At 42.6% G+C, this 110,381-nt stretch overlaps 1 protein-coding gene across 1 annotated transcript; it reads left to right on the top strand.

Moving 5' to 3' along the window:
• Nucleotides 1-37,490: 37,490 nt before the first annotated feature.
• Nucleotides 37,491-90,256, top strand: LOC135200750 (platelet-activating factor acetylhydrolase-like). Its single transcript, XM_064229354.1, has 8 exons — nucleotides 37,491-37,616; nucleotides 47,863-47,980; nucleotides 48,248-48,407; nucleotides 58,611-58,722; nucleotides 62,755-62,957; nucleotides 67,246-67,419; nucleotides 68,056-68,204; nucleotides 89,692-90,256. Exons 1-8 carry the CDS (start codon nucleotides 37,548-37,550, stop codon nucleotides 89,817-89,819), a joined length of 1,113 nt encoding a protein of 370 aa, XP_064085424.1. The 5' UTR covers nucleotides 37,491-37,547; the 3' UTR covers nucleotides 89,820-90,256.
• Nucleotides 90,257-110,381: the final 20,125 nt, after the last annotated feature.

Below are 110,381 nucleotides of genomic sequence, written 5' to 3'. Positions count from 1 at the left end.
CCATTTCTCTCTTTTAAATACTGTAAGGACAACTCAAAAACTCTCTCTCTCTCTCTCTCTCTCTCTCTCTCTCTCTCTCTCTCTCTCTCCCTCTCTCTCTCTCTCTCTCTCTCACAAGATACTTGTCATACATTTGGTGTTCTATTTCTTCCTTTTATCTCTCTCGCTCTCAGCAAAAGAATTGATAGACAGACAAACATAATTGCACAGTCCTCTCGTTCTCTCTTCTCTGGAGAAATATATGTATTTATGGGAGGGGGAAAAGTTGCCTACAGACATTCATTTCAATCTATTGAAACCGTAAGGAGTTATTTCTCTCTCTCTCTCTCTCTCTCTCTCTCTCTCTCTCTCTCTCTTTCTCTGTATTTTAATGAAAATATACAGTAATTTGTGAAAACACAGTGTTGCCACATGAAAGAAGTAAATTTAGTGATAATTTTTAGAGATACGGCCCTAAGAAAAATTGCAAAATTAGTAGTGAAATTTTCCTGTGGGACATGTTTTCAAGAACGTCGTTCCGGCTTACGACGATTCGGGTTACGCGCGTCTTAAGAACGGAACCCCCGTCGTAACCCGGGGACTGCCTATATTTATTTTACTTCTTAGCCCTCATGGTATGGTCAATATGGTCTAGTCACGTCGTGGTCTCGCCCCTGTTGACAGATCTGGAGTGCACCATCTATATAGGTCTCTACCTCGCTGGCAACTCTAGTAGCACAAGACAGACTTACGTGGCAGTAACCACGAAGCCATCTATGCTAACAGGTGGAACCAAGATGTAAATCATTCTGCATGCATTTGTTTCCCAAAATCCTTTCTTATTCTGTCCCTTCCCACCTCCAAAGGTGGGATACTTCAGCTAGTATATATATTCTGACAGGTAAGTTTCATGAACAAAATGATATTGTTATGATACAATAAGTTTGTTCATACTTACCTGGCAGATATATATAATCCAAGTACCCACCCACCTCCCCTCAGGGGACAGTGGAAATAAAAATTATGAATAGAAAAGGAAATGGAATGGTTTCCTGATACCGCCTCCCAGCGGCGGGAATGGGGTGTACTAACCACCTGGCCGACCACTGCGGGGTGCTTGTCGGAAGTTTTTTAAAAATTCTGTCGGACTTCAGAAAATACAGCTATATATATATCTGCCAGGTAAGTATGAACAAACTTTATTGTATCATAACAATATCATATTTTGTGAATATCGTGCTAATAATTTTTTTTTGTGGAGTGCAGCACTGTCAGTGCTCTCCTTTAAAGGAATGAGTGAGGGGAAAGTGGGTTACGTGAGGTCTTATCTAAATGCAAAACCTTGTTTGCTTATTTGGCAAATGAGACATTTTATAGTGAAGGTATAGTGAAGAAAGCTAATATATAGCAACTGTTTGTATGTGTGAAACAAATCTTGAGGAACAGTTTTTATTCTCATATTAAAAGGGTAGTGGAAGGTAACTCTTGATGTTTTTATTTCAGGTTATCTGTATGTGATCATCTGAAATGTAGCTGCAGTGGTGGTGGGTAACATTAGGTATATACTAATCAGCAACATGTTCTCTGGAAAAGAGCTGTTTCTTTGCATTACGGTGCAGTATAGCATGCTGAATTGGTCACTGCTGAGCTTTTAAAACACACATTTCTTATGCTTGGTAAATGGCTTTCAATGTAAGTAGCTGCTGTTAATTTTATAACACTGACAGTAGTTTATTTGTTTAAAGCTTTGGCTTTCATTTATAAGGATTGGGATTGGTGATGGTGATGTTAACTTATTTTGTAGAAATAAAAAACACAGTCATTTATTGCATTTTTACACAAACTATAAACAAATCGTCTCTTTGAATGAACTTTATTTTATAATGTACTTTCCAAATGGATATGTAAGAATCCAAATTTCCTTAACTTGAATTCATACTAGCATACAAACCATAGTTTTATACAGAGTTTGTCTTTACTTCTGATTGCTGTGTATTAAGAAGACAAGGGTAGAAGAACAGCAATTCAAGGCCAGTTAAGTACTTAGACGTCAATATAAATGTCCTGTCAGGTGCTCTATGGTGTGTTATGTATCACTTTTGCATGGTTCCAATTTGTCTTGCCTGCGTATGGCTTTTTTTCAGTAAATAATGATATGTAAAGTCCAGCAAGGATTGGAAAGTAATGTATTGCACTACTGAACTTTGGGATTCACTTGGATAACTAATATCTCACAGTTTAGATGATAGCTACTGTTCAGTAGATTGGCTATGAGATTTTTTGGAGATGGTTGCTGTTGATGTCTGAATGTGAGCAGTATCTTCTGTTTAGATAACTGGCTGAAATCTCATATCAACGATGAGAATAGGTAGAATCAGCATGACAGAGATAAGTTTTCAAATAGCTGCTAGGAGAATCTTCTGTGATTGGTGTTTATGATTATGTCTTAATTAGGTTCTTAATTATTCTTTTATTTGCAGTTTTTTCAGTTTCTTGGGAGAATTTGGTACTTTCTGGTTGCCATTAAATTCTGTCCCAATCCTTCAGGCATAACTTCAACTGTTTGTGAAATAGTCACTTTCTGTTAATTGATAAAAATTTTTGTGAGGTAAAAGATTATCAACCATTGTCTAGGGTATTCAAATGTTATTTTTGCAATACACTCCCTGAATTAGCCCTGGTCACTGACCAGCACTAATTTAGGTGTTCAGGTAAGTATTACAATATTAGTTTTAATATGAAAACTTCATTTTGCTTCAAGAAGAAACATGAGTACAGGCAGTCCCCGGGTACGATGGGGGTTCCGTTCTTGAGGCTCGTCGTAAGCCGAAAATCGTCGATAAGCCGGAACGACACTTGGAAATATGCCTTAAACTAAGAAAAAGTTAGAGAGACCTTACCTGTGTGACATGCAAGTATTGCATGATGTGTAGTGTGATTATTTCAATGCCAAAGGATGGTTCTTGAAGGTATAATTCTTTATTAAACTCTTGTGACACTATAAAGCACAATGTACTACACTTAATCCTTAGGTTAGATTATACACTAAACACTATTATACACTGTACACTAATCCTTTGGTAGATCCTGGAGTACACTAAAATCCCAGTCTGGTAGCTCTGGAAGGTAAAAGTATAACACAATTAGTTACAAAATACTACACAAAGTCCTGAATTGCAATATGTTAAATAGTATATCAAGAGTAAAAGAGTTAATGTATGTTAATTAATTCCTTACTTTTAGTTTATAATTCCTTACTTTGAGTTATATCAAGAGTAAAAAAGTTAATGTATGTGAATTAATTCCTTACTTTTAGTTTAAAGTTGTCATGCTATGTAACCCTGGATGCACAAAGTCTTATGTGGCCCCATAGCCTACATCATTCAGGGGTTCTGGAATGTACAAAAAAATAATTAGTATGTCAGTAAGTACTCTATGCATAGTAAGTTACATACAGTAATATGCACCATACAGTGGTTTTAATATCACATATATAACATGTATAAAACTTAGTTAATGTATGTTAATTAATTCCTTACCTTTAGTTTAAAGTTGTCGTGCTATGTAACCCTGGATGCACAAGTCTTATGTGGCCCCATAGCCTACATCATTCAGGGGGTTCTGGAATGTACAAAAAATAATTTTGTCAGTAAGTACTCTATGCATAGTAAGTTACATACAGTAAATATGCACCATACAGTGGTTTAATATCAACTGGTACGTATGCATGTTGTAAATGATTGGTCTAACACCCCCTGTTCAGCAGGGAGTGTACGTAGTATGTAATTCCATGAGGGACCTTGATCACTTTGGATCCCATGTGAGAGATCTTGGTCCTTTTTATTAGTACGTATAAAACTTACTTAATGTATGTTTACTACTATATGAAATTCCTTACCTTTATGTTATGTAGTAACCCTGGACAAAGTTTTTATGTGCCCCATAGCCCTGCACATGGAGGGGGTCCCTGGTTTTTCTGGAATGTACCAAAAAAGTATCAAAGTTAGAATCATGTATGTATGTTTAGTAAGTTACATACAGTAACCATACGTACAGTGGTTTATAACATGTATGTACATAATCAAACTTGGTTGGAAATTCCTGTAAAAAAAAGTTATGTACGTATGTAATACTACTGTATGTAAAAAACCTACTTAATGTTTCATATTTGTTACACTTATGGTTACATGTTACATTGATACGTATACTTTCCTGAAGGGTTTTTTCCATCCAAAAATGGTGCTTCTACTTGTAGTTATCCCTTGATGACACTTGTAGTAATTTGTTAGTAACAACCTGAGTTGTTGTGAAAAATGTTGGTTCTGGAAGGAAAAAGTAACAACAAAATTAGTGTACAAAATATACACTACAGAAAGTTGTGAATGCAATATGTTAATTACTACTGTAGATATATATCAAGAGTACTAAAAGAGTTAATGTATGTTAATTAATTCCTTACTTTTAGTTTAAAGTTGTCGTTCAATGTAACCCTGGATGGACAAAGTCTTATGTGGCCCCATAGCCTACATCATTCAGGGGACTCTGGAATGTACAAAAAATAATTTTGTCAGTAAGTCCTCTATGCAGAGTAAGTTTACATATAGGTAATATGCACCATACAGTGGTTTAATATCACATATAACATGTAGTATAAAACTTAATTTAGAAGTTCCTTACATAACTTACCAACTTTTAGTGAGTCTCAAAGCTGTTACCTAGGTTGTGGGAGATGGAGGTGGAGGTGTAGAGCATTCATGATAAGGATGCATTCCAAACCTAACTTCAGTGTGCTTTATCACAGATAACAGGCTAGGATGATGGGCAGTCTGGAATGAAGAATTAATATTAAAGGACAGTATGTAACCACTTAGGTGTACAAAATTTATTGTACGTATGCAAACATTAAACACAACTGAGAATTCCTTACTTCAGCAAAATGAAGACTGTAGGCTATGTAGAGGTCTGGTTTATGTAAGTCACAGGTGCATGCCAGTCTGGAATGATAATGTAATACATATGATTATAGTATGTATGTTACATACATAACATGGTTATTACATATGTAATATTAAAACATTAATAAAAAAAAATGTCCTTACCAAATTCTAGTGGTTGGCTTGCTTACTGGGATGGGCATATGGTAGATGAGTGGGTGGCTGGGCTATGGAGTAGGATGGGCAGGTGCTTGGGAGTCTGGAATGATAAAAAATATATAAAATGATAGAGTTACTACTGTAACTACTGCACATGTTATTACTGTTTGACCATATGTAGTGTGTAATACGTATGTACAATATAAAAAAATGAAGAATTTTTTACCTGAAGGATGGGAGAGGTGATACTACTCGTATCACTTGATTTGGGCTCTGGAGAAGGCTGATACTACTCGTTATCAACTGATGAGGGAACATCTAGATCTGGAAAGAATGATAGGGTACATAAATATATAAGGTGGATGTAATTGTAGCATATGTACACTTTTATTAAATTTCTATTAGCAATTTATAAACATTTTATACAAATTTGTTAGGATTCCTTACCTGATGAATAGGGCGAGGCATCAAAACCATGGAAAGGCTCAGGGTCATCTGGGTCGCTGTCACTATCAAAGGGGTCTGAAATGGAAAAAAAAAAAAATAAAAAAAATAATAAGGTTATGCAACATCAAACACATTGTACCACTATGTAGTTAGTGTACGTATGTATGTAGGGTGTAAACAATTTCCAACATGAAAATGAGAAAAATGAAATTGCTTACCTGATTGTACACGTACAGGTGGGCGGGCTGCTACAGAGGGTCCAGGTACAGGGGATCTGGAACTGTCACAGGTAGTACAGGGAGATCTGGAACTGTCACAGGTAGTACAGGGAGATCTGGAACTGTCACAGGTAGTACAGGGGGATCTGGAACTGTCACCATTCTGCAATAAAATTACAAATGATGAAATTAATGAAGTTACAATTTACTCTTACATTTAGTTGTTACATTAAAAAACACATTTTAATATGTACACTATGTAAACACATAAATTAGTAAAAACAGTTCAGAATTCCTTACCAGGACTAGGAGTGGGAGGTGGTGGTACTGGAGACTTGTGAAAGAAAGTGTCAAGCCTGGACTGCACACTTCTCTTCGTCTCTTGCTTCTCCTTCAGGGTCTCCTTGTAGAAAGTTACTAAGTCTAACATTCCACGTTTTATTTTGTCAAACCTAGCAACGTTAGGGTCTTCTGCCTCAAAAGAAGCCAAGGCCCTCTCTCCAGATGAGTAAAACCCTCTGACAAGCCTTTCACAGTTAATGACCTGGGTTTTGGCTCTGGTGCCGCCTCCTCTTCCTCAATCATTTGTTGTTCAAGTTCAAGTAAGTCCTCTGCAGACAATTCCTCTCCATGGGAAGCCAGCAGCTCTGTTACATCATCAGGTTCAAGATCTAGTTTCAGCCTCTTGCTTAGGCCCTACGATCTTCCTCGTCACAGTCTCGACGTCTTCTGCCTGGTCAAAGCCTTCAAAACTGTGCACAAACTGTGGACACAGTTTCTTCCAGGCCCCATTTAAAGTGGTCGTCTTCACCTCGTCCCAAAGCACTTGCAATATTTTTCACTGCATCAGAAATGTTGTAGCCCTTCCAGAATTGCTTCAGTGTCAACTCCTTGTTAGCTTCTATGGCGCCCTCAAAGCCAAAACGTATGGTCCTTCTAAGGTAGTAAGCCTTGAAATTAGCTATTACTCCCTGGTCCATTGGCTGTATCAGCGATGTGGTATTGGGTGGGAGGTACACCACCACATTAGGGTGCATGTCGCTCAAATTTGAAGGGTGACCAGGGGCATTGTCCAGGACTAAGAGGGCCTTAAAAGGCAAGACCCCTTCGAAGTCAAATACCGCTCCACTGCTGGCACGAAATGGTCATTGAACCAATCTTCGAAGACCATCAAGGTAACCCAAGCCTTCTTGTTTGATTTCCAAACATCACAGGGAGTTGACTCTTGAAAATGCCCTTGAATGCCCTGGGATTCTCGGCCAATACACCAGCAAGGGCTTCAGTTTCAAATCGCCACTTGCATTGGACCCAAACAGCAAAGTCAGTCGCTCCTTTCCAGCTTTATGGCCAGGTGCTTTTTTGACTTCTCCTCCTTGGAAAGGTACGTTCGATTTGGCATTCTTTTCCAAAATAATCCAGTCTCATCCACATTAAAGACTTGGTCAGCCGTGTAACCACCATCCTTAATTATCTCAGCCAAACCACCTGGAAAATTTTCCTGCTGCCATTCGCTATCAGCACTAGCAGCTTCACCTTGCAGCTTCACATTATGCAAATTTGCACGAGCCTTTTAAAACGGTTTAAACCAACCTCTACTCGCGGAAAATTCACCACCAGCACTGCCTTCGCCAAACTTTTTCACTACTGCCTCATGCAGCGCTCTAGCCTTCTCCTGGATCATACTTAAGCTCACCGGGAACACGTCGCTGGTTTCTGGTCCTCCAGCCAGATCATGAGCAATTTCTCCATTTCAACAATGCTCTGGCTACGTTGCTTCTCGTTTATCACCGTTGACTTCATCGGTGCAGCATCCTTAACATGCTTCAGAATACGTTCCTTGCCTTCACAATGGTTACCACCGTGGTCCTGCTCAAGCCTAAAGAACGGCCTATTTTCGGTGTTAGTTTCTCCCTTCTCCGAACGCTTTACCACGTCATATTTTGACCTCCATCGTGATGACCTTCCTCTTCTTGGATGAACTATCATCGGAGAAGTACTTTGGCGTTTAGGAGCCATTGTAAATTTGCGAAAATGGCAAGGAATTTCAGCAACGTCTTAGCACAACAACCGACTGAACTTCAGGCAGACACGCGATTGAAGTGGCGTCCTTTCGTATTGTTACGCTTAGCGTCCTCGACCGTCAGAGGTTGTTGTTTTCGGTCAATTTACCATACAGTTTAATAGCGTTAATTAATTTATGGCCCTCCGCTCAAAACTAGTTCTGCATATGAGGTATCGTTAAAAAGCATAACAAAACGTCGTAACCTTGGAATTTGTGTTGTAATCTAACCAGAAACTTAGTTTTTTTTTATTATGTACTGGAAACAAGCAATGATTTTTCATTATTTTGCGCTTTTGGACTGTTTTTAAACTGCGCATCCCAAGCTAGTGTATTCATTCGCCCGCAAACTAGTTCCGCATATGCGGCGTCACTAAAAAAATTCAAAAAATATGAAAAAAAAAAGTGTCAAAAATCATCATAACCTCAAAATTTTTGTTGTAATGTAACCAAAAACATATTTTTATTATATGCTGTGCTAAACTATAAAGGATTTTTATCATAGCATGCGTTTTTTAAAAGCGTCGTTAACTCGGAGCGTCGAAGCGTCAGCGTCGTAAGCTCGGAACAAGCGTCGTAACCCAGGACGGATTTTCCATTGAATATTTAAGAAAAAGCGTCGTAACCTCGGAACGTCGTAAGCCGGAACCGTCGTAACCCGGGGACCGCCTGTATATTCTTGGCAGCCTTTGTGTGGATAGAAGAGTGAGTTGATTTAATGCCAGTTATAGAATGATACTCTGAAGATAAGCAAAAACTGTACCTGGTATGTGCATGAAAAGAAGCATGGTCTAGGGAAGCATAATGTGGGGACAGCCTGATGATTCAAACAGGTTATTTTTAAAACATCTAACTCACCTGGGTAGTTATATATATAGCTTACGTCCCTGACGTCAGCTATATATAATAACTACCAGGTGTGTATGTTCAAAAATTATTTTATTATGAATAACATTTTTTTGGGTGTGACCAAATAGGATTTTCTTTCTTGTGTATAGCTTTTTGGAGACTGAAAGATTGTGGTTATAGGTTTTATTGCCTCTTCATGTTAACTGAGGTGTATCTTAAAGTGTGTAAAATGTGTCAGAAATAAGATGAGAGGTAGTATGTTTAGAATCATTGATATAAAGGGCATAATGAACAAATTAGTATCATAATATCTCATCCTTTTACTGAGCAGGTTCCATTTTGAGTTTCTACACATTTATAGTAATCCCATTTTACCTGTTACTTATGTTAAGGCTTAGAAAGGTGTACCCTTTGGGGCATTGAACTAAGACATAAACTTTTTAGACACTTCACTTTTTCAATTATGTAATGATCTTTTCCATTCTTGCTTTTCTTTTCTAGCTGTGTGGAGCTTGTAAAAATTAATTTGTCATCGATTTTGAAGTTAAAGATGACATTTTTTCTATTTTACTCACTGCAAGTTGGTTATTATTAATGTTCTTGCCAACTTGTTTTTATTTTCTAAAGATTTTGTAGAATTGATAAAAACTTTTAGAGTTTAGTATATTAGTACATGCAGTGTTCCTATTTCACCTTGTTTGTGTTCTAGTATATGTACTGTGTTTGCAGAAAGCTTATCTTAGTAATGGACAATGTAAATATGGTACAAAGTCCTGTTCAAGGGTCAGAGTACATTAGATACCCAGTTTGTGTGAAGAGAGTGTTGTAATCTTTACTTTATCTTGTAGATTAGGCTATGATAACAGCACCTACTTGATGAATCATGGTTCACCATTCATGTTTATTGTGTTTGTCTCAGTGGTGTGTGAAGGTAAGCTGTCAAGAGACCCTGTGTGACTACAATATATTGCATATGAAAACATGTAGCTTTTGAAAACTGTGTAAAGTTTGTGGATTTTGGAGCTTTAATCTGCACATTTTCAGTGAACTATTGTAGTGAAGAAGCTGGTTGCAATTAAAATTTTTTCTGCCATCTGAAATTTGAGTGCCAATATTTCATATCTTTGCTGTGAATTGTATTTTTCATTTTTGTGTTGTGCTGTCAGTTTCATTATGAAACTTTTAGAAAGGACTTTAATTGTATTGTTCATACTTTCATATCGTAAAATACAATGAAAATATTTTAAAATTAACCAGCATATGTGCATATAGTAACTACTTGTCCAGGTCAAATGGAATAAAAAGGTAGATGTGTACCTGCATTCATGACTACTGATCATCCAAATAAGCCAAGGAATTCATAGCTTTTATGAAGCATTTTGTTGCTTGATGTTTCTCACATCAAAATGTTCAGAACATATTTGACAATTTCTTGAGAAAATTGTAAACTTAGATTGAATCCTGAATTTTAATGGTCTCTTTTGATATAGTATTTCATGCTTTCATTGATGTAAGATAACTTGAACTTAATGTATTATTATGGGCATTTTGACTATATACTGTACTAGATGAGGAAATACTTGTATTGCCATAGAATCACAAGGGATTTGATTTATTTGTCAAATTTACTTGCATAAGTGCCTTATGGTCATACGACAATATGTGATAGGACCAACTAAATCAGATATAGAGAGCTCTTAGTACATTTTATATATGTTGTTAAGGAAATGAAAGCAATCAGATAAATTTTACCATTGATAAAATAACCCCATGCTGCTCTTTATGCAAGTGGAGAGTGCAGTGTTATGGCTAGAAATAATTGAAGATAATATGAGAATATTTGTGCCATACTTAAATATCTGTATGTTTCACATGTTTCACAAACAAAGTATGTACTTAGTTGGCCTAATTTTTACCCCATAAAGTCACATATATACAGGAGGTAACTGTTAAAAAGAATGGTTGGCTCTGCACATTTTTTGCTAGGAATATAAAATTCTTAACAGGCAATTGCTTCAGTTCTTGTGTGTTTGGCAAGCCCATAGCAGATTTCCTCAGAGATCCCAGAGGTTACTGTTTGTTTTCATTTTGTTTTTTAGGATCCTTTAAGGGAGGGTTTCCTTGCTGGAGTAGTTTATTAGAGTTTTGTTGATTTTTTTTTAACAATGTGGAGATTTTTCCTTCCAGTGACGGTCTTTGCTTGATATAAAGGATAATATTAACAAGGAAATTGTTGTAAATAATTTCATGATTTCCAAAGAAAAGAGCCACTTTTCTCCAGAGGGTACTAGATTAACCAGTGTTGTCATTTATTTGGTTGTTTTGGTACACAGTTTAATCACCATGGCCAAGTTCTAAATGGTTAATGAGCTGCTGGCAAGATAGTCACTGTCAGTAAAGATCTGTGAAATTTTTAATAAACTTTGTTTTACTTGTTTCAGTTTAATGTTTCAAAGGTCTAAGTATTTTCTTCCTCTTACTCCTGATTCCACTGATTGTTATTTACTTTTTACTTTTTTTAGCATTAGTATTAAGCCAGTACAATTATGTTTATGGAAATTGTGGAGAATCCCTATTAGTTACTCTCTTCAAGCTTCCTAAATATATTGTTCTTCCCTGCATGTATGTAAGCAACTCTGTGGTTTGGGACAACCTAGAAGTAGTATACTCCTTTCTGCCATTTTCATTTATCAGACCAGTGTTGGTCAAGCTGTCAATCGAGTCATTGCTTCACTTGGGCCTTAGTAAGCCTAGTTCCTAGAAATTCTCACTTTTCTGCGAGACCATTCGATGGTACTTTCAGATTGGAGTGAGCTGTTCCACCTGCCTAAACCAGCTCAAGCAGATGGTCTTTTGCCATTTGTTTAGTATGAGTGCTTGCAAGTCTGAAGGTCAGAGGTCATGAAGTCAGGGCTGTGTCCACATCCTTCATCTCTAAAATGGAAAGGCTTACACAGAAATAGACTACAGTATTACCAGTCAGAAGGAGGGGGTTTCTTTTGACTTTTCCTCCTTTTTTATTGTCATAATCACATTATGTCATCCTTCACTACTTGCCTTTATGCTGTGTTGATGGAGTAAATGAAGTACTAACAAGGTACACCGCCAGTCCATTTCATGACCCTTTGTCAGTTTCATAGCTTCTGGATCACCAGAGACTTCACTCCAGAGGTTCATAGAATCCAGAGACTGCATTTTCAAGTGCTCCTGTTATAATATCTACTCAGACTATCATGTGTCGGGTTATAAGATACTATTTTTTCTTGAAAAGTTTAGATAGAACGATTCTCTCTCTCTCTCTCTCTCTCTCTCTCTCTCTCTCTCTCTCTCTCTCTCTCTCTCTCTCTCTCTCTCAAAAATTCAAAATTTGATGTAATTAAAAAGACATGATAAAAATTCTGCTTCTCTGTTAATTACTTTTACTGGTCATTTTTATCAAAACCTATTTCAACAATAGAAAAAAAATAAAGGATCAAATCTGTATGATGTGGATGATCAGTATACTCTTCACAGCTCTGAATAATACATATGGCAATGATCATTCATACACAGTGTGCTATGACATCACAAATGCGTGAGGCAGAGCCTTCAGTCTTAGCTAATGGCTGAGCAGGAAATCTTTCTCTCACATTCCCCCTTGGAGGAATGATAGTTTTTTCTTCCAAGCATTCCCCCACCCCTCTATCAGATACCTGCAACCCCCCCCCCCCCCCAACATCTAAAATACTTAAAAAGGCAATATATTTGATACTTTTTGCTGTGGGGGACTCGCATAATTTTAACGGCTTCGCAGATACGGAAAATCTATTTTTGAGAGCTGCGACCACATAAAAGTGGAATCTCACAATTTGAACACGCACAATTCGGGACCGGACTGTGTATACGCATATATATATATATATATATGTAGGTACATATATATATTTATGTAAAATGTTATTTTTTAGGATGCCTAGCTGTTCTATTTACTATTGCCATCAGGAAGTAGGTTCTACGTACATATTTTATACCCTTTTTTTACTTCCATTGCCCTTTTATAAGTGGTCTATAATATGTATAATATTTGTTTACCTTCTAATCTTGAAATTGTTGGTCAAGTTCAACCCCCTGTACATATATATTAGCTATGGTAACATTGAGGCATTTGAATGCAGAGAAGATGATGCTTGTTAGGTCTCAATTAGATTGCTGGACCATGGTTAACATAATGTGTAACGATTGCAATGTAATGAGGAGAGCAGTGCCTTGATTCTCTAGGGAGAGTGTAACAAGCAATTTATAATCTGAGTACCTTCCAGCCTGCAAGGTAGTAATGAATCTCATATTTAACAATGATTTATATGCTATGAATAAGAACTACGTATGTATTTATGAAAATTTTACATTTTATAAGTCACCATATAAAATTATTGAAATTCTAGGCTATTTCTTTACTGATCCATTTTCTATACAAAATGATTTTTTATGTTTTGTAATTCTGAATTTTCTTTTTTTTTAGTTTAGGCTTGTGCATTTCTGCAAGCTGGTATTGGCAGAAGAAAGCTGAAAGTCTTTGCAAAATATTGCTTCAAAATACAAATCATGTCATCATCTTTCTTTCAAAGATATAAGAGCCACATACCTGTCCCTAAAGGCAAGTGTTTTTTTTTTGATTTTATTGTTTGCATTGTTAATTTTTTTGTGATTTAACTTAAGCTTGACAGAAAAAAAAATAAATTGACATAATTAGACTTAGGTGAAAATATATAAGACCTAGGGATCATGAGAGGATCATTTGTTCTTTACAAATATTTCTTTAAATAAGAAAAGGTAAATTACTAGGTAGAGTTTTATATAACAAGATTTAAAAATAGTAGTACTTTATGGTGTTAGTACTTTTGTAAAGTACATGTACTGTACTAAGGTGTCTTGAGAAAACAAAGCTGGTTTGCTTTTAGGAGGATACAAACCTTTGCCTTCCATATTGATATACCTTTGGTGCATGCAGTTTTGGTTGCTGAAGTTATGAAACAAGTTTTTTATGCATGACACTTACCTGGCAGGTATATATATAGCTTATCCTCTTGTCGCACTGGCAGAATTTCAAAACTCGCGGCAACCGCTAGTACACTGGTAGTTCAGGTGATCGCCACCCCGTTCCCGTGGCGCTGGTGCTCGGAACCATTCCCGTTTTCCTCAGATTTTCTCTGCCAGCCGAACCGGCAACATCGTTGTTGGTTCTCTGATAGAATTTCCTGCCTCGTTGACTGGCGTTTTGGATATTGTATCGTATTCGGAAAGTTAGCTTGGCAATCGCAATTGATCTTGCATTAGTCTGTCTGATTCAGGAGTATGTTTAGAGTTTGTGTGAAAGAAGGGTGTAAAGTGAGACTGCCGAAATCATCGGTGGATCCCCATACTGTATGTAAGAAGTGTCGAGAGTTTGTATGTACGTGGGAGAATAGGTGTAATGAATGTGAGAGTCTAAATGAGAAAGAGTGGAAGACTCTTGTGAAGTATGTTGAAAGACTGGAAAAAGATCGGGTGAGAAGATCAGTGTCTAGTCAAGCGATTAATGGATAAAGTGGAAGTGATTAATGTTGGTGACAGTGTAGTGGAGGGGGCGCCTGATCGTCCCTCTCGTGCTCCTAGACCTAGACCTCTGTCAAGCTCCCAGACCCAAGGGAGAAGGCATGTCGAAAGTCGAAGGGAGGCGAGAGGGGTTTACTCACGATCAGTCGTCCCTTCAGGCAGTCCTGTTGTTACGTCCCAGGCTGCAGCAGTACGCCAGAGAAAAGGCGTGACTGGGAAGTGCGTTTATTCTTCTGATAGTTCGGCTTCAGGAAGGAAGAGACGTTTTTTGGAAGAATCGCGTCCTCTCAAGAGATCGTACATGCCGACCTCGTCCCAGGATGAAAGAGTTTACGAACAGGAGGGTTGGAGTAGCCCTGAGGTCTTTTCGTCGGAAGATGAGGACGCAATCCCTATCAAAAGGAAGAAGATTTTTCGTCCTTTAGACGTGTCTAACCGTGAGATGGGCGGTTTTTCTCCTAATAGAGAATCTGCGCTTCGTAGACGTTCAGGAACGCTCACCTATCCGTAGCAGCCCAGTGCGTCCTCGTTCGCTGCCTCCTCAGGAGTTTTGTCAGGAAGCGGAAACTAAGGAAGTGTTACGAGATATGCAGGAGAAATTGGCAGTCCTTGTTAAATCCTGGGAAAGGCCAGAACAACCTTCGGTTAGACGTAAGGACGCTTCTCTTCCAGTTAAGTCCTCCAAGAGGACGCAAGATAAACCGTTGCCTCCTCTTTCTCAGGCGGCATTATCTCGTAATCCAGGACGCAGTGTGTCCTATATGAGGGACGTTTCTCCTACGCTGCAGGAAGCAGGACGCAAGAGAAAGAATGATGGACGCATGGTGGACGCAGCGGTTGCAGTGGACTAAGGACGCAGGCGGCAGCGCGCTGATCCACCTTATTCCCGACAAGACGCGGAAGTGCTTGATAAGGAGGCAGTTTCGCATTCGCTTTCCAGACAAGGTTTGGAAAAGGAAACCCGATATGGATTGTTTTTCAACATCTGGAATTCCGGATATTTCTTCTCAGGAGGAAGACTTAGTGGATTTTTCGGAGGAGGACAAGAATGTGGAAGCTTCTTCCTCGGATTACAAGAAGCTAACTGAGTGCCTTCTTTCGTTGTTTGAAGGAGATTTTCAACCTTCTGCTCCCTTATCTCTGCTGTCTCAATTCTCCAAGACGAAAGCACCCAAGAAATCTACTTTGTTCCGATACGTAATACAAACCATCGGTCCTTTAACAATAGGAAGTAGCTAGCGGCAGCTGGAACGGTCGTAAGCTTCGAACAAGGGGAGAACGGTAGTTAACTGCTTGTCCGACAGTCGCGCGCCGCGCGACTGGGAGTAAACAAATCACTTTTGCTTTCGGCCGCGGGTGTGAAGGACGTGTTCGTCATCGCTCTCTGCCCCGCTTCATCGTCGTATGCTTTGTTTATATTGTGTTTTCTACTAATGGTTTGTTTGACTTGAAAATGAAACTGTAAGTACACTGTTTCATTTTCATTACTTAATTATGAAACCAACATGGAGTTATCGCCGTAGATGCGGCGATTTCCTCTCTTTTCATGAATTGAACCCTTGAATTATGTCTCGGTGCCGAGGGGCGGGCGCGCTCGCGCCGCCGTCATGTAGTTTTGGCGAAAGTGTGTAATTGAAAAATGTAAGTACTCTTTTCATTATATTTTTGCCCTGTGCGTTCGTTACGAGAGTGTGATTGCGCTCGGCACGAGCCTTTTTAATTTTGTATAATAGAATGCAATGAAAGTGGATTCGCAATTGCAATATTCTTTTCATTTTCATTTATTTATTTACATGAAATTTAATTTGGATTAATTTTCGTTCTTACCCGGGAATTGATCCTTACGATTTTTTTATGTGAAAATGAAATCGCAAGTGCAGTATTCTGTTTCATTTTCATATATATTTTATGATAGCATCATATTATTGGATCAAGTTTCCGTTCTTACTCGGGAATTGATCTTTTTTCCCCCTTTAAGTTCTATGAAGTTTGAATCGCAAGGGCAGTAATTCTGTTTCATTTTCATATTACTTTTCACTGCTGTGCGGGGTAGGGGAAGCGAAGGTCTGCCAGGAAGTCGTCGGAAAGCTCTCCCGCGACTCCCTTGGTATCCGATTCTTCGTCTTCCTTCCTGCCCCCCAGCTCAGCTTCTTCGTTGTATTTTGTATTTGGGTCTTCCTTGCGTTCGGGGTGGGGCATGTCTTCCCCTCCGTGCGTGAGGGAACCCCTCTTACTAATCTATCTATGTTACCGCAGGTGCTACATCCGTGGGAGACGACCTTGGTATAGGTATGGACCACCGCGGAGGCAGGGCGTGCCTAGCATCCACGGGGCTGCTGCAGCGTCTAGCGAGGTCTGGGGCGGTCTCCACTACTACCACGGCCGCTTATGCTGCTCCCCCCCCTCCTGGTCTACACTCCCCATGCTGTGTCGATGACGCCGTCTGCTGCTACTAGGGCCGCAGCCGTACCGAGGTGGGGTTGCCGCCGCCGCCTGTTTTCTTCGTGTTGCCTGCCCCAGACTTCCGCTGTTCCAGCAGCTCGCCCCTGGACCGGCCGCCAGGACCCAGGTTTCCGCTGGCTGCCGATGATTCTACGAGGCGATCGCTGGGCCTGCCGTACCTGCCGCTGATGTGATTCCCGCTGTTGGCTTGGCTGTCCCTTCTGGGTCTACCGCTGCCGCTGTTCCTGCCGCTCCTGAGCTGGTTGCTGTTCCTGTCGCTCCTGGTTCCTGTGCCTGTCCATGCTCGTCCTGCCACGGTGTGTCTTCCCCAGTCCCAGGTCCTTCCGGACAGGTGCAGTCGGGCCGTGTTGCTTCGGCAATAGCCCCGGCTCCGGCCTGGATGGAGGACCTGACGACTGTCCTGCGTGAGCTGACGAGGAAGAGGAGAGAGGAAGCTTGTCATCTTCTTCTTCATCGTCTGCTGCTGCCTCTTCCCCTTCGACTTCTAAGGCCCATAAGCCGAAGAAGAAGAAGGCTGCCTTCCCCCCTAAGAAGTCTCCTTCGGGAACTTCTAAGGGCCCGTCCCACCCCGGTGGGACGGGGGGTCCTTCTGCTGGTCCTCCTGCTCCTTCGGGAGCGGGGCCCGTCTCCCCTTCCATAAGGAAGAGATAGACGGGGACCAGAGGAGTATCGGTTAGCTCTGGTACTTCCTCGCCTGGTGCTAGCGGCGATGCCGCTACGCCAGGTTCCGGCTCGGTCTCTCGTTTCGCGAGAGATCCCGAGTGTACGTTCTCCCTCGGGAGACCGTGCAGCCAAGTTTCGGCGCCAGAGTTCGCTCGGCGCCAAGACGCGGCACGGAGCAGAAGGCTGGTGAGAGACGCTCAGGTGACTCTTGCCAGGCCAGCGGCCGCTCTTGCAGCGACCAGCTGGTAACCCGGGTTTTTCCCCCCTAAGAAGGCTCCTTCGGGACCTTCTAAGGGCCCGTCTCGCTCCGGCGATTCGGGGAGCTCTTCTGCTGGTCCTCCTGCTCCCTCGGGAACAGGGCCCGTCTTTTCTTCTACCAAGGAGAAGAAGACGGGGACCAGAGGAGTACCAGCTTCGGCTGGCACTTCCTCGCCTGGTTCTAGCGGTTCTGCCGCTAAACCAGGATCCGCCTCGGCTTCTCGTTAGCGAGAAGTACCGAGTGGACGGTCTCCGCGGGGGCGGGAGACCGTCCAGCCAAAGTCTTGACACTCGAGCTCGTTCGCCGCCAAGACCGAAGCGCGGAGCAGAAGACATGGCGAGTGTCGTGCAGACGACTCTCGCTAGGCCAGTGGACGCTCTCGCAGCGACCAGCTGGCTGCTCTGGGTTGACGTTGACGGTCGCTGACCAGCCACGGGTTGAGGCGAGGAAGGGGTCCCCGCGGTCGTCGGTACCAGCCACGGCTGGTACCAGCGGCTCGACGCGCTGAGAGGACGCTCGCCGGTCTCACCGCGACAGCGAGCTTAGCAGGTCACCTGACCGCCGCTCCCATCGGGACCGGGCGGAGACGGTAACCAGCAACAGCTCGCCTGACGCTAGAGATCAGCGTCGACGTTCTCAGCCGAGCCTCTCGCCCCAGGCGAGCGGCAAGGCTAGGCCTGCTGCTCGATCGCCACTGCGGTGGACGATCAGCAGCAGCCCTCCAAGCACGCTGGTTCCTGCCAGCGAGCTAGGGGGGAGCGTCAGGTCTGCCTCTCCTGTACCTTCAACCTCCTCGGGCTACACCGGGAGGAGCGAGGTACCTATGAGTGATCGCGAGAGGTGCGCCGCTCGCGATCCCGCTATGACGCCGTATGGACCAGGCACGGTTCTAGGACCGACCAGGACATACGCGCAAGTAGCGGGAGGCGACCGTCAGGGGTCTGCCGCTGTTCCTCCTTCTGAAGGAGGAGTATCTCGGGATCTGTTCTTGTTGGAGGGACTGGACGGTCCTACTCCGCAAGACACGGTTACTCCCGAGATACAGAGGAATTTGCAGAAGTCATTAAGCTGATTCGTCAGCATAATGACCTTGCGGAAGGATTGCCGCTCCCACCAGCAGAGCCCACGTCTCTGCTCGAGTCGTTTTGGGGCCCGAGAGGGAACCCAAACCGACGGTGGGTTTGCCGCGATCGGAGCTTGCCGATTCTGTCTTGAACCAGAGTCTCTCGTCTCCGGACAAGAAGGCTCTCTCAGTTCTGGCCGGTCGATCAAGCTACTTCCACCTCCTCTACTGCGACAGCGGCGTTTCTACGTGTCTTCGGACACCGTATTTAAATACTCCTTCGGTCCTCCTGAGAGGTTTCGACCTCGACGAGGACTGGAATGAGTCGGAGGAACGTATCGGCTCTCTCCTGTCAGGTGTCGATCAGCCCCACCCAGACGACGTCACAGTGGCGGCAGACCCTTACCTACAGTGAGAGTTCGTAACCCTCCTCGGGGAAAACGTTTTCTCCTGACGATACGTTTTCCCAGACTCTGAGAGGCCATCGCCGCAAGGCGATGGCTGCTCCTACTCTTCTCCAACTGCTAGTTCCACTGGGAAGGCGAGCGAGTATCCAATTCCTCCCCCATTCCCTCTCTCCTTACGGCTACGAGGAAAGGGGAGGGATCCTACAGAGATTTCTCTGTAGGATTCCACGTTGGGGACTGCGCTACCGGGGGGACCTTCGGGTCCTACCTGACGTAAGCCCCGGTCGTTGAGGAGGGATCCTGCCCCATTCTCGATTTCTACGGGAATCGAGAGGACCACCAGCCGATATCGTTTGACGAATTCGGTGGGGGTTTCGCAGACTGCTTAGAATTCTACGGAATTTCTAGCGCATTCAGAGTGTTAGAGTTTCTTACGATCTCCAAACACTTAGGCGAGACCACGGTCCAAAGTGAGCGAGACGGGAATCCCCGATATGTTACACGATAATCGGGAACCTCGCCTATGCTCGAATTCCTGGAATTTCTAGCATTAGGAAGAAGACTGCTGCTGAAAGAAGACTATCTCACAGTAGGCGACCAACCTGGAATAGAGAAGAACGGACGGGAATATCCAGTTTGGCTTGAACTCTCGTCTTAGTATTCTGTTCACCATTGAAGCTTTCCTTCGAGGAAGACTTCTTCACTCTCTTTGATAGAGACCGAAGGTGGTCGATCTCCAATCCTTATTTTGTTTTCTTGAAGGAAAGAATTTAGGATGGAGATCGTTGTTCAGAATCCTACAAATATACTACGTATATTAACCTCGCGACATGATTCTGCTAAGCAGTTGAATGGTCCGAGGGGTAGGCGCATATCCTGGTTATTCTACGGATTGCGACTTAGACGAAAAGTATTCTAATTGAACTGCAACTCGGGTTGCCTGCAACCTCCCAGGAGTTTCCAGTTTCAATTTTATATACTTATGGTGTTGTCACAACAACACCATTTAAGCTTTTATATTTACCGAAATTCGTTTCGCATAAATATAATTGCTCGAGCATATCTTTTTATGCTCGGTGGTTCTAGCCGAACGCATTCCTTCGTGGAAAGGATTACTTGGCAACTCAGGATGACGAGTCAGCGACAGCTACTGCGTATTGAATTGCCCGAGGCATTTCAGTACCAGCTGCCGCTTTGAGATGGACGGTTGGTTATGTCTTTCTCACCTGCTTTGATTGAATACCAACCGTATCTCTGCCCAACAATCACGGACTTAAGTCTCTGATTAATGGGGATTCTCGCATACATGAATGACCATCTACTGCTGTGACGCTAGTATTCATCGTCTTCGGTATTGCGAGAATTTTAAACAGATATCTATTCGACTCTCATCTTTCTGTTTACCGCACGGTAACAGAAGTCTGTACAAGTCTCCCGCTGCATCGCACTGCGATAATGCGAATGATTTTGCAGACATCTGAGTTTGTCTTCAAAATATCTCTTATTCGTAGGTGTACAATTGTTCATTGTTCAACCGAATTACGAGATGTGTCAGAAGACATCGCCTACTCTCCGACCTGACAGCTCTACTTCCAAATGTTCAGCCCATGAGAAGCAGTTCTTCAGGCGGCTTTCCCCTGTGTTTTCATTACTGAAGAACGCCCCGCTTTCATTGCAACTACGACTTCTCACCGGACAGCAATGAAATAGCGGTTAGCGTTTTCAGTCATTTGTAAGCACAGGTTATGAATCTTGAGAATCCTTCTCTCGATTCATCTGTGAAGACGTAGGTTGCATTCAATATCTACCTTCGTCTTCAACGGTACATAGTGTTGTTTCTCCTTAGCTGAGATTCAACAACCATGAGATGTTTTACCTTCAGGGACCTCGGTCTCTAGAAGGCAATTGACTTTCGCCTGTTGGGCACATGCCTTAAGAGAATCATCACCTCGCTGTCCGGCATTGGTGACAAACAAATACATTATTTGTTTGGTCTCTCGGCATAACCCTTTAAAGGCGAAGGTCACGTGACTTACTCGGATGCTTTGACAACTTGCCTCCTACCGAACGCAGTCAGTCGGCAGCTGTCAGAGCGTCCGAGTCAGTTACGAACTACGCTGTTGACTTAGTTCGGTTGTTACAGAGCAATCATTACTTCGTTTAATAGCTTGTCACAGTACCCATACCATTGACACCCACCATGGAGTGTCGGTGTCCTATCCACTACCGAGAACTTCGCTGCATGGGGATAGGAGGATGCGAGAGACTTCGTGGCAAACGGACAGACCAGTATGGGTACTGGACATCACCGAAGTAGAGAAGAGGGATAGGTCATGCGACTATTTCCTTCTTTTCCTCTGAGGAACTGCATGACTTCTCCTGCGAAGTCAAGCATCCAGTGGGATGGGGATCCGTGACGCTCGATTTCGTACCGAACTTCGTAGCGAAGACTCAGAACCCTTCGGTCCCTGACGATTGGTTCGAGTCGTTCACAATCCCCTCCCTAATGGACTTCACCGCCTTCGATGCGAAGGAGATGCTGCCTTGTCCGCAAGAACTTCTCCGTGGCGCAGGTACTGAAGGCAGGGGTCTGGTCAACCAGACCACATGCCCTTCCTTCTACCTTCGGGATATTGCCCACAGGTCCTTGGATCTTTTTCCTTGGGACCCGTGGTGGCTGCTCAACACGTTGTGTAGCGAACCCAGACCCTCGCAGGCTGAACAGCATCGAGTCCTGGTGTGACCATAAGAATGGATGAGTGAATGAGAGTGTGACTGGCTCCTCTTCCCATCTTTTTCTTCCCCTCTACCTGTCGTTAGAGGGACACGGTCGTCACCCTGCTGGATAAGGACAGGATGCAGGTGAGCTACTCAACAGAGCCCCATCCTATCCCTTTCACTAGGGATAGGAGCGTATATCCACCACTTCCTCCAACAAGGGGGAGGAAGTGGATGCCAACTTGAGACAACCCATACTTTATGTGCCTCTTGCAAACAGGAACAAGTTCTTGCTTGCTGGTACGAAGAGATACGCTTGCCTCTCTCTTAGTACTCGGCCCAGAGGTTCGACCTATTGATCCTGCGGGGCACACCCCGATCAATCGGACAGAGGCTTGGATCCCTCCCTCGCTCTTACGACCAGGGAGGCATTCCAGGGATGGACGAACACCAGTCTGTTCATCAAAAGACTCAGATTCCTCCCACCAAGAAGTGAGTCTTCCTATTGTTAAAGGACCGATGGTTTGTATTACGTATCGGAACAAATGACAATTTGTCGAAAATTGCATTTTTCCTAACTATACAAACCTGAGGTCCTTTACATATAGTCCCTCCTCATGCCACCCCTCACTCTGCGTATTTTGCATGGGCCAAAAGCAAAAGTTATTTGTTTACCTCCCAGTCGCGCGGCGCGCGACTGTCGGACAAGCAGTTAACTACCGTTCTCCCCTTGTTCGAAGCTTACGACCGTTCCAGCTGCCGCTAGCTACTTCCTATTGTTAAAGGACCTCAGGTTTGTATAGTTAGGAAAAATGCAATTTTTGACAAATTGTCATTTCTTGAAAATGACGCTGTCGATTACAGCTAAGAAAGCCCTTCAACTCATAAATGAATGGTTGAAGGAGAAGAGAGAAGGGGGGAAAACTTCATTCGCATTTTCCACCGGCCAAGTTAGCTACGAAGTCTGGTGTTGGATGCTACGGAAAGTCTTGGCCTAGGAGTTCCTGCCTCCTCCCAGGGGGACTTTTCTAATATCGTGGATATTCCCGTAGTAGCATGCCCTGCACGCAGCCAAGGTATGGTGGACTTCATCAGAGTTCGATCATTTGCTGAAGGGCATTTATCGGACTTTTGAAGTCTTTAATTTCCTCGATTGGTCGTTGGGGGCTTTGGCACGTACTCTAGAGATTGAAAAACCTTCTGATTTGGATTTACCCAGAAGCATTATGTCCTGTATGGACAAAGCCTTGAGGGATGGGGCTAATGAGCTTTCTTCACTCTTTACGGCAGGTGTGCTGAAGAAAAGATCGCTTTTGTGCTCTTTCGCTGCTAAAGGAGTTTCGAATGCGCAAAAGTCGGAGTTGATGTTCTCCCCACTTTCAGGACAGCTTTTCCCACCGGACATCATTAAGGATATCGCGCTTTCCCTTACACAGAAGGCTACACAGGACCTGCTGATGTCTTCAGTAAGGAAGTATTTGCCCTCAAAGGTAGTAAAGAAGACACCGAAGGAAAAAAGGACAGCACAGCAGCCCTTTCGGTGTAGGACTTTTTCCCGACCAGCCTTTAGAGGGAAAAGAGTTCCTGCCAAAAGAGGTTCGAAAACCTCAACCAAACAATGAGTTCGAAGTCTTCCAGACGTGTGTTGGGGCCAGACTTTTAGACTTCTGGGAAGTCTAGCAAGCAGAGGAGCGGATCCTTGGTCTGTAAGTGTAGCGAAGGAAGGCTACAAGATCCCCTTCCTAAAGAAACCACCTCTCGCTACAGCTCCGAGAGCCCTAGGGGCTCATTACATCGATTTAGAGAAGAGAGAGGCTCTTTGGCATCAGGTTGTCAGTATGTTAGAGAAGGGAGCCATAGAACCTGTTCTGGATCACGAATCCCCTGGTTTTTACAACCGTCTTTTTCTGGTACCGAAGTCTTCAGGAGGTTGGAGGCCAGTACTGGACGTAAGTCAGCTAAACTTGTTCGTAGAAAAGACCAAGTTTTACGTTGGAGACGAACGATTCAGTACTGGCAGCGGTACGTCCAGGGGACTGGATGGTGACGCTGGACCTTCAGGATGCGTATTTCCATATTCCGATTCATCCAAGGTCCAGAAAATATTTGAGATTCGTGATCCAGGACAAGATAGTATATCAATTCAGAGCCCTTTGCTTTGGGCTTTGCACTGCCCCTCAAGTCTTTACAAGGATGATGGCGAACGTGGCGAAGTGGCTTCATCTGTTAGGAGTCAGAGTCTCTCTCTACTTGGACGATTGGCTCATAAGAGCACAATCAAAGCAGCAATGTCTGGAGGACACGGACCTCACATTAGAATTAACAAAGCAGCTGGGTCTGATGGTGAACCTGAAAAAGTCACATCTGATCCCCACACAGGAGCTAGTTTATTTGGGGATTCTGATATCCTCAGTGACTTTTCGGGCTTTTCCGTCCCCCGAAAGGCAGACCATGTGCCTTCGGAAAGTGCAAGAATTCCTATCGAAAGACCAATGCTCGGCGAGAGAGTGGATGAGCCTGCTGGGGACACTCTTCGTTAGAGCGGTTCATTTCCCTAGGGAGACTTCACATGAGGCCCTTACAGTTCTTTCTGAACGAAGTCTGGCCAAGAAGATCGCAACCAGATTCCTTCCTGTTTCCAATTCCTTTAAAGATAAAGGAGGAATTAAAGTGGTGGCTAGCCCCGGGAAGGTTAGCAGAGGGTACGTCACTCCAGCAGAGGAACCCAGACCTGATATTGTTTTCCGACGCATCAGACGCAGGCTGGGGAGCGACGCTGGGCCCTCGAGAGGAGTCAGGCCTTTGGAACGAAGAAGAGAAAGCTTGGCACATAAACAGGAAGGAACTGATGGCGATTTTCTTGGCTCTGAAAGCTTTCAGACCGTGGATCAGCGGCAAAGTGGTGCAGATCAATGCGGACAATACCACAGCTCTGGCATACATACGCAAACAAGGAGGGACCCACTCGTTTACTCTTTGCAACTTGGCGAAGGAGATTCTTCTGTGATCAGAGAGAGAGAACGTCACCCTGCTCACCAGGTTCATTCAAGGGGAAAAGAATGTCAGAGCGGACCTGTTGAGCAGGGAGGGACAAGTGCTTTCGACGGAGTGGATCTTGCATCAACAAGTATGCCAGAGGCTGTGGAAGCTTTGGGGCAGCCCAGTGGTGGATCTTTTCGCTACCGCAGCGACGAAGAGGTTACCGAATTACTGTTCTCCAGTCCCGGACCCTCTTGCAGTCGCAGTAGATGCCTTCCTACTAGATTGGACGGGGCTAGACGCGTACGCATTTCCCCCATTCAAGATTTTAGGAAGGGTAATGAAGAAATTCAGAGAAAGTCAAGGAACAAGGCTGACTCTAATAGCTCCATACTGGCCGGCCCAAACGTGGTTCACAGAGGTACTGGAATGGACAGTGGATTCTCCAAGAAGTCTACCCACGAGAGTAGATCTTCTCAAACAACCCCACTTCGACAGGTTCCACAAGAACACCCTCGCTCTGGGTCTGACTGCGTTCAGACTATCGAAAGACTTGTCAGAGCAAGGGGGTTTTCTAGAGAAGCAGCGAAGGCAGTTGCGAGAGCACGAAGAGCTTCGACTATCAAAGTGTACCAGTCGAAGTGGGAGAACTTCCGTAAATGGTGCAAGAATCGGAAGATTTCTTCATCCAGTACCTCTGTGACCCAAATTGCAGATTTCCTTCTGTATCTGAAGAAGGAAGTGGGTTTGGCAAATCAAACCATTAAGGGTTACAAATGTATGTTATCTTCAGTGTTTAGGCACAGAGGATTAGATCTGTCCAATGACGCAGATCTTAGAGATCTTCTCAGATCTTTTAATACGAAGAAGGATCGACATTGCAGAGCTCCTTCTTGGAATCTTGATGTCGTACTCAAATTCTTAGAAACGGATAGGTTTGAACCTATGGACAGTGCTTCTTTACGAGAGCTATCGAAGAAGACTATTTTCTTGGTAGCCTTAGCTACAGCTAAAAGGATTAGTGACAAGAATGAGAATCCTTCACATCCGTGGCCAAGGTCATTTGAGATTTCAGGACTGGCTGATCTAGTAGGTCAAGAACAGGAAAGGGTTCTTTGCCCAGTAAGAGCCTTACGTTACTACGTAGAAAGGACAAAAAGCATTAGAGGGGCCTCAGGTTCTCTCTGGTGTTCTGTGAAAGATCCTACTAGACCCATGTCTAAATATGCTATGGCTTTTTTCGTAAGAGAAGTCATTAAGGAAGCACATTTGCTTTGCCAGGAAGAATGCTTCGGTTTGCTTAAGGTTAAAGCTCACGAAGTGAGAGCGGTAGCTACGTCCTTGGCATTCAGAAAAAATTTAGCCCTCAAGGACATTATAGACTCTACGTTTTGGAGGACAAATTCGGTCTTTGCTTCGCATTACCTCAGAGACATGAAGACAACTTTTGATAATTGTCAAACGTTAGGCCCGTACGTATCCTCAGGTACAGTACTGGGCAAAGGAGTTTCCACCCCATAACCTACTAACATGCTAGTTTAATTAGGTTATAGTGTTTTATGGTTGAGAAGGTTATTGCCTGCTCAGTTTATGGTGTAGTATTTTGTTATAGTGATTGTGTGTGGTTCAGGTGACTAACTTTCCTAGCATGAATGCCCGTGGTAAATGAGGGCTAGGGTTCTCTGTCAGCAAATTGGTCATGTCCAGTTGTCAGACCCTTGTTATTAGCTTTCTCAACAAACAGGTCACATCCTAGTTGAGAGCTACTAAGGTTTAGCAGGCTAAGAGGCAGGACCTACGAAGTCAGCTACCTTAGCAGGTAAGGAACCTAATAGTAATTTTAAAAATTAGCTAATTTTTAAATTATGACGATGTTGCTGTCTATGACCCACCTCCAAATGTGTCAATCAGCTATATATATACCTGCCAGGTAAGTGTCATGCATAAAAATGATATTGTTATGATACAATAAAGTTTTATGCGTACTTACCTGGCAGGTATATATAATTAAATTCCCACCTTCCTCCCCTCAGGAGACAGGGTTCAGAGAAAATCTGAGGAAAACGGGAATGGTTCCGAGCACCAGCGCCACGGGAACGGGGTGGCGATCACCTGAACTACCAGTGTACTAGCGGTTGCCGCAAGTTTTGAAATTCTGCCAGTGCGACAAGAGGATAAGCTATATATATACCTGCCAGGTAAGTATGCATAAAACTTTATTGTATCATAACAATATCATAATTAATGCTGGCAGGTAGGGGAGGGGTGGAGAAACTTCATACTCACCAGACTGTCAGCCACTTTTCTTTTGAGCACTGTATAGACTCATAATGTCTCTTTGTTGCTGTGTTCATGGAACTTAGCATGGTTTTGTGTTCAATTAAATAATTGCATGGACAACACTACAGCATTGGCATATACGTACATCAGTTCAAGGGGGAACTCATTCGATCTCTCTATGTGAGACAGCAAAAGCCTTGCTTTCATGGGTAGATCAGAACTGGACCAAAATGGAAACAAGATTTGTTCAGGAAAAGCTCAGTGTAGTAGCAGATGAGCTGAGCTGTCGTGGGGAGATCCTCCCAATGGAGTGGACCCTGGACCATTGGGCCTTTGCTGACTTATGGAAACTGTGGGGGAACCAACACTGGATTCATTTGCAACATTCAGGAACAGTTGTCTTCCTCTATTGTGCTCCCTGTCTCCAAACCCTCTAGCTTGGGTGACAGTTGCCATGCTTCAGGATTGGTCCAGCCTGGATCTTCAACCCCTTTCATCTGCTCGGGTGATGAGGGAGGTCTTGAAAAAATTTCAGTTGTAACAAAACATCAAGATGACCCTAACAGCTCCATTTTAGCCATAAAAAGAGTGGTTTCCAGAACTGCTTGCACTTCTGATAGACCTCCTAAGGTTCCTTCCTTTAATTTCAAGTCTGCTCAGAAAACCCCATTTGAGGAGGTTTCATCAAAGCACATCCACTGTGGCTCTGACAGGATTTCGACTGTCAGCAACAGAAGCTATTGCCAGATGTCAACGCCAGTCTTCCAACAGTCTACCAGGCAAAGTGGATGGTGTATAGATGTACAGAAGACAACATTCCGTCTTCTAAGACAACTACTTTAGTTCAAATTGCTGATTTTTATATCTATTTGAGATCCTCCAGAGGCTTGTCTTCCTTAACCATAAAAGGGTATAGGTCAATGCTCATCTCCATTTTTCAACAGTGAGGTCTGGACAGTTCTAATTGTGATCTCTCTGGCCTCATTAGATCCTTTGACAACCAAACTCAAGAAGGAAGGGTCTTTTCTGTGGAATCTGGAAGTAGTCCTCAAATGGCTCTTGAGGCCATGTTTCAAGCCCTTCTGCTCACTCACTGAGGCATCCTACTAGAAAGAAAATTTTTCTCATGGCCCTAGCTACGGCTAGAGGAGTTAGTGGCCTCCACACGATTGATAAAAGGATTGGGTTCTCCCAGTGGGACACAGTCCTCCCTCACCCTGGGCTTCCTAGCAAAGATAAAAAATCCGTCGAAACCTTGGCCTCGTTCTTTTACCATCAATAGTCTAATGGATATTTGTTCATTTGCGAACAAACCTTTGGTCTTAACAATAGGATAATTTCTTGCGCCTAGCTGGATCCGGTTAAAAAACAGATGAAAGCGAGGAATCTTGTGATATCTGGCAACGCATGCATAGATCGGGCGAAGGATGGTCAAAGACCATTCACCTATGATCACGCATCAGTCTTTCTTTTGACCGCCTGGGCAAGAGTCGTGTTAACCTCTCTTGGCCTTTTCCTGGTTCATTGCCCGTTTCACTTGTGTTTAGTGTGTGTGTGTGTGTGTGTTTGGCTGATATTATGGCTTCTTCTGCTCCTTTTGAGCATCAGCATATGTGCCCCAGAGTTCCAGGTTTTCTGTGTTCTCATTTTCTGGCTTCGGCAGCGACCGACCCGCATAACGTGCAGTAGGTGTCGTTCTAATTTTTGTACTATTACAAATCCTTGCATGGAATGCTGGGCATGGCCTAAGGAGCAGTGGAGGTCATTTTATGGCAAGAGAGAACATCGGAGGGTTTCCTACTTGGGAAGGTTTTTCACCTCTTCCCGATGTTTCGTCTCCTGCAGTATAGTCAACCCCCATGGTAGTGTTGTCCCTGCGTCTCCTTCCTTTTCATTGATTCGTCGATGGAAGTATCGGGAGGCCACCAGGCTAATGTTTGTAATGTAGCCCCTTCTTCCACTGGAGTTTACTATTTGATTCCCGAGAAGGGTGAGGCTTTTATCATCAATCTCTTCTCTTCCAGAGTTTGAGGCTCCATGGCGGCAAAGTTTGGAGGACACTCGGGCTAGGGGGTCCCCCGTCTTTGGAGGGGTTGCTAGCGCATTTTGTGGAGGCTCGCAACCCCCCCTCCCTGGTCTGGCCAGGCCATCCTCCCTCCTCCTGGCCTCGTCTTCGTGGGTAGCAGAAGTCGGCCATATTGTATTGCTCCGCCAGTGTCTGCTGCTGCTTCGAGTCGGAGTGACGCTGTGGCGTCAGCCCCATTGATGACGTCACGGGTTCCTGTTTGTGTATTCCTCCGCCATTGGTGTCTGATTTCCCCTCTCGCACCAAGGGGAAGCCATGACGTCACTCCCATTTGATTGACGTCTCTCCCAGTCGTCTCCTCTGATTCGCCTTTCTCAGCCGTGACGTCATCACTGCCGCCCAGTTTGCTACATCTCCCTTCCTTGTCATCGGAGCTTTCTCTGGCATATTGGTCTGAGATTATATGCCAGGCAGTGCTTCAGAGGTTGGACTCTGTACTGGATGTGAAGTTGGCTGCCTTATCGGTTGGGAGGACTGGTAGGAAACGTGTTGCTTCATCCCCGCCTCTTGAGAAGAGTGCACATAAGAAACCAGTGCTGTCTTCCTCTCCCTCTTCCCCCTCTGCGCCCAGTCGGCGTATCAAGCGTTGGAAGGCTAAGGACTTTGCCTTTCCTTCGCCTTCAAGGGAGGAACAATGCGGACGTGTCCCGAGAGTGCTGTTGTTTCGGGCAGTGTTAGTGCTCCTTCTTGTGTGCAATCTGCAGGGGATGCTTCGCCCTCTGCCTTGAATCTCCGGCGTGTTCCCCCCCACCCCTGTCCATACACATCGCGAGCGTGTTGCAACCTCCCCTGCCCGTGCACGTGATGTTTGTGCTCCTTCTTCTCCAAGTCCTATTTTTCGCCATAAGGATCTCAAGGCGCCTGTCAAGAGGTCGAAGGTAGTGAGCGCGGAGTTGGTGCAGCAGGAGTGTTTGCCTGCCTCTCTCACTGGTGCTTCCAAGAGTTCAACTCTAAGGGATTCTCCTTTGATCTCGAGTGTTCGAGTTTCTCCCCCATCTCACGTACGTTTGTCCGCCACGCCCGTGACCATTCATGGACATGCTGAGTCATCTGTTGAGGTAAGTGATGTTCCTAGTGTTATTGTGGGTTCATCTCGGAAGCCGATGCATGGACCCAGCCCAGACAGGTTAGTTGGGGTTTTGGGCTGTTTGGCTGCTAACCCTTCCATTAATTTTGGTGAGGAAGGTGCCTTAGAGGAGCCTACACATCCTTCTCGTCGTTGAGTTCCATTGCTGGAGCAGGAGGAGGAAGACACGCGAGAGTTTCTGTCTTCCTTTTCGGAAGTTGTCGATCTCATTCATGGGTTTAACAATTTGGAAACTAGGACTCAGGCTCGGTCGTCTTACACTCCTTCTTTCTTGGAAGCCTTGGTGGGAGCTACTCAGGAACCCAAATCATCTCTTCAGCTTCCTTTGTCGGGGCACGTTCAGTCGGTCTTGCAGAAGGTTAATGCCTCTGTTTCGGACCAGGACGGTTCGCTTCGCTCAAGGGGCTCTACCAAACTACTACCCCTGCCTCTCACGAGACATAGGAAGTACTTTGCTACGAGCTCTGCTTTTTTGTTGTCACGCCATCTTAACCCAGACGTCATTCGTCTGAAGCCGGGATTGACTTTGGAACAGGTGAGGTCGGTGGCTCCGTCCTGTCTCCGCAAGATGCCTCAGCATTGGAATCTACAGCGGCCTCCATGTTGCAGCCGGTTTCTTGACTGGACCTCTGGTCTGTGGTTATTTCCAAGATAGCTTTTGACAGGTTCCCGGAAGGGTTGGAGAGTGCCTCCTCGTTTGCCAGTCTCTTGCGGTCGGGGGCCAAGGCGTTTTCATATTTGGCTCACCTCAGTGCTAATTTATGGGCTAATCTTCTTCTGATTAGAAGGGACGTGGCTTTGTCTAGGATGGAGAGATCGCTCGACATCGAGTCCTTGCTGTCATTGAGGAATGGAGATCTGTTGGAGTCCCAATTTTTGTTTCCTCGGACAGAGCTCGAGAATGCGATAGACCGGCACCGGGCTGACACCAAAGACAGACTGGTGCACCAGGCCGTGTCTAAGTCGGAGTCTCGTCCTCAGAGATGTCTGGCTCCTCCTCCTCCCCCCCTCCAGCAGCAGTCAAGGAGATCGTCGTCTGGTAGGCCGTCGAGGACCTCGAGTTCGGCAGGGCCTTCCCCTTTGACAGCCAAAGTCAGAAGATCAACACCCCTTTTGCTCTCATTCCTTTATGACAAGAAGGGGCCCAAGGGGCAGAGGTAAAGGGGACTGTCAATAGGTTAGGCGCCTCTCCCTCTCCGTGCCACGGGTTGGGGGGGCCTGGCCTGGCTGGCCATTGGGCCAAGTGGCAGTTATGGGGCGGAGAAGTGGGTGGTAGATGTCCATTGGGTGGGATGCCTACTGCCATTCGACTTCTCTCCTTCTCTGTCGGACAAGCCGCAGCTCAGGAAGGCATATCCTCCAGATTCTCTGAAGTTCTTGGCTCTTTGGGAGGAAGTGCAGAAAATGCTGGACAAGGATGCGATAGAGGAAGTAGTGCATCCGTCCCCAGGCTTTTACAGTCACATCTTGGTGCCCAAAGCGTCGGGAGGATGGAGGCCTGTGATCGACTTATCCACCTTGAATCACTTCATCAGGAAGACATGGTTCAAGATGGAGACCCTGCGCTCGGTGTTGGCAGCCTTGAGGGAAGGCGACTTCATGCTGTCGATAGACTTAAGGAATGCATACTTCCAAATCCCTGTTCATCCCACGTCCAGGAAGTTCCTTCGCTTCTCTGTTGCCGACAAGGTATTAGAGTTCAAAGTCTTGTGCTTCGGGCTGGCGACAGCCCTTCAAGTGTTCACAAGAGTCTTCTCTCTCGTGTCAAGTTGGGCCCATGCTCAGGGGATCCGTTTGTTGAAGTACCTCAACGATTGTTTAGTCTTGGCAGTTTCCAGAAAAAAGCTGCTGCAGGACAGGGATCGTCTACTTCGGTTCTGTCTGAAACTGGGCATCTTAGTCAACCAGGAAAAGTCAAACCTTGTACCCACTCAAAGGATTCTCTACCTGGGCATGGTCAACGACACGACAGTGGCAAAAGTTTTCCCCTCGGATCAGAGATTGGAGAAGTTGCGGGCGGTGGCACACAACTTCCTGTCAGAGTCACATCAGGCAGCTCATCAGTGGAAGGTTCTTCTGCGAGTGTTGTCTTCCCTGGAGAAGCTGGTCCCTCATGGGCGTCTTCATCTTTGGTCTCTGAAATGGAGACTGGGAGAATTCTGGTCTCCGGCGGGGGACTCTCCCCTGTTAATGATTCCTCTGTCTCTGGAAGTGAGAGAAGACCTTCATTGGTGGTTGGACGACCAGAATCTGTTGAAGGGTGTCCCTCTGCGTTCTCTTCCACCGGACTTCCTTCTGTTCTCGGATGCCTCCCTCGCAGGTTGGGGCGCTTATTTAGGCGGCCTCATCGCTTCAGGCGTTTGGAGTTTGGAGGACAAGCAGCAACATATCAACGTCTTGGAGTTGAAGGCGGCTCTCCTGGGTCTGAAGGAGTTTCAGGGGAAGGTAGAGGGTCATTCTGTCGTTCTCATGTCGGACAACACCACGGTGGTAGCCTATGTGAACAAACAGGGAGGCCTGGTGTCACGTCAACTTCACACCTTGACCGTTGAGCTTCACCAGTGGGCGGTCAGCAATTCGGTAGAGCTCTCAGCCAGGTATATCCCAGGAAAACGGAACGTGGTCGCAGACAAACTCAGTTGCCGGGATCAGATCCTAGGCACAGAGTGGTCCCTTCATCAAGTGGTGGCAGACAAGCTTTTCCAGATTTTGGGGAGACCCATGCTGGACCTTTTTGCGACACGCTTCAACAAGAAGCTGGAGGTGTTCTGTTCAGTGGTTCTAAATCCTTTAGCACTGGCAAAGGATGCATTCCAACATCCCTGGGACAACCTGGAGGTGTATGCCTTCCCTCCGTTTTGTTTTATCCGTCAGGTTCTGAACAGGCTGATGAGTTCACAGGGTCTCAGGATGACTTTGGTAGCCCCTCTGTGGCCTCAGGTGGAATGGTTCCCAGATCTGCTGTCGTTGTTGTCAGAGGTTCCGAGGGAGATTCCCCCTTGGCGACATCTCCTGTGTTAGCCCCATGCCGAAAGGTTCCACCAGTCAGTAGAATCCCTGTTGCTTCACGGTTGGAGGCTATCAAGTATCTCCTCCGAGCGAGAGGCTTTTCTCAGAGAACAGCTGGGCACGTGTCCAGCAGTCTTAGAAAGTTGACCTCCACGGTTTACCAAGGCAAATGAGCAATCTACTGTGATTGGTGTCATAAACGGGGTTTTTCTCCACTCGCGACCTCTATTCAGTGAATAGCAGACTTTTTAACCTTCCTCAGAGACGAGAAATGGTTGTCCATTTCTGCCATTAGAGGCTACAGGGCGGCCCTGAGTTTGGTGTTACACCTTAAGGGTATCGACATCTCTTCCTGGGAACTTTCCCTGCTAGTTAAGGGATTTGAGCAGTCAAGTTCTCCTAGAGAGCTCAAGCCTCCGACGTGGGATGTTTCCTTGGTTCTTAAGAGCTTCACTAAGAGTCCATATGGGCCCTTGCGTCGCTCACCTGACAGGAACCTGATGCTCAAGACATTTTTCCTTCTGGCTTTGGCATCTTCCAATAGCTATGAGGTGAAGCACACCAGGGGTTGGGGGTCGATGTCCTTCGAATTTGTACCGGAATTCGTGGGCAAGACCCAAAATCCCTCTGTGCATGATGACAGGTTCACTTTGTTTTACATTCCATCACTGACTGACTTTGTGGGTGGTGATGCTCACGAGCTTTTGTTGTGCCCTGTCCAGGCCTTGCGTTGCTATCTTAAAAGGACTCGGCACCTTATACCAGGCCGTACAAAGAAAGAGATGTCTAAGAATACTATCTCTTTTTGGATACGGGAAGCCATCAGACAGGCATACTTGACTCTTGATGATTCTACTACCACGTCTGTGCAGGCTAGAGTGCATGACATTAGAGGTATTGGCCCCTCTCTGGCTTTCAAAAAGAACTTGGCTGTACATGAGTGCTGAGCGCTGGTAGTTACGCCAGTTCAAGTTCACCTCCTTTTATCTTAAGAATGTTGCCCACAGATCTGCGGACACGTTTTCCCTGGGTCCTGTGGTGGCTGCCCAACAGGTTGTGTAACTCATGGTTGCCCTTAATAGGGCACCTTTGTATCTTAGCTAAGATGATTGTGTGGATGAGAGAATGAGTGAGTTGGCTGGTCCCCTTCTTTCTCTTGTACCTTTCCTTCTTCCTTCAGGCAGTTTAAGGAATAGGCACATCATTCGCTGGACTGGTTTGATACTGGTGAGTAAGGTAGTCATACTGATAGCGTGGTTGTGCAATATACAAATATCTTATCCGCTATTTGGTAGCATATGCTCCACTCCTTGGCAAGGAGGGGTTGGGAGTAATACAAACCCTGGTGTCCTGGTTTGTTATTGGACAGTCAAAGTTTCTCTTTGGTTCCCTATACAATGGTTATCCCATATATCATTGTACGTCACTCAGGGTCTGATTCGTCAGATATCAATTTATCTAACTTCTCAACAGGTTTCAGTCCCTCTCCAAAAACCATTCTTTTTGAGGGCTGGACTGGTGGATAGGCCCCAAGCCAGTTTAGGTTGTCTTATACCTCCCTCCAAGTATGAGTTTATCCTATTGTTAAGACCGAAGGTTTGTTCGCGTATGAACAAATGACAAATATTCTAAGACAATTTGTATTTTTCATAGCTACAAACCTGAGGTCTTAACATTATACTGCCCGCCTCTAGCTGCCCCTCTGTGTTTAAGACATCCTGAGTTGGGAAAGACTGATGTGTGATCATAGGTGAATGGTCTTTGACCATCTTTCACCCGATCTACGCATGCGTTGCCAGATATCACAAGATTCCTTGCTTTCATCTGTTTTTTAACCGGATCCAGCTAGGCGCAAGAAATTATCTTATTGTTAAGACCTCAGGTTTGTAGCTATGAAAAATACAAATTGTCTTAGAAAATTTGTCATTTCAGGAACAGAGGAAGAGGAAGAGGAGGGAGCTCTCTACCCTGTGTAAACTATTAGATATTGTCTTAGAAAATTTGTCATTTCAGGAACAGAGGAAGAGGAGGGAGCTCTCTACCCTGTGTAAACTATTAGATATTATCTTTGTCAAAGAATTTCTTCCCAGTTTTTATCTCATTTTGGAGGCGTAATCCCAAGTTGTGGAAGACATCTTACCTTACAATCTTAGGCTGCTACTTTGGTAGCTTTCAATACCTTTGGACCTTTGTCCATGGCTGGCATAGTGTTGGGGGGGAGGAAGCATAGGAAACATTCCTTCTGTCTCTTCGCCTTGATATATGGTGTTGAGTCCTAGGGGAGCCTGGTGGTTGGTACTAACTAGGCAGTCCCCAGTTATCTGCGGGGGTACCATTCCTGTTGGCATGACGATAACGGAAAATGGCCAATAACTGAAAATCGCCGATATTAGCACCAATCCCCAATTATCAGCACTGCTGTTAACCGGGGATCAGAGTATGTCGGTGCAGAAAATTCAGTTATCGTCATCGCTAGACAAGCCCCATAAAATCCTGCCACCTGACGATCCTCCCAACATCCTCCCAACCTGTCAACAAGGCATCTGTGTATTGTCATTCATACAGACTGAGGAGTCAGGGTAACCTGTATTCCCAGAGATTCCCTCTGGGATCAAGGCCGAAGTATCTTCCCACCTTTTTTAATCTTTTGATGAGGTTGGTCTGGCATCCTGTTTGTTGCATGCAATAGCTAGAATTTGTTCATATTCATTTGTTGTAATCCGATTATTGGATCTATTATTGATGGAAATTGCAACAAGCTGTCATTCATTTTAACTGCCGTTTGGAAACTCTGTGCTGTGCAAGGCATGCTTTGAGGATTTGCCTTATTCAAACAGGTCCTTACAGAAAGGGTTATTATGTAATACGTAATGAAGTTACATTGGGAAGTGACTAGTTGGAGCCCTCCAATGTTTCCATTTGTGCTTTTATGCATCACTCTAAAAAGTGATAGGATGCTTGCCACAGAGTCTTAAGACGTTTAACCACAACAGCACCAATTACTCTGGTACATTTTGGAAGACTTTTGATGGGAATTTCCAGCAAGGTGGTAGAGGTTATAATACTAAAGAGGTGGATCCTGGTATGAAATTCTACCGAAGCTGTTGCCTCAGATTCTTCTCATAGAGGTCCTAAATTGCTGTGTAGCTATAAATAAAAGAGGCTTTTCCCCTTCAGAAGGGAGCTGTAGTGTTGCCCAGTCCTTGGAGTTTTCTAAAACTGGGATGACTGAGGCAAATAGTTTTAATTCTGCCATTGTCTCTAGTCTTTTAATCACTACAAGATTCTGAATATCTGTCTTTACAAGATTAATAATATTGAAAATGAAGGAACAGAAGGCTGGAACTCTTTGGTGAGGAACTTTGGCCCTGAGGGAGGTTTCTATAGCTTTTAATGTTATAGTAGACACAGGTAAGAAGACTGTTTCTGTTAGTGGTCTTTCACATGTACAGCTTCAATCATAGTTTTTCTCTCATTGATTAGATATTTATTTTATAGGTCTAACCAAGGATCATCAGGGATGAGTATTGGAGCCCCTAAAATGTTTTGATTTAAAGTTTTATATTCAGAACTGACCAATAGTGGTTTATAGTCATACTTCCAACATTCTTGGAGCCAGCCTAATGATCATAAATCATAAGAAGCGCCGATGTGTGCTAGCGAAAAAAGCCAAATTTGGCTTTTCATGCACAATAAATATTTCCTCCACAGTCTAAACTAAAAAATTGTTGACTAGAACTAAAAACTATGCACTTAGCTGAATCAGTAAGCGAAGAACAGACTTCTCTGAGCTCCGGTTTCTTGACTGACCAGAAAAGGAATGGCATCTTGGTCTGATTTTGGTCGTATGTAAGCAATATGACGATGCGTATGCTCATAACCACTTCTTCTTGTGGTTTTGACGTAATACGTAAACTGGGTATTAGTGTTCGCTGAGGATAATAGAAAGGGCCCTCTTATCCTGAGTCCCTTTATACTCTACTCTATCACGTTATAATACGGATAAGAGAATTCTTTGACATTAGCCTGGTCACCATGAAGCTCTGGATAAACCATGGAAAGGGTAATCCTTGAGGATGAGATAGTGACTACACTATCAAAAATGTCATTTAACACTCTAGATAGTGACACTTAATTTTTTTTGTTAGCATGCCCAGTACAAGTACCTTTTTAGGTAAAATGGCTTCTCGATACAATCTCACCCATGCTGCTAAAACTTAATCAATTTTATTGTACTTTATGATGTATATTTTAAATGTGTTGAAATTATGATTGTTCTTACTTTCAGGACCTTTTGCGGTTGGCTGCACAGACGTCATGGTTGGCCGTTCAAAGGAGGGGACTCTTATGAGACTCTACTATCCAACAAATGTCACTGATCCAGTGGTAATATTCTCCCTTGTTTTGCATTGTATAACCCATTACATTTCTGTTCCTAAGAATCTAGGTATTTGGTTATATGTAGTGCATAGAGTTTATGCTTTATATTTGATTGGTTTCCAAAGATGGTTATTTTGAAAATGTTGCAGTGTGCATTTGGCAGATGACTGGTTAGTGGTTCAAAATATCATAAATGGTGTTTGCTAAATTGCAATGCTGAGAAATAAAATGTTTATGAGGAGGGCATAAGGGAAACATGAAGCCATTTACAGGCAGTCCCCGGGTTATGACGGGGGTTCCGTTCTTGAGACGCGTTGTAAGCCGAAAATCATTGTAAGCTGGAACATCATCAAAAATCCTAAGAAAACCTTACTTTTAATGCTTTGGGTGCATTAAAAACTATGTAAACTGCATTCTTATTGCATTTTTCATCAAAAAAACCTTCAAATATTGATTATTTTGCCTATTTGGTGTCATATTTCTTCTGCTAGATCAGCGTTGTAGGCGTCGTAACCCTGGAACATGTGTTGTAACCCTGGAAATAATTTCTGATGAATATAATTGAAAAGCGCCTTAACCTCGGAACGCGTAAGCCGAATCCATCGTAGCCCGGGAGCTGCCTGTATTTTGATCTTTATCGCTCGTTAGACCTTTCCCACTCCCTTTTTTTTTTTTATTATTATTTACTATCAAAGTTTATATGAGTAGTATTTAATTGTACTTTTGTTTTTTCTAGCTTTGTATTACACATTTCCCTTTGCATGAGTTTTTATGATTTAAAATGTTTTCATATTACCAGGGAAACCCCAATGCAGGACCATTTGCTAGTCCATTATAACTAATGCTCAGACCAGTAACTTATGACTAGTAACTTAGGAATGACAACATCAAAGGTTAATAGTGAATGTATCCAAGCTTATGCAAATTGTATATATACATGCATTGCAAAGCATCAGAAAAAGAAATTTCCCTGATGAAAAAACAAAGGAATCTTTGAAGGATGTTTATTTCACAGACCTGGCTAATAATGGATTTATGGGCTCAGCCTACCTATACTGTTGATGCCACATCTGTGGAGGAAGGATGAATCAAGATACGTATTCCATCACTGTACCAACAGTGGGACTTTTCTGACTTAGGTCACTATAGAGGAATTCTTGATCAGTTAGTATGTCTTATGCAACCTTAATGAGATCATGACGGTAACTCGTTTGAGGATAAGCATCAGCTATTAAAATAAAAAAATAACTGGTCAAAAATATGGCTAACAGGTAAAGATGGGGAGTAATTGGGGATTGTCCCTCACTCTGGCATCTTTAACAGCTTGATTCCTCCCATCTAAATTGCAATTTATGTAATTGTATAGTCCTGTTTTTTTTTAACTAAGGTAGTTTTTGAAAAGTAAAATTTATTTGTTTCAACACGTAATACAAACCTTCGGTCCTTTACATAAGGCATTACTATTCAGCGCCAGCTGGACCGGTTGTAAGATTTACTAACAAGGTAGTTCGGCAGTAATTGCTTGTCCGATGGTCGGGAGTCAAGCCCGACTGGAGGTAAACATATCACTTTGCTTTCGACCGCCGTCGTGTGTAGACGTGCATTCGCCTCTCTGGCCCCCCTCTGCCGTGAGATTCATTGATGTTCAACATTGAGCTGCTTACTTCTGCACTTTTTATTTGTGTATTACTTAGTGTGTATTACTTAGTGTGTTTGCACTTGTAAGTATTTTCTTTATTATTTTTTTATTTATTTGTGGATTTGTATCGTTGGAAGACCATGCAAGCCCACAAAGTGGAGAAGCCCCCTCGCTGCCCATCCAACCGGAGAGTGTGCCCTGGAGTGGAGGGCTGTAAGTGTGGGGCATTCAGGTCCAGCGATGCTGTGGACCCTCATTTTTTGTGTGCGCGGTGCCGAGGGTGTGAATGCTCTCGTGCCGTACCTTGTGATTTTTGTATCTCCTGGTCAGAGGAGCAGTGGGAGCTCTATGACAAGAGGAGGAAACCACGTAAAGTTGCCAAGGTGTCGTCGGAAAGCTCTCCCTCGACACCTCTGCTGACAGACACATCGTCTTCCTTCCTCCCTCCTAGCCAGCGCCCATGTATGGCTCTCTCTTCCCTTCAGGGGATATCTCCCGCTCCGCCTCTTCGCTCGATCTGTCGAGTGTAGAGGGGAGCGCGACACCCTGACCTGGAGTTTTACTCGGGGTCTTCGGTCCATTCAGGGTGGGATCTTTCCCCCTCTGAGAGAACAGGAACCCCCCCTATTAACCCAACTGTTGCTTCCCCAGGTGTGTCTGCCTCTGTGGGTGGAGACCTTCAGCAGATGTGGCACTCACTGAGTCTTCCGGGCACTCCCAGTATCCAGGGGCTGATACAACCCCTGGCTGTGGCCCCAGTGACTCACGGGGTGGTGATGATGGCAACCACCACTCTCTCTACACTAGGGTATACCGCACCGCCGCACCTGGTGTATACGCAGCATGTGACAACGTTAACCCCTTCAGCCGCTGTACAAGCCCCGCTGACTTACGTGCCGCGGAAGGAGATGGTTCCTCTGCAGCCTGGGTTTGCTGTCCTCACCCCGCCCCCTGACTGAGTGCCGAAGAGCTCCCCTCTTGACCGCCCACCGGTACTTGTGGCTGTGCCTGCTGTCTCCGTACCTGCCCGTAGTAGTGCTGCTCCTTCCACAGGTTCCTCCGGACAGGTGCAGTTGGGCTGTGTTGCTGTCCTGAGGATGTTGGCGAAGAAGAAAGAAGGTGGCCTCGCCTCCCCCAAGAAGTCTCGCACAGAGACTTCTAAGGGTCTGTCCCACTCTGGCGGGACAGGCGGGTCTTCCCCTGGTCCTTCCGTTCCTACGGGAACGGGGCCTGTCTCTCCTGCCCCAGGGAAGAAGAAGACGGGGACCATAAGGGTGCCGGCTACTGCTGGTACCTCTGCTCCCAGCTCCAGATTCCACCTCCGGACCGAGAACAGTCTTGGCCGCTTGCTCACGAGCGCCACCCAGTGTACGGTCACCGGCACCTGGGTCCAGACCGTTGAGCATGCTCACCGTTAGGACCCAGGTACGGAGCGGAAGGCTGGCAAGAGTCGGTCAGGTGACTCTCGCCAGGCCACTGATCGCTCTTGTGGCGATCCCCCGGTTCCCAGGGTCGTGACGGTCCCACCAGACCATTCACGTGTCGAGACTGGGAAGAGGTCCCCCCTCAGCTGGACCTGGTACTGTGGCGCGTCGAGAGGATGGTGCTTACTCTCACTGCGTCAGTGGACACTACCAATCACACGACCATCGCTCCCACCAGGACCGGACGGCTCGCACGACTAGTAGCAGTTCTCCTGACGCACGAGACCGACGCTACCGTCCTCGGTCCAGGGCTTCTCCACATGGAGACTGCTGGTCCAGACCTGCAACTCGATCGCCACTGCGGATTGGCGATTGCCTGCAAACCTCCCAGTTCACCGGCTTTGGTGGTAGTCAGGGTAGGAGCTTCAGGTCTACCTCATCTGTCCCTTCAACCTCCTCAGGCTACACCGGGAGGAGCGAGGCGAACAGGGGTGACCGCAAGGAGTGCGTTCCTCATGGTCCCGCCACGAGAGCCTACAATCCTGGCTCGGTCCTTGGACCTAGCAGGTCGTACACGCAAGTGGTTGGAGGAGACCACGAGGGGTCTGGCAAGGTTCTTCCTCCTGAAGGAAGAGTGTCTCGAGAGGTGATCAGGCTGGATGAATCTGACAGTCCATCGCCTCAGGACGCGATCACCCCTGAGATACAGAGGTCCTTTGCAGAGGTCATTGTGCTGATTTGTCAGCACAACGACCTCGGGGAAGGATCGGTGGTTACTCCCTCCGACCCTCCATCGAGATTGGAGTCGTTCTGGGACCTACGAAGGAACCCAGAGTGACGGTCGGTTTACCCCGGTCCACCTTGGCCGACGGTGTGCTGGGCCAGTTGAACACTCGTCTCCGGACATGAGGACTTGCTTAGGTCCAGCAGGTCGTACAAGCTGCTTTCCCCTCCTCTGCCTCACCAGCGGCGTTTCTACGTGCCATCAGTGGACCCATTGCCAACCAAGCAGGTTGACCCGGAGATAGCTAGGCTAACTCCGGGGGTGCCTCTCCATCACCTGCTGGCTGAGAACCTCTGGTTCTCACAGCAAGAGGCATCGGCCCTGGAAGCGACTGCCATGGCAGCCTTCCAGGCCGTCTCCTGGCTGGATCTGTGGTCCCTCACAGTATCCAGAGTCACAGCCTCCTCGGGAGCTATCATTCTTGAGGAAGACTCGGCGTTTGGGAGACCCTGCCATCTACCTCGCCCACCAGACGGCCAACCTGGTCCTAAGACGGCGGGACTCAGTCCTGGCTCGGGTAACCAGAGCGGCTGGGTTCCTCCTCTCTCTTCCCCAGAGAGATGGTGGACGCTGCGGTGGAAAAGTGACCACCTAGTACACCAGACAATCTCGAGCAACTGCGGTCAAGCCTCGGAGCTTGGCTAGCTCTTCCTCCACTACCAAGACACTGGCACCATCGAGGTCGCGAGGAAAGACCCACCCTTCATCTTTCGCTTCGAGGAGTGAGCGTCAGCCCTCCTCCCAAGCCTCCTACTCCTGTGGGAGACCTGCTAAGTGGAAGGTGAAGAGAGGGAAACGCTAGGGATGGTGGTCCCCCTCACCTGCTGCCGGAAGTCGGGGTTGCCTGGCAAGCCATTGGGCAACTTGGCAGCGCTACAGAGCCGAGACCTGGGTAGTGGATGTTCTTCAGGAGGGATACCTACTACCCTTCGAGTCAAGGCCACCCCTCACTTCACACCTGGTCCACCTTCAGACGTACATTCCTGGTTCTGCCAGGGACGTAGCACTACAAGAAGTCAAGACCGTGCTGAGCAAACGAGCTGTGGAGATCGTGCGAGATCAGTCACTGGGTTTCTACAGCCGACTCTTCCTGGTTGAGAAGTCTACAGGGGGCTGGAGACCGGTGATAGATCTCTCTCCCTTGAACCGATTCGTTCACCAGACTTGGTTCACGATGGAAACAGCACGCTCAGTGCTCAATTCCATCAGGGAGAACAATTTCATGCTTTCAGTGGACCTGAAGGATGCGTATTTTCAAATAGTACCCATCAATCATTCCTCCAGAGAGCACCTCTGCTTTATCCTCGACGGGATAGTGTACCAATTCAGGGCACTATGTTTCGGTCTCTCAACCATCCCACAGGTGTTCATGTGAGTGTTCACTCTGATGTCGGCTTGGGCCCATTCGGTCGGGATACATCCTCTGAGGTATCTCGACGATTGGCTGGTCCTGGCGAGCTCACGTTCGCAGTTGCTACAGGACAGAGATCGACTCCTCAACTTATGCCGCGACCTGGGGGTCGTGGTGAATGTCAGGAAGTCAGATCTCGAGCCCAAGCAGAGGATAAAGTACCTGAGTATGCTGATAGATATGGTAGCAGCAAGAGTCTTCCCCGCAGACTCACGGATCAGCAGGTTCAGGGAGGCAGCCAGACAGTTTTCCTGTCTCGACAGGAACAGTCAGCTCAGCAGTGGCAAGTTGTGATCGGTCACCTGTCGTCACTGGAGAAGTTAGTCCATCACAGGCATCTTCACCTGCGGTCTCCTCAGTGGAGACTAAAGGAGTGCTGGTCACAGGCACAGATCCACAATCCTTCCTGATTCCTCTCACGGAGGAAGTAAGGGAGGACCTAGCCTGGTGGCTAGACGACAGGAACTTCTTGATAGGAGTGCCCCTGCGCACTCCCCCTCCGGAGATGCTGCTGTTCTCAGACACATTGACTGAGGGTTGGGGCGCACACCCTGAAGAGTTGCTGGTTGCAGGAGTGTGGAACCATCACGACAGGCACCTTCACATCAACTTCCTGGAACTCCTGGCTCCTTTCCTCGCACTCCAAGAGTTCCGGGATGGGACACTCAGTGGTGTTGAGGAGCGACAACACCACGGTAGTGGCATACGTCAACAAATGGGGGCCTAGTGTCCCTCCCGTTCCACCAGTTGACGATGCAGGTGCACAAGTGGGCTTTAGCTCACTTGGTAGAGCTGTCAGGGAGATACATTCCAGGCAAGAGGAATGTAGTGGCAGACAAGCTCAGCTGCCAGAATCCGGTGATTGGAACCGAATGGTCTCTACACCCAGACGTGGCGTAAAGGCTCTTCGACCTATGGGGGCGTCCATTAGTGGATCTGTTCGCCACCCGGCACAACAGGAAACTCGAGGTTTTCTTCTCAGTTGTGCCGGACCCATGGGCAGCTGCAGAGGACATGTTCCAACACCCATGGGACAACCTCGTAGTGTACGCCTTTCCTCCGTTCTGCCTGATTCGCAAGGTGATCAGCAGAGTGTTGATCACTAGCAATCTTCGGATGATTCTGGTGGCACCCAAATGGCCTCAGGCCATTTGGTATCTGGACCTGCTGGTTCTTCTCTCCGAGGCACCGCAAGAGATTCCCCCATGGCACAACCTTGGTGTCGTAGACGGGGTTTCTCTCCGCTCAGAGCCACTCTTCAGCAGGTAGCAGATTTCCTCGTCCTTCTTCGCTGAGAGAAGGTCCTCTCTGTCTCCGCAGTTGAAGGCTACAGAGCTGCCCTGGCCCTAGTCTTTAAACTGCGAGGAGTCGATATTTCCACCTCCCTGGAAATATCACTCCTAATAGAGAGCTTCGAGAGGTCTTGCCCACCCAGGGAACTCAGGCCCCTGGGGTGGGATGTGACCCTCATCCTTAGGAGCTTGACTCGCAGACCCTACGAGCCGCTCCGAGAGTTATCAGACAGGGATCTGACCTTCAAGACCGACTTTCTGCTGGCCCTGGCATCGGCGAAGAGAGTAGGAGAACTCCACAGTCTTTCCTTCGATGTTAAACACTTGAGGGGATGGGGATCAGGTACGCTCAATTTCGTCCTGGATTTCGTAGCGAAGACTCAGAACCCTTCGGTCCCTGACACCAGGTTCGAGTCCTTCACGATCCCCTCCCTGGAGGACTTCACTGATAATGATGCGAATGAGATGCTGCTTTGTCCTGTGAGGGTGCTATGGCACTATCTGAAGAAAACTCGACACCTCAGGCATGAGTGTCGACGCCTCTTCATTAGCACCGGGGTGACCAAGAAAGAAGTGTACAAGAACACTGTTTCTTTCTGGCTTCGTGAGGTAATCCGGAAGGCGTACAACTCAGACAGGAGTGCCGACACTAGTACCCTTCATCCGAGAGCCCACGAAGTCAGAAGCATTGGTCCAACCCTTGCATTCTGCAAGAACTTGTCCATGGCACAGGTACTGAAGGCAGGGGTTTAGGCCAACCAGACTACCTTCACCTCCTTCTACCTTCGGGATATTGCCCACAGGTCCTTGGACACATTTTCCTTGGGACCTGTGGTGGCTGCTCAACAAGTTGTGTAGCTTACCCAGCTCTTTTACCGGACAAGGTAGCATCTCATCCTTGTGAGACTGCATGAATGGAAAGTGAATGAGAGTGTGACTGGCTTCTCTTCCTCCTCTTTTTCTTCCCTCTCTCTGCAGGCAGAGGGTAGCAGTCGTCATCATGCTGGATAGGATAACGATGCAGGTAAGCTATGTAACCGAGCTCCATTTTATCCCTTTCATTAGGGATAGAAGCGTTTATCCGTCCCTTCCCTAACAAGGGGGGAAGTGGACACCAGTGAGAGAACCCAATACTTTATTTGGCTCTTACATAGGACCTAGTTCTTGCTTGCTGTTCACACTCCGATCAGTTGGACAGAGGCTAGGTTCCCCCCCCTTTGCTCTTACGACCAGGGAGGGAACCCAGGTTGGGCGAACACCAGTTTGTTCACAAGACTCATATTTCACCCACCAATAAGTGAGTCTTCCTTATGTAAAGGACCGAGGGTTTGTACTACGTGTCAGAACAAATCACAATTTTTGGAAGTGCAGTAGTACCTCAGGATACGAAATTAATCCGTCCGAGGCAGCCTTCGTAACCTGATTTTTTCGTATCTTGAACCACATTTTACATGTAAATTGCCTAATTTGTTCTAAGCCCTACAAAAACACCCCAGTAAATTATTTCCAGGCTTACAACACATGTTCTAGGGTTACGACACCGATCCGACGGAAGAAATATGACTCCAAAAAGGCAAAATACTGTACATACTTGAGTAGTATTCATCTGCATGTAATGTTCAACCCCATTTTTACTGCATATGTTAGGACTTTAGCATATGTCCCTTAGCAATAACCCTAGCCTATGTTAGGAGTTGCTACTGTATCCTAGTCTATGATTCTGACATCTAAACCTAAGAAGCTAAAAGCTTAGAGTATGCCAATAAAATGTATAAATATTCAGTACTATAACTATAATCATTAACTATAATACACAAACAAACAAAAAAAAAAGCTTCCAACCTTTTGTTTACGTTCAGCACTACGAGTACCGAACGATTGCCAAGCAACCACTTTTACCTAGCACACATATAGTAATCATAAATTTTCATTATCTCTCTTCAACTACTGAAACTACCAAACAGTATAATAACCATTCATTTCTATTCTTTATTCTATCTTTATCTAATGGAGATACAGAGTTACTGACAGCTATAATGAAACATATAATATTAAAACAGAAGAATTCTAGAAAGTATTTGTTGGCTTCGATGATAGGAGTCTGATTTATTTTATATTTTATGATATCTAATTCACAATTTTTTTTATTTAATGTATTGCATGTACTTATGTCAAATAATTATTAAGTAACCATTAACTATAATAAACAAACAAACAAAAAAAATAGCTTCCAACCTTTTGTTTACGTTCACACTACAAGTAGCGAACAATCGCCAAGCAACCACTTTTACCTAGCACACAGTACAGTAATCATAAATTTTCATTATCTCTCTTCCACTAGTGAAACTACCAAACAGTATAATAACCATTCATTTCTATTCTTTATTCTATCTTTACCTAATGTTTTTTTCATTAAATGTATTGCATGAATAAGTTTTTCCATTTAGAGCATCCTTTTACCAATAGAATACATAGAGCACTTGGGGTAGATGTTGACCAATAGGAGAGCAGGATCTTACGGTGGTGACTAGCATCAGGAACCAATGGGAGAGCAGGAGGATGGTGGCGAGTCTACTCAGTTGGCGGCGCGTGAGTTTTAAAATTGTTCTCGGTGGTCCGGGCGAATCTCGGGACTTTACAGTGACACCCTTTCGTAACCTGAATTATTTTTGTATCCAGAGGCAAAAAAATCTTCATATTTGCTTTTGTAACTTGAATTTTTCATAAGTTGGGACTTTCGTATGTCGAGGTGCCACTGTTAATTGTATTTTTCCTAACTATACAAACCTGAGGTCCTTTACATATATGTAGTCCCACCTCATGCCACCCCTCACTCTGTTGCTGGGCCTAAAGCAAAGTGATATGTTTACCTCCAATCGAGCGGGACTCCCGACCATCGGACAAGCAGTTACTGCCGAACTGCCTTGTTAGGAAATCTTATGACCTGTCCAGCTGGCGCTGAATAGTAATTCCTAAAGGACCTCAGGTTTGTATAGTTAGGAAAAATACAATTTACTTCCAAAAGTTGATTTTTTTTAACATCCATTATTCATAGTTCAAGCCCCCTCCTCTCAGCCTCACTTTCCATTCTGCTAATTACTAAGACTGAACAAAAAGTGATTACCCATAGATCACCTAGGAATCTCTCTGTTCATGCACAGAGTTACCTGTATGCACATACTACCTGTCTACAGCATTTTTCTTTATAACGACTGAAGAGTCCAAGGAAATTCATCACAAATGTGAGCTATTTTAGGTTGAAAGTTTGTAAGGGAAAGTTCATTTTGTTTTTATTAGTTCCTATAACTTACCAATACTGTATGAGAGTATGTATTTAATACTTCATATAGTCCCCAAATTTTATCATTATTTTCTCTTATGTGTGCCTTTGGAAAATCTGATTTGATTAGTATTTAATAAAATTACAAAGTTAACAGTGTACGTTACAGTTCCTGTTGTATATGAAAATTTGTAGTACGTAAATGCACAGAGTGTAGTCAGCTCCTTTTATTACAAAGAAAAATGTTTTCATTCCAGAATTGGGAACTAATTCTAAATATTTGCTGGAATAGATTGAAGATTTTTATGGACAAAAAATGATGTTCAAATTATCCAAATGATAATACTTTCTAGTAGTTTATATGAATATTAGCAACAAAAGTATCTTATTGTCAGTAAGTTGATTTCATTCATTCCTTTCAGAGTAAAATGGATAAGTGGACACCATGGTATTTGGGTGAAGAATATACTAAGGGTCTGGCATCTTTTATGGCACCATCCATCTCTTCACTTTTCAGCATGTTATTCAACTGGCAATTGCGTAAATTTTTGTTTTTAGCTTTTAGTGTTTTTCATATAATGTATGGTACATCGTTGCTGTTATGTTTGATATTCTGTTGCTTGTTTTGTACAGATCAGTTAATGGAAACATGCAGATACACATGAAAATAAACTTCAAAATATCAGTTTATATTACTGAAAGACGTCACTTCCAAGGTTATATAGGAGTATGCTAAGGACCCTTCCTTCTTCTGTGATCAGTTGTATTTTAGCTATAAATGAGTCCATTAATTACTTTCTGTTTTAGGTGGCGCACTTATTCCTGCGATATGGGAAGAACCAATGATGGATAAGAAATTTCCTGTTGTTGTGTTTTCACATGGGCTCAGTGCCAGTCGCTCCATGTATAGCACTGTTTGTACAGAACTATCTTCTCATGGATTTGTGGTGGCTGCAGTTGAGCACAGGTTAGCTATTTGGAAAAATTTATGCTTTTAATTATTAGGTTAATCTTAATTACAAACCCACCTTTTTCCACAAGAGCCCCCATTAATTGTAATTCTTGACCCACAAAATTGTCCCTGTTGCCTCAAATATTCTTAACAGAAGACAGCAGTCATCTAGTAGTAAGCTGTACATGGCAGTTACAAGCATCATTAACTCAACTCTTGAAGGCCAAACTTTCTGATTTTGTGAGCCTTTCACCTGAGAATTACATGGGTTATTCCATTTATTCATTTTGTGCATAGTGTGTATACTGCTTATGAATTGAGATGATTTTCTTCTGTTGTCTGTGTGTCACGGAATATAACAACTAGATAACTACAGGTTGGACAGTTTTGCCCTCCTTTGTAAGTGAAAGTTTGTTAAGAATTTACGCATTCCACTTCAGCTTTGTTCATATGAAGAAAACATATCAAGCCGATGTTCTTATTCCCTTATCAAGTCTAGTGTTAAGATTGTATTTTTTGCATTTCATGCATATATGGCTATAACAGTTAATTTTGATGGCTTTACTAATACTAGTTATTTAATAAGGCTATTTACTATTTAATTAAAAATTGAATTTTGTTTTAATTCTACTTATGTTTCAGTATTAGATGCCTAGTAAGGCATAAGTATGTTTAGAAAGTTTTTTCTCTCATATTTTTTAATTATTACATGTCCAGTTTTTCACTTAGGACTGACAAACCAGTTTTGGTAATGGTAGTTCATTTAACCCTTTAACGCCGAAGGGGCATAATAAAAATCGTCTCCCGTATGCCGGCGGGGTCTGGGAGTGAGCGCTGAAGCGGAAAAAATGTTTTTTTCAAAAAATCACAGCACGCTTAGTTTTCAAGATTAAGAGTTCATTTGTGGCTCCTTTATTTGTCATTGCGTGAAGTTTAGTATGCAACCATCAGAAATGAAAAAAAATATCATTATCATGTATAAATAATGGGATATATGATAGCACGAAAACAAAATTTTATATATAATTGTAATCAAATCGTGCTGTGAGCAAAACGGTTAAAGCTAACGAGTTAATTTTTTTCCGTTGTATTGTACACTAAATTGCGATCATTTTGGTATATAACACATTGTAAAATGATCAAGGCAACACAGAGAAAATATTATCACAAAATGATGCATGAATTCGTAATGCGCAGACGTAAAAAAAAGCTGTTTTCAAAAATTCACCATAAATCGAAATATTGTGCTAGAGACTTCCCGTTTGTTGCAAAATGAAGGTAATTGATTGAATATTACTAGACTGTATGTGTTATAGCTTACAATTGCAGTTTTTGACCATTTCGGTCGAGTTAAAGTTGACCGAAGGACGAATTTTTTCTATTTATTGTTATTTATATGAAAATATTTCAAAACTGATAAAAGCTACAACCATAGGATTTTTTTTTGTATTCTACATGAAATTGCACACATTTTCATATATAAAACTTTTTGTAACGGTTAATTTAAAATGGTGCAAACATTACGACAATCGGACAAAAAAATTTATAATTTTTTCGGAAGAGTTACCACGCGGACGTAAGGAAAAAGTTTATTTCATAAATTCACCATAAATCGAAATATTGTGTTAGAGACTTCCAATTTGTTGAAAAATAAAGGTAAATGATTGAATATTACTAGAATGTAATAGTCTTAGCTTACAATTGCGTTTTTTGACCATTTCGGTCGAGTTAAAGTTTACCGAAGGTTGAAATTTTGGCACTTATCATTATTCATATGAAAATGTTTCAGAACTTATAAAAGCTACAACCATGGGTCGTCTTTTGTTGTATTCTACATGAAATTGCACACATTTTTATATATAAAACTTTATGTAATGGCTAATTTAAAATTATGCAAACAGTATGACAATCTGACGAAAAAATTTATGATTTTTTTCGGAAGAGTTACCGCGCGGACATAAGGAAAATGTTTTTTTTCATAAATTCACCATAAATTGAAATTTGTTCCGATACGTAATACAAACCCTCGGTCCTTTAACAATAGGAAGTAGCTAGCGGCAGCTGGAACGGTCGTAAGCTTCGAAAAAGGGGAGAACGGTAGTTAACTGCTTGTCCGATCGTCGCGCACCGCGCGACTGGGAGGTAAACAAATCACTTTTGCTTTCGGCCGTGTGGAGACAGGACGTGTTCGTCATCGCTCTGCCCGCTATTGTCGTTGCTTTGATTAATTCAGCCCTCTTTCTGGTTTGTTAGTGTGGTATATGAATTGTAAGTACTTTCTTTCATTTCTTTATTGCATTGACTGAAATCATGAGTGATCAAGAAATGGAGATTTCGCCGCGCCCCCCAGTCGCCCGTAGAGTGTGTCCTGGGCTGGAGGGGCGTAGATGTGGCGGATTTAGATCTTTTGTGGACGTGGATCCACATGAGGTGTGTACTCGTTGCCGGGGGCGAGAATGCTCCCGGGACGAGCCATGTATTACTTGTATGAATTGGTCCGAGGCGCAGTGGGTTCTGTACGAGGGCAGGAAGAGACTTAGGCCTCCAAAGAAGTCATCGGAAAGCTCTCCAGTGACTCCTTTGGTAACTGACACTTCGTCTTCCTTCCTGCCTCCCGGTCAGCCCCCACGTTTCGCGCCTTCCCCTGCGGGGGGGGTAGCGGAGTCCTTCTCCTCGCTCGATCCGTCGAGTGTGGAGGAGGGCGCCCGCTACCCGGACGTCCAGTTGTATTCGGGGTCTTCCGTCCGCTCTGGGTGGGGTTTGTCTCCCCCCAGGCGCGAGGAACCCCTCTTACTAACCCGACTGTTTGCTTCCGCAGATGTGCCACCGTGAAGGACGACCTTGGACAGGTGTGGGAGTCGCTGGGGCTGCAGGGAGTATTCAGGGGTTGATTCAGCGGTTGGCGGGGTCGGCAGTGGTCACACATGGTGTGGTGACCACTACCACTACCACTATCACAACACCAGCCTATGACATGCCGCCGCATCTAGTATATACGCCGCATGTAATGATGGTGACGCCTACAGCTGCCGTACACAAACCCATTGCTGCCGTGTCAAAGAGGACGGTGCCACCGCCACCTGGGTTCTTTGTGCTGCCGACCCCGGACTTCCGCTGCCCTAAGAGTACTCCCCTAGACCTGCCGCCGGTGCCAAGAATGACGGTAGCTGCCGACAGGACGCCTGGCTCTCCTGTGGTTCCTGCCGTACCTGCTGTACCTGTTGCTGTCCCTGCTGCTCCTTTTGTTTCAGACGCTGCTGTGCCTGCTGTTCCTGCTGTTCCTGCTGTTCCTGTACCTGTTCCTGTCGCTCCTGTTGTTGGTGGTGCTGCTACAGTCTCAGGTCCTTCCGGACAGGTGCAGTCGGGCCCTGTTGCTTCGGCAACTGCCCCGGCTCCCTCCTGGATGGAAGACCTGACGTCTGTCCTGCGGAGCCTGGCGAAGAAGAAGAGGAAGAAGAGGAAGGTGTCGTCGTCGTCTTCGTCGTCTTCTTCGTCGTCTGCTGCCTCCTCTTCCCCTTCGACTTCTAAGGCTACCAAGCCGAAGAAGAAGAAGGCTGCCTCCTCCCCCCCTAAGAAGACTCCTTCGGGATCTTCTAAGGGCCCGTCTCGCTCAGCCGATTCGGGGAGCTCTTCTGCTGGTCCTCCTGTTCCTTCGGGAACGGGGCCCATCTCTTCCTCTGCAAAGAAGAAGACGACGGGGACCAGAGGAGTACCAGCACCGGCTGGTACGTCCTCGCCTGGTGTTAGCAGTTCTGCCGCTAAATCAGGATCCGTCTCGGCTGCTTCTCGTTCGCGAGAAGTACCGAGTGGACGCTCTTCCACGGGAGACCGTCCAGCCAAAGTTTTGACGCCCGAGCTCGCTCGCCGTCAAGATCGAGGCGCGGAGCAGAAGACTGGCGAGAGTCGTGCAGACGACTCTCGCCAGGCCAGTGGACGCTCTCGCAGCGACCAGCTGGCTGCTCGGGTTGACGTGACGGTCGCTGACCAGCCACGGGTTGAGGCGAGGAAGGGGTCCCCGCGGCCGTCGGTACCAGCCACGGCTGGTACCAGCGGCTCGACGCGCTGAGAGGACGCTCGCCGGTCTCACCGCGACAGCGAGCTTAGCAGGTCACCTGACCGCCGCTCCCATCGGGACCGGGCGGAGACGGTAACCAGCAACAGCTCGCCTGACGCTAGAGATCAGCGTCGACGTTCTCAGCCAAGTCTTTCGCCCCAGGCGAGCGGCAAGGCTAGGCCTGCTGCTCGATCGCCACCGCGGGTTGACGATCAGCAGCAGCCCTCCAAGCACGCTGGTCCTGCCAGCGAGCGAGGGGGGAGCGTCAGGTCTGCCTCTCCTGTACCTTCAACCTCCTCGGGCTACACCGGGAGGAGCGAGGTACCTAGGAGTGATCGCGAGAGGTGCGGCGCTCGCGATCCCGCTATGACGCCGTATGGACCAGGCACAGTTCTAGGACCGACCAGGGCATACGCGCAAGTAGCTGGAGGCGACCGTGAGGGGTCTGCCGCTGTTCCTCCTTCTGAAGGAGGAGTATCTCGGGATCTGTTCTTGCTGGAGGGACTGGACGGTCCTACTCCGCAAGACGCGGTTACTCCCGAGATACAGAGGAATTTTGCAGAAGTCATTAAGCTGATTCGTCAGCATAATGACCTTGCGGAAGGATCGCCGCTGCCGAGCCCACGTCCCGGCTCGAGTCATTTTGGGGCCCGAAGAGGGAACCCAAAATGATGGTGGGGCTGCCGCGATCGGAGCTTCCAGACTCAGTCCTGGACCAAGTCGAGAATCTCGTCTCAGGGCGAGAGGATTCGCTGAAATCCGGACGGTCTTCCAAGCTGCTTCCTCCTCCTCTACAGCGTCAGAGGCGTTTCTACGTGCCTTCGGAAGACCCGATACTGCCGAAACAGGTTAACCCGGAGTTAGCAAGGCTGACTCCAGGTGTGTCCCTGCAGCAGCTCCTGTCGGAGAACCTCTGGTTCTCGCAGCAGGAGGCACTTGCCCATGAATCTACCGCTATGGCAGCATTCCAGGCAGTCTCTTGGCTGGATTTGTGGTCCCTCACAATATCCAAAGTAGCGGCCGGCTCTGGGAGTTCTGCTCTCGAAGACGACGCTTCTTTCAGGAGACTGTGCCAGTCTGGAGGAAGAGCTATCTCTTACCTCGCCCATCAGACTGCTAACCTGTGGGCCAACTTGGTTCTTTGACGTAGGGACGCAGTCCTTACCCGAGTGACCAAGGGGGCCGGGCGTGAGGCGGCACTCGGGCTTCGCAATGGACCTATTAGGAGTTCCCCCGCTCTCTTTCCCGGAGAGATGGTGGACGCTGCGGTGGAAAGGCGGCGCACTGATGACAGTGACCGCTTAGTTCACCAGGCAGTCTCGAAGGTTACTGGGCAATCTCGAGTAACTGTGGCTAAGCCCAAGAGTTTAGCTGGCGCTTCCACGGCGGCTAAGACGGTTGCACCGTCTAAGCCCCGTGTGAAGACTCCTGTTGTTTCGACTTCTGCGAGAGGAGGCCGTAACCAGCCCTCCTCCCAGACCTCCTTTCCCCGAGGAGGTGGTGGGAAGAAGTCGAAACGAGGTGGGAAACGCTAGGGACGGCGTTCCCCCTCACCTGCTGCCGGAAGTGCGGGGGTGCCTAGCGAGCCATTGGGCAACTTGGCAGCACTACGGTGCCGAGAACTGGATAGTAGACGTCCTTCGGGAGGGATATCTGCTACCCTTCGAGTCTCGGCCCCCCCCCCATCTCCAAACCGGTCCATCTACAAACCTATGTCCGGGGATCATCAAAGGACAACGCTCTTCGACAGGAGATCAAGACCATGCTGGCGAAACGAGCTGTAGAGATCGTGGAGGACCAATCACCGGGCTTTTACAGCCGCCTCTTCTAGAGAAGGCATCGGGGGGCTGGCGTCCGGTGATAGACCTCTCTCCCCTGAACCGCTCGTTCGCACGACGCGGTTCACGATGAAGTCGGCACGCTCGGTGCTCGACTCGATCAGGGGGAACGATTTCATGCTTTCAGTGGACTTGAAGGACGCGTATTTTCAAATACCCATCCATCAGTCCTCCAGAAAGTACCTCCGCTTCATCTTCGATGGGACGGTGTACCAATTCAGGGCACTTTGTTTCGGTCTGTCAACCGCCCCACAGGTGTTCACGCGAGTGTTCACTCTGGTGTCAGCTTGGGCCCATTCGCACGGGATACGCCTTCTGAGGTATCTCGACGATTGGCTGGTCCTGGCGAGCTCCTGCTCGCAGTTTGCTGCAGGACAGGGATCGACTCCTCAAGTTTTGTCGCGATCTGGGGATCGTGATAAACTACGAGAAGTCCGATCTCGAACCCAAGCAGAAGATGAAGTACCTGGGTATGCTGATAGACACGGTAGCAAGGCAGGTCTTTCCCGCAGACTTGCGTATCAGTCCCAAGTTCAGGGCGGCAGCCGGCCGGTTCCTGTCTCGGCCAGGAACAGGCAGCACAGCAATGGCAAGTCGTGATCGGCCATCTGTCGTCACTCGAGAAGTTAGTCCCTCACGGGCGTCTTCAACCTGCGGTCTCTCCAGTGGAGGCTAAGGGAGAGTTGGTCTCGGGCGAAGGATCCTCCTTACTTTCCCGTGGCTCTCACGGGACAAGGTGAGGCAGGACCTAGCCTGGTGGCTCGACGCAAGAAACCTCTTAAGAGGAGGGCCCATCCGCACTCCCCCCCCCCGGAGATGCTGCTGTTCTCGGACGCATCGGACCGGAATGGGATGGGGCCGCCACCTGGAGGAGTTGCTGACTGCAGGTGTGTGGGACCATCACGAAAAGCACCTTCACATCAATGTCCTGGAACTCAAGGCGGCGTTCTACGCTCTCCAAGAATTTCAGGACCGCTTGGTGGGACACTCAGTGTGTTGATGTGCGACAACACCATAGTAGTGGCATATGTCAACAAGCAGGGGGGTGGGGCCTAGTGCTCTTCCGCTTCACCAGTTTGACGGTTTGCAGGTGCACGAGTGGGCCACGGCTCACTTGATAGAGCTGTCAGCACGCTACATTCCAGGCAAGAGGAATGTAGTAGCGGACAAGCTCAGCCGTCGGGATCAGGTGATAGGAACTGAATGGTCTCTACACCAAGATGTGGCGGAAAGGCTCGTTCAACCTGTGGGGGCGACCGGTCGTAGACCTGTTCGCCACCCGGCACAACAGAAAACTTCAGGTTTTCTTTTCAGCCGTGCCGGAGCTATGGGCAGCTGCAGAGGACGCTCTCCAACACCCCTGGGACAACCTCTTCGTTTACGCCTTTCCTCCCTTCTGTCTGATTCGGAAAGTGATCAGTCGAGTGCTGGTCGCACTCCCAATCTCAGAATGATCCTGGTGGCTCCCAAACGACCTCAAGCCGTTTGGTATCCGGACCTGCTGGCTCTTCTTGCGGACGCACCGAGAGAGCTACCCAATTGGCACAACCTCCTAGCCCAGCCACACGTAGAACGGTACCACCAAGCAGTCCAGTCCCTTCAACTTCACGGCTGGCTGTTATCCACCATCTCTTGCGAACGAGAGGCTTTTCTCGTACGTAGCGCAGCAACAGAGATGGCTGGACACGTCCGACAGTCCTCTGCAGCTGTGTACCAGGGGAAGTGGGCCGTCTTCTGTGGTTGGTGTCGTAGACAGGGTCTGTCTCCTCTCAGAGCCACTCTGTTTCTTCGCCGAGAGAAGCTCCTCTCAGTACCCACAGTTAAAGGATATAGAGCCGCCCTGGCTCTCGTCCTAAAACTGAGGGGACTGGACATCTCGAACTCGTTCGAGATCTCCTTGCTAATGAGGAGCTTCGAAAGGTCTTGCCCACCCAGGGAACTCAGGCCCCCTGCGTGGGATGTGACTCTCGTCCTTAGGAGTTTGACTCGAAGACCCTTCGAGCCACTCCGAGAGTCGTCAGACAGGGATCTGACCCTCAAGACCCTCTTCTTGCTGGCCCTGGCATCGGCGAAGAGAGTAGGGGAACTACATGGTCTTTCTTATGATGTTAAACACACCAGAGGCTGGGGATCTGTGACGCTCGATTTCGTCCCGAACTTCGTAGCCAAGACTCAGAAGCCGTCGATCCCTGACGACAGGTTCGAGTCTTTCACGATCCCCTCCCTTCTGGACTTCACCGATAACGATGCGGATGAGATGCTGCTTTGTCCTGTGAGGGCGCTACGGCGCTATCTGAAGAGAACTCGACACCTCAGGCCTGAGTGTCGACGCCTCTTTGTTAGCACTGGGGTTACCAAGAAAGAAGTTTCCAAGAACACGCTTTCTTTCTGGCTACGTGAGGTGATCAGGAGAGCGTACGAGGCTGATGGTAGCGACGACATCCGTACGCTCCGACCGAGAGCCCACGAAGTCAGAGGTATCGGACCCTCTTTAGCGTTCCGTAAGAACTTCTCCGTGGCGCAGGTCCTGAAGGCAGGTGTCTGGGCCAACCAGACCACCTTCACGTCCTTCTACCTTCGGGATATTGCCCACAAGTCCTTGGATACTTTTTCCTTGGGACCTGTGGTGGCTGCTCAACACATGTAAGCTTACCCAGCACCCGAGCAGGCAGAACAGCATCGATTCCTGGTATGACTGGGAGAATGAATGTGCGAATGAGAGTGTGACTGGCTTCTCTTCACCATCTTTCTCTACCTCTACCTGTGGGCAGAGGGATACGGTCGTCACCACGCTGGAAGGGAGTCAGATGCAGGTAAGCTACTCGACCGAGCTCCATCCTATCCCTTTCATTAGGGATAGGAGCGTATATCCACCACTTTCTCTACAAGGGGGAGGAAGTGGATGCCTACATGAGACAAACCCATGACTTTATATTTGCTCCTGTACAGGAACAAGTTCTTACAATGCTGGTACAAAGAGATACGCTTGCCTCTCTCTTAGTACTCGGCCCAGAGGTCTGACCATTGATCCTGCGGTGCACACCCCGATCAATCGGACAGAGGCTTGGATCCCTCCCTCGCTCTTACGACCAGGGAGGCACTCCAAGGATGGACGAACACCAGTCTGTTCATCAAAAGACTCAGATTCCTCCAACCAAGAAGTGAGTCTTCCTATTGTTAAAGGACCGAGGGTTTGTATTACGTATCGGAACAAATGACAATTTGTCGAAAATTGCATTTTTCCTAACTATACAAACCTGAGGTCCTTTACATATAGTCCCTCCTCATGCCACCCCTCACTCTGCGTATTTTGCATGGGCCAAAAGCAAAAGTGATTTGTTTACCTCGCCGCGCGACGATCGGACAAGCAGTTAACTACCGTTCTCCCCTTGCTCGAAGCTTACGACCGTTCCAGCTGCCGATAGCTACTTCCTATTGTTAAAGGACCTCAGGTTTGTATAGTTAGGAAAAATGCAATTTTCGACAAATTGTCATATTGTGCTAGAGACTTCAAATTTGTTGCAAAATAAAGGTAAATGATTGAATATTACTAGGATATAAGAGTTTTAGCTTACAATTGCGTTTTTGACCATTTCGGTCAAGTCAAAGTTGACTGAAGGTTGATATTTTGGCACTTATCGTTATTTATGTGAAAATATTTCAAAATTGATAAAATCTACAACCATGGGTTGTTTTTTGTTGTATTCTACATGAAATTGCACACATTTCCATATATAAAACTTTATGTAACGGCTAATTTAAAATGGTGCAAACATTACGACAATCGGACAAAAAAATTTATGATTTTTTCGGAAGAGTTACTGCGCGGACGCAAGGAAAAAGTTTACAGACAATTTATATTGACGTTTAATACGTCCAATTGGCGTTAAAGGGTTAATAATGTTTTACTGTGTATCTTGTTCATTTGCTAGGAAGCCAGAAAACTGGCTTCGTAGCAGAATTCTATTGATACATATAGGTATTCTTTTCTTTTGATATTGGCATATGGCATGTGGTTTTATTCACATCTTTTTTTTCAGTATGATATTCTACAGCCTAGTAATGAATCTCATGGTGGTGTTTTTCTTCTTTTCGTCATACCTTTCCTGGAATATCCTCCATATTGTTTCATGAAATGACTAATGTATAATAATAGCTAGGGTGACTGAAATTAGAATGACCTCATAATTAAGTTTATTTGGCATTTTTATTTTGTCAGGATTCCTCCTCCTAGTTGACCAAATTAAGTTTCTGTTTTTTTTCGTGATTGAAGCAGTCTTTGTGACTGAAGTTGAATCTGATAAGTCAGTTAATTTTGATTTGCAGGGATACTTCTGCTTGTGCATCATTTACACTTAATGAAGATGGTAGCAAAGAACACATGCTTTTCAGAACTCTTCAACCAAATGAAAAGGAATATGATCTCAGGAATCAGCAAGTAAGTAGTTTTTTGAGAGTTTTTGTCCTTCACTGGCTAATTAGCTATACAGTCAAATATGTAGGGAATTTGTCATTTTTTCAAGCTAGATTAATTCATATCCATATTTATTTTAATAAATGTATTTCTTTTCTGTCTGCATATGGTAAGATAGAGCCTTGTCAGTCCCAAGATAGGCTTTCTAGTGGAAGTAATAATATTGCAAAATAATTCCTTTTACCAAATAGAAATACATATACCTGTACAACATTTCTTTCATCCAGATGAAGGCATTAGTGACTAAGCTCCTATCTAAATAACTAACTGTGATACTCTAGTTTTTGTTATCACTATGTAGGTCAGTGAATATGTAATTATGAATGTATGTGTATAATTTACCTATTATTTAAGGATTTTAAGCAAATAAAACATTTGCTTTGATGAAGAGATCTTTCCATAATTTAACTTTATAAATGCTATCTTACAATTCACATTTTTTATTGGTAGATAACTGTTGCAGATACAGCTAAATGTAGAGGTTTTTCCATGATACAGGAAAATATGGATTTTTTTTATAAGCAAAATTTTGAAAACTAAAGTAAATATAACAATGATTTGGCAGTGCTCGTGAGTTGATGGCCCTATTTTGGTTGCTGCACACACATTTACTGTATACTATGTACCATGGCTTTGGTACTGTAGCTCACATATATATTTTTTGGCTCATATATTAAACATATTTTGTTTTATGTTTTTTTAAATTCATTTATTCTAATTTCAAATAAACCCTTCTGAAGTTGATGTATCAGCAAACTGAAAAATTTGAACAGATTACAAAGTATTGTAACATATAGTACAGTACAAATTGTCAGCCTTGTTGCTTCAGAGATTTACAGTAGTTGGTCAGCAGTGTCTCAGTGTGTTCAAGTGGATAGAGCTACAGCTAGTGTAGTATTTTAAGATTCTGATAGCATTTGATGTAGACCTGTTCAGTAGGTTTTTTTTAATCTGAGATAGAGAAACTAAACATCGCAATAAGAGATATTATTACAGATATGGAATAACATTTTATTGCATAGTTATGCTTGGTTAAAATACAGCATGAATATAACATCCCAAATAAAACATAAAAGCTTTAAAATCCATGCAATACATACATTAGAAATAAGAAAAACATATAATCTTCAAAGCCTGCAAATATTTTCCGCAATTTTACCACCAGCATAAAGAAGCAAAGTGTGGTTTTTTAACGAAACTCATAAAAAAAAGCATGGTGTTACATAATTTCCACTTTGATTATATATACTATAAAAGCAAGTAACCTTTTTCAATTTGACTGTTGTCAACTGATAATGTTCCCTTGAAGTCAGGGCCATTTAAGAAAAGGAAAAATACTGTACCAGGAATATTGGTGCAACTTTTTAGTTATTGCTCATTTATTAACTCTCCACTATAATCTGCCCAGTATGGAAGTAAATCTATGTTTTTTTGTCTATGGTTTGGATTTTATGATACTTTTGTTTGTTTACTATTTAAACCAAGAATAATTTATATACTTTATTCAAAGATCAAATACAGGCTGTCTGATTAATATCCATCAGTGTAACCTTCTTCGGGGTTTAGACTGATGAAAAGCATAAAATTTGGGCTCTAAGACCTTTGGTAAATTTGAGAAATATGGTACATTGCTATCATCTGCTTTGCTGTTTCTCTCCTGTCCATGGATTTAAATATCTTATGCGGTTTATTTCATATTTTATTTGTATATATTTCAGTATAGAGAGATATTATTTAATTCATATTATACATTGTAACATTGCAATATATGATTTATTTCAAATACACTGCTTCCTCATTTTTACATGGTATAATAGGTTCCAGAACTTACTGCTGAAATGCAAGTATCCCTCTAAAGATGCTTATAACTGGCTTTCAACTGACAAATACCTTGTACCTCTTAAACTAAAACTCTTATACTAACTGCCTGTTTTAACATATCACTGCTTAATTTGATTGTTCAAACAAAAATATACCTTAAATCATCACACTAAAACAATTTAATGTCATTTAAAGCTAAAATGCACCCCAAATCATCATCCCAAAACACCTAAAGTAACCTTACATTACAGTACTACCCTACTACTGTTACTCTTAAGTAGGCTATATGCACCCCTAAACTGCTTATAACTGCCTATTTTAACAGTTATCACAAAACTTGACAGTTCCAACAAAAATATACCTAGAATTATCATCCCAGAATACCCTAATATTATTTCAAAGTTATGTAGCCAAATTAAGTTCTAGCTTACATCTGTTACTCTTTTAAGTATCCCCTATCATTTAGACATGAACGTTTTCTTGTGTCTATAAGTCTGAGTATAATTGTGCTCATACTGTATATAATACATTGGGCATACACTATATATACATATATTTTCCTGTGTTATAAGATTATTTTTTAGGTCAACAGTACATGTACACACCTCCAAACAGAATGCTAGGCTTGTTATTTCATGTTAGTATTTTTGTGATTGTGTACAAATAAGTACATTTATGATAAATTTTTTTTTATTACATTTAGTTATTGGTTTACATGAATAGTTAACCACCCCCCTCTTAAATGATTATTACGTAATTGCCTGTCTTGAAAGTTCAAATAATATATCGTTCTACATCAGATATATCTTAAACTATTATCCTATTATCGTATTTTAGGATAGCGCTACTGTATAGAGCATATCTAAAATACATGGGTAGTTTAGATGAATGGTAGACGTACACACCTCCAAACAGAATGCTAGGCTTGTTATGTCATGTTAGTATTTTCTTAATCATACAATACATTTATGATAAAAAAAATATTTACTACATTAAGTAATAGATTTACACGAATAGTTAACCTCACCCTCTAAAGTGCTTATTACATAATTGCCTGTCTTGAAGGTTCAAATACTACCAAATGTATGCTTCATTCTACATCAAATATATCATTCTACATCAGATATATATCAAACTATTAACCTATAACTGTATTAATCTTTGAAATTATTGTTAATATAATTTCGAAGTCATCCTAAACATTTTACCCTTAAAAATATATAGTACATATGAGAGAGAGAGAGAGAGAGAGAGAGATTTTTTAGTATCATTCGTTGGTAACATTTTCTACCCTTCATTATCAGATTTTGACATATTTGACAGGTTTACCCTCCCCCCTTGCTTCAAAGCTTTCAGGAAAAGATTGGGAATGATATTTGTATGTTTAAAATTGTAAATAATTTGCTATAGAAATGCATAAATGTAATTACGAAATGCATAAATGTAATTACAGTATATTATTATTACATATTAATATTATTATTATATGAAAATTAGTACTACTTATTATTAAGTAAATTATTTATTTGTCATACAAATGTGGTTAGACCTCCTCATCTCACATAAATTTTATTAAAAAATACTTGTGCCGTCATATTCTCTCCTCTCTCTCTCTCTCTCTCTCTCCTCTCTCTCTCTCTCTCTCTATTCTCTCTCTCCAGCCTATACACATATTTTAATGAAAAAATACTGTAATTAGTGAATACACAGTAGTACATGTTGTTTTAAGAAAAAAAAAGTAAATTAGCAATAATTTTAGAGAAACAACCCAAAGAAAAATTGTAAATTAGTGAAATTTCCCCTGCAGACAAGTGAATGATGTGTTGCACAAAAATCCACAACAAAATGAAATGCTAAAATGTGAAATGCATAGACGTGGAGGCCACTATATCTTTTTATATTTTTGCTATTTTTTGATGTGTTAAATGATAAATTAGGCTATTATGTTTTATAAAGTATTTTATTACAAATAACTCTCCAACTGTATTTGAATTACATAGTTTTATTTTTCTCTTGCTTTCATTTGGTTTTAATTAATACATATTTTTTAAGAACAATAGTAGTAGGCTTCATATGCATTATTTTCAAAACTATAGCAATGTGTACGTGTATTTGGAAATTACTCTTTTGAAAAACATTTGTTTTAGATTTTTGCAGTTTTGTTATTACTTTCAGATCAAGATCAGAGTGCAAGAAAGTATAAGAGCACTAGATGTTCTTGAAAAATTAGAGCAAGGAAAAGTTACAAATGAACTTCCCTCTAAGTTTGATCTTCAGCAACTGTGTGGCCGCCTTGACTTGACAATGCCCATAATGTCAGGTCATTCATTTGGTGGAGGAACTACAATATGCACACTGTCAAAAGACAAAAGATTCAAGTAGGTGCTCTAGTGTCTTTAATAATTTAGCAGCCAAAGTTGACTGTTTTATTCCTAATTAATATGATATGATTGACAGGTTTTTACGTGACTAATGCTTTAACCAAATGTCAGGCAGAGTAACTAGATTCAGAATCCCAGTTCAAAAGTAGTTGTTAGCCACTGGATAATCAGTAATGCCAGTCCTTCAACTAGCAGAAGTTTTTAAGTTTGTAAAATTGTTTCTTACTCATTCATTTTGTCAGAAATCTGTGCTTATACCCTTGATAATTTGAGGTAAAAATTCAATGTTATCCACACCTCATATTGGTCACTTATGATATATACCTATGTTTCACAACACACCAATAACTTAGACTATAGCCCAAACTGGTCCACTTCCAGATTGTGGAAGCATGTTGGCAATTACTGGCTTGAGAGGAGCTCAGCATGAGCATAACCTCTTTATATAAGACAATGCAGTCATATTGTCTAGGACAAACAAAATGAGAGTCCCTTTTGGAGGTTTCAGTTTTCTGAAATTGAAAGATACCCAAAAGCCCCAGAAAGCAGTTATGAAACTCCCTCCAAGTAGGTGACCATCTTCCCCCTAACTGACAGTCCTCTTAATGTCCTCTCCAGTCTTTCAAGAAGGCATCCATATGTATTGTCACTTTTACGAAGAATGGAATCAGGTTGGCCAGTTTGCCAGAGACCCCTTCAGAGTCCATGGACAGTGTGTCTTCCCAATCTCAGATGAAGGCCTTTTTTTGGCATTTGAGAGCCAGACTCTCTTACTTCCTACAGTCCCAATCTCAGGATTAGATCTACCATGGACCCAAATGGTAACATTGTCATCTGGAAAAGCTGGGCTGTGCAAGGAATCTTGTAAGTCCTTCCTTATTCTGGTTTGAGTGCTTTGGGAAGAGAGCTGGCCACAAAGAATAGCCCAACAAAGTCTCAGCCTCAGGAGAGGCCTGCTGGGTGTAAGGTGGGAGTTGTTCCCAAGAAACTTTTTAACTGGAGTTTATCGACTACCACGCTTAGGTTCTGCAGCACTCTTCTCTGGTGGCTACCCAGATTAACCAATCATCTGGGTAGGCCACCTGTTAAAATCCCTCATTCCTGAGTTTCTATAAAATAGATACAGCATGTATAAAAATTTATGCAAACAATGTTTGTTCAAATTTGATGGGTCAAGAATCACCCTTCGTTCAGAGGAATACTTCTTGGGAAGACTGAAGAGTGGTGGCAAATAAAGGCATCTTTCTCTATGACCCCCTTGTAAAAGGGGTCTGGTTTTTGGAAAAAACTACTTTAGAGGAGGGTGAGGATGAGATCAACTCTACTTTAGCCCATTGTGAATTATACTGTCTTCCAAGGGGAGGACTACGACTGCATGTTATGCTGTGGAGGACAATCCAACCATGCAAGTCCTATGGAGTTCCACCTCTTCCCTTCCTTGTTGTACACAGTCCTGAAGTTTATTTTTCTTTCCCTGGTAGGAATGTCTTTTTGCTTTGAAAGGGGTGCTGATGCTATTTGTGACCTATCTTCTGTTGTCGGGGGAGTCCTTTAGTAGTGAGTGGAGGCTTATGTAGCTCTGATTAACACCAAGCATTCTGAGGCAAAGGAAGAGGAAACTCTCAAGGGTAGTTTCCCAGATTCCCATTTTTTAAGAATAGTATATATACAATTCTGTTGTTGGACTCATTCAAAGATTTGTTTGACAATAGACTCGACTCTTCAAAAAGGGTCCTAACAGATCAGGGAAGAAAGCAGTAGGAATGTTACATTGGGGAGCAATGCAGGCCTTAATGCAACATTCCAGAAATTTTAAGTCTAAATTATCATGCCCTTTAGACTAATCTGCTATGAACTGATTTGTTTAACTAACCCAAGCTACTGTTTTATATGGCTTAGGTTAACGCTTCTAGTATAATCTGTGTTAAGCTAAGTATAGAGGATTTCTTAAGGGGTTCTCACTTAACCTATTCTAACACACTGCTCATCTTAGGCTTATTTAAAACCTAGGATATAAAGTATAGAGAAAATAACCCTCTTATGATCTGGTTTTCTGCTTTAAGTAGCCGAGTCTACCGTTTTGTCTGATACTCGGCCACGCTGTTTCTAAGCTAGCAGCAACATATTCCCTTAAAAAGTGATTCCTACTCAATCTGGTTAGGATACTGCCTGTTCTAGGTTTTTATAACTTTTAGGGATATAGGCTACATAAGACCTTACTAGTATGTAGCCTTACAGATAGGCTACCAAGTTGTAAAAATTAGGTTATTTTTTATTGAGCCTAGAATATTCTTTATTATATCATATATGATAATCCTAGGCTTACTTGTTCTTCTTAGCCTAATCCAGATTATTATAGACCATATTTAAATGTATAGGTTATATGAAAACAAACATACTAATATTTACCCTTATAGTTAAACTACTATTTTTATCTAACCCAGATTGTCATAAAACAGTAACCCAATGATGTTATAACTAGGCTATCACTTACTCCAATCTAGGATACTGCCTAATGTAAATTATTTAATTCACACTTAAAGGTATGGGTTACGGAACAACACAATTACCTTAGTATGTAGCCTTTAAGCTAGGTTATCATCTCATCCGGCACAGGTTACTATTTTAATCTAGCCCTAGGTAATTTTGTCTAGGCTAATAATTTAGTCCAATAATGGGATGTTTAGTTGAAGTTTATCACTTAATATAAGACATTGTCTAGTCCTGGATTATTTGGATCATGTTTAAGTATATATAGGGAACCTTGGTGTAAGAATAGGCTGTTGCCTAGGGCCATAAAACAATGTGTTAAAATGTTGTTACTTACCTTAGTGTAAATTACCACCTAATCCAGGTTGTTTAAATCACCTTTTGCATATGTAATCCTAGTTTATAAGCTACAAACAAAATCCACTATATAATTTGAATTATTCTCACTGAATCTGTTAGGCTATTATCTCATGTAGGCTACCACCTAGGCTATTGTAGACATCGTTATCTGAAAGGATTATCTAAATTAGTATTAAATTGTATTAAATTAGTATTAAATTGTGGAGCATTTCAAATTTGCAAATTGCAAGCAAGTAATCATTAGAAAGTACCAACCATATGTGGTCACAAAACAAGGGCTGGTATTCGGCTGTCATATAAAAAATTAACACTTCTTTCACAGTTTAAACTAACAATTTTTAACTGGAACTTAAAAATAAGCGTTAACTTCAAGTTTAGATGTTTCCATGATCCTTTATAATAAAATTTAGAACTGAAGTGATCTTTAGTAAACACTGGCTTGAAGTATTCGCTTTACACTTACAAGAGAGGTAAAGGTTCATGGTCTTTTAACCAGCCCGGTTGTAACCAAGTGCAATGCAGCAATAGTCCCTTCTTACAGATTTTGACATGGGATAAACTGGGTTCAGCCTTGCTGAAGATGAGAGAAAATGCCTTCTTGTCTTTGAGTCCATTATACTCTATTACATGTCATAGTGTTTATCATTATGACACAATACGTACCCAGCTACAAGATAAGGCTAAGAGATATTTCTTTGATTGATATTAGTCTAGTCACCATGGAGATTGCTGGCACACCAGGGAGGGGTAACTCCTTGAGGACAAAACAAATGACTATACTATCAAACATATAAGCCATAATTGAAGGAAGTACACCTTGACTTTAAACTAGACTATAGTTTTCAATTTATATTTAAGTGTACACAACCATCATTAGTGCATGCATTGCATGTGGTTTTTATTTTATTAGTGCTGCATTGCATGTGGTTTTATTTTTATAAGTTCTTTTGCAGAAATTATAGGAGGTGCAGAGTGAAAAAAGTACAATTGGAAATAATGTACAGTGGTCCCCCCGTATTTACGGGGGATGCGTACCTGACACTCCCCCCCCCCCCTCCCCCCCGTGAATAGTTAGAACCTGTGAATACTTGGAACCCTATAAAATGCTGAAAACAGTATATTTTGTTAGTTAGAAGTCAAGAAAAATCCACTAGAAATTTTTATACTTGGTTTTTTAATAGTTTTATCACAAAAAGTGCATTTTATGATGAAATTGATAAAAAAAGCCTAGGAATTTGTGGATATTTCTCATAGAAAAATACCATGAATATGGGAATTTTCTGCGAATAATGCGGAAAAACGTTCACGAGAGAAATTCGTGAATGTGTGAGTCCGCGAATCCGGAGAACACGAATACGGGGAGTCCACTGTATATGATTTCATATGCATTGAAAAAGACAAAAATAAACCTATAAAGAGATTTCTTTGCTTTCAGAGTAGGTGTTGCACTTGATCCTTGGATGTTCCCTTTGAAGGATGAGGTTGATGAAATTTGTAGTGCATTAGCACAGCCTCTATTGTGCATATCCACAGAAGCTTTTCAGAATGAAGTTAATTTGAAAGCTATGAGTAAGCTTAATGATGAAACCACAACTTTCGTTACAATAAAGTAAGTTTTGCTACTTTTATACTTACTTTGTTATTTTGAGTTATGGTGTCAAGAACTTTATGCATTATGATGCATAGAAAAGTGTAGGGGTATACTATGGCTTTGTTATCATTAAGATAATGAGTCAACATAGAAATGCAAATTGTGTTATATCCTTTTTATGTAATTGCCAAAAATGTTTCATTGATGTACACTAATATAATTTAACTATAGTGCTGATGCAGCTGAATTAAAGCTGCCCATTAGGAGGTGCCACTTGTTTCCAAACAGATGTCCTCAAACCTTTTGTTTTTAAGATACTACTGCAGTAGGATACTGTATATATCATGAATAATAATTGACAGACTATTGCACTATAGTGTGGCTCAGTACTATATGATTACAATATAGTATTACAGAGAAAAATATTTGTAGATTTAAAGATAAAAACGTTAATATCAGTCTTGCAGAGTGCTGACCATTGCTTTGAATTTTTGCTTACCCAGACTCATTGCAAATGAAATTTAGCGTGGCTTACTGCAAGAATAAACTCAATTAGTTTGTACATTTATTCCACAAAATGATCCAAGAACTATGGTTTAAAAATTCTTACCTCACATAAGATAACAAGTGATCCTTTTTTTTTTTTCCTTATAGAGGTACTGTCCACCAGAACCAATGTGATACTCCATTTCTTGTTGGGCCAATAGGGAGAGTCTTTGCAGGAGCATCATCTCCCTTAGACCCTGGAACAGCAATGGATATCAATAACAGACTAATGATCAATTTTATATGCAAACATTTAGGTAAGTGCTTTATTTGTTGGCAAAGTGATATACATAACTTCATTTCTTTGCTATATTTATAGTCATAACAATGCAAGTTAGTCTTGGTTATAAGGTGCTGGTTTTGTTGAAAGGTATTTTCTAGATATGTGCCTGATTTTCTTTAAGCGCAAGAAACCTATCTTGATTTTGTCAGCTCTTCTAGGTTTTAATTCAAGTTTATATGTATGTATGTAGTATAGGACTCTGATAATATATGCATGGACAAATTATTTCTAATTCTGTTTAAGCTACATTGTATATTTTTAAAGGGATATGTTCTCACTTATATTCAGTTTCAATTTGCTAAAGCATTTTTAATTACTAATTGTGTTTTCTGTGACAAACTATATGCATATTGCTTCTACATGGAGTGTCCTTGCTGCAAATATTGTGCTTTTACATATTGATGAGTGTTGAAAATGCTGATACCTATTAAACTTTATGTGTATATTATAAAAAGAAAAAATTGTTTGTTGAACAAATCTTTGGCATTATGTTGAAGTAGTTAACCATGAACTTTAGAAAGTAACCTGTATTATGATGTAATAAAAAGTTATACAGGTATTAATATTGTTATTAGTACTATTATATCTTGGAAGAAGTCCCTCTTTCAAACATACTATTCTGTTAAAAAGAATGGCTGTGTTCAGCAAATTAATTTTATATGATAATTTTTATATTGTTATTAATTACTTTTCTGGCTAAGCAATATTAATTAATAACTGGCCAATATTTATATTGGTATTTAATAGAAAGGATGCATAGATGTTTATTTTTATTTAAAAAACCTGGGATTCTGGTGGCTGGTATATCAAAGTGCGTGTTTGTGCAGGATTCGTCGACTGGTATACTGGTATACCATATACAGGTATACAGGAAGACTGGATGACTGGTCTTAATCAAGCGGGATTCGTCTCTGGGTATGCTGTTGTAATTGGTCATGGCCAGGCAGGATTTGTCACTGGGTATTCTGCCTGGCATTTTTTAGTTTTGCTGGTATTATGCATTTTTTTTGTCAACATGTTTCGGCCTCACAGGTCATCATCAGGACGAGTTAGCAAAGGAACTGGAGAAGCAGTGTCTTGGTGGCGGTATTTATAGCAGCACAGCTCAGCTGTTGATTTCTCATTGGCTGAGTTGGATAGTTGCTGTTTTTCTCAAGTGCAATCACTCAGGTATTTCTGGGGGTGGGCCTGGGATTCCTGGCTGGCATTCTGCAGACACTCCTCATTGGCTGGCACGTTCGTGTGATATTCAAGTTTGGCTTCTTCCTCACAATGTGCAGCGCTTCCAGGAGGCGTAGGCAGCGATGGTTGGTTGTCAAAATATTAATCAGACAACTTCTTGAACATGGACTCTGATATACCAGGCACCAGAATCCCTGGTTTTTTAAAATAGAAATAAAACATTCTCACATCCTTTCTATTAGATACAGGCAGTCCCCATTTATCATTGGACTTGGTTATCGGCAATCCGGTTTCATGGTGCTTGGCTAGTTCCACCATTTTCGGCGCCGAAATGCGCATTTCCAGTCATTGGTGCTGATAATAGAGTATTGGGGTCAATACTTTCCTAACAGAGGCGTCATTAACCTTTCATCACAAAAATCCAATTATCAATGCTGAGAAGTGCCAAAAGTTGCCAGTTTTCGTTTATCGGCAGTTTTCACTTATCATCAAGCATCAGAGCAGAACCCCTGCTGAGAACTGGGGACTGTCTGTACCAATATGAATATTGATCAGTTATGAAATAATATTGCGGAGCCAGAAGTGATTGATAAGAAGAATAGAAAAATTATCATATAATATATTATTATTATTATTATTATTTATTTATTTATTTATTTTTTTTTGTTTGCTCTCACAGTCCTCCAATTCGACTGGGTGGTATTTATAGTGTGGGGTTCCGGGTTGCATCCTGCCTCCTTAGGAGTCCATCACTTTTCTTACTATGTGTGCCGTTTCTAGGATCACACTCTTCTGCATGAGTCCCGGAGCTACTTCAGCCTCTAGTTTTTCTAGATTCCTTTTCAAGGATCTTGGGATCGTGCCTAGTGCTCCTATGATTATGGGTACGATTTCCACTGGCATATCCCATATCCTTCTTATTTCTATTTTCAGATCTTGTTACTTATCCATTTTTTCCCTCTCTTTCTCTTCAACTCTGGTGTCCCATGGTATTGCGACATCAATGAGTGATACTTTCTTCTTGACTTTGTCAATCAACGTCACGTCTGGTCTGTTTGCACGTATCACCCTATCCGTCCTGATACCATAGTCCCAGAGGATCTTTGCATGATCGTTTTCTATCACTCCCTCAGGTTGGTGCTCGTACCACTTATTACTGCAAGGTAGCTGATGTTTCTTGCACAGGCTCCAGTGGAGGGCTTTTGCCACTGAATCATGCCTCTTTTTGTACTGTTTCTGTGCAAGTGCTGGGCATTCGCTTGCTATGTGGTTTATGGTTTCATTTTTCGTATTGCACTTCCTACATAGGGGAGAGATGTTATTTCCATCTATCGTTCTTTGAGCATATCTGGTTCTTAGGGCCTGATCTTGTGCCGCTGTTATCATTCCTTCAGTTTCCTTCTTTAGCTCTCCCCTCTGTAGCCATTGCCATGTGTCATCGCTGGCTAGTTCTTTAGTCTGTCTCATGTATTGTCCGTGCATTGGTTTGTTGTGCCAGTCCTCTGTTCTGTCTGTCATTCTCCTGTCTGTATATTTGTGGGTCTTCGTCTACTTTTATTAGTCCTTCTTCCCATGCACTCTTTAGCCACTCGTCTTCACTGGTTTTCAGATATTGGCCAGTGCTCTGTTCTCGGTGTTGACGCAGTCCTCTATACTTAGTAGTCCCTCTCCCTCCTTTCTTTCGTGTTATGTACAGTCTGTCCGTATTTGCTCTTGGGTGTACGTAGTGCTTTGTGTATTGTCATATGTTTCCTGGTTTTCTGATCTATGCTGCGGAGTTCTGCCTTCGTCCATTCGACTATTCCTGCGGTGTATCTGATTACTGGCACTGCCCATATGTTTATGGCTTTTATCATATTTCCGGCGTTGAGTTTTAACTTGAGTATCGCCTTGAGTCTCTGCATATATTCTTTCCTGATCGTGTCCTTCATCTCTTGGTGTTTGTTCCGACACGGCATACAAACCTTGGTCCTTTTACAATAGGGAAGGTACTAGCGGCAGCTGGATAGGTCGTAAGCTTTCGAACAAGGGGTTCGGTAGTTAACTGCTTGTCCGACAGGCGCGCGCGCGCGACTGGGAGGTAAACAAATCACTTTTGCTTTCGGCCTGCTGGCGTGTGGCCCTAGAGCTCGCCCCTGGACCTGCCGCCGGTACCAGGATGTTGCTGGCTGCTGCTCCACTTCCTGTGTTTCCGGTGCTGCCTGCCGTACCTGCCGATTCTGGGCTGACTGTCCATGCAGTTGCTGCGCTGGCTGTCCCTGCCGTTGCTGCGCTGGCTGTCCCTGCCGTTGCTGCGCTGGCTGTCCCTACCGATGCTGTGCTGGCTGTGCCTGCTGTTCCTGAGATGCCCATACCTGCTGACGTCGTCCCTGTTCGTGGTGGTACTACCCCAGACTATGGTCTGTCTGTACAGGTGCGTCCGGGCCCTGTGGCTTCGGCTACAGCAGCCCCGGCTCCGCCCTGGATGGCAGATCTTACGTCTGTCCTGAGGAAGCTGACGAAGAAGAGGAGGAAGGTGTCGTCGTCGTCGTCTTCATCTTCTTCATCGTCGTCGGCTGCCGCCTCTTCCCCTTCGACTTCTAAGGCTTCACAGCCGAGGAAGAAGAAGGTTGCCTCCTCCCTCCTAAGAAGTCTCCCTCGGGAGCTTCTCGGGACCCGTCTCACCTCGGTGGGACGGGAGGGTTCCTTCCGCTGGTCCTCCTGCTCCTTCGTCAGTGGTTCTGCCACTGCATCAGGGTCCGTCTCGGCCTCTCGTTCGCGGGAGGTACCGAGTGTACGGTCGCCTACCAGCGACGTGCAGCCAGGAACCAGACCTCGGAGCTCGCTCAGCGTCAGGTTCACGGCACGGGGCGGAAGACTGGTGACAGCCGCTCACGCGACTCTCACCAGACCAGCTCTCGCTCTCGCGGCGACCAGCTAGCTACCCGGGGACGTGACGGTCCACGAACCGGCCACGGGCTGAGGCTGGGAAGAGGTCCTACCCGTTCGCTGGTGCCAGCCACGGCTGGAACCAGCGACGTGACGTGCCGTGAGGACAAGCACCGGTCTCACTGTGACAGTGGAGCCTGCAGGTCGCCTGACCGTCGCTCTCACAGAGAGCGATCGGGTACGGCAACCAGCACCAGCTCTTCTGACACTCGAGATCGGGGCCGCTGTGCTCAGTCCAGCCGTTCTCCACAGTGAGACGGTTCGACCAGGCCTGCAGCTCGATCGCCAACCCGCGGGTTGACGATCGCCTGCAGCCCTCCAAGCCTGCTGGTTCTGCCAGCGAGCGAGGAGGGAGCGTCAGGTCTGCCTCTCCCGTACCTTCAACCTCCTCGGGTTACACCGGGAGGAGCGAGGTATTGAGGAGTGATCGTGAGGGGTGCGCCCCTCATGATCCCACCACGACGCCCTACGTGCCAGGCACGGTTCTTGGACCGGCCAGGACGTATGCGCAAGTGGATGGAGAAGACCGAGAGGGCTGTCGCTGTTCCCCTTCTTAGGAGGAAGGTTCTCGGAATATGCTCTTGTTCGAAGGGCTTAACGGTCCCACTCTGCAAGATGCTGTGACTTCCGAGATCCAGAGGAACTTTGCCGAGGTTATGGCGCTGATTCGTCAGCACAACGACCTCGGGGAAGGATCGCCGCTCCCACCAGCAGAGCCACGTCTCGGCTCGAGTCGTTTTGGGGCCCGAGAGGGAACCCAAATCGACGGTGGGTCTGCCGCGATCGGAGCTTGCCGACTGTGTTGAACCAGGTAGTCTCTCGTCTCCGGACAAGAAGGCTCTCTCAGTTCTGGCCGGTCGAACAAGCTACTTCACCTCCTCTACTGCGACAGAGTCGTTTCTACGTGTCTTCGGACACCGTATTTGAATACCCCTTCGGTCCTCCTGAGGTTTCGACCTCGACGAGGACTGGAATGAGTCGGAGGACGGTATCGGCTCTCTCCTGTCAGGTGTCAATCAGCCCCACCCAGACGACGTTTACAGTGGCGGCAGACCCTTACCTACAGTATGAGTTCGTAACCCTCCTCGGGAAAACGTTTTCTCCTGACGATACGTTTTCCCAGGCTCTGAGAGGCCATCGCCGTAAGGCGATGGCTGCTCCTTTCTTCTCCAACTGCTAGTTCCGCTGGGAAGGCGAGCCAGTATCCAATTCCTCCCCCATTCCCTCTCTCCTTACGGCTACGAGGGAAAGGGGAGGGATCCTACAGAGATTTCTCTGTAAGATCCCACATTAGGGGCTGCGCTACCGGGGGGACCTTCGGGTCCTACCTGACGTAAGCCCCGGTCGTTGAGGAGGGATCCTGCCCCTTTCTCGATTTCTACGGGAATCGAGAGGACCACCAGCCGATATCGTTTGACGAATTCGGTGGGGGGTTTCGCAGAGTGCTTAGAATTCTACAGAATTTCTAGCGCACTCAGAGTGTTCGAGTTTTTTACGATCTCCAAACACTTAGGCGAGACCACGGTCCAAAGTGAGCGAGAATCCCCGATAATTGTTACACGATAATCGGGAACCTCGCTTATGCTCGAATTCCTGTAATTTCTAGCATTTGGAAGAAGACTGCTGCTGAAAGAAGAGTATCTCACAGTAGGCAATTAACCTGGAATAGAGAAGAACGGACGGGAACTTCCAGTTTGGCTTGAACTATCGTCTTCGGTATTCTGTTCACCATTGAAGCATTCCTTTGGGAAAGACTTCTCCTTCACTCTCTTGAATAGAGAACGAAGGCGGTCGATCTCCAATCCTTATTCTCATTCCTCGAGAGGAAAAAGAATTTAGGATGGAGGTCGTGGTACAGAACCTACAAATATACTACGTATATTACCCTCGCGACATGATTCTTTTAACAGTTGAATTGTCCGGGGGGTAGGCGCATACCGTAGTTAACTCTACGGTTTGTGACCGAGACGAATTGTATCTTAATTGAACTGCAACTCGGGGTTGCCTGCAACCTCCCAGCAGTTATCAGTTTCGATTTTAGATACTTGGTATTGTCATGACAACACCAAATCAGCTTTTGTATTTACCGAAATCCGTTTCGGTTAAATATAATTGCTCGAGCGTATTCTTTATGCTCGATGGTTCTAGCCGAACGCATTCCTTCGTGGAATAATGGATTACCTGGCAACTCAGGATGACGTGTCACCGAGAGCTACTGCGTATTGAACTGCCTGATAGCGGCTCAGTATCAGCTAGGTCTCGGAGATGCACGGTCGGTTAAGTCTCTCTCTCCCCTGGTTTGATTGACTACCGAACCGTATCTCTGCCCAACAATCATGGACTTAGGTCTCTGATTAACGGGGATTCTCGCAATAATGAAGGACCATCTACTGCTGTGACGCTCGATTTCATCGCCTTCGACATTGCGAGAATTTTCAACAGAGATATCTCTTGGACTCTTTCATCTTTCTGTTTACCGCACGGTAACAGAAGTCTGTACTAGTCACCCGCTGCATCGCACCGCGATAATGCGAATGATTTTTGCAGACATCTGAGTTTGTCTTCAAAATATCTCGTATTCGTAGGTGTGCAATTATTCATTGCTCGCCCCGAATTAACAGATATGTCAGAAGACATCGCCTACTCTCCGACCTGACAGCTCTACTTCCAAATGTTCAGCCCATGAGAAGCAGTTCTTCAGGCAGTATTTCCCTGTCTTCATTACTGAAAAGCGCTCCGCTTTTATTGCAACTACGATCCTCACCGGACAGCAATGAATAGCGGTTAGCGTTCTCAGTCTTTGTAGCACAGGTTCAGAATCTTGAGAATCCTTTCTCTCGGTTCAGCTGTGAAGACGTAGGTTGCATTTTCTGTACACCTTCGTCTTCAACGACACATAGTGTTGTTTCTCCTTAGCCGAGAATCAACTATACTATGAGATATCTTGCCATCAGGGACCTCGGTCTCTAGAAGGCAATTGACTTTCGCCTGTTGGGCACATGCCTTAAGAGAGTCATCACCTTGCCTTCTGGCATCGGTGACGAACAAATTATTTGTTTAGTCTCTTGGCATAACCCTTTTAAGGCGGAAGGTCACGTGACTTGCTCGGGTGCTTGGACAACTTGCCTCCTACCGAACGCAGTCAGTCGGCAGCTGTCAGAGCGCCCAAGTCTGTTACGAACTTCGCTGTGGACTTAGTTCGGTTGTTCCATAACAGTCTTTTCTTCGTCCTAACGGCTTGTCACAGTACCCATACCATCGACACCCACCATTGAGTGTCGGTGTCCTATCCACTACCGAGAAGAACAACTTCGCTGCAGACGGATAGACCAGTATGGGTACAGGACATCACCGAAGTCGAGAAGAGGGATAGGTCATACGACCATTCCCTTCTTTTCCTCTGAGGTAATTGCATGACTTTTCCTGCGAAGTCAAGCATCCAGGGGATGGGGATTCGTGACGCTCGATTTCGTACCGAATTCGTAGCGAAGACTCTGAACCCTTCGGTTCCTGACGATCGGTTAGAGTCCTTCACAATCCCCTCCCTAATGGACTTCAACGCCTTCGATGCGAAGGAGATGCTGCTTTGTCCTGTGAAAGCGCGACCGCGCTTTCTGAAGAAACTCGACATCCCAGGCTGAGTGTTGAAGACTCTTCGTCAGCACCAAGATGACCTAGAAGTACACTCCCTCGAGTTACACAAGAACTTCTCCGTGGCGCAGGTACTGAAGGCAGGGGTCTGGTACAACCAGACCACTGGCACCTCCTTCTACCTTTTGGATATTGCCCACAGGTCCTTGGATCGTTTTCCTTGGGACCCGTGGTGGCTGCTCAACACGTTGTGTAGCTAACCCAGACCCTAGCAGGCTGAACAGCATCGAGTCCTGGTGTGACTGTAAGAATAGATAAGTGAATGAGAGAGTGACTGGCTTCTCTTCCTATCTTTTTCTCCCCCTCTACCTGTGGGTAGAGGGATACGGTCATCACCTTGCTGGATAAGGACGAGATGCCGGTGAGCTACTCGACAGAGCCCCATCCTTTCACTAGGGATGGGAGCGAATATCCACCACTTCCTCCTACAAGGGGGGGGAAGTGGATGCCAACAAGAGACAAACCATAACTTTATGTTGCCTCTTGCAAATAGGAACTTGTTCTTGTTTGCTGGTACGAAGAGATACGCTTGCCTCTCTCTTAGTACTTGGTCCAGAGGTCTGACCATTGATCCTGCGGTGCACACCCCGATCAATCGGACAGAGGCTTGGATCCCTCCCTCGCTCTTACGACCAGGGAGGCATTCCAAGGTTGGGCGAACACCAGTCTGTTCACAAAAGACTCAGATTCCTCCCACCAAGAAGTGAGTCTTCCTATTGTAAAAGGACCGAAGGTTTGTATGCCGTGTCGGAACAAATGACAATTTGTCCAAAATTGCATTTTTCCTAACTATACAAACCTGAGGTCCTTTACACATAGTCCCACCTCATGCCACCCCTCACTCTGCAGTTTTTGCTTGGGCCAAAAGCAAAAGTGATTTGTTTACCTCCCAGTCGCGCGCGCGCGCCTGTCGGACAAGCAGTTAACTACCGAACCCCTTGTTCGAAAGCTTACGACCTATCCAGCTGCCGCTAGTACCTTCCTATTGTAAAAGGACCTCAGGTTTGTATAGTTAGGAAAAATGCAATTTTGGACAAATTGTCATTTTATATCCCCTCCTTCCATTATTCCCAGGTATTTGTATCCTGTCTCATCTATGTGTTTGATGTTGCTCCCATCTGGTAGCTTTATCCCTTCAGTTCTCGTTACTTTGCCTTTTTGCATGTTGACTAAGGCGCATTTTTCTATTCCAAACTCCATCCTGATGTCCCCAGATACAATCCTTACAGTCTGGATTAGGGTATCTATTTCTTTGATGCTCTTACCATACAGCTTGATGTCGTCCATGAACATCAGATGGTGATTCTGTTGCCTCTTTTCTTGAGTTGGTACCCAGCATCCATCTTCTGTAGTACTTTTGTCATGGGAATCATGGCTACTACGAAGAGTAGTGGGGACAGTGAGTCTCCCTGGAAGATCCCTCTCCTGATATTAACCTCTGCTAGTCTTATTCCAGAGCTTGTAAGTATTGTATTCCAGTTGCGCATTGTATTTTTGAGGAAGCTGATGGTGTTTTCCTCTGCCCCATATATTTTCAGGCATTCTATTAGCCATGTGTGTGGTATCATGTCGAAGGCTTTCTTATAGTCTATCCATGCCATGCTTAGGTTGGTTTTCTTTCTCCTACTGTTCTTCATTACCATTTTGTCTATCAGGAGCTGGTCTTTTGTGCCGCTACACTTCCTTCTGCAGCCTTTCTGTTGGTGGGGGATGGTGTTTGTCTCCTGTAGGTAATTGTATAGCCTTTCACTGATGATACCTGTTAGTAACTTCCACATTATTGGTAGGCAGGTGATAGGACTGTAGTTACTGGCTATATTTCCCTTACTCTTGTCTTTTTGTACTAAGGATGTTTTTCCTGTGGTCATCCATTTGGGTGCATGGTGATTTGAGATACAATGCTGGAGTTGTTCTGCTATTCGTGGGTGTAGGGCCTTGAAGTTTTTGAGCCAGTATCCATGGACTTCATCGGGACCTGGGGCTTTCCAGTTTGGCATTTTGTTCATGCCACTTACCTGACAGATATATATATAGCTGTATTTTCTGACGTCCGACAGAAATTTCAAAACTCGCGGCACACGCAGTGGGCGGCCAGGTGGTAGTACCCATTCCCGCCGCTGGGAGGCGGATATCAGGAACCATTCCCATTTTCTATTCATATTTTTTTCTGTCGCCGGTCGGTAAACAACTGTTTACAGACCTCTGCTCAGGATTTTTTGGAATTTGACTCGCTTTTAAGTATCTGATTGGTTTTTTGGTATTGAATTGGATTGTTGAATTGGCATGCGCGATAGTGGACCGTTTTTTGATTTTGGATTGACTTTTCTATATAAGATATGTCTGGATCAAGTGCTGTGAGTTTCAGAGTGTGTGAGGGCTGATTGCAAGGTGAGGCTACCGAAAGCATCGGTAGACCCCCACACAGTATGTATGAGTTGTAGGGGGCATAATTGTTTGATTGATAATCGGTGCAATGAATGTGAGAAATTGGCCGATGATGATTGGAGAGTATATGAGTCCTATCGCCTTAAATTGGAGCGCGATAGGATCAGGAGGTCTTCCTCCAGGAGTGGTTCGACCAAAGGTAAGGCTAACATCTCTCCTACATTAACACCTGTAAAATTTGCAACCCTTGGAGTCTCTTCGCACTCTGGAGACCAAAGTGAAAGCCTTAGAAACTGGCTCGGTGCCAGTGTGTGATCGTGCCCCTAGTGTTGTGGAGGGGGCGTCAGATCGGCCCCATAATGCCTCTAGGCCTAGACCTCTATCAGACTCCCAAGACTCAGGGAGTAGGTATGTCGAAAGCCGCAAGAGGGTTACGGGGGCTTCCCACCGATCTGGCGTCCCTTCGGCAGGCCTTGTAGCAAAGTCCCAGGCTGCCAAGGAGCGCGCACGAGCGCGCGTCCTGAAAGAGTGTTTTTCGTCCTCCGAAGCGTCCTCCCCGCACAAGGGGTGGAGCGCTCGGAGAGACTCTCGTCCTCTGAAAAGGACGTTTCGTGCGGAGGACGCTTCACGTCCTCTTTCGCCACTTTCGTCGGAGGATGCGTATGACGCTTTTCCGCCTCAGAAACGGGGTAAGATCTCCTCCGATGAGGACGCTGGGTTGCGTGCACAGGCGCGTATACCTGAGAAGCAGGTAGCTGTGCCTGTGAGAAGGAAGGAGGCGTCCCCTCGCCCCTCGTCTTCTCGCAGGATCAGTCCTGCTTCCTCTGTTCGTTCTTCCCCGACGAAGAATATTCTTTTGTCCCTTCAGGACCAGCTATCCTCGCTTATGGCTCAGAGGACTCGCCCAGCAGCAGTCGAGCCTAAGCGGAGGAAGGACCTTAGACTGCCTGTCAAGAGGACGAAGCTGTCTCCTTCTCCCTCTCCTACTTCGTCTCGTTCGCCGATCGCTTCTCCTTCGGCGATTCGCCGATCTCGTTCGTCCTCTAGAAGGACGTTACGTCAGGACGCTTTGGAGGAGGACGCTCTGCACGACGTTCGACAGGACGCTCGTCAGGACGCTAGGCAGGACGCTAGGCGGGACGCTTGGCAGGCCGCTTGGCAGGACGTTCGGCAGGACGCTCGTCAGGACGCTTGTCAGGACGCTCGTCAGGACGCTTGGCAGGACGCTAGGCAGAACGTTCGTCAGGACGCTCACCAGGACGCTAGACAGGACGCTAGACAGGACGCTCGCCAGGACGCTCGACAGGACGCTTGGCAGGAAGCTCGCCAGGACGTTCAAGGCTCTTTTCAAGACGTTTTTGGGGATTCCGACCAAGAAGTCGTACCCCCAGACGCTAGTTTACGCGCACAGGCACGTATTCCAGCGAAAAGGTCTTCCCTTTCATTTGAGAAAAGTAAGGACGCTTCTCTGGCAAGTGAGACGGCCGCGGATGGCGATAAGGACGCTCGTCCTCGTCAGGACGCTCTACCTTCATCAAGTAGTAAGCGTCATAGAGAAGACAGCCGAAATAAGGCTGCCTCTAGCAAGGATAGGGGTCCTTTGATCAAGCCAAGACCCGACATTAGGACGCCCTCTCCGGACAGACGGTCTCCTCTTCCGTTTAGAGAAGAAGGAGAGCTGAGTAGTTCGGCTGACTCGGTTGAAGAGGAACCTTCTGCGGCCTCTTCAATCTCGGACTATAAAGTCCTAGTGCGGCTCTTGCGTGCTTCTTTCGAAGACAAGTTTCAGCCCGCAGCTCCCAAGTCTCCTCCTTCGCAGTTTTCTTCATCTAAAACTGGAAAAACCCCGGAGTTTGTAGAGATGAAAACTTCTCTCTCCACGAAACGTGCCTTTAAGAAACTCCAAGATTGGATGATACGAAGGAGAGATCAAGGCAAGACGACCTTCGCCTTGCCTCCAGCTAGACTTAGCGGAAAAGGGGGCATTTGGTATAGAACCAAAGATGAAGTAGGAGTTCGTATCCCTTCTTCGGCTCAAGGAGATTTCTCCAGCCTAGGTGGATGGCGCAGAGGAGGTCTCTTATACCCTCTGCTAAAGTAACCCTGGACCTCTACGGAGACTGACCATCATTTGAAGGGTCTGCTCAGGACGCTGAAGTGTTCAACTTCCTTGACTGGTGTTTGGGAGTTCTGGATCTGCAAGCGAGAAGCCCAGAATCTCTCAGTCTGGGGGAGCTGTCCAGCGTGTTAGCATGTATGGACAAAGCCGTCAGGGATGGTTCGGAGGAGATCGTATCTCATTTTGGAACGGCTTTATTAAAAAAGAGAGCTTTGCTGTGCAACTTCACAGCTCGTTCGGTAACTCCAGCTCAGAAAGCGGATTTGCTGTTTTCGCCTCTTTCGAACCATCTCTTCCCCCAGACTTTAGTAAAGGACCTGACGAACAGTTTGCAAGAGAAGGCAACTCAGGACCTTTTGGCCCAGTCTACAAGACGGTCAGCCGTACCTTCAACCCTCTTCAGCCGCGGTTCGACCGCCGAAGAAAGTTAAGCCCTTTCGTGGGCTCCCCCCTCGAGAGCAGCTCCTCGAGGGAGAGGGTTTTCACGAGGAAGAGCTTCCTTTAAGCCCAAGCCTTCCAAGTGAGAAGCATGTCCTTCAGACACCAGTCGGAGCCAGACTGAAGTTTTTTGCGGGAGCGTGGAGAGAGAGAGACACAGACTCTTGGTCCCTCAAGATCGTGGAGCAGGGGTACAAGATCCCCTTTTAGATCTTCCTCCTCTTTCTACGACTCCCAGAGACCTTTCTCCATCCTATCAGGGAGAAAAGAAGAAAGTATTATTCGATCTCCTTCAGCAAATGATCGACAAAAGAGCGGTGGAACAAGTCGCGGACCTTGGTTCCCCAGGTTTTTACAACAGAATCTTCCTAGTACCGAAGCAGTCGTCAGGTTGGCGTCCAGTTCTAGATGTAAGCAGGCTCAATCTGTTCGTGCAAAAGACCAAATTCACGATGGAGACGCCTCATTCGGTTCTGGGAGCCTTGAGACCGGGCGACTGGATGGTGTCCTTAGACTTGCAGGACCGCGTACTTCCACATCCCGATCCACCCTCTTTCAAGAAAAGTATCAAGGTTTGTCTTAGACAAAAAAAGTGTGGCAGTTCAGAGCTATGTTGTTTCGGACTGACCAAGGCTCCAATGGTGTTCACTGTAGTAATGAAGAACGTAGCGAGGTGGCTACACTCTTCGGGAATAAGAGTTTCCCTGTACCTCGACGACTGGCTGATCAGAGCGTCGTCGAGAGAGAAGTGTCTGAAGGACTTGCAGTTCACTTTAGCCCTAGCGAAGTCCCTGGGACTTCTGGTCAACCTCGAAAAGTCGCATCTGACCCCAACACAGTCCATCGTGTATCTGGGGATTCAGATGGATTCAGTGGCTTTTCGAGCGTTTCCGTCCCAGGAACGTCACGCGGCTAGGCTTAGAAAAGATCTCAGCCTTTCTAAGGAAAGAGACTTGCTCGGCGAGGGAATGGATGAGTCTGCTGGGGACCATTTTCCTCGCTGGAAAGGTTTGTTTCCTTGGGAAGACTGCACATCAGGCCTCTCCAATTTTTCCTTGCGGACGAGTGGAAGGCCAAGGACGATCTCAATGCCATATTGAGAATATCGCTTCCGATCAAGAACCATCTAAGATGGTGGTTGGACCTCAGAAGCTTCAGGAGGGCGTGTCCCTAAGTCTTCTGAGCCCCGACCTAGTGTTGTTCTCCGACGCTTCCATCACGGGCTGGGGAGCAACACTAGGAGGGAAGGAAGTGTCAGGCTCCTGGAGAGGGGAACAGGTAGCCTGGCATATAAATGTCAAAGAACTGGCAGCAGTATTTCTGTCCCTGCAGTTCTTCGAAAGGAGTTTGGAGAACAAGATTGTTCAGATAAACTCGGACAATACCACAGCACTCGCTTATTTAAAAAACCAGGGAGGAACACACTCCAGAACGTTGTTTTCCCTAGCGAGAGAGATTCTGCTGTGGGCAAAGAGAAAAAATGTGACTATCCTGACGAGATTCATTGCAGGAGTGCAAAACGTCAGGGCAGATCTTCTCAGTCGTCGGGAACAAGTCCTACCGACGGAATGGACCTTGAACGAAGACGTTTGTCGAGACCTTTGGACGTTGTGGGGACGTCCACTGGTCGACTTATTCGCGACGTCAAGGACCAAGAGACTTCCTCTTTACTGCTCCCCGGTCCTGGATCCAGAAGCAATCGCGGTAGACGCTTTGCTTTGGAATTGGACGGGTCTAGACTTGTACGCCTTCCCACCATTCAAGATTTTTGGGGAAGTCATGAGGAAGTTTGCGGCCTCAGAAGGGACGAGGTTAACCCTGATCGCTCAGATGTGGCCAGCGAGAGAATGGTTCACAGAGGTCATGTCTTTCCTTGTAGACTTTCCAAGGACATTGCCCTGGAGGAAAGATCTACTCAAACAGCCCCACTTCGAAAGGTTTCACCAAAACCTCTCCGCTCTGGGTCTGACTGCGTTCAGACTATCGAAAAGTTGGCCAGAGCGAGAGGTTTTTCGAAAGCAGCTGCGAGAGCAATCTCACATGCAAGACGTGCTTCCACAAGAGCTGTTTACCAATCGAAGTGGGCTTCCTTCAGGGCATGGTGTAAAAAGGAGGGAGTTTCCTCTTCCTCGACCTCTGTGAACCAAATAGCTGATTTTCTGCTCTTCCTTAGGAATGTGCAAAAATTAGCGGTCCCTACCATAAAGGGATATAAAAGCATGTTGTCAGCGGTTTTTAGGCACAGAGGCCTTGACCTGTCTGACAACAAGGACATTCATGACCTTTTTTAAAGTCTTTCGAGACCTCGAAGGTTCCTCAAATGAGACCTCCATCATGGAACCTTGACGTAGTCCTTAAATTCCTTATGTCAAGCCCTTTCGAACCGCTTCAGGCAGCGTCTCTTCGAAACCTGACAAGGAAGGCTCTTTTCCTAACTTCTCTTGCGACGGCTAAGAGAGTTAGTGAAATTCAAGCGTTTAACAAGTTAATGGGATTCAAAGGAGACAATGCTGTCTGCTCGTTGAACCCAACTTTCTTGGCGAAGAATGAAAATCCTTCGAACCCTTGGCCGAAGACTTTCGAGATCAAGGGTATGTCAAGTCTGGTGGGCCAAGAACCAGAGAGTCCTGTGCCCGGTCAGGGCTCTCAAGTTCTACGTGCATAGAACGAAAGAGGTAAGAGGTCCCTCAGGTAATCTCTGGTGCTCTGTGAAGAGACCAGAGTTACCTTTATCGAAGAATGCTGTTGCTTTCTTTCTAAGGGACATCATTCGGGAGGCTCATTCATCTTTCCAGAAGACTGATTTGAGCCTCTTACGAGTGAAAGCGCACGAAGTTCGAGCCGTCGCTACCTCTCTTGCCTTCCAAAAGAAACATGTCAATCAAGGACATCCTTGATTGCACCTTTTGGAGGAGTAGCTCCGTCTTCGCCTCACATTCCTACCTAAGGGATGTGAGAACGATTTATGACGATTGTAATGCACTGGGGACCATACGTTTCTGCGGACACAGTATTGGGGTCCGGAAGTAGCTCTTTCCCTATCCCTTAGTTAGGATTAGGTTAGTTTGTTGTTGTGTTTTTAGGTTGTGGTGAGTCTTATGTGAAGATCTCCCATCCTTTAGTTAGTTTTAAGGGGTTTTTTGTGAATAGTTGGTCAGGTGGTGGTCAGTTGCTTCGTTGCCCTCATTTGTATGGCCTCGATGATCTTGTCACGTTGAGGTCTCGTACCCGTTGACAGATCATCCAGAGCGCACCAGCACTTTACAGGTCTCCACCTGGCTGGCAACTCTGATTTAAGCAAAAGCAGCCTTACGTGACAGTAATCACATAGTCTACTTTGCAAACAGGTGAGGAACCAAGATGTATATCATCTACTTAATTTAAGTTTCCTAAAAAATCCTATTCTGTCTCTTCCCACCATCCGAAGGTGGGATTCAGCTATATATATATATCTGTCAGGTAAGTGGCATGAACAAAATGTTATTGTTATTATACAATTAAGTTTGTTCATACTTACCTGGCAGATATATATAATTAAAGTGCCCGCCCTCCTCCCCTCAGGAGACAGAGGCATTAATAAAATATGAATAGAAAATGGGAATGGTTCCTGATATCCGCCTCCCAGCGGCGGGAATGGGTACTACCACCTGGCCGCCCACTGCGTGTGCCGCGAGTTTTGAAATTTCTGTCGGACGTCAGAAAATACAGCTATATATATATCTGCCAGGTAAGTATGAACAAACTTAATTGTATAATAACAATAACATTTTCTTTAGTTGGTGTCCGACTGTGTCTGTCGTGATCTCTGTGAATCTTTGTTTTATTCTCCCTGTTTCTTCTTCCTTGACTTCCTGGAGCCATGTTGCATGTTTGTTGTGTGATACCGGATTACTCCATATGTTTTCCCAGAGTCTCTTACTTTGTTCGGCTTCAGGAATTTCTGGGTGGTTGTCTTCCCCTCTTAGTTGGCTGTATAGTCTTTTCTGGTTGGTTCCGAATAGTTTGTTCTGTTGGTATCCCTTATTCCTGTTCATGTACCGTTGGATCTTATGTGCTTTGGCCTTAAGCCTCTGTTTTACATCTTCTATTGTGTTGCTTAGTCCCCTCTCTTGTACTTTGTATTTCTCGTTGAGTTCCTCCCTTGTTTTCTTGCTTCTTAGCCTTTTTTCTGCCATCTCTTTCAGTTTACTCAAGTCAGATCTCATCACCATGATTTGCTTTTCCAGGCGCCTTTTCCAAGGAGGTTGCTGTTTTGGTTTCTGTTGGGTTGGTTGTGCTGGTGGTGTTGGTGTTCGAATCCCCATCAGTTCTGCTACTAATCTTGCTCCTGCATATACCAAGTTATTTGTTTCTGTGATACTGGTGGTGTGTATTATGCCCATTATTTCATTGACCTTACTTGTTTTCTCCCTTAATTTCTTGGTGTTGTAGGCTTTCATAGAGGGGATCTTTGTTCTCTCTGTATCTGGCTCCATCCATTGTCTAATCTTTTCTACCCATTCCGTCCTCTCTGTTACTTCGTCGGTGTTTCTTCGTGTGTCGTTGTTTGATACCTCATCCTCCTTGTCGTCTTCTGTGACATCGTCTCTCAGTTCGTCTTCGTGTAATTCGTTGTCGTGTGACATTTCCCTTTCCAGTTCTTCTCTTTCTGTTGGGGAGAGCCAGTTGTTTTTCTTTATGTTCCTTACTTGGTCTGCCAGCCTCTGCTCTGTTTGGGGGGTGTTATTCCTCCCATTCCAGATGTTGACAATTCTTCTTCTATATCCTCTCTCCGTCGGGTTGATTCTGATGTAGCATCTCCATATTTCCTTATTTTCTTCTCTTGTCCATTTCCTCCTTTTTGCTTCTGTAGCTCCAATCTCAGGCTGTTGATTACTTTTGTTGTGGTGATCAGTTGCTGGATGATGACCTCCAAGTACCTGACCTTCTTCCCCTTCAATTGGGTTGAATACCTGGTTGCCGGACGAAGCTCCTCTGTTGACAGAGGTTCCATTTACGTCGTTGTCGTTTATTCCTTCATTTCTTTCTATCATTGCTGAGTTTTGCTATTTAACCCATAGTTGGACCCTACCCCATCAGGGATAGGTACTCATTTACAGCTGAGTAGACTGAGGAAATTATGGTAAAGATCCTTTCCCAAGGAATCAACGCCGAGGAGAGCGGTCACCCATCCAACGACTGACCAGTCCCAATGTTGCTTAACTTGACTTAGTCCATTGAGGACCTAACCCACTCCTCCACGGCGCCACATATTATTATTATTATTATTATTATTATTATTATTATTATTATTATTAATTAAGTGTTAACTTCAAGAGGCCACTGTTTCAAGTAAACTAATGCTTTATTTCAATATGTTGACTTCATACAAAGGTTTATTAAAGAATGGTGATAATTTTGCCCAGCTTAAAGTAACTTATGGGGATTTCCTCATTTAGCTTTGTTTGTGAGAAAGTATCTTCCTACATGCCCGCATTCTTGTAGTTCCACTGAAACTTCATAGATGCTAATTTCAACTTTGGTGCAAACTTCTTACTAGGGGAGCAAACTGGTGCTTTATTTTTTCCTTCTTTTCCGTGTTTCTGGAAGATTACTGGGACCCTGTGCATTCTCATTGCCCATCAAATTGCTTATCTCTTTAAATTTGTTAGATGCTTTCTCAAAATCCATAAATATGTGGCTTAACCTCTTCCTTTTTACATGCCATTTCTCTTGTAGTTGTCTTCTTTTAAAAATCATCTCTACTTTCAGTGTTCCTGCCATGAAATCCAACCAACAGTTGTTAATTTTAACATTTTCTCTTACTCTTTCATGTGGTACCTTTGCCCATGTTTTGATTCCTTGGTTTAAGAGTTTGTATGTTGTTTTTGTAATGCTTTATTTCCAGTTTTGTAGTCTCATCTATTCATACAGCCTTGTTATACATGTAGTCTCTTGTTTGTAAATGTGATACATTAATATTAGAATTTGGACAATGAACTTTCATCAGAACTTGCAAAGTGTCCTCATGTGCTTCCTTTCCCATTCAAGTAGGTATACACAGTGTTGCTCTACGCAGTTTTAAGGCTATGTCATTTATATTCTTGTTATCTTATTGCACACCAGTTCAGGTATGTATTCAGTTTGTTGACCAACCCTCAATCTATCTCATAGTCACTTACATTAATTGCCCTGATCTCCAATTCTTGAGGGTGTCGTGGAAAAGACATGTACTGCTTTTTTCTCTTGTTTTGACCCTCCAGGTTGCTTCTTGGTGAAATTTAAAACTGCTCCTTTGATAGTATTGGGTGATAATGGCCCATGCCATGTTTGTTGATCTAGCTTTCAGGATAATGGGCAATTCATCCCGAGTCCTGTTTGTGTTTGTCAGGAAACTTTCAACTACAGGAATGGCTTGGGGTGATTGTCTGCTTTCCCGTTGCCCTTGTGACAGCCGGTACTTTTGGGGGTTGGCAAAGCATGTTAATTCCATAGCCATTCACTATATGTAGTTTTATTATGTGTCAGAACAGGTCCTTAGTTCATCAGACCCCTACAATGGGCAAAGTTTTATTTAATCCTTATTGATATTGATTCCAGGAAAGTTACTGAAGCCTTTCCTTTCATTCCAGCCATTTTTGAGTTTCTGGTGTTCTTGGTGCTTTGATTACAGTCAGTGACACGGATGTCATTTGAATGCCAAGACAGATAAGATGGATCACTGAGACTGGGTTCTTGATTGGTGGCCAGTCTATTGTGTTGCTGTGTTAAGGTTGTGGGTTGCATCTTCTCCTGAGTACCCTTCTACGATTAGGGAAGGACAATAGCAAGTTTCTTAGCTTGCAGTATTGTGCAAGGTCTCAGTTGTGCCTTGATTCATCCTGTGTTGTCATAATATCTTATGCACTGGGTTCTCTATCATCCTATTGTTGGTTCCTTCCCATGGGGTGATTCCATACCTCATAGGTCAACTGAGTCCTTAGGTGTTAGTGAGAATGCCCTGGCTCATCCTGTTTGCTTTGTTTCTGTCTATAGTGCCCCTCAGTTCTGTCTCTTCCAGTGGACTCAATTCGTATGGGTTGCTGTCATTGCACTCCAACCCAAGAACAGCCTAGGTGTCTTCAGTGATTTCTGGCTCTCGTGTTCTCAATAGTTCTGATTTTGACATCTTTCACTTCTGGAGCAACCTTTTCACTCATTTTTGTGACCTTCCATGGTTACTATGTTTCACTGAAGCCTGATTATATTGGGCTTACCTTAAAGAGGATGGCTGACTTCAGTCATGACAATGGATGCTGCATACCATCTTCCATCTAAAGATGTTGATAGGCTTTTGTTCTCTCTAAGAGGTCTTCATCTCTCCCTATCTTCAAACTTTTTTGGGGGGAACAAACTCTTAGCTGCCAAAAATTTTGTGCTTATATACCCTTTGACTCCTGTTGTTTCACAGATTTCAGTGGGCTTTTAAGTAGTTCCTTGAGAGCACCTTTCACAGCCTCACTTATCACTTTTAAGCTATTGCCAAACTGTCTCAGCACTTTTTTGGGGCGTCTTACTATCTCTGATGGAGCCTCTCATGCCAGTGGTTGGAATTTATGGAGGTAGTCATTGGCTTGGAGGTCATGGATGAGAATCTCTTTGTAATAAAGTTTCATTCTTTCAGCGCTTGACTTTGGATACCTTGCTGTGCTTTTTTCTTTTCCAGGAGTTCTCCTTTACTGCCCGTAGGGGTCTCCATCAAGTTGCATGTCCATCTGTTCGTGTCTTTTAGGCCCTGCTCTCATATGCCTTTCTCTCAGGTCACTGGATTTGGGCTCTCCCAGCTTCCTAGCTGCAAGTGGCTAGATGTTTCATAAGGAATATTTTCCTTGGTTAACTCAGGATCAGTACCTTCCTGGCTCAAGGTGCCCTCCTCATCTCTACTACTTTATTTTGCTTAGCATACTTACAACCCAAATATATGTTTTCCATTTCATTCTTTACTGACAGAAGTTACCTAGATTCCTGAGGTTGTTGGCATCTTCTGTTCTCTTCTGAGGCTCTTCTGTGTCATCCCTTCTCAGTTCATATTCAGGCTGATTATAATTCATGGGTTTTGCAGAACAAATGATGTTTTTGAAAGAAAAAAGTTTTTGTACAAGCCCACTAATCATAATCTTTAGCACCCTCCTCCCTTCCCCTCACTCTTCCAGATGAGGTTTGGGACAAAGGAATGAGGTAATATAGTATAGCTCATGATGGACTGTGGTCTGGGTATGTGTAGTGAAACCTTTCTATCAGTTCATTAGGTTGGTGTAAGTAGATTTATGTTACATGTAATAAGGCCAATTGTAATATCTGGGTTTGTGTAAAAACTTGCTTTACATATTTTTAAAATATTGTAATTTTACAAATTTGTTGTTTAAGAGTCCTACATCACATTGCCATAAATGCTCACAATCCCACCCCAGTAATGCCTACATCCTAACCACATAAATGCATACATCCCAACCCCATAAATAAGATTGGATGAGTGACTGCAGAACAAAGTGCTTAGCAAATAAGCTTGAGGGTTTTTTCCTTTTTTGGAACACAAATTATTGCCAATTTTCCCAGTAATCATTCTTTACAACACACCAGTATATGTCATCTCTTTTGTTGATAGTAATAAATAAAGCATCGTAGTTAGAACATATGTATTGAAATTTTCAGGTGTTAACTATTTTAAGTTCTCTCATCTTTAGCTTTTAGAGTAAATTAAAATGGTATTTCTGTTATTAACACAACTCCTTCCTCACAGGTGAGCTGACAAAATCTTGCAACAATTATTTGCCTTATATAGAAAGTCAGAAGGACAAGATGGTATCCGGTCTCTATGGTAAAGGGAAATGCATGCTTGGATGGGATCCTAACTATCATGCAGTATAAAATCAGTGTAGTTTCTAATTTACTTTGCATGTTAGAAGGTGGAGGTAGATAGTGTATATTTTAAATAACTTATATTACTGCATGAAGATAATTAATTACAGGAAGTGGTGATGGTAGAGTAAGAATGTTCTTTTGACAAACACAGTAATACAATAACATCTCTTTGAATATATTTTGAGAATAGCTTACTTCACAGGAATGAATTTTGATCTTCAAGAACAAATCAAGAATTTACTGAGTAGGAGTGACTTTGTCATCTATGGTCTATATGGAGACGAACAGAGGAAATTAAAGTCAAAATTATGATATTATTCAAATATCCAGATATATTTTTCACAATACCTCTTTGTATGCTTTAACCTGCTGGAATCAAATATATTTAGATGTCATATTTACGGATTATTGAATAAAATATGCAGTATACTGCAGTCATAAAAGATGCTTTCATTTGTTTAAAAAACCCTATTACAGCAGGCAGTCCCAGTTATTGGCAGACTTGGTTAATTGCAATCTGGTTTGATGACACTTGTCTAGTGCTATATTTCTGGTTATCGGCACTGATACATGTCTAAGAGAGAGGTGCCATCAACCAGTTTTTGTGCCAAAATCCTATCATCACCATAAGTGCCATAAATCACTGAGTTTCAGTTAGTGGGGATTTTCACATGTCATCAAGCCCGTTGGAACGGAACCCCCGTCAATAACCAGAGACTGCCTATATCTTGACTAGAATTTGGTGTTATTGTTACACTAAAGAGAATTATATATATATATATATATCTATATAATATTATAATATGATATATAATATTATATATATATATATAATATATATCTATATATATCATATATATATATAGTATATATATATATAATATATATATATATATTAATATAGCAGTATTCCATGAAAAATTAGAGCGATAGATTGGATAAATAAAAATATATATATATATATATATACATATATATAGATATAATTATATATATATCTATATATATATATACTGTTCCTGATCTATATATGATAGGGTCCTATATATATATATATATATATATATATTATATATTTATGATTAATCGAATTATAAATATAGGAGATACCCCCCTTATATTATATATGGACTTGGTAAAAAATTGTTCTGTAACAACAGAATTCCATCTAATAAAAGGAGCCCATAAAAACACCAAAATGGAGAGAGAAAAGTACTATATTTCAGAGACTGCTGTCTCTCTCTTCAGGTATATGAATGAGAAAAGTTTACAGAAAAGGTGGTATTTATACCAAGAGATCCGTCCACAAGTAAGCCAATTTAGGTCACCCCCGCTGATAATCTTCCTTTAATCTTCTTAAGCGTTGGTTGAATGAAAACTTCGTCGACGACATCTGAAATCCACGTGCCTTTTGAGATGTTCATTACCTGCTTCTCTTTTATTAAGGCCGATTCCATCATTTGACTCTTGTACCGGCAGTTGCTGCTATAAATTACATGTGACAAATTCCAGTTTATTCTATGGTTATGTTCATTTATATGGTTGAAAATAGCCAAGTTCTGTTGTCCATACCTAACTGACCGTTTGTGTTGTATTAATCTCTGGGGAAGTGATTTACCTGTAAATCCGATGTAAGATTGGTCACAGTCCTGGCATGGGATCTCATAGACCCCAGAGTCTTTGGGAGATGTCTTTTGTTGGACGTTAATCAGGGATTTGGCTAAGGTGTTTGGGTAGGTAAATGCAAAAGGGTTGGATTTCCCAAGGGTGTGGATTACTCTCTTAATCGTCTCCAGGTGAGGAATTTTTATTTTTATTTTATTGTTGGGTGTGTCTCTGGTCTTGTCTTTAAGGGGTCGGTAGAAAATTACGTTTGCTTGACGTAGACTCCCTATTCACAAAAGTACCAGTACAGGACGTTCTTCAGTTTTTAAGGGAAAAATTATCCCCCTATTCAGATCATTTCCCATTGGCGCTTGACAAAATAATAAAGTTAGTTGAATTATGTGCATCTAATAACGTATTTTCATTCGGGGAATCATTCTACAAGCAAAAATTCGGGTGTAGTATGGGTAGTCCTTTAAGTCCTGTTTTAGCCAATCTGTACATGGAATACTTTGAAACTACAGTAATAAATGCAATAAAACCCAAAAACATGCTGTGGATGAGATACGTGGATAATATCCTAAAATTTTGGGATAATAAGTGGGGTAATTTTAATGAATTCCTCTCAAAATTAAACGCATTAGTGCCCAGCATCAAATTTAAAGTTGAATGGGAAACAGACAACAAAATTCCTTTTCTTGATGTTTTAATAATCAGAGACATGACAGAATACAAATTTACCATATACAGAAAACCTACGTTCTCACTTTCATATATTCACTACTTTAGCTATCACGACATTACTATCAAGATAGGTGTAGCTAGCAACCTATTCTTAAGAGCCTTACGAATTTGTTCGCCAGATTTCCTGGAAAAAGAATTTGAACTAATTCGCAAGCAACTTTCGTCTTTAAAGTATCCTGACCAATATAATTGAGAAAGCAATTCAAAAAGCAAACGTAATTTTCTACCGACCCCCTAAAGACAAGACCAGAGACACACCCAACAATAAAATAAAAATAAAAATTCCTTACCTTGAGACAATTAAGAGAGTAACCCACACCCTTGGGAAATCCAACCCTTTTGCATTTACCTACCCAAACACCTTAGCCAAATCCCTGATTAACGTCCAACAAAAGACATCTCCCAAAGACTCTGGGGTCTATGAGATCCCATGCCAGGACTGTGACCAATCTTACATCGGATTTACAGGTAAATCACTTCCCCAGAGATTAATACAACACAAACGGTCAGTTAGGTATGGACAACAGAACTCGGCTATTTTCAACCATATAAATGAACATAACCATAGAATAAACTGGAATTTGTCACATGTAATTTATAGCAGCAACTGCCGGTACAAGAGTCAAATGATGGAATCGGCCTTAATAAAAGAGAAGCAGGTAATGAACATCTCAAAAGGCACGTGGATTTCAGATGTCGTCGACGAAGTTTTCATTCAACCAACGCTTAAGAAGATTAAAGGAAGATATCAGCGGGGGGTGACCTAAATTGGCTTACTTGTGGACGGATCTCTTGGTATAAATACCACCTTGTCTGTAAACTTTTCTCATTCATATACCTGAAGAGAGAGACAGCAGTCTTGAAATATAGTACTTTTTCTCTCTACATTTTGGTGTTTTTGATGGGCTTCTTTTATTAGATATATATATATATATATATATATATATATATATATATATATATTATATAGCTTAAAAAATCACAGTGGTATTCGCTTATATATATATATATATATCTTATATATATATATATATATATATATATATATATATATATATATTATATATATATATATATAAATATATATATATATATGTATGTATGTATGTATGTATATATTACAAGCCGTGTTTAGTACTAGCCCCTGGGGGGGATCAAATGTCCCTTAGTGTATTTTGCTATCTGCCCAGTAACATATGTAGTACTTTGATAAGTGGAGATGACCATTAATAATTGTAGCAGGTGGTTCTTGGCTCTGATTGCCAAGTTTTTCTTAACTTTCCACTTTAATTTCTCTTCTTTCGACAAATCTATATCAATTGTGTTCCCTTGTGACTGTCACCAGATTCTTGCTGATACAAGTACTGGCGATTTCATCTTCTTTTAAGTGTTCAACATAATCCGTTTAGACTGAATGCTTGCCATATGAGTCACCCAGATATAGATAATAATTATTCATGAATTTACCAGTTATATTTCTGTAAGAGAAAAAATATTGTGCCGGCTTTGTCTGTCCATCCGCTCTTTTTTCTGTCCGCACTTTTTCTGTCCGTCCTCAGATCTTAAAAACTAATGAAGGCAGAGTTTTGCAAATTGGTATGTCGATCATTCACTCTCCAGTCATCAAACACACCAAATTGCAGCCCTCTAGCCTAAGTAGTTTTAATTTAATTTAACGTTAAAGTTAGCTATGATCGTGCTTCTGGCACCGATATAGGATAGGTCACCGCCGGGCAGTGGTTTAAGTTTTATGGGCCACGGCTCATACAGCATTATACCAAGACCACTAAAGATGGATCTATCTTCGGTGGCCTTGATTATACGCTGTACAGAAAAGTCAATTGCGCCAAAGTTTTTTTATTTATTTATTTATTTATTTATTTTTTTTTTTTAACAGCAGACTATGAAACCCCGATATTGACATTCTATAGCTTCCTGTAGGTGGGGTCAGAATGAATATCAGACGCCTTCACGTAACTAAACACTTCTTTCAGTGTACGAGACATCACTACCATATCTATCAATAACGATATTTGGAAATAATAAGTTAAGTTCCTTTCCCAAATAACTTCGAAGCAAATCGACGCGTTTTTAAAACAGTTATATATAAAATAGGATGGAATTTTGATACCTCTCTGATGTGCCAGGAACAGAGTGAAGGAAAACATTATATGATTTGCTTTTGTTTGATAGATACACATTTCTGATAATTATACTATATTTTTTTGCCTGTTGGAATTGCGATCATATTTTATTGATTACTAATGAGGTCTTGTGACGTATATCACTTTTACATGCAGAATGAGAGCTAGTCAGCCATCCAAATAAGTGTTGAGGAGTATAGTCTTTTGTTAGTAATTTTAGTACTTGCCTGATTGCAATATAAACAATTTCCGCTAAGTTGTAGACTATTCTTGTATCAAATTGAGGCGTTCACAATATTAAGGGTCCTCAGAGCTCCAAGTCGCAATTTATTTATTTGTTTATTATTTTTTTTTTGCGCCAAAGCTTCTAAAAATATAATACTTTACCATGGAAAAGCGCACTGGCATATGTAGACTCCAAAGTGGTTAGAGAATCCCATTATCAAACAAGGGTGGTGATAGGCTATGCGTGTTTGAAAATGCCAATTTACAAACGCATTTTTCTCACTTTTTTTTTTTTTTTCTAATCAGCCCCTAGAGACCCTTCATATTGTGAACGCCTCAATGATATCAGAATTAAAAGTAAATTAACATTCTTAAGACTGTGAAGAATGATGGCAGTTTATTGCATCTCCATCCAATGCAAGCTTAAAAACGCTATGCAGTGAAGGCTGTAACATTATCTGTACATGAAGCCTCGAAAACGCTATCTGAGCAGTGAAGGCTGTAACATTAATTTTCTGTACAATGCAAGCCTGAAAACGCTATGCCAGGTGAAGGCTGGTAACATTATCTGTTACAATGCAAGGTCTGAAAACGCTATGCAGTGAAGGCTGTAACATTATCTGTTACAATGCAAGTCTGAAAACGCTATGCAGTGAAGGCTGCTAACATTATCTGTACAATGCAAGCCTGAAAACGCTATGCAGTGAATGCTGTAACATTATCTGTACAAACTGTTGTGTTGTCTTTGTTCGTTTAAGTTTCGCTTCTTCAGAAGCATTACTTTTGATACAGTTAAGTCTATCTTAGTTCAACCAGACCCCTGAGATGATTAACAGCTCTCCTAGCAGGGCTGTCCCGAAGGATTACATGTGTTGCGTGGCTAGGAACGTATTGGTTACTTAGCGACAGGACCGACAGCATATTGTGGGATCCGAGCCACATTATATCGAGAAGTGGATTTTTAATCGCCAGAAATAGAATTCCTCTGATTCCACGTTAGCAGAGCTCCAGGGAGTCGAACTCGTGACTACCGAATCGGTAGGCGAGCACGTTAACCACTCGCACAACGAGGAACCAATTTGTTTTTCATAATGAGTTAAAAGCCCCAATAATGTATATGATACTGTATAGTTTTCAAAACTACAAAAAATGTTAAAAGCAGGGAGCTTCTACCGGTTGCACAACCGTCCTTTTCAGCCAGCTGAAAAATACAGTCTCATATCTATATATATATATATATATATATATATATATATATATATAATATTACGTACTATATTATTGTGGTGTTTACCTCATCATATCCTGTCACGGTATAGTGATGCACCATAAATATTGCTTTTGAGATATTGTTGACGAACTTTGAATCGACATTTCGTCGCGTAATGCGCAGGGAACTTGCTAACGAGACTTCTTGAATTGTTTTCTTGAATTGCGAGTGTTCAAACTTTCAGTCTCTGAATTCAGGCCTTGAGACCATAATTCTTTTGCCTCTGAAAAGGTAGTCTGTCATTCAACGGTTGCTTAGCAGAGCAGCAGGTTTGTGTTGTGTGTGTATGTATATATATATATATGTATAATGTATATATATATATATATACATATATATATATATATATATATATAGATATATATATATATATATAATAATAAACAGGGGGAAGGGGACCCCCATGTATTCATAAGGTAAGCGTGGACACGAAACGGAAGGCAGACCCCCACACCCATTACATACACAGGCTCTCTCTCTCTTTCTCTCCTGGCAATCACCCCATCTCTCTCTCTCTCTCTCTCTCCACCTCTTTCTCTCCATTCTAACAGGTAATGAAAATGAGAGAGTTGCATCATAACATAACGTTTATTTACAAGAATAACTAAATCAATTAACTAAGTAATCCAGTCTTACAGACTAACATTGTCAAGTCACCCCAAAAGTCCACACCTCTCCGGTAACTCTTTAGTTCCCCGGTATTTCCAGATCCGTCTGTCAAAGATACAGAACACATCCCGGTAAGTACACACACAAGTTTAAAGACAAAGTTAATAAAATGGAACATCTTACAAGACATCAAACAAGCCATCCCTTTGGCTAAAGTAAAGGTAACACTTACCCATTTCCAACCGGACACTAAACACTATGTCACAAAAAACTTCCCCGGCGAATGCCACGGCATCTTTGCCTATGACTCGAAGCCCTCTGTCAAAATCCCTCCCATAGGCTTGGGTATGAACGCTTTTAACAGAAAGAGGCGCACACGCACATACGAACACACAGTTCGCTAGCACCTCGCGGTTCTAGCTGCATCTAGTTTCACAAATGCACTTTGAGAAGAGTTCATAAACTGTCGTACATTGACTTCCTGAACTAAGCACTTTTATCTCACGCCATCCCCTAGAAACTAATTGATCAGCTATTCTCAGGTCGTTACTCTGCCCTGTCCTCCACATTCCATAGGTTACAGAGAATGCACGAACAATATATTATTAATCAAAACCCTATGTCTTACAGATTGCTCGGCCTCGCACCTATATGCTAGCCCCCGCCTAGCAAAATTGCTTTAATACAAAACACTGGCCGGCTTAAAATAAAATATAAGAAAAACTGCACGTCTCTGGCATTATAAAATAAAGTCTTACGCTTTATCTCCCAATAACACAAAACGCATTTTCTCTCATATTTTCTGCATTAGGATTCTTGAATATCCCTCTTCGTTTGTCTGCAAGTAGCTGCACAGACAGCAACAGGCTATAGCAGGCTGTAGCAACTGTAGGAAGACGGAATGCCTCCCTCATCGTAGAAGACTCTCATGGCTTCTTGTAGATCCCCAAAAAAACACGCTGTAGAATTCTCGCGATCACCCATCATGGAAATACTTGTAATCACCCTGGACAACATGGCAGCAACCTCTCTTCACGGCTGGTGGACGTCTTGCTGGTGTCGGGGAACGACTTTTGGCGGGTGTGTGTTAGTATGTCAGTCAAGTCTTTGGTCAATCTAAGAAAATTAACCCAAACATACTACCTCTATCAAACAACGATCTCAAAAAGGTCAGAAACACTAACTGAACGTCTCCCAATTAACTCCCTTAATATGACTACTAAAATGATAAGTCATTATCACAACTCTCTAAAAAAAAGAAACATCAAGTTCTCCAACTCAATTCTCCAAACTCGCACATCAGCACACACACAACTCAGAAATCACAGCAACTCCACGGAATTCTGCACTCACATTTCGAACTCGAATGTGCTCACAAAAAAAAAAGAAAAAATTCGTAACGAGCTCAAGAAAGAAAAGAATCACGTAACACCCAGACCCAAAAATATATTCTCTCATTTTCTGATATGTAAACAACCCACAAAATCAGTAAAAATCTCCAACTTTTAACAGCAAAAACCCCTTTACTGCTCAATAATTAATCACAATGAGACTTAATGTCAAACTCCCATTTACGTAAACAATAACCCTCGAAAAATTACACCTCCCGGTAAAATCAAATCTCCCGTCCAAAAAAGAAATGCTACTTAAGCTCAATCCCCAAATCATATCTCGTAGGAAAAGGAAGAAAAATAATAAAAAAAAAATAATCACAAGTAGATTTCCCCAATCACAAAATACATAATACATGTATAATATGCATAACTCCCGCGTTTTTCCCAAGAAATGCTCCATGTAAAGCCCCGGAATTTGCCAGAAAGCAAACTCTCACACATGCGCTTTCGTGAAATGCTATAGCCAACATTTCCAGATATTGCAAAAATTCTGATCTGTCACCATCAGAGGAAAAGAATCAGCACACGCTCAGCACACGGCTCATCACATCGCCTGTCAGCAGAAAAATCGCCTGCGGACGCATGCTCAAACAACAGCACAAAAATTGTCTAGTCAGACACATAAGTTTGGAAACTCATGATTCTCAAGAAAAAAAGGTCTAACTGACACATTTCACAGAATTAACTCCAGGATATGACTAATGTGTTCAAAAATTTGTCTCGAAGACTTATTCTCTCAACATGACTTTTCCCAAATTATATTTCTCCAAGAATAACACACTTGTGAACATGAAAAATGCACACATCTCCAAATGACTCGTAATGCAGTAATGCCACTTGCCTCTAAATAGACACGAAACCAAAAAAGAGAACCTCAGAAATCTCCTCTTGACTCGAAAAAAAACTCCATAACCACAAAAAGAGGGTCACCCGCCAAAGATTAATTCCAACTCCATTATGAGACATCATATCAATAACACCACTCCGGTTATAAAAATATTTCCTCCATTTGGTTAATAACCAACCCCCTTATATTATTCTCTTATTTCTCTAATAGCCACATGTCAGTAGAAAAAAACACCACTCCAGGAATAGAGAATAATCACCTCTATTTCGGCAAATACAAAATATTTACCTCTATTTCCCCAATAACTCCATGTGGAACAAAACAAGGCTCCAAATAAATATATATCTCCAAAAAATGTGCACTCAAGGCAACTAACTCACACACTCACAAATATTGCCCCATAATCTCCAAAAAATTGTGTCTCCATTTGCAACAAAGATGGCTGCAAAATAATTGAACTAAACATAGCTCTCATCACATTGGCAAATATCAAAAATGGCCAAAAAAATATATCTCCCATATATTATATCTCAAATATAACTCCAAAATAATATATACCTCCAATTATCTCTCCAAATATAATATATCTCAATTATAACTCCAATTCTCCAGAGAATAACTCAATGTTATAGTAAAAAACTATAAAAACTCTCTCCATTTGTAGCATAAACTGCTAAAAAAAAAAAAGGGCAAAAACTCGGCAAATAAAACTGTCTAGAAAATTCTAGAAAAAAATCACTAATGTGCCACAACTCATTATAACAGAATTCCAAACTCACAGTGTCTTAGCAAAGACTTCTCCCTATGCACTACGACATAAGCCATTAGAAAACTTAGCCAAGTTTCCTATCTCTCACAAAGCCGTCACAAATACAACAAAGGTATTGTGCAAGAAAACTCACAATTTCTGGAACATAAATATCCAGAGATGTAGTGCCATTACGTATGCATTCAAAACATGCAAGAAATTCTCCCCTATATTACTCTATAGCATCAAATAGCTAAAACACGAACACGTTCCCGAACAATGACTCTAAGTCACGAACTGAGATAATATTCACACTAACTGGAGAGAAAAAAAATAAATTCAAATTCACCCTTGGTAAAAAAAAAAAACTTGTGTCAGCTATGGCTAACTTTCAAAAAAGGAGAAAAGAAAAATCAACGGCACCATTAACTATCTCCCGTAACTCACTAGATGTCAAGCAATTATCTGCTGAACTCATAAAAAAAGAAAAAAAACTAAAATAATGTGTTGTTAGTTCTTCCCATAATCACAAAAGATTTCACCTCCCTTGACAGCATTAAAACGCCCACGTATTAGTATATAAAAAATCAGTATCAGAAATATCATTATCACAAAATCATCAAAAAAAATTGCTATCATCAAAATCATCAGTATCAGTACAAAAAAATATCACCAATGTTAATGTTTGTCCATTCTCCAAAAATTCAGCATAAGTTCAGCAAAATTTCACACAATTCACCAAGATCCAGTCAGATTCATCAAGATTCAGCAAAACTCATCCCCGTGAATCACTGGAATATTCTCCAAAGTTACAAAAACTCAAACAATTAATTAACACAAGACTTCTCCCATTAATTCATTGTAATAATTATCTGTAATAATTATTAAATAATCTCCCATGAAATATCTCAAATCCCTCGTAAATCAATTCTCCCGTAATGATAATTATACTTAAGCAAACCTCCGTGACACATCTCAAGTATAATAATTAATAATAATAATAATAATAATAACTCTCCAAAGCAATAATTCTCTTGCAAAAATCTCAAGTAAGGGTGAAATTCAAATAGCATACAACAGTATTGCTGAATCCTATGACATACAATTTCTCCAGCATGCAACACCATGACATAACACCATTGCCACACAACACAGATACAACACCAATCATCGGCATTTCAAAGTAATTTCTCCAACACAATAAAAAAAAATAATCTGTGTATCCCCCTTATATTTGTGTCTTTCAAGGCACAAAGAAACATATAACACATCCCGTGCATGTTAACTACTTTTCCCCTCATTCTCGTAAAAGAAAAATCTCTTTTTATTTCCTTTTCTCTTCCTCCAAGAGAGAGAGAAAAAAATCTCTTTTCTAAAAAAAAGACTCTACGGGCATTTCACTTCATCAACTAATCAATCAGCTGACATCTTAGCATTCAATGTCAAGGCCAAATCCATCCCCAACACTAAGAAAAAAAAGGAAAAGGGGGAGTTGGGGGACCCACACTGAGAAAAAAAAATTTCTCCCCCCCTGAGAACAACCCCTCAGTCGAGCGGCAGAACAGCCCGAGGCATACCAGTAGTATCCCCATCCCTGCACTATCTCTCGAGTGAGGCTAGTGGTACCTTCCATGCTACTATCCCCCCGAGGCAGGCCATACTCCCCTTGCAATATGCTGAGCCCGTAAAATTGTGCCGCTCTTGTGTCACTAAGCAAAATATGCTTATCTAAGCACAGTTCCCATGCATAGAAAAATACACTCCTATGTTTTAAACAAAGACGAATGCATACGTCCATTATAAACACGCATGAAATAAAAGAAAAAACCACGTCACTATGGAGCAAAGACAAGAAAAATTATTGACCTCTTGAACCAATCCCATAACCCTGAAATATTTAAACAAAAACCCTCTCCTTCAAAACAATAGTTTAACACTCACCACTCCATAATGGGAACAAAAAGAACTCGAAATTCTTCGTAGAACACGGCAGTGATATATGTATTAAACACCACACCCGCACGGGTATCTCGGAACACTCTCGTCATTGCACAAGCAAAAGTCACACTGGGTGCGCTCACTGCTTCTGGTGACTCCCTGGGAAAAATGCTGAGTCCATAAAATCCTTCCCTCCCTTTAGCACAGTTAACAGACAGATATTTTCTCATTTTTTCTCACTAAGTAACTGAAAACTAACAGTTTAACGATTTTCCACAATCCCACAAAGCTTTGTCGTTCGAAAACTATCGCTAAGTCACGACCCCTTTTAACTGGCCACCCATCCCTTCATTGGCGTTCCCAGGCATAGAAAAGCAAGAAAACTTTCATATCCCCTCTTTAACCGTCTGCCACCACTATAACATGGGGGAAGGACCCCCATGTATTCATAAGGTAAGCGTGGACACGAAACGGAAGGCAGACCCCCACACCCATTACATACACAGGCTCTCTCTCTCTTTCTCTCCTGGCAATCACCCCATCTCTCTCTCTCTCTCTCTCTCCACCTCTTTCTCTCCATTCTAACAGGTAATGAAAATGAGAGAGTTGCATCATAACATAACGTTTATTTACAAGAATAACTAAATCAATTAACTAAGTAATCCAGTCTTACAGACTAACATTGTCAAGTCACCCCAAAAGTCCACACCTCTCCGGTAACTCTTTAGTTCCCCGGTATTTCCAGATCCGTCTGTCAAAGATACGAACACATCCCGGTAAGTACACACACAAGTTTAAAGACAAAGTTAATAAAATGGAACATCTTACAAGACATCAAACAAGCCATCCCTTTGGCTAAAGTAAAGGTAACACTTACCCATTTCCAACCGGACACTAAACACTATGTCACAAAAAACTCCCCCGGCGAATGCCACGGCATCTTTGCCTATGACTCGAAGCCCTCTGTCAAAATCCCTCCCATAGGCCTGGGTATGAACGCTTTTAACAGAAAGAGGCGCACACGCACATACGAACACACAGTTCGCTAGCACCTCGCGGTTCTAGCTGCATCTAGTTTCACAAATGCACTTTGAGAAGAGTTCATAAACTGTCGTACATTGACTTCCTGAACTAAGCACTTTTATCTCACGCCATCCCCTAGAAACTCATTCATCAGCTATTCTCAGGTCGTTACTCTGCCCTGTCCTCCACATTCCACAGGTTACAGAGAATGCACGAACAATATATTATTAATCAAAACCCTATGTCTTACATATATATATATATATATATATATATATATATATATATATATATATATTATATATATATATATACTATATACATATATTATATATATATATATATATATATATATATATATATATACATATATATATTATACGTATATATATATATATATATATATATATATGAATAAAGAGAAATGGGGTGTATATAGATATTTATTTATATTTACATATATATGTGTATATATATTAATGAATATATATATATATATATATATATATATATATATATATATATATATATGAATAAAGAGAAATGTGTATATAGATATTTATTTATATTTATACATATATATGAGTATATATATTAATGTATATAGTTATATATATATTATAATTTATTTAGATTATATTATATATATATTATTTATTTTATGGTACATGTTTGTTATATGTATATATTATGTATTGTAATACATTATATATGACTTTTTATCAACATCACGTACCGTGGTTCATGCACATGTATTAAGCTACAAATGTCCTTGATATCCAGTTCGTTCTACCTCGGAATTAATATATTTTCATATATTTTAACCGAAGGGGAAATTCTTTAATTGATACGTATATTATTTCCGAGGAAGAGCGAATTGGACATTAAAGGACATTTATAGCTGCTTAATGCACCTATATATGTGTGTGGTGTGTATTTAAATGCATATATACTATCATCCATATGGAGAGATCAAAAGAAGAGTTAATGTCACGTTCATGACGCCGTTTAGAAGGTAATTTTATATATTTATAGTTTAAGATAGATTTTTGCCTTCCAACCCACCCCTCCCCCCCACAAAAATAATAAAAAAATAAAAAATCCCATAATCTGACCAGAAGCGACAGCAGTACTTTCACCACAAAGCGTCGTAATGACGAGACAGGAACTTCCTTAGTGGAAGAACTTGAGAGACACATCCTCCTCCCAGGACGGTGAAGTGAGTCTTGAATGATGATGTCGAAACTCGAAACCCTGCAACCTTGACCAAACATTGGCGCATTGACAGGAGAATCAGTAGGAAGCCTCTCGTGGTTTCCCGTTTGTTAATAGTTAAAGACCTCTTCTGAAACAGACTCTGCAGTGCTTCTATGGAATGATTTTTTTTTTTTAACTTAGAAAGGGAAATAAATAGACAGATGCATAGATGAATAACTAAGACAATCTGTTTTTTTCATTCAGTTACATATGAGATTAATCATTCTTTAGCAAACCAACATAATGAAATACACAAAATTAGACAAATGAATAGGTGAATAACTAAGACAATCTAGTTTTTTATTCAATTATACATATCAGATTATTCATTCTTTTAGCTAACCAACCTAATGAATTGCACAAAAAGTGGACAGATGGATAGGTGAAAGCTAAGACAATCTGTTTTTTATTCTCTTATACATAAAAGATTAGTCATTCTTCTAGCAATTAAAAACATAATAAAAAAATACAAAAAGTGGATAGATCAATAGGTGAATAATTAAGACAATCTAATTTTTCATAGTTATATATATCAGACAAATCATTCTTTTAAACTAACCAGCATAATGAAATGCAAAATTAGACATGAATAGGCGAATAGCTAAGGCAATCTGTTTTTTCATTCAGTTATACATATCAGATTAGTCATTCTTTTAGCTAACCAACATAATGAAATGCACAAAAAGTGGAAAATGAATAGTTGAATAACTAGCGATCTGTTTTTTTTATACAGTTAGATATCAGATTAATCATTCTTTAGGCTTATCCAACAAATGAAATTCACAAAATTAGACATGAATAGGCGAATAACTAAGTCAATCTGTTTTTTCATTCAGTTATACATATCAGATTAGTCATTCTTTAGCTAACCAACATAATGAAAAGCAGAATAAGTGAAGGAGGCCAAAGATATGTGTGAAAGTTTCGAATTGATCACTGGCTAATGTTTACGTGGAAATTTATCCTTGCAAATATATTCGTCTCCCATTCATATAGGCGGTTTTATTTCTCAGTGAATACTTCGATAACCATATTGTCAGTTGGTAATGAATCAAAGGAAGTTATTTGGATAAATATTTATAGGGAGAAATTCACTAAAATTTCACGGGTAACTTCGATGTCTACAGGATAATTAAACAAACTTTTTATTTTCAATTATTTATTTGTTTTTGGAAAGAATGGAAAAAGTCATACATTAGTCTTCCTGCAGTTATTATGTATATGTGTATATATATAATATATATATATATATATATATATATTATATTTAATATATATATATAACATATATATAACACATATATACATATATATATATAATTCCAACATTAAGCCACTTTCTTGTTCGTACAGGCAATTGAGTTGGCGGGGCGCACCGAGCCATGGTTACGCCCCACGACCCGCTAAGTGGGTCGTGGTTACGCTCTACTTGAGGTTCAAAACTACAATTTGCACAGTTGCATCGGAACTAACCCGAAACTTCAGGCGATTAATTCTGTGTCTTCTCCTCGAGTCTAAATGAGGCATTTTGCCAAGAAGAGATCTTATTAAACTTTTCCCCGAGGATATAATAGTCAGCATTTGCAGGCACTGCGGTAGATCTCCCGAAAGTAAACACAAGAACGGGTAGTAGGAAATTACTGAATTAGCAAGATGCTGTAGTCTACAGATTTACAGGGCTATGCGCCATTATTGCCTCGAGTTCTCTGAATCACGCTGCTTTTTATGTGTGTGTGTGTACTTTCAGCGTCCTCATATTAATGAGTTGACTTATCCTCACTATTTTAGTTTTTTGTAAAATAATAACTATTGAGATGCTATTTGTCTATCCGTCCGCAGTTTTTCTGTCCGCCCTCAGATGTAAAAAAAAAAAAAAAAAAAACCTACTGACGGTAGAGGGTTGCAAATTGGTATGTTGATCATCCAATCCTTCAATCATCAAAAATAATTAGACTAAATTAAAAAAAAACAGAATCCGACTGTGCATGTTATTGAGAAAGGAACTGTAGTTAAAGATATATATAATATATATATATATATATATATATATATATATATATATATATATATATATATATATATATATATATATATATATATATATATAGATATATATATATATATATATATATATATATTTATATGAGTATATATATAAATATATGTGTGTATATTATATTATAGGTATATATATCAATATATATATATATATATTATAAGATATATATATATATATATATATATAATATATGTATGTATAACTGAATCACGAAAGTTTAAGAACGTGATAAATCCATAAATAAAGATAAATGCCACGAAGGAAAAATAAACGAAGGAGGTCTGCAGATCTTTCGACTTTAAAAGTCCTTTACTGAAGCAGATACTGAATAAATACGAGAAAAGACAATACACAAGAAGGTTGTATAACAGACAGATAAGGATTATAAAGGGATTAGTACCAGAATCCGACACACCTGAAGATAAGAAACCTTCCCAAACAAGCATAAACAATGGGTGCAATTAAAGGTTTAAGACAATCACTCAGATACAATTTCCAGACAATTAAAGGATTATAGGTGACAGCTATCGGAACTTGGTAAACAAACCATATTCACAATATATGACAGTCATACATTACAACAAAATTTAATAACTCTAAGGCAAACTGATTTTTATTTAAGTCAGTAATTATATCTTTGAGGTCATTCTTAAACGTGTTACAAATACAAGGGTCTAAATGAAAAAGGCCACGACTAACATTGAAATTACAATGAAAAGTAAGTTGCATTAAAGCAGATTCTAAAAGATTTCGTGATAAGACATCTCTTGGACCATTGGCAATTAACTGAACTATCAATCCGAATTAAAGTTCGGTGGTTGTTTCGCTTAAATGAATGAATAATGCATTAGATTTTGCCCAGTTTTTACAGGAGTATATGCTGGCTTAGCCTTACTTCTAAGCCTTTGCTGGACTGTCCGAGATAGAATGAGGGACATCCATACATGGAATTTTATATATTATGTTGTTGCTTTCTCTGGGGCCATTTTTTATTAACATTCTTTTTAGTGTGTTATTATAGGAAAAAAACAAGGTTGACATTAAAAGCTTTTAACAATGGTTTAATGGTTTCAAATCCGTTAAAATAAGGCAAACTGAGAATGTTCTTAGAATTTTCTTTCTGTGTTGGTTATTTACTAGTATAAAACTTTTTGTGGGCTTTATTATAACAAATGTCAAATATGTGAAGGATAGCATAAATCTTTCCCTATTTTTCTTATGTATTCAATTTCTTGATCCAAATATTGTGGACTGACAATTCGCAATGCTCCGTAAAAACATAGAGGAAAAAATTGATATTTTATATTAAGAAGAAAGAAATGAACAATAAAGTTAAGTTGTTAGTCTGTTTCTATAAATACTGAATTTACATTGAAATGGTTCTCTATGTATCAAAACGTCTAAGAAGGGAGGCAATTGTCTTTTTCTAATTCTAGAGTAAACTTAATCGATGGTACCTGGTTTATTTAATTTAGAGAGTAAATCATTTACATCAATACCGACAGGAAGAACCGCTAAACAATCATCAACGTAACCTTACCACTCTACAGGAATATGAATGATATTAGGTAAGTAGCGTTTTTCAAAAAAATTCCACTATACAGGGTTTGAGAGTAATGGTGATAAAGGATTTCCCATTGCCATGCCAAAAATTTGTTGATAAAATTCACCATTGAATATAAACTTACAATCACAAATGCACAAACTCGTGAGTGAAATAATGTGACTTATAGGTAGAGGTAATTCATGCTGAGTTAGTTCATTACTAAGATATTCTAAAATAGAGTCTATAAGGAACTTTAGTAAAAAGAGGAACATACATCAAAATCTAACGAATCCTATCAGTAGGGCAAAGAGTAATTTTGTTTAATTTATCAACTAAATCTAGAGAATTATATATATGAGAATCGGAGATGGTTCCAAGTAACGGGGACAAGATCTTAGTGATATATTTCGAGAGTTTATAAGAAATTGAACCAACAGTACTGATAATAGAACCGCATAGGGTTATTTTCTTTGTGCGTTTTTACTAATCCGTACAAGTAAGGTAGCGGAGGAGATTGACTGACAATTTGCCTAGTAGTTCTGTTTTATCTTTAAGGATACTTTTCACTATGCTATTGAAGTTTTTTATGACTTGATCAAGAGGATTTTTTGTTAGTTTTTTATAAGTCACATCATCATCCAGTAGGGCTTGCATACGTGATATGAAGTCAGCCTTATCTAAAATTACTATACTATTTGACTTAGCTTTTGTAATGTGGATAAGTATTGTCCTTTTTAAGATCGGTCAAAACTTTTCTTATAGCGAGCAGGGAAGTTACTTTCATGCTTAACATTGGCAGCTCCGTAAACAATACCTTTAATCATGTCAACATGATTTTGAGGATGTGACTTATAAAAAACTAACAAAAAATCCTCTTGATCAAGTCATAAAAAACTTCAATAGCATAGTGAAAAGTATCCTTAAAGATAAAACAGAACTACTAGGCAAATTGTCAGTCAAATCTCCTTCGCTACCTTACTTGTACGGATTAGTAAAAACGCACAAAGAAAATAAACCCTATGCGGTCTATTATCAGTACTGTTGGTTCAATTTCATATAAACTCTCGAAATATATCACTAAGATCTTGTCCCCGTTACTTGGAACCATCTCCGATTCTCATATATATAAATTCAATAGATTTAGTTGATAAATTAAACAAAATTGCTCTTTGCCCTACTGATAGATTCGTTAGTTTTGATGTATGTTCTCTTTTTGACTAAAGTCCTTATAGACTTCTATTTTAGAATATCTTTAGTAATGAACTAACTCAGCATGAATTACCTCTACCTATAAGTCACATTATTTCACTCACGAGTTTGTGCATTTGTGATTGTAAGTTTATATTCAATGGTGAATTTTATCAACAAATTTTTGGCATGGCAATGGGAAATCCTTTATCACCATTACTCTCAAACCTGTTATGGAATTTTTTTTGAAAAAACGCTACTTACCTAATATCATTCATATTCCTGTAGAGTGGTATCGTTACGTTGATGATTGTTTAGCTGTTCTTCCTGTCGGTATTGATGTAAATGATTTACTCTCTAAATTAAATAACCAGGTACCATCGATTAAGTTTACTCTAGAATTAGAAAAAGACAATTGCCTCCCTTTCTTAGACGTTTTGATACATAGAGAACCATTTCAATGTAAATTCAGTATTTATAGGAAACCGACTACTTAACTTAACTTAGTTCATTTCTTCTTAATATAAAAATATCAATTTTTTCCTCTATGTTTTTACGAGCATTGCGAATTGTCAGTCCACAATATTTGGATCAAGAAATTGAATACATAAGAAAAATAGGGAAAGATTTATGCTATCCTTCACATATATTAGACATTTGTTATAATAAAGCCCACAAAAAGTTTTATACTGTAAATAACACAGAAAGAAAATTCTAAGAACATTCTCAGTTTGCCTTATTTTAACGGATTTGAAACCATTAAACCATTGTTAAAAGCTTTTAATGTCAACCTTGTTTTTCCTATAATAACACACTAAAAAGAATGTTAATAAAAAATGGCCCCAGAGAAAGAAAGCAACAACATAATATATAAAATTCCATGTATGGATTGTCCCTCATTCTATCTCGGACAGTCCAGCAAAGGCTTAGAAGTAAGGCTAAGCCAGCATAAATACTCTGTAAAAACTGGGCAAAAATCTAATGCATTATTCATTCATTTAAGCGAAAACAACCACCGAATTAATTGGATTGAATAGTTCAGTAATTGCATGGTCAAGAGATGTCTTATCACGAAATCTTTAGAATCTGCTTTAATGCAACTTACTTTTCATTGTAATTTCAATGTTAGTCGTGGCCTTTTTCATTTAGACCCTTGTATTTGTAACACGTTTAAGAATGACCTCAAAGATATAATTACTGACTTAAAATAAAAATCAGTTGCCTTAGAGTTATTAAATTTTGTTGTAATGTATGTCTGTCATATATTGTGAATATGGTTTTGTTTACCAAGTTCCGAATAGCTGTCACCTATAATCCTTTAATTGTCTGGAAATTGTATCTGAGATGATTGTCTTAAACCTTTAATTGCACCCATTGTTTATGCTTGTTTGGGAAGGTTTCTTATCTTCCAGGTGTGTCGGATTCTGGTACTAATCCCTTTATAATCCCTATCTGTCAGTTATACGAACCTTCTTGTATTGTCTTTTTTCTCGTATTTATGTCAGTATCTGCTCAGTAAAGGACTTTTAAAGTCGAAAGATCTTGCAGACCTCCTTCGATTATTTTTCATTTCGTTGGCATATCTTTATATATATATATATATATATATATATATATATATATATATATATATATATATATTATATATATATGTGTGTGTGTGTGTGTGTGTGTGCTCGCGTATATGTGTATGTGCGTGTTATAGTGAGACTTCCATGCACACACACAATGCCATTACTGCAGTCACTAATAAAAGGCTAAAATTTCTCGCCAAAAGAAAAAAGAATTATAAACTCCATTGCACGGGATTTACCAAATGGAACGTTCAACAACTACTTCCCACACATCGAATGCGAGTTAAGCGTGCAATTATCCTCTCACGTGAATTTTGCTGTCGTTAACATGCCTGGAATTATTATTTTGTCGATAAAATGCTTTAAATTTGAAATTTTAGAAATTTTATGTTTCTAC

The sequence above is a fragment of the Macrobrachium nipponense genome, chromosome 27 (assembly GCF_015104395.2).
Source record: "Macrobrachium nipponense isolate FS-2020 chromosome 27, ASM1510439v2, whole genome shotgun sequence".
Taxonomy (NCBI): Eukaryota; Metazoa; Arthropoda; class Malacostraca; order Decapoda; family Palaemonidae; genus Macrobrachium; species Macrobrachium nipponense.
Note: the sequence above shows the minus strand (reverse complement) of the source record. Positions and strands in the feature narration are given on the sequence as shown.

Bases quoted from the DNA above. Each gene is read 5' to 3' on its own strand.
- LOC135200750 (XM_064229354.1), top strand. From the start codon at position 37,548: ATGGTTGGCCGTTCAAAGGAGGGGACTCTTATGAGACTCTACTATCCA. The intron at 47,981-48,247 runs GTAAATTTTTGT...TTTCTGTTTTAG, and splicing joins GTTATTCAACTGGCAATTGC to GTGGCGCACTTATTCCTGCG. The intron at 67,420-68,055 runs GTAAGTTTTGCT...TTTTCCTTATAG, and splicing joins ACAACTTTCGTTACAATAAA to AGGTACTGTCCACCAGAACC.